The following is a 136,246-nucleotide window of genomic DNA, read 5'->3' as shown; positions in this document are numbered from 1 at the left end:
GCAGTAAGAGGCCAGAGAAGGACCAGGTGGTAAAGTGTGTGTGTAAGCCTGGAGGCAGAAAGGTAACAGGCTGGGGGAAAACCACTCCCCTTATCTTCTAGGCCACCTACGCCTGCAGCCAACCCTGTTAGGTAAGGTACTGAAAATATACTGGGCTTTTTATTATTTTTACCACCCTCAAGCAGAGAGGCTCAGGGGAGAGCAGACGAGCAGCACAGGGTCTGCTTTGAAGTTTTCTTTTTTCTTTTTTTTTTGATGGAGTTTCGCCCTGTAGCCCAGGCTGGAGTGCAGTGGTACAATCTCGGCTCACTGCAAGCTCTGCCTCCCAGGTTCATGACATTCTCCTGCCTCAGTCTCCCGAGTAGCTGGAACTACAGGCGCCCGCCCCAATGCCCGGCTAATTTTTTGTATTTTTAGTAGAGACGGGGTTTCACCATGTTAGCCAGGATTGTCTTGATCTCCTGACCTCGTGATCCGCCTGCCTCGGCTTCCCAAAGTGCTGGGATTACAGGTGTGAGCCACCGCGCCTGGCCTGAATTTTCTTAGCCACAGTGCTTTTAAACATTTTATAAAAAAGCGAAACAAGGCCGGGCGCGGTGGCTCAAGCCTGTAATCCCAGCACTTTGGGAGGCCGAGACGGGCAGATCACGAGGTCAGGAGATCGAGACCATCCTGGCTAACACGGTGAAACTCCGTCTCTACTAAAGATACAAAAACTAGCCGGGTGAGGTGGCGGGCACCTGTAGTCCCAGCTACTCGGGAGGCTGAGGCAGGAGAATGGTGTAAACCCAGGAGGCGGAGCTTGCAGTGAGCTGAGATCCGGCCACTGCACTCCAGTCCGGGCGACAGAGCGACACTCCGCCTCAAAAAAAAAAAAAAAAAAAAAGCGAAACAAACATTCCTTACTGCTGCATCTATCTTCTGAAGATGACAGCAGCTGGCAGAGCTCGTCCACCTCAGTCTAGGTAGCATTTAAATATGGCTATGGGAGAGCATCCCTTATTAGTGGGCTCCTTCCCAAGGGCTCTGTACTCTAGGCTGCTCCACACGCCTTCACCTACCTTAGGCTAGTAAGGTCGGGGTGTACATGGACTGTTTCTTAGCCCTTTCCCTAGGGGGCCAGGGAAGACAGGGAATTGCTTGTCAACTGAGACATGTGAGGGATGGCAGGGAAGGGCAGAAGTAGGAAAAGCAGCAGCACAGCAAGCAGCAGGCCACTTCCTGGGCAGAGTTAGTAAGGCAGGTGACCATGGTGAGAAGGATCCTCAGGACTGGGCTGGAACTGCCTGCAGCCACCCGGGGACTTGGTCTGTGCCTTTTGGCCTCCTCTCCGTCACCACAAACCCAGAAAGGGGCAACCTGCCCAGACTGCCAGTGACCAAATGGGCACTCCATGGCATCTTAGCAACTCCCCTGCTCCAGGCCTCTGTGGGCAGCAAGAAAGCTAGAGCTACCTGGGATAAACCCCAGGAGGCAGCATGCAACTTCCCCGTATATTCCAGGGTATTCGAATGTAATACCTGGTCCCAACACCGGGCCGTGGGGGCTACTTTCCTACTTTCAATCCAGCCATAGCCTGAGTTAAAAGAGTAGCCTTATGTAAGTTACCTCCAATGCCATTGCAAGCCTTAATATATTCAGCTAAATGAGCCTTCCCTCTCAGGGGTCTAATAGCAGTTTGACACTCTGCATTAGCATTATCATATGCAAGAAGGTGTATTACAACATCCTGAGCTGTTTTATCAGTTATGCCTTTATACACAGCCTCTTGGAGCTGAGCAATAAAATCAATATACGGTCTTTAGGTCCTTGTTGGACAGAACTGAAAGAAGGATATTTTTCCCCTGTAACATTTATCCTTTCCCATGCCTATAAGCACACAGGGCGCAGCTGAAAAATGGCAACATCCTCCGTTACTGCTTGATTCTCTAATCAACCCCAGTTAAGGCCAACTCCCATTCACTGTTCAAAGGAAACAGGCACAGGTGGCTGTGCTTGTGTTTTTTCCCTTGCCTGAGTTTGAGCTTCATCAGCCCACCAGGTTTTAAATTGTAAATACTGAGATGGAGTGAGAACAGATTTTGTCAAAGCATCCCAATCATATGGTATTAACCTATTATCAGAGCCACATTTTTCAACAAAGTTTGCACAAAAGGAGAGTTTGGTCCATATTGACTAATGGCTTGCTTAAAAGGAAAAGTGGCCCAATTAGCTATATTCTGTCCTCCTTGCTGGGTTATAGTAACTAGAAATTGCCATGCTTCAAGGTCTCCCTCAGCTCTAGCTTTTTGAATAGAATTTTGTATATTACCATCAATTGCTCCAGGTTTTAATGTTGCAACTACAGGAGCAGAAAGTTTTTCAGCTAATTCATTTTCTCACCCATTAAGGGGAGAGGAAGGAGGTGGTCATTCACTTAATTTAGCAGGTGGAGTCGACGGGCTAGTAAAACATACCTTTTTTATAGTTTTCCTTTCTTTAATCTCCTCCAGTAGCTGTTCCTCACACTCAGAATCTGTAGTTTTTTAACACTCATCCTCCTCTTCCTCATCTGAATCGGCCTCATCATCTGTTTGAAATGGCTCAAAAGCTGCTTTTATTAGCACTCACATTGACCAAATGGAAACCGGAATTTCTGTTCCGTCTTTATACGCCTTTTAAAAATCTCTTCCAATTCTCTCCCATTCATCCAATTCCATAGTCTCTTGTTCTGGAAACCATGGGCAAAACTGCTCTACTGTACCAAAGAGTGATAACAGATTCTGAGTACTCACTTTCATGCCCCCTTTTCATAATAAATGCCTTAAGAAATTCAAATAAGGAGAATGTTTGCTTTCACTTTGTCCCATTGTTACCCTGGTTTTCCGCCAAGCTTCTTTCAATCATCCTCGGGTGTCCTCTGAGGATGCATCCTCCACTTTCACGTGCTCTAGGTTTCCTTCACCAGGGTCTTCGTCACCCCACGTTGGGCACCAGGAATGTTGGGGTGATCAGACCCAACACCAGGCCGTGGGGGCTACGAAGTCCAGCAGAGTCAAAGGAATGAGAAAACACAAGTTAAGACTTGAGAAAGTGGGACCAGGGAGCCAACGCTAGTATGGAGGCTGCGAAGGTCCCGAGCTCTGGGAGCCCAGGCTATTGATTGGTGATCAAACAAAGAAACAGGTGGTGAGGATGTGGGGGTTGAAAGGAAGCAATGTAGCAAGTGAATGAACTACAGCTGTGACGGTTTAGCATTTTCTTTGAAACGTATGGCTACTTGAGATAATGGGAGAGCTAGAAGCAAGGAGCCAGCAAGTCTGGACACATTCCAAAGGCCCCCAGGGGTTTTACCGTGGACCCGGACATGTTCCAGGCCCTGCCTCAGCTTCTCTCCCAACACTCAGCTTTTCTCCCAACACAACCTAGCTTAAAGGATCCTCACATGCTGCGGCGATGACTCTGTGCATAGACCAAGGAAGCAGAAGCTGTGGTAGCCGGTAAAGTACTTCCTTGGTGGTCAAATTCTGGAGGGCTAAATGTGTGTGTGCATGAGTGACCAACAACCCTGCCTACGGTGTTGTTTGTGTGGATGGTGACGAGTCCTACTGCTGGATGGAGAGTGGGTCCTCTCCGCGGTTCCATAGCTACCTCGTATGGCTTAGGGCAACTCCTGCCGTGGTATTTATACCAGCATGCCAACACTAAGAGGGGCCTAATTCTCCTTTAGGGGAACAGCCAGAGAGGACAGCACGAGTGGGAATTGTGCAAAGGACCTTCCGAGGGGGAAAGCAGGGAAACAGGTCAACCTCCCAGGACAAGCAAGGCAAGACACCCCCTAGTTTGAGGGGTTGCGCCTTCCAGGACAGGCAAGACACACCTTGGTTTGAGGGGTGAGCCTTCCAGGACAGGCAAGGTGACACATCCATGGTTTGAGGGGTTGAACCTCACACAAACCCCCGCTTTCTTCTTAGGGGAAGAAAGAGTAGCTCCACTACCACCAGTCCCTCCCCTAGGGGAAGAGAAAAGAGACAGGAGAACAGCAGCATAAGCAGCCGGCAGAGGCAAGGAAAGACCAGCAGAGAGAGAGAGCGGAACAGAGAGGAGAGAAAAAAGAGAGAGGGAAAAGAGAGAGAGGGAGAGAGAAGGGAAAACAGGAAGGAACCATCTATACCAATTTTTTTTTTTTTTTTAAGACAGAGGCTCGCTCTGTCGCCCAGGCTGGAGTGCAGTGGCATGATCTTGGCTCACTGCAAGCTCTGCCTCCCGGGTTCACGCCATTCTCCTGCCTCAGCCTCCCAAGTAGCTGGCACTACAGGCACCCACCACCACGCCCAGCTACTTTCTTGTATTTTTAGTGGAGACAGGGTTTCACCGTGTTAGCCAGCATGGTCTTGATCTCCTGACCTTGTGATCTGCCTGCCTCGGCCTCCCAAAGTGCTGGGATTATAGGCGTGAGCCGCCATGCCCGGCCCCATCTATACCAATTCTAAGTTAATTTGGACTAAACAAGGTCTTATTAACAGCAAAAGACAATTGAAATCCCAAACTTACAAGGTTTTCAACAAAAGTAAAGTTTGCTAAAAGTTAACAGTGTAACATATATTATCCTAACTTCTAGTCTTAGGCAGTCTAGTCCACAAACATGAAGGAAGTTTGCTTTGGAAAAGAATAGCTGCCAGGCATGGTGGCTCACGCCTGTAATCCCAGCACTTTGGGAGGCCAAGCTGGGCAGATCACAAGGTCAGGAGATTGAGACCATCCTGGCTAACATGGTGAAACCCTGGCTCTACTAAAAATATAAAAACTTAGCCAGGCATGGTGGCAGGCAGCTGTAGTCCCAGCTACTCGGGAGGCTGAGGCAGGAGAATGGTGTGAACCTGGGAGGCGGAGCTTTTCGTAAGCCAAGATCACACCACTGCACTCCAGCCTGGGCAACAAAACAAGACTCTGTCTCAAAAAAAAAAAAAAAAAATGGCCGGAGTGGTGGCTCACACCTGTAATCCCGGTGTGTCTGGAATTTGTTCCTTCTGGTGGGTTCTTGGTCTCGCTGACTTCAAGAATGAAGCCACGGGCCCTCGTGGTGAGCATTACAGTTCTCAAAGATGGTGTGTCCAGAGTTTTTTCCTTCAGATGTTCAGATGTGTCCAGAGTTTATTCCTTCTGGTGGGTTCGTGGTCTTGCTGACTTCAGGAGTGAAGCCACAGACCTTTGCAGTGAGTGTTACAGCTCTTAAAAGGTGGCGCCTTCAGAGTTGTTTGTTCCTCCTGGTGGGTTCGTGGTCTTGCTGACTTCAGGAATGAAGCCACAGACCCTCACGATGAGTGTTATAGCTCATAAAGGTAGTGGTGACCCAAAGAGTGAAGAGCAGAAAGATTTATTGTGAAGAGCGAAAGAACAAAGCTGCCACAGCGTGGAAGGGGACCAAAGCGGGTTGCTACTGCTGGCTCGGGTGGCCTGCTTTTATTCCCTTATTTGGCCCCATCCACATCCTGCTTTTTAGTCCATTTTACAGAGAGCTGATTGGTCCATTTTACAGAGTGCTGATTGGTCCATTTTTACAGAGTGCTGATTGGTGGGTTTACAAACCTTTAGCTAGGTGGTCCATTTTACAGAGTGCTGATTGGTCCATTTTTACAGAGTGCTGATTGGTGGGTTTACAAACCTTTAGCTAGACACAGAGTGCTGATTAGTGCATTTACAATCCTTTAGCTAGACAGAATAGTTCTCCAAGTCCCCTTACCCAATTAGCTAGACACAGAGTGCTGACTGGTGCGTTTACAAACCTTTAGCCCCAATTAGGTAGACATAGAGCACTGATTGGTGTGTTTACAATCCTTTAGCTAGACACAGAGCATTGATTGGTGCATTTACAATCCTTTAGCTAGACAGAAAAGTTCTCCAAGTCCCCATCCAACCCAGAAGCCCAGTGGGCTTCACCTCTCACCAGCACTTTGGGCGGCCGAGGCAGGTGGATCACAAGCTTAGGAGATCAAGACCATCCTGACCAACATGGTGAAACTCTGTGTCTACTAAAAATGCAAAAAAATTAGCCAGGCGTGGTGGCGGGCACCTGTAGTCCCAGCTACTTGGAAGGCTGAGGCAGGAGAATAGCATGAATCTGGGAGGCAGAACTTGCAGTGAGCTGACATCGTGCCACTGCACTCTAGCCTGGGTGACAGAGCGAGACTCCATCCCCCCCCAAAAAAAGGTGGGGGAATAAATATGTCTACAAAGTGTTATTAAAACTAAGTTTAACATTAATAGGCTAGGCGCAGTGGCTCACGCCTGTAATCCCAGCACTTTGGGAAGCCAAGACAGGCGGATTGCCTGAGTTCAGGAGTTCGCGACCAGCCCGGGCAACAAGGTGAAACCCTGTCTCTACTAAAATACAAAAAAATGAGCTGGGCGTGGCACCGTGTTCCTGTAGTCCCAACTACTGGAGGCTGAGGCAGGAGAACTGCTTGAACCCGGGAGGCAGAGGTTGCAGTGAGCTGAGATCGCCCCACTGCACTCCAGCCTGGGTGACAGAGTAAGACTCCATCTCAAAATAATAATAATAACACAAATATAAAAGTGAAATTTCACGCCCGGGCGCGGTGGCTCAAGCCTGTAATCCCAGCACTTTGGGAGGCCGAGATGGGTGGATCACGAGGTCAGGAGATCGAGACCATCCTGGCGAACATGGTGAAACCCCCATCTCTACTAAAAAAATACAAAAAACTAGCCGGGCGAGGTGGCAGGCGCCTGTAATCCCAGCTACTCGGGAGGCTGAGGCAGGAGAATGGTGTAAACCCGGGAGGCGGAGCTTGCAGTGAGCTGAGATCCGGCCACTGCACTCCAGCCTGGGCGATAGAGCGAGACTCCATCTCAAAAAAAAAAAAAAGTGAAATTTCACTTATCTGGTCTAAAAATCATACAGGAAGTACTGTCAAATATAAAATGGTGTTTGGCATTCTTTGGTCTAAAAACTAATAAAAATAAGTGCTAAAGGAAATTTCTCAGTAAAAAGGCATCAATGACTATAAAGTCCACTGCTAATGTCCTCACATTTAAAACAAAAGGTCAATTTCTTAGAAATTATATGCTTGGGCCGGGCACGGTGGCTCAAACCTGTAATCCCAGCACTTTGGGAGGCCAAGACGGGTGGATCACAAGTTCAGGAGATCGAAACCATCCTGGCTAACACAGTGAAACCCCATCTCTACTAAAAAAATACAAAAAACTAGCTGGGCGAGGTGGCGGGCACCTGTAGTCCCAGCTACTCGGGAGGCTGAGGCAGGAGAATGGCGTAAAAACCCGGGAGGCGGAGCTTGCAGTGAGCCGAGATCTGGCCGCTGCACTCCAGCCTGGGCGACAGAGCGAGACTCCATCTCAAAAAAAAAAAAAAAAAAAAAAAAAAATTATATGCTTGGTTTATCTTCCACTTTCCTTTCCTTCAAAATTAAAAGTCTTTTAGCACATGTACCACCTCTAGAATTTCCGGTAAACCAGCACCCGCCTGAAGATCACGTTGTCATCAAAGGGTGGAAAGAAGGAAAACTCGAACCAGCCTGGAAAGGACCCTACCTTGTGCTGCTAACCACTGAGATTGCTGTTTGTACAGCGAAAAAGGGATGGATTCATCACACCCGAGTCAAGAAAGCACCATCCCCTCCAGAGCTGTGGGTTATAGTCCCAGGGGGAAATCCTACCAAACTAAAGTTAAGAAAAATTTAACTCTTTCATCTATTCTATTACTCTTCTTTCCTCGCTCTATTGCTGACCATCTAGTTATTATTATTTTTTTTTTTTTGAGGCAGAGTCTCGCTCTGTCACCCAGACTGGAGTGCAGTGGCGCAATCTTGGCTCACTGCAAGCTCCGCCTGCCGGGTTCACGCCATTCTCCTGCCTCAGCCTCCCAAGTAGCTGGGACTACAGGCGCCCGCCACCTCGCCCGGCTAGTTTTTTGTATTTTTAGTAGAGACGGGGTTTCACCATGTTAGCCAGGATGGTCTCTCGATCTCCTGACCTCGTGATCCGCCCGTCTCGGCCTCCCAAAGTGCTGGGATTACAGGCTTGAGCCACCGCGCCCGGCCCCATCTAGTTATTAACATAACCAAGTCAATTTCATCTCAAACTATTATTAACATAACCAAGTCAATTTCATCTCAAACTATTGCATTTAATGCTTGCTTTGTTTTACCCTGTGGGAACTTGCCAAGTCAAAGACAGCTCTCTACTTCAGAAAAGTACCTCTGTGCGTCCTGACTCTCCTCAGACTGGGCATTAGTAAATTAGGACCATTGAATCCAGGGGGATTTCAATAAAGTCCCCAGTGTCAACCAGGAGTCTTGACCCCTGATGTAGAGCTTTTATGCCGTAGTTGGTCCAACGTTCTGTGGATCACTAAAGAGCAAGTATGGATTGCCCCAACCAGTTTTTGTAATTTCGTAAAACCATATATTCATTTTACTAGAGGATTATAGAAATTAAAGACTTAAAAGATATTTTGGCAATTAAGACAGGATACCAAGATGCAAATGCCTGGTTGGAATGGATCAAATATTCTGTCCACGTTAAACAAAAGCAATTGTTATGCTTGTGCACTCGGCAGGCCAGAAGCCCAGACTGTCCACTTTCCACTAAGGTGGTCCTCCAGTCAATCAGGTGTGGGCTGCATGGTAGCTCTTTTCCAGGATTCTACCGCCTGGAGTAACAAGTCATGCCAAGCTCTCTCTCTGCTATATCCCAAAGTCTGGCACCCTGCGGGTCAGCCCCCGAGGGCCATCCAGCTTCTGTCTCCCAACACTAAGTTCACTTCGTGTCTCTCCCAACAGGGAGGAAACTTAGCGTTCCTTGGAGACCTGAAGGGATGCAGTGAGCTTAAGAATTTTCAAGAACTTATCAGTCAGTCAGCCCTTGTTCATCCCCAAGCGGATGTGTGGTGGTATTGTGGTGGACCTTTACTGGACACTCTGCCAAATAACTGGAATGGCACTTGTGCTTTATTCCAATTGGCTATCCCTTTCACCCTGGCATTTCATCAACCAGAGGAAGGAAAAATAAGATATCATAAAGCAAGAGAAGCCCCTTATGGGTCTTTCGACTCTTATGTCTATTTAGACACAATTAAGAGTCCCACAGGGAATGCTAGATCAATTTAAAGCCCGAAATCAAATTGCTGCAGGATTTAAGTCAATATTTTGGTGGGTGACAATTAATAAAAGTGTAGATTGGATAAACTACATCTATTACAACCAACAGCGATTTATTAACTACACTAGAGAAGCTGTTAAAGGAATAGCTGAACAATTAGGGGCTACTAGCCAGATGGCTTAGGAAAATAGCATCAAGGGTGTCCATGTGAAGAGACCAAACAGGCTTTGTGTGAGCAATAAAGCTTTTTATTTCACCTGGGTGCAGGCGGGCTGAGTCCGAAAAGAGTCAGCAAAGGGTGGTGGGATTATCATTTGTTCTTATAGGTTTGGGATAGGCATACAAAGTACATTCTTTTTTTTTTTTTTTTTTTGAGGCGGAGTCTTGCTCTGTCGCCCAGGCTGGAGTGCAGTGGCCGGAACTCAGCTCACTGCAAGCTCCGCCTTCCGGGTTCCCGCCATTCTCCTGCCTCAGCCTCCGGAGTAGCTGGGACTACAGGCGTCCGCCACCTCGCCCGGCTAGTTTTTTGCATTTTTTAGTAGTTTCACCGTGTTAGCCAGGATGGTCTCGATCTCCTGACCTCGTGATCCGCCTGTCTCAGCCTCCCAAAGTGCTGGGATTACAGGCTTGAGCCACCGCACCGCCTACAAAGTACATTCTTAAGGGCAGGGGAGAATATTACAAAGTACCTTCTTAAGGGTGGGGGTGGGTAGAATATTACAAAGTACCTTCCTAAGGGCAGGGGAGAATATATTTATCAATTAGGGTAGGGCAGGAACAAATCACAATGGTGGATTGTTATCAGTTAAGGCAGGAACTGGCTATTTTCACTTCCTTTGTGGATCTCCAATTGCTTCAGGCCATCTGGATGTAGGTGCAGTTCACAGGGGATATGATGGCTTAGCTTGGGCTCAGAGGTGAAAGGGTGGCCTACCCCTCCACACCTGTGGGCGTTTCTCGTTAGGTGGCACGAGAGACTTGAGAAAAGAAATGAGACACAGAGACAAAGTATAGAGAAAGAAAAAGTGGGCCCAGGGGACCCGAGGCGGCACCGGTCTCTGAGTTCCCTTAGTATTTATTGATAATTATCTTACCATCTTAAAGAAAAGGAAGTGGCAGGATAATAGGATCATTATAGGGAGAAAGTCAGCAATAAGACATATGAATAAAGTTCCCTGTGACATGAATAAGTTTAAGAATAAGTTTAAGGAAAAGTGCTGTGCCTTGATATGCATATGTAAACATCTCCATAAACCTTTTTAGTGCATAAAGAGCAGCATTTCTAGCAAGTCCGGCCTTTCGCCCTAAGGCGGTTTTCTCCTTTCTCAGTAAACAGAACATACAATCGGGTTTTACATCGAGATGTTCCATTGCCCAGGGAGGGGCAGGAGACAGATGCTTTTCTCTATCTCAACTGCCAAGAGGCTTCTTTCCTCTTATACTCTTCCTCCTCAGCACAGACCCTTCACGGGTGTCAGGCTAGGGGACGATCAGGTCATTCACTTCCCACGAGGCCATATTTCAGACTATCACATGGGGTGAAACCTTGGACAATACCTAGCTTTCCTAGGCAGAGGTCCCTGTGACCTTTGGCAGTGTACGACCTTTGGCAGTATATGTGTCCCTGAGTACTTGAGATTAAGAGAATGGTGATGACTTTTAACCAGCAAGCTGCCTTCAGGCACTTGTTTAACAAAGCACACCCTGCACAGCCCAAAATCCTTTAAACCTCGAGTCACCATAGCACATATCTCTTGCAAGGACAAGGTTGGGGGTAGGGTCACAGATTAACAGCATCTCAAATACAGAACAAAATGGAGTCTCTTATGTCTACTTCCTTCTATATAGACACAGTAACAATCTGATCTTTCTTTCTTTTCCCCACAAGAGGCCTGACAAATAGGACAGCCTCAGACATGATATTAGCAGAAAGAGGAGGAGTCTACGTCATGATTAAAACTTGATGTTGCACCTTCATCCCAAACAACACCACCCCTCATGGAAGTATAACAAAGGCATTGCACAATCTGACTGCTCTATCCAATGAGTTAGCCAGCAACTCAGTGGTAAATGACCCCTTTACAGGATGGCTAGAAAAGTAGTTTGGTATATGGAAAGGAATAATAGTCTCAATTCCTATTTCCCTCGCAGGTGTAATAGGTGTACTTATTCTTGTGGGGTCCTGTGTCATACCATGCATCCGTAAGTTGATGCAGAGGCTCATAAAAATGGCACCTACTAAAACCTCCCTTAACTATCCTCCACCTTATCCAGAGAAGCTGCTTCTTTTGGAAAATCAAGCAAAACAACTAAGCTAAGACATATTTTAAAAGTTTGAAAAGAAAGCTGTAAGGAAATACAAGGGGAGGGGTTGTTAGATGTGAGTTCTAAATTTCTTTTCAAAGAATTAATATATTAGTATGTTCAATTCTTTGCCTTCTACTTTTTTTTTTTTTTTTGAGACGGAGTCTGGCTCTGTCGCCCAGGCTGGAGTGCGGTGGCCGGATCTCGGCTCACTGCAAGCTCCGCCTCCCAGGTTTAGGCCATTCTCCTGCCTCCGCCTCCCAAGTAGCTGGGACTACAGGGGCCTGCCTCGTCGCCCGGCTAGTTTTTTGTATTCTTTAGTAGAGACGGGGGTTTCACCGTATTAGCCAGGGTGGCCTTCGATCTCCTGACCTTGTGATCCGCCCGTCTCGGCCTCCCAAAGTGCTAGGATTACAGGCTTGAGCCACCGCGCCCGGCCTGCCTTCTACTTTTAAACTTCCTGGTAAAGCAATCTTTTTTGATTACCTACCCCACCTTGACTCATTCGGATCACCTGTTCCACCCTAACTCATTCCGATCACCTGCTCCACCCTAACTCATTTCAATTACCTGCTACCTGCTCTGCCCTGACTCCCACCAAAGCACTCACCCCGTCATTCTCTTTAAATTAGCCAGTCGGAATTAGTTTAGCCTATGTGGTCTAACCCTAGCCAATAGGGGAAGGACATAGCAGCAGCGGCCACGTGCATCAGGGGTAAGAACCCCTTCCCCCACCTTGTCCAAGTGTGCGCTCACCATTGTTCCATCTGTAAGGGTGTACCCTTCTATATAGAAGTACCTTGCCTTGCTGAGAAAAAGAAAATTTTATATTTGAATGCTATTCCTTTTGTGGCACCGAAACTTTGTATATAACAAGGGAAACAAAACAGAGGAGGCCAGAATGCTGATGCTGGAAGTAGGAAATGAGAACTTGCATATGAGGGATACAATCATAATCAGCCACTTTCCTTCAGTCCTGGAGGCACCCCTCCAGCAGGGAAGTTTGTCCCGGAGACGTGGCCACCCCATCATACAGATGTTCGCTGACCGGGGGTCTTATCTAAGAACCGACCTTTGGGCAGATTACAATCTTTCTTTTTTTTTTTTTTTGAGACGGAGTCTCGCTCTGTCGCCCAGGCTGGAGTGCAGTGGCCGGATCTCAGCTCACTGCAAGCTCCGCCTCCCGGGTTCCCGCCATTCTCCTGCCTCAGCCTCCGGAGTAGCTGGGACTACAGGCGCCCGCCACCGCGCCCGGCTAGTTTTTTGTATTTTTTTAGTGGAGACGGGGTTTCACCGTATTAGCCAGGATGGTCTCGATCTCCTGACCTCGTGATCCGCCCGTCTCGGCCTCCCAAAGTGCTGGGATTACAGGCTTGAGCCACCGCGCCCGGCCTACAATCTTTCTTTTTTGAGAGGGAGTCTCGCTCTGTCCCCTAGGCTGGAGTGCAGTGGCCGGATCTCGGCTCACTGCAAGCTCCGCCTCCCGGGTTTACGCCATTCTCCTGCCTCAGCCTCCTGAGTAGCTGGGACTATAGGCGCCGGCCACCTCGCCCAACTAGTTTTTTTGTATTTTTTTTTAAGTAGAGACGGGGTTTCACCGTGTTCGCCAGAAAGGTCTCGATCTCCCGACCTCGTGATCCGCCCGTCTCGGCCTTCCAAAGTGCTGGGATTACAGGCTTGAGCCACCGCGCCCGGCCCAGATTGCAATCTTTAAGGCGGATGGGAGGCGCTGTTGGCTGAATGGAGCGAACAAATGCAGGTCCCTTTAAGGGTGGAGGAAAGGAGGCAATGGCTTTTCTATAGAGGGAGGAAAAGGCTCCAGTTCGTCCTTATCCTCACTAGAAAAAAAAAAAAAAATCCTCCTTATGCCCTGCAGAAGGGAATGAAGTAGAGAGAGGAGCACTCTCCTGCTGTTCAGGTTCCTGTTTTTCCTCACTAGAAAAAATCTCTTATTCCCCATAGAAGAGAATGAAGGGAGGAGAGGAATCTCTCCCTTTAAATCTTCTGAATTCTTTTCAGGTGGAGGTAATAGGCGTTCTAACTCCCCACGATCTGGCAGATAAAGAAAATACAACGCAGATGGTCAAAATAGTAACATTAGTAAAATGACCTTGCTCATATCCTCTTCCCAGGCAGCGACCTACCTGCTCCCATAACTTTAAATTTAAGGTTCCTTGATCAGGACACTAAGGACATTCCTGCCTAATTACAAGCATAAGATTGTGTAGCGCTTCAGGCTCTACAGTGCACTAGATAGCCTGAAGTAGCTGTTGCACTGTTTTAAAAAATACTTTCTGAGGCCGGGAGCGGTGGCTAACGCCTGAAATCCCAGCACTTTGGGAGGCTGAGACGGGCGGATCACGAGGTCAGGAGTTCAAGATCAGCCTGACCAACACGAAGAAACCCCGTCTCTACTAAAAATACAAAACTTAGCTGGGCGTGGTGATGCGCACCTGTAATCCCAGCACTTTGGGAGGCCGAGGTGGGCGGATCACGAGATCAGGAGTTCGAGATCAGCCTGACCAACATGATGAAACCCCCGCCTCTACTAAAAATACAAAACTTAACCGGGCGTTGTGACGCGCACCTGTAATCCCAGCGACTCAGGAGGCTGAGCCAGGAGAATCACTTGAACCAGGGAGGCGGAAGTTGCAGTGAGCCGAGATCGTGCCACTGCACTCCAGTCTGGATGACAGAGTGAGACTCCATCTCAAAAAAAACAAAACAAAACACACTTTTTGTTCTTTGTTCATTTCCTAACCCAGCATAACCGAACCCCTGGTATTTTTCGCGTGGGTCCTGTCCACCTGATGGCAGTCAGGAGTGTCTCTTACAGGGATTCTCCTAAAATTGATGTGCTCTCCTCCACGCATAACTTCAAGGCGATCATGTCGCCTTGCAGAGTTTATAGCTCACGGTGAACGCCAAGAATGAGTTCTTAGACAATTACAGCTGAGTGCGACCGGGCGAGGGGGGGGGGGGGGCAGTCCTTCTAAGAGAGCCCCCCTCAGCGTCAGTCTGCCAAATACTTGTTGAAAGGACTTGTTAAATCACAAACATCCACTAGATGGCTTTTTTGAGGTCAGGTTGTGAGACACCTGCGGCCTTGTAAAAGCACTCAAACCACATTCTCAGGAGGCTGTTTTCAGCGTTCCTTATCTCACCACACCCTCCACTCCCTGTCCTGTTTTCAGGGTCAAGGAGTTTCATTCTCACACACAATTAACATACACACAGTGCCTCAGTATTTTTCCATGTCCAGACCTCAATGTCATGTACATAAGCTTGAATATGTTGCCATGCACCCCCCCACACTCAAGTGTCCCCACCCCTTTAAACCTGTCCTGTGGGGTTAGTTCTCCCACTGCCCGTGAAAGATAACTCAGGCAGGCCACAGAGCATATCTGCTCAATCCCTGGAACCAAAAAAAAAAAATCTTCCAAGCATCATTTTGAATTACATTTTTCTCTCGGCCAGCTCCGACTGAGTGTCTTGACACGGGAAGCTGCCAGTGGGAAACTGGTGGAGTGGCTGGCTTCCTCAAGAATTTCTTTCTTGCCTTCCTGTGTCTGACTCTCCACCCTCCCCCTCACAGCCGGAAGCAGAGGAGGTGCGGGGGACAAAATGCTTTACCTGACGGCCACACACTACTAGTGATTTTGGTTTCCTCTGGCTGTGGCAGATGTTCAAATTGACTTTTGCTCTAGTATGATGTTTGTGGGTCTTTTATAAACTCCCAATAGCTGAATATCTCTCACTTATACTCTGTAGCCCAAACTTTGCATTATTTTATTTTTTAATTTTTATTTTAGGTTCAGGGGTACGTGTGTAGGTTTGTTATATAGGTAAATTGTGTGTCATGGGGCTTTGGTGTACAGGTAATTTAATCACCCAAGTAACAAGGATTGTACCTGATAGGTCCCACCTTGAATTTGTCTAGGTATTAGATTGGCTGCAGTTCTCTACCACTTCCTGTTATCTGAGGCCTTTACAGTGTGCCTTGGTGGCTAGTCACTGTCACCAAAAGTTAGAGTTTAGGAGGGCATGGTGGCGCCCACCTGGAGTCCCAGCTACTTGGGAGACTGAGAAAAGAGGATCACCTGAACCCAGGAGGTTGAGGCTGCAGTGAACCATCCATGTTCATGCCACTGCACGCTAACCTGGGCAACAGAGCAAGACCCTGTCTCAAAACAAGCAAAAAAACATGGCAAACACCTGTCTCTGTTAAAAATATAGAAATTAGCTGCTGGTGGCATACACCTGTAATCACAGCTACTGGCTGAGGCATAAGAATGGCTCGAACCTAGAAGATGGAAGTTGCAGTGAGCCGAGATCCATACCACTGCACTCCAGCCTGAGTGATGGAGTGAGACTCTGTCTCAAAAAAAAAACAAAAACAAAAAACAGTTTGATAACACTCTCAGCTGACAGGGGTGGGGAAAGGAAACTGGTACTGTCACACAATGCTGACAGAAAGAAAGGTACACTGGTGCGGCCTCTACAGAAAGCATTTTAAAAATATTTACCCAAATCAAGTATTTACATATTCTTTGACCTAGCAGTTCTACTTCAAAGAACATACATTTACACTAGACCTTTTTTTTTTTTTTTTTCTGAGATGGAGTCTTGCTCTGTCACCCAGGCTAGAGTGGTGGCACAATCTCAGCTCACTACAACCTCTGCCTCTGCCTCCCAGGTTCAAGCGGTCCTCCTGCCTCAGTCAGCCTCCTGAGTAGTTGGGATTACAGGTGTGCACCACCATGTGCAGCTAAGTTTTTTTTTTTCTTTGAGATGGAGTCTTGCTCTGTCGCCCAGGCTGGAGTGCAATGGCGACATCTTGGCTCAGTGCAACCTTTGCCTCCCAGGGTCGAGCAATTTTCCTGCCTCAGCCTCCCAACTGAGTAGCTGGGATTACAGGCGCCTACCACCACGCCCAGCTAACTTTATTTATTTATATATATATATATAATGTTATATATATCATATATAAACTTTATATACTTTGTATACTTTATATACATATAACTTTATATATATTATATATATAACGTTATATATTATATATATATATATATATTTTTTTTTTTTTTCCCGAGACAGCATCTCGCTCTGTCACCCAGGCTGGAGTGCAGTGGCACGATCTCGGCTCACTGCAACTACGCCTCACAGGTTCAAGCAATTCTCCTGCCTCAGCCTCCCGAATAGCTGGAATTACAGGCGCCCACCACCACGCCCTGCTTATTTTTGTATTTTTAGTAGAGACAGGGTTTTACCATGTTGGCCAGGCTAGTCTCGAACTCCTGACCTCGTGATCCGCCCACCTCAGCCTCCCAAAGTGCTGGGATTATAGGCGTGAGCCATTGTGCCAGGCCAGTTTTTTGTATTTTTAGTAGAGACAGGATTTCACTATGTTGGCCAGGCTGATCTCAAACTCCTGACCTCAGGTCCACCCGCCTTGGCCTCCCAAAGTGCTGGGATTACAGGCATGAACCACCGCGCCCGCCCTTGTGTGTGTGTGTTTTTGAGATGGAGTTTTGCTCTTTTACCCAGGCTGGAGTAAAGTGGTGTGATCTCGGCTCACTGCAACCTCGGCCGGGATTCAAGCGATTCTCCTACCTCAGGCTCCCGAGTAGCTAGCTGGGATTATAGGCACCCACCACCACGCCCAGCTAATTTTTGTATTTTTAGTAGAGATGGGGTTTTACCATGTTGACCAGGCTGGTCTCAAACTCCTGACCTCAGGTGATCCACCTGCCTCAGCCTCCCAAAGTGCTGGGATTACAGGCATAAGCCATGGTGCCTGGCCTGCTGGCAATCTTTGACATATCAACCTGATCTCTGCCTTCATGGTCACATGTCATTTTCTATCTGCAAGCCTATGTTCAAACTTCCCTTTTTTTTTTTTTTTTTTTTTTTTTTTTTTTTTTTTTTTTTTTTTTGAGACGGAGTCTCGCTCTGTCGCCCAGGCTGGAGTGCAGTGGCCGGATCTCAGCTCACTGCAAGCTCCGCCTCCCGGGTTCCCGCCATTCTCCTGCCTCAGCCTCCCGAGTAGCTGGGGCTACAGGCGCCCGCCACGTCGCCCGGCTAGTTTTTTTTTGTATTTTTTTTTAGTAGAGACGGGGTTTCACCGTGTTAGCCAGGATGGTCTCGATCTCCTGACCTCGTGATCCGCCAGTCTCGGCCTCCCAAAGTGCTGGGATTACAGGCTTGAGCCACCGTGCCCGGCCCAAACTTCCCTTTTTAATAAAGGTGGTGAGCGGCCCACTCAACTCCAGTATGACCTCATTTAACCAATTACATATGCAACAACCTTATTTCCAAATAAGGTTACATTTTAAGGAACTGGGAGTTAGGACGTCAACATATGAATTTTATTTTTTTCTTCGACTTTTATTTTATTTATTTATTTATTTATTTATTTATTGAGACGGAGTCTCGCTCTGTTGCCCGGGCTGGAGGGCAGTGGCCGGATCTCAGCTCACTGCAAGCTCCGCCTCCTGGGTTTAAGCCATTCTCCTGCCTCAGCCTCCCGAGTAACTGGGACTACAGGCGCCTGCCACATTGCCCGGCTAGTTTTTTTGTATTTTTTCAGTAGAGACGGGGTTTCACCGTGTTAGCCAGGATGGTCTCAATCTCCTGACCTCGTGATCCACCCATCTCAGCCTCCCAAAGTGCTGGGATTACAGGCTTGAGCCACCGCGCCCGGCCTCGACTTTTATTTTAAGTTCAGGGGTACATGTGTGGGACGTGTAGGTTTGTTACATAGGTAAACAGGTGCAATGGTGGTTTGCTGCACAGATCATCCCATCACCTAGGTATTAAGCCCAGCATCCATTAGCTATTCTTCCTGGTGCTCTTCCTTCCCCCGCTCCCCGAGACAGAACCCAGTTTTGTTGTTCCCTACCCTGTGTCCATGTGTTCTCATCATCACTTATAAGTGAGAACATGCGGACAAATGAATTCTTCACTTTTTTTTTTTTTTTTTTTTTTAGAGGAGTCTTGTGCTGTCACCGGGGCTGAAGTGCAATGGTGAGATCATAGCTCACTGCAACCTCGGCCCCCTGGGTTCAAGTGAGTCTCCTGCCTCAGCCTCCAATGTAGCTAGCTGGAATTATAGGTGCCTGCCACCATGCCCGGCTAATTTTTGTATTTTTAGTAGATATGGGGTTTTGCCATGTTGGCCAGGCTGGTCTCGAACTCCTGACCTTGTGATCTGCCCGCTTTGCCCTCTCAAAGTTCTGGGATTACAGGGGCATAAGCCACTGCGCCTGACTTGATCTTGTTCTTTTTTTTTTTTTTTTTTTTTTTTTGAGATGTAGTCTCGCTCTGTTGCCCAGGCTGGAGTGCAGTGATGCGACCTTGGCTCTCTGCAACCTCCACCTCCCGAGTTCAAGCCACTCTCCTGCCTCAGCCTCCCGAGTAGCTGGGACTACAGGCCCATGCCATCATGCCTGGCTAAATTTTTGTATATTTAGTAGAGACGGGCTTTCAGCATGTTAGCCAGGATGGTCTCGACCTCCTGCCTTGGCCTCCCAAAATGCTGAGATTACAGGCATGAGACACTGCGCCCAGCCCAGCTCTTGTTCATTTTTATGGCTGCACAACATATGAATTTTTAGGAGACACAATTCAACCTGTAACACATGGTTATACTGGGGTTGAGAGCGAGATGGAACAAATACAGCCAAGTGTTGACAAATGGAGAATCTGAGTGAAAGAGGTACATGCCGAAGTTCTTGGAACTGTTCTTAAATTTTTCTGTAAGCTGAAAATTATTTCAAAATTAAAATTCCAACAAGGTGCTAGGTTTATTTATTATACAAGATCTTGGTGCTGAACCTACCATGTGAAAGGAATGGTAAAGAGACAATAAAGGTGTTTGTGTGGCCTTATTGCACACTTGCCTGGGATGTAAGTGAAGGTATCAGAGATTAATATGTTACATTTACACAGGGGGGGCTTTATAATTTACAAAAGACCCACAACATCAAAAAACCTTTATTTCATTTATCTCTCAGAATAATTATGGGAGGCAAGAACTTTTTTTTTTTTTTGAGACGGAGTCTCGCTGTGTCGCCCAGGCTGGAGTGAGTGGCGCGATCTCGGCTCACTGCAAGCTCCGCCTCCCGGGTTCCCGCCATTCTCCCGCCTCAGCCTCCGAGTAGCTGGGACTACAGGCGCCCGCCACTGCGCCCGGCTAGTTTTTTGTATTTTTTAGTAGAGACGGGGTTTCACCGTGTTAGCCAGGAGGGTCTCCATCTCCTGACCTCGTGATCCGCCCGCCTTGGCCTCCCAAAGTGCTGGGATTACAGGCTTGAGCCACCGCGCCCGGCCTAACTTTTTCTGATTTTATTTAAAAAAAAAAAAAAAAAAAAAAAAAAAAAAAACTAAAGAAAGGTCATGTGACTTGTCCACAGCTTCACACAACTAAGAGATCAGTTTAAATTCTAGTCTAGGGTTTTTTTACTCTTTTGAGACTCCTTTGCAGCTGCCGTAAAAGACAATGCGGCACGACTTGAAACAACATTTTTTTTTTGAGACAGAGTCTTGCTCTGTCACCCAGGCTGGAGTGCGGTGGCGCAATCTCGGCTCACTGCAAGCTCCGCCTCTGGGGTTCAGGCCATTCTCCTGCCTCAGCCTTCCGAGTAGCTGGGACTACAGGCACCCGCCACCACGCCTGGTTAATTTTTTGTATTTTTAGTAGAGACGGGGTTTCACCGTGTTTGCCAGGATGGTCTCGAATTCCTGACGTTGTGATCCGCCTACCTTGGCCTCCCAAAGTGCTGGGATTACGGGTGTGAGCCACTGCACCCAGCCCTCGAAACATTATAACATCATTTCTGCTCTTTTGGGGGGTGACTTGACTTCCCAAGTAAGGAAGGTTTTCCTAGTCAGGCGTGGAGGCTTATGCCTGTAATTCCAGAATGATGGGAGGCTGAGGTGGAAGGACTGCTTAAGCTCAGGAGTTAGAAACCAGCCTGGGTGACATAGCGAGACCCTGTCTCTACAAAATTCAAAAATGAGCCAGGCGTGGTGACACACACCTGTGGTCCCAACTACTCAGGAGGCTAAGATGGGAGGATTGCTTGAGCCAGGGAGATCAAGGCTGCAGTGGGCCATGTTTGAGCCACTACACTCCAGCCTGGGTGACAGAGCAAGATCCTGTAGCCTGGGTGCGGTGGCTCACGCTTGTAATCCCAGCACTTTGGGAGGCCGAGGTGGGTGGATCACGAGGTCAGGAGTTTGAGACCAGCCTGGCCAACATGGTGAAACCCCGTCTCTACTAAAGATACAAAAAATTAGCCAGGCGTGGTGGCACGTGCCTGTAATTCCAACTATTTGGGAGGCTGAGGCAGGAGAATCGCTTGAACCTGGGAGGCAGAGGTTGCAGTGAGCTGAGATTGTGCCATTGCACCCCCTATCCTGGGCGACAGGGTAAGTAAGATCCCATCTCAAAAAAAAAAAGATCTGGTAAAAAAAGAAAAAAAAAAAAAAAAAAAAGGAACAAGGTCTTCCTATTGACGTAAAAATGAAAATGAAATATTTTAGGTAGGAGGCTCTAAAGGTTCCCAGTATAAGGTACACTGCTTCCTCCACCGTTCCCCCTCCCCTCCCTCACCCTCCCTTGAGGAAATCCCTTGTCTCTAGATGGGCTTCAATTTCCCTACCCAACCTTCAGGCCAATGCCTGGGGAACAGGATCAATAAAAGGTCTTCTTTTTTTATTTTTATTTTTATTTTTATTTTTATTTTTTGAGATGGAGTCTCGCTCTACCGCCCGGGCTGGAGTGCAGTGGCCGGATCTCAGCTCACTGCAAGCTCCGCCTCCCGGGTTTAGGCCATTCTCCTGCCTCAGCCTCCTGAGTAGCTGGGACTACAGGCGCCCGCCACCTCGCCCGGCTAGTTTTTTTTGTATTTTTTTTAGTAGAGACGGGGTTTCACGGTGTTAGCCAGGATGGTCTCGATCTCCTGACCTCGTGATCCACCCGTCTCAGCCTCCCAAAGTGCTGGGATTACAGGCTTGAGCCACCGCGCCCGGCCCTATTTTTATTTTTTTGAGACAGAATCTCACTATGTCACCCAGGCTGGAGTGCAGTTGCAGTGGCATGATCTTGGCTCACGGCAACCTCCGCCTCCCGGTTTCAAGAGATTCTCCTGCAGCAGCTTCCCAAGTAGCTGGGATTGCAGGCATGCGCCACCACTTCCAGATAATTTTTGTATTTTAAGTAGAGACAGGATTTCACCATGTTGACCAGGCGGATCTTGATCTCCTGCCTCAGGAGGAGATCAATTGATCCACCCGCCTCAGGCTCCCAAAGTGCTGGGATTACAGGCGTGAGCCACCACGCCCGGCCTAAGAAAAGGTCTTCAATCAATCAAAAAAGAAAGAAAAGAAAAGGTCTTCAATCCTTGCCCCAACAAGCTCCTCAACCACATCCTCCACCAGTAGCCTCTGAGACCTGGACCATCAATGGCAAAACTTCACTCTTCTTTAAAATTACCCTGGCTGGATGCAGTGGCTCACGCTTGTAATCTCAGCACTTTGGGAGGCTGAGGTGGGCAGATCATTTGAGGTCAGGAGTTCCAGACCAGCTTGACCAACATGGTGAAACCCTGTCTCTACTAAAAATACAAAAAAATTAGCCGGACGTGGTTGCACATGCCTGTAATCCCAGTGCTGAACCAGCTCAGTAGGGGAGACCCTGACCCAGTGACGCTAGAGGAATTAAAGTCACACACACATAAAAATAGAGGTATGAAGTGGGAAATCATGGGTCTCACAGCCTTCAGAGCTGAGAGCCCCAAACAGAGATTTACCCACGTATTTATTAACAGCAATCCAGTCGTTAGCATTGTTTCCATAGATATTAAGTTAACTAAAAGTATCCCTTATGGGAAATAAAGGGATGGGCCGAATTAAAGGAATAGATTGGGCTAGTTAACTGCAGCAGGAGCATGTCCTTAAGGCACAGATCACTCATGCTATTGTTTGTGACTTAAGAACGCCTTTAAGCGGTTTTCCACCCTGGGTGGGCCAGGTGTTCCTTGCCCTCATTCCCGTAAACCCACAACCTTCCAGCATGGGCGTTAGGGCCATTATGAACATGTCATAGTGCTGCAGAGATTCTGTTTGTGGCCAGTTTTGGGACCAGTTTATGGCCAGATTTTGGGGGACTGCTCCCAACATCCCAGTTACTTAGGAGGCTGAGGAAGGAGAATTGCTGGAACCCAGGAGACAGAGGTTGCAGTGAGCTGAAATCGTGCCACCGCGCTCCAGCCTGGGAGACACAGCGAGACTCCGTCTCTAAATAAATAAATAAGTAAGTAAAGTAAAATAACCCCAACCCAATAGCCAAGTCCCAATCACATACCCTTGCCCTGCTGCTCCATCATGGTCTTTGTCTTTTTATAAGCCTCCCCTTGGGCTCATGCAGTCAATGATAATCTTTGCATTATCATTAGGAAGAGAGTGCTCTGGGTTATAACATCTCGAACTTAGCTGCCTGCAGACCCCGTGGGGAGAGCTACTCCTGTGAGAACTCAAGTCCCCTCTGCTTATTCCCACCCACCTTGGTTAGGATAGACCAACTCACCCCCTACCATCCGGCCAGAAGGGGCTTTAGATCCTTGACTGACAATTGCCCACAGATGCATGGTAGTTCCATTTCCTCATTCTATCAGTTGGGGCCCAAGACTTTGAGCCTTGAGCCTTTGAGACTTGAGACCCAGAGCGACAGGCAATTCTAGCTTATGCCTCCATGTTGGGCCTTCAGTTTCCAAATCACAGAATTATACTATGAAAAAGCTGAAAAGAGTTCATGGATCATTTAGTCCAGACCTTTCACATCACGCTGGATGTTTACATAATTGATCCGAAGGCTCAGAGGGTCCTCTTTCTTTTCTCTTAAGTATGGGAATTAGGGTCAGGACTGGCAGGTGCAGGACTTGCCATGACCATGCCCCTTAATCCCAGCAGTGCTGAGCAAGGCCTTCCATCCCAGCCCCCTGATCCAGCCAGCTGTCTGACTGTGAGTCAGGATGGCAGAGGAAGGTGATGTGGACGAGGGGGATGTGTTCCTGGCATTTGCCCAGGGTCCCTCTCCTCCCAGGGGTCCCATGCGACGTGCCTTGGACAAGGCTTTCTTTATCTTCCTGGCCCTCTTCCTGACACTGCTGATGCTGGAGGTTGCTTATAAGCTGCTGTGGTCACTACCATGGGCAAAGTTAGGGGACTGGCTCCTGGGGACACCTCAGAAGGAGGAGGAGCTGGAATTGTGACCACCGTTCCTATAAACATCTTCTTTCCTCACCAAGGAGGTGAGAGGGGAGACAGGAGGGAAATGGGAGTGCTGGGGACTGTGGAGGAGATGCTTGGATAGCTTAGGGCAGCAGTCTTTTTTTTTTGGTGGGGTGGGGGATGGAGTTTTGCTCTTGTTGCCGGGGCTGGAGTGCAATGGCGCGATCTTGGCTCACTGCAACCTCTGCCTCCAGAGTTCAAGGGATTCTCCTGCCTCAGCCTCCTAAGTAGCTGGGATTACAGGCATGCGCCACCGCACCCGGCTAATTTTGTATTTTTAGTAGAGACGGGGTTTCTCCATGTTGGTCAGGCTGGTCTCGAACCCTGACCTCAGGTGATCTGCCCGCCTTGGCCTCCTAAAGTGCTAGGATTACAGGCACGAGCCACTGCGCCGGGCCAGGGCAGCAATCTTAAATTCTACACCTATACTCAGGGAAATAATTTTGAAAAAGTATATACTCTTTCACATATCTTTAAGTAGGTATCTAAAAAATTTTCATCATCAGTTAAAATTGTGGCCGGGCACAGTGGCTCACGCCTATAATCCCAGAACTTTGGGAGGCCGAGGCAGGGGGATCACCTGAGGTCAGGAGTTCAAGATCAGTCTGGCAAATATGGTGAAATCCTGTGTCTACTAAAAATACAAAAATTAGCTGGGCAAGTTGGTGGGCACCTGATTGTGTGCCTCAGCAACTCGAAGGCTGAGGAGGAGAATCGCTTGAACCCTGGAGGCAGTTGCAGTGAGCCGAGATCGCACCATTGCACTCTGGCCTGGGTGATAAGAGTGAGACTCCTTCCAAAAATAAGTAAATAAATAAAAATTGTTTCAAGGATGTAATTCTGGCATATTGAAAATATTCACATTTATTTATGTATTTATTTATGTATTTATTTATTTGAGGTGGAGTCTTGCTCTGTCTCCCAGGCTGCAGTGCAGTGGCACAATCTCGGCTCACTGCAACCTCTGCCTCTGGGGTTCAAGCGATTCTCCTGCTACAGCCTTCTGAGTAGCTGGGACCACAGGTGTGTACCAGCACGCCTGACTGATTTTTATATTTTTAGCAGAGACGGGGATTTCACCATGTTGGCCAGGCTGGTCTCGAACTCTTTTTTTTGTTTTTTGAGACAGAGTCCTTCTGTCGCCCAGGCTGGAGTGCAGTGGCAGTGATCTCGGCTCACTGCAGCCTCTGCCTCCCAGATTCAAGCGATTCTTCTGTTTCAGGCCCCCAAATAGCTGGGACTACAGGTGTGCGCCACCATGCCCAGCCATTTTGTATTTTTAGTAGAGATGGGGTTTCACTGTGTTGGCAAGGCTGGTCTGGAACTCCTGATGTCAAGTGATCCACCCACCTCAGCCTCCCAAAGTGCTGGGATTACAGGCGTGAGCCATTGCACCCAGCCTATTTATTTATTGAGATGAGGTCTCACTATGTTGCCTAGGCTGGTCTGTACTCCTGAGATCAAGCAATCCACCCACCTCAAATTCCCAAAGTGCTAGGATTATAGGTGGTGAGCCACAGCATCTGGCCACATTTTATTTTATTTAATTAATTAATTTATTTATTATTTTTAAAATTTTTTTAGTTTTTGAGAGAGTCTTGCTCTGTCACCCAGGCTGGAGTGCAGTGTCAAAATCTCGGCTCACTGCAACCTCCACCTCCTGGGTTCAAGCGATTCTTCTACCTCAGCCTCCCAAGTAGCTGGGACTACAGGTGCCAGCCACAACGCCCGGCTAATTTTTGTATTTTTAGTAGAGAAGGAGTGTCACCATATTGGCCAGTCTGGTCTTGAACTCCTAGACCTTGTGATCTGCCCGCCTCGGCCTCCCAAAGTGCTGGAATTACAGGCATGAGCCACCGCGCCTGACCTATTTATTTTTGTGAGACAGAGTCTCTCTATTTTGCCCAGGCTGGAGTGCAGCGGTGCAATGTTGGCTCACGACAACCTCTGCCTCCCAGGTTCAAGCAATTCTCCTGCTTCAGCCTCCCAAACAACTGGGACTACAGGTGTCCGCCACTGCACCCAGCTAATTTTTTTTGTAATTTTAGTAGAGACGGGGTTTCATCATGTTGGCCAGGCTGGTCTCGAACTCCTGTCTTCAGGTGATCCACCCACCTCAGCCTCCCAAGTGCTGGGATTTCAGGTGTGAGCCACCACGCCTGGCCTATTTTTTTATTTTTTGAGACAGAGTCTTGCTCTGTCACCCAGGCTGGAGTGCAGTGGCATGATCTTGGCTTAACTGCAACCTTCGCCTCCCAAATTCAAGGGATTCTCCTGCCTCAGCTCCCAAGTAGCTGGGATTACAGGCACCCCCAACCACACCTGGTTGATTTTTTGTATCTTTAGTAGAGACGAGGTTTCACCATGTTGGCCAGGATGGTCTCCATCTCTTGACCCCATGATACGCCTGCCTCGGTCCCCTAAAGTGCTGGGATTACAGGCGTGAGCCACCGCGCCCAGCCGACCTTGCCTTTAAAAAAACAAACAAAAAAAGAAAGGAAATAAAAGAAAAAAAAGAAAAGGTGTTCATGGTGCCTTAGTGAAAGAAACAGGGTACATTTCCCTTTATTTTAAACAGGTAAGAATGCCCCAGGAGATTTCATGGTTGAGAACTACACTTTTGAGGGGGGAGGGGAAAAATAACTATTCTTTCTTTTTTTTAAGAGGGTGTCTGTATTGTAAAAGGAGAAGTGAAGAATGAGAACCTGTACTGCAGGTGTTTCCTTAGGAAGACCAATTTTGGGAAAGTTGAGGTTCTGGAAATTAAATCCCTTACATCTCCCAAGTTCCAGTCCCCGCAGAGGTTTTTTATGTTCCCCATTTTGAAAGCTGTAGACTTTGACGACTGGAGAGAAGTGATGTGGGATTGTTCAATGGACGAGTGTTTGCGATTCTATGACTCAGCGTTAGGGATGTAGTAAATTCTGTGAACCTAGTTAAGCGGCAAGATGCCCACCACTTGTGGAAATGGGAGCCTTAGCGATTGGGACCTTGTTAATCTTTCTGGTTTCCTCATAAGCTCACCTCTGGACCCAGCCTTGCCTCCACGACTCCCTCCAACCTCCCTAAACTCAACGAGGTGGGTATCAAGTCTGTTTCTTCACCCTTCATTCTTTTTTCCCCCTCTCCCAGAAGAGGAGGAAACCCAAAGTATTTTATGAGCCTCATTTCGTTTCACAGCAGCCCTCGCAGAGGCTCAAACTCTCCTCCAAGCCCCACCCCATCATCGTCCATCCGCAGACCCTGGGCCTCCACGACAAAGCACGGCCTCACAGTCAGCACTGACAGCCCTTCGAGGACCCCCTCTGGAGAAGGAGAACCATTCAGGTCCCAATCGTCTGGTTGGTCATTAGTTCTGTGGTGAAGCTTGAAAAGCAAATCAGCAACAATAGTAATAATAATAACACTTTTGTATGGCGCGTTGTGCTCATTTGTACGCATGTGTTATAACGATCGCGGGACGCAGCACCTGGCAGTAGAAGCAGCTGCTGGACAGCGGCAAGGAGCGCGCCGCCCTTGCAGGGGAAGGGGCTGGGTCAGCCGAATAAGCCGCGGAAATGGGAACCTGGGGGACAGGAAAGCAGGGCCAGATAGCTTGCCAATAGTATAGTTGAAGAAAAAGGTTTTACTTCCCTTTTAAGAGACTTCTGCCATTCCCTGAGACCCTGCGCAGCTTTGGAAAGCCCAATTCCTAAACCACCCTGTTCAGTTCCCCTGCCCCTCCTTGGGAAGGAGGCTCCGTCCTCCCCACGCGCCACTCGCCGGCGGTTGGGCCCCAGGGAGGAAGTTTCTGATTGGAGGAGTCAGAGAAGCACCGGGCGAAAAGAGCTCCACTGGCTGCGCACCGAAGTTCTGGCGTAGCCAGCGCCGTACGGCAAAATGGCGGCCCCCAGCTGCTTTGGGACGCCTGGGTTCGGGGAGACAAACTCCGACCTGGACAACAGCGCTATGTGGGCGGCACTGGAGGTGTTCGCGGGGCGTGCCTACGGCCACTTCCGGCCACAGGAAGACTTGTTCCGTACGAAAATATGGCGGCGCTTAGTTGCATGCAGGCGGAAACTCTGTGGCTTCCGGTCCGTAGTGGGGCCTGCGGTGGGAGTGGGAAGGAAGGCGGAGGGAACCATGCGAGGTTCTGAGATCTGCGGCGAGGGTCGCCTCGAGAGACGGTTTCTGAGGTGGGGGCCGGACGGTGCGGGGATCAGAGGCGGGGGCGGGGATATCGAGGCAGAGGTATTGGGGAGAGCCGGGCTCTGAGTCTGAGGGGAAAACTGTGGTACCTTCCTATCCCTGAAAGGGAGTGGGGCGGCCGGGGGCTGAACTGGGGGAGGGGGATTTGGCGGGAAGCGCATCTACCGGACCTGCCGGACCCAGGGTTGGGATCTAAGAGGAATCGGGAGAGCGTAGCGCGGTGCGGGGGGACTTCTAATTAGTTACAGGTCACCGAGAGAATGGGGGAAATTAGGGTGGGGTGAAAGGGAGGGGACTTGGGTAAAATATCTTCAACCTAAAGACCCAGTTTGAGGAGACTTATCTGAGGGTGAAATATGGAGATAATTCAAGGAGGGGAAAAGAGAACGGACTGTTGGGAGGGAACCTCTTTCACCTCAGAGAGTCTAGGAGTTGGGGTGATCATTCAGGATGGGGCGGGTGTGGGGTTGACTTGCTTGAGGGCAGAGGGGGCAAACACATGAGGTGGCGCCCACAGGAGTGTGTTGTCTGTGCATGGGGGTGTCAGGACAATTTAGGGAGCAGTGTGGGAGAAAGAACCAACTTGCCAACTCTGGGAAATAGTGGGGAAATGAAACAGAAAGACCGGAAATCGACGTGAGGGGAAATGCAACAGAAAGACCGGAAATCGACGTGAGGGGTGGAGCAGAAGGTGGCAACTTAAGGTGTGGGGGGGTTGTCCCCCCACACCACTTGAAGGGCCCGAAAAGCATGTAGAACTAATGGTTATTGAAATCAGGTGGTGAAGACAGTGTTGGTCAGGGCTGGATGTTACTGAAACCCAAGGAGTTCAGAAAATGGGTGAGGTGAAGGGATGGGGCTATGCTGGAGGGGCTCATTCTGAGGCCCCATCCCCTTCCAGCAGGAATTCTGAAATCCCCACCACTTCCTCCCTCCGGGGGATTTGATTCCCCCATGGCCACCGCTAACAGCATCATCGTGCTGGATGATGATGACGAAGATGAAGCAGCTGCTCAGCCAGGGCCCTCCCACCCACTCCCCAATGTGGCCTCACCAGGGGCAGAAGCCCCTAGCTCTTCTGAGCCTCATGGGGCCAGAGGAAGCAGTAGTTCGGGCGGCAAGAAGTGCTACAAGCTGGAGAATGAGAAGCTGTTCGAAGAGGTGAGCTTTAGCGGGGAAGATTGTTGTACCCCAGGGAGGGGGATGGCTGACTGGCTCTCCTGTCCTTTCTTCCCCACTAACCCCGCTCCCCTTTCTCTCAACCCCCTCCCTTGTCTCTCTTCCCCTTCCTTCTTCCCCTGAACCTTCTAGTTCCTTGAACTTTGTAAGACGCAGACAGCGGACCACCCTGAGGTGGTCCCATTCCTCTGTAACCGGCAGCAACGTGCCCACTCTCTGTTTTTGGCCTCGGCGGAGTTCTGCAACATCCTCTCTCGGGTCCTATCTCGGGCCCGGTGCCGGCCATCTAAGCTCTATGTCTACATCAATGAGCTCTGCACTGTTCTCAAGGCCCACTCAGCCAAAAAGAAGCTGAACTTGGCCACTGCTGCCACCACCTCCAATGAGCCCTCTGGGAATAACCCTCCCACACACCTCTCCTTGGACCCCACAAATGCTGAAAACACTGCCTCTCAGGCCCCAAGGACCCGTGGTTCCCGGCGGCAGATCCAGCGCTTGGAGCAGCTGCTGGCGCTCTATGTGGCAGAGATCCGGCGGCTGCAGGAAAAGGAGTTGGATCTCTCAGAATTGGATGACCCAGACTCCACATACCTGCAGGAGGCACGGTTGAAGCGTAAGCTGATCCGCCTCTTTGGGCGACTATGTGAGCTGAAAGACTGCTCTTCACTGACCGGCCGTGTCATAGAGCAGCGCATCCCCTACCGTGGCACCCGCTACCCAGAGGTTAACAGGCGCATTGAGCGGCTCATCAACAAGCCAGGGCCTGATACCTTCCCTGACTATGGGGACGTGCTTCGGGCAGTAGAGAAGGCAGCTGCCCGACACAGCCTTGGCCTCCCTCGACAGCAGCTCCAGCTCATGGCTCAGGATGCCTTCCGAGATGTGGGCATCCGGTTACAGGAACGACGTCACCTCGATCTCATCTACAACTTTGGCTGCCACCTCACAGATGACTATAGGCCAGGTAGGGGGTTAGTGGGATGCCTCTCAGTGACCCTTATATGTCAGGTATGAGGCGGATGGGGCATCTCTCTAGTCCTTTCTAGGGTTTGTACTCTTCTAGTCCCTTCCACAGCTGAGTGCTCTGACTTTATGTCTTCCCACGTAGGCATTGACCCTGCACTATCAGATCCTGTGTTGGCCCGGCGCCTTCGGGAAAACCGGAGTTTGGCCATGAGTCGGCTGGATGAGGTCATCTCCAAATATGCAATGTTGCAAGACAAAAGTGAGGAGGGCGAGAGAAAAAAGAGAAGAGCTCGGCTCCAAGGCACCTCTTCTCACTCTGAAGACACCCCTGAAGCCTCCTTGGATTCTGGTGAGGTGTGGATGGGGTGAAGCCTTCAGAGAGACATTGTCCTTCCCCTGCACTGGCCACCAGGGAGTCCAGGTTGACTGATGGGGGAGCATGAGAAGGAATGCAAGAACCAAACCCTCTGGGGCAAGGGATTCCTTAGAGAAACTTTTTTGTCCCCCAGGGCCCTAGTGGAATGGCATCCCAGGGGTGCCCTTCTGCCTCCAAAGCTGAGACAGATGATGAAGAAGATGAGGAGAGTGATGAGGAAGAGGAGGAGGACGAGGAGGAGGAGGAGGAAGAAGAAGAGGAGGAGGCCACAGATTCTGAAGAGGAGGAGGATCTGGAACAGATGCAGGAGGGTCAGGAGGACGATGAAGAGGAGGAGGAAGAGGAAGAAGCAGCAGGTATGTCAAGGGAACATTCTCCTCACCTGTCATTTCTGTTTTTGTTAGGCATAAGCCACCTGTTTGAGACCTTTCCCTTCCTCCTCCTGGTGTCCTCTCAGCAGTATTTTTTCCCCTCATTCTCAGGCTACCCTCTCCCCTTTTCTTCTTTTCCAGGTAAAGATGGAGACGGGAGCCCCATGTCCTCACCACAGATCTCCACTGAAAAGAACCTGGAACCTGGCAAACAGATCAGCAGGTCTTCAGGGGAGCAGCAAAACAAAGTGTCACCATTGTTACTGTCAGAAGAACCCCTGGCCCCCTCCAGCATAGATGCTGAAAGCAATGGAGAACAGCCTGAGGAGCTGACCCTGGAGGAAGAAAGCCCTGTGTCTCAGCTCTTTGAGCTAGAGATTGAAGCTTTGCCCCTGGATACCCCTTCCTCTGTGGAGATGGACATTTCCTCTTCCAGGAAGCAATCAGAGGAGCCCTTCACCACTGTCTTAGAGAATGGGGCAGGCATGGTCTCTTCTACTTCCTTCAATGGAGGCGTCTCTCCTCACAACTGGGGAGATTCTGGTCCCCCCTGCAAAAAATCTCGGAAGGAGAAGAAGCAAACAGGATCAGGGCCATTAGGAAACAGGTAATAACAACAGGAGGAGGAAGAGGGAAGCCAAGGAGGGATTGCAGGGGACTTTCGGAGAGGAATATTGGGGAACTGAGTCTGCTGGGAGAGACTGGACTGCCCTCCTCCAGCCTCAGTCTTCCCTTACCCCTCCACATATTTATGTTTCGGTTTCTAGCTATGTGGAAAGGCAAAGGTCAGTGCATGAGAAGAATGGGAAAAAGATATGTACCCTGCCCAGCCCACCTTCCCCGTTGGCTTCCTTGGCCCCGGTTGCTGATTCCTCCACAAGGGTGGACTCTCCTAGCCATGGCCTGGTGACCAGCTCCCTCTGCATCCCTTCTCCAGCCCAGCTGTCCCAAACCCCCCAATCACAACCTCCTCGGCCTGGTACTTGCAAGGTAAGAAGGGGAGGCCGTGTTTCTTCTGATAATTTGTTCTCTTTCATTGTCTGTTTTAGCTGCTCTGTCTGAATATTGCACCTGCCACATCCTGTCTCTTCCTTTTTCCCACCCGTTTTATCCTGTAAATCCTCCTGTCTGTTTCTTTTCTCCTGTACTCCAGATCTCTCTGACTGTTTGTCTCTCACTTCCCTGCAGACAAGTGTGGCCACACAGTGCGATCCAGAAGAGATCATCGTGCTCTCAGACTCTGATTAGCTGCCTCCCCTTCTCCCTGCCTCCAGAATGTTTTGGGATAGCATTTGGAGGAATGTGGGAAGCAGATGACTGAGGAAGGGATGGACTAAGCTAATCCCCTTTTGGTGGTGTTTCTTTAAAAAAAAAAAAAAAAGCTTAAGTTTTACACAGAAACATTAATAAACAATAAAGTTCTTTTCTTACTGTATCACTGTCTTTTTCTTGTCCTTCTACTGTTACAGATTGGCATTAGCTGTCCCCTTGCTCAGGGTTAGCCCAATATCCCCGGGGTAGTCCCGATCTGCCCTTTCTAGCCTGGTCTTTTGTTGTTGTCTCGCTATGTCGCCCAGGCCAGAGTGCAGTGGTGCGATCACAGCTCACTGCAGCCTGGACCTCCCAGTCTCAAGTGGTAATGCCTCAGCCTCCCGAGTAGCCGGGACTACAGGCGCGTGCCACCATACCTGGCTAATTTTTTGTTTTTGTTGTTTGTATTTTTTGTAGAGACAGGGTTTCGCCATGTTGTTCAGGCTGTACTTTTTTTTTTTAAGTGCTTCAGCCGCCTTAACGCACTTTACTTTTTCACTTCGTGCAGTAGGAGTGAAAAAGCCAATGAGGGGCCGACTTCAAGGTTATTTGGCCAATCCAGGCCCAGAGAAAGGGGGCGGGGCTTCAGGGGGCTGCAAAGAGCTAGGAAGAGGGCGATTAGATCCCACCAACCAGCTAATGGTCACAGCTCAGAGGCGGAGCCTGGGGAACGATACCTGAACCCATCGCCAATGGGAAAAGACAGGCTTAGAGCTTTAAAGGGGAATAAATGCTTCGGCCGAACCAAGTCCTGAGTTCCCAGCGGAGGAGGGGACCTGATCTTTTAAGGTGGACTGAGGCGACGGTTCTTTAAAGGCAAAGTGGCCGAGTCGGCCGAGTATTGCCCAGCGGCACGGGCGGGGTGCCCGGCTGTGCCTTTAAAGGCAGAGGGGCGGGAGGCGGAGCGGAGGCGGAGGGCGGAGGGAGTCGGCGCAAGATGGCGGCGGGAGGGGCCAGGCTGCTGCTCTGGCCGCCGAGTGAGGGGCGGGGGGGCCCGGGGGCGCGCGGCCCGGTAAGCGGGGACGCGCGAGGTTGGGGGGCGCCTTCCGGGTGGGAGAAGAGGCCGAGGTAGCGCCTGGGGCGGAGCGGGGGGGGCGGGGTCCGTTGTGGGCGGAGGTAGACAAGGGGCGGGGTCGAAAGGCCCGATAGTGGGCGGGGCACGGAGGCGGGCCTGGAAAGGGGCGGGGCTAGAGAGAAGCTGGGGTAAAGGGGGCGTGGACGACGAGAGAGCTTGGGGGTCATAGCATGGAGGGGAGATGGAGCGAGGGTTGGTTTTCAGTAGCGGAGCTGCCCTGCCCCCTCCCAAAAAGTGGGTGCAAAACACCAAAAAGGTAGATTTTGGAATGTCAGGCTCCCAGGTAAATGGGAAATAGGGTATAATTCCCAAGGAAGCCACTCCACCCCCTAAGAGCACCTTATTTCTCTAACCTCCAAGGAAAGGGCACAGGATTTGTCAGATACCTGTGTTTGCTGGCGGTGCCACTTGCTGTGTGACCTTGGATAATCTTGTAATCTTTCTGAGCCTCAGTTTCCTCATCTGTCAAATGGGGTTGAGAGGAATACCTACCTCCCTGTTGTGGGGAGTTACACAGATAATGAGTGTGAACATATTTTTGAGTTGTAATGGGCTGTGTCGTTATGAGATGTTATCGTTATTCTTTTCTCTTTTTCTTCCCAGAGACCCCCCCGGCCGCCCTCTTCCTTTCTTTGTTCCTGTGGCTGGGGGGGTATCCCCTCCCTCCACAACATGGAGCCATCTCCTCTGTCTCCCAGTGGGGCAGCACTTCCCCTACCACTGTCGCTGGCGCCACCCCCACTACCCCTGCCAGCAGCTGCGGTGGTACATGTGTCCTTCCCTGAGGTGACCAGTGCCCTCCTGGAGTCCCTCAATCAGCAGCGTCTGCAGGGCCAGCTCTGCGATGTGTCTATCCGAGTGCAGGGCCGTGAGTTCCGGGCTCATCGGGCTGTCCTGGCTGCCTCCTCCCCTTACTTCCATGATCAGGTCCTACTCAAGGGCATGACCTCCATCTCACTGCCCAGTGTCATGGACCCAGGCGCCTTTGAGACTGTTCTAGCCTCCGCTTACACTGGCCGCCTCAGCATGGCTGCTGCTGATATTGTCAACTTCCTCACAGTGGGGTCTGTGCTCCAAATGTGGCACATTGTGGACAAGTGCACTGAACTACTCCGAGAAGGCCGGGCCTCAGCTACCACCACCATCACTACTGCTGCAGCCACCTCTGTCACTGTCCCTGGTGCTGGGGTCCCATCCGGGAGTGGGGGCACTGTGGCCCCTGCTACCGTGGGCTCTGCACGCTCCCATGCCTCCAGCCGGGCCAGTGAGAATCAATCTCCTAGCAGCAGCAATTACTTCAGCCCCAGGGAGTCCACTGATTTCTCATCTTCCTCCCAAGAGGCATTTGCAGCTTCTGCAGTGGGCAGTGGGGAGCGTCGAGGAGGTGGCCCTGTGTTCCCAGCCCCTGTCGTTGGCAGTGGGGGGGCCACATCTGGAAAGCTGCTGCTGGAGGCAGATGAGCTGTGCGATGATGGTGGGGATGGGAGGGGGGCAGTGGTTCCTGGGGCTGGGCTCCGGAGACCCACCTACACACCCCCTAGCATCATGCCACAGAAACACTGGGTATACGTGAAGCGAGGTGGTAATTGCCCAGCACCAGCACCACTGGTTCCCCAAGACCCAGATCTGGAGGAGGAAGAGGAGGAGGAAGACCTGGTGTTGACCTGTGAGGATGATGAAGATGAAGAACTAGGGGGTAGCTCCAGGGTTCCAGTGGGGGGAGGGCCTGAGGCTACCCTCAGCATAAGTGATGTCCGTACCCTGAGTGAGCCCCCAGACAAGGGAGAGGAGCAGGTTAACTTCTGTGAGTCCTCCAATGACTTTGGCCCATATGAGGGTGGGGGTCCTGGGGCAGGTCTTGATGACTCAGGGGGGCCAACTCCCTCTTCCTATGCACCCTCCCACCCTCCTCGACCACTTCTTCCCTTGGACATGCAGGGCAACCAGATCTTGGTCTTCCCGTCGTCTTCATCCTCCTCCTCACAGGCGCCTGGCCAACCACCAGGGAACCAAGCAGAACACGGGGCAGTGACTGTGGGGGGCACGTCGGTGGGGAGCCTGGGTGTGCCGGGTAGCGTTGGTGGGGTCCCTGGAGGGACTGGCAGCGGGGACGGGAATAAGATCTTTTTGTGCCATTGTGGGAAGGCCTTCTCCCACAAGAGCATGCGGGACCGGCACGTGAACATGCACCTCAATCTGCGGCCGTTTGACTGTCCCGTGTGCAACAAAAAGTTCAAGATGAAGCACCATCTGACTGAGCACATGAAGACGCACACAGGTCTCAAGCCCTACGAGTGCGGAGTCTGCGCCAAGAAGTTCATGTGGCGAGACAGCTTCATGCGCCACCGAGGACACTGTGAGCGACGGCACCGCCTGGGTGGGGGCGGAGCTGGACCTGGGCCTGGGACGCCCACGGGGCCATCCTTACCTTCCAAGAGAGAGTCTCCCGGAACGGGCGGGGGCAGCGGCGACGAAGCGAGTGCGGCCACGCCCCCGTCCAGTAGACGTGTCTGGTCCCCACCCAGCGTCCACAAGGTGGAGATGGGCTTCAGTGGAGGTGGAGGAGCAAACTGAAGGGGCAGGCTACTGGGGTGGGGTAGCTTTCGGGAAAGGGAATAAGCACGATACAAGGGCGCTGTGACCCCCGGGTGATCTCCCACCACACTTACTGTCTTCCTTTATCTCTGTGGACTTGTATATATTCTGGAAGGGGAACCACAGTTCCACCATCGCCCGCCCATTCTACTACTCATCCCCTCCCTCCCAAGGTATTTCCGGAACTAAGCCCTTCCTTTCCCTCTGATGGGTACACTGAAGCCCCTGCTCCACAGAGTAGGGTGCACATGGAGGGTAGGAGAGGGGGCGTGTTGAGCATCTTGCAGTCACAGGGTCAGGGGTCAGGTGGTTGTAGTCTGTGCCTGAAGTCTGTGTTTGTGTTGTCGTGGAGACCAGGCCTTTGAGCCCCACCCTTGTCCTAGAACCTACCCCCTCTCAAGGATGCGCTCTTTATTTCTACTCTCTGTCCTCGCCACCCCCCCACTTCCCGTGGAAATTCCCAACTCGGTTCTCATGGAGGAGTGGGTGGAGACAAGGAGGGAGTAAGTCTTAGGAGTACAAGGTTTTTATTTTTTTTAACAGTGATTAAAATATTTATTGGTCATTTACTTGGCTTCCCGACACCCGTGTGTTTGGTGGGGACGCCGCACAGATGGGGGAAAGCAGGAGTAATGGTTTTCGGGCAAGTGGATGCTGGAGAGCACACACAGGAGTTGGGGAGCGGGGGGTGGGTGCCTGGGCTCAGGGAGGGCTCGAACTCGGGGCTGCTGTGTAGTCCAAGAGGGCGCGGTAAGACTGGGGTGTCCTGGTGAGACCTGGAGAGGATTTTCCCGGGTCTCTGCCTGGCCTGTGAGGAAACACCGGTCTCCCAGGCACCCTCACCTAACCAGAGCGGGGATTTCCACCGCCCCTCCCGTCGCCCTTTGGAAGAAAGTGAAAGTGAAAGGAGGAAGAGGAGGGTTGCTGGCTGAGGAGGTCGCAGAGCCATGAAGTCGCTGTCTCTGCTCCTCGCTGTGGCTTTGGGTGAGCGAACCCCGCGACTCATCGCCCAGGAACTAGAGGGAAGCGGGGGGAGGTGGCCCCACTGGAGCCGACGCCAGGGTGGGAGTGGGCAGGTCACCAGATATCCAAGCCGCCCCTCACTCGCGCCCCTATACGCCAGGCCTGGCGACCGCCGTCTCGGCAGGACCCGCGGTGATCGAGTGTTGGTTCGTGGAGGATACGAGCGGAAAGGGCCTGGCCAAGAGACCCGGTGCACTGTTGTTGCGCCAGGGACAGGGGGAACCGCCGCCCCGGCCGGACCTCGACCCTGAGCTCTACCTCAATGTGCACGGTGAGTCTTTAGGGACTCCCCGCCCCCCTACCTCTGTCGCCTCCACCGAAACCCCCTCCTCTTTAGATCCGGCAGTGACCTCGGGCCTCAGCTTCCCCCTATATAAAGTGAGTCTCACTATAGGGTAGTCTGTGCATTTGAAGTTCCCCGAACGCTGCCCTTCCAGCCCCTTTCCCGGCGGTGACTCTACATCTGCAACTTCCTTCTCTACACTCAGACCCCACGGGCTCCCTCCAGGCTGCCTTCAGGCGGTACCCCCGGGACGCCCCCGCACCACACTGTGAGATGAGCCGCTTCGTCCCTCTCCCCGCCTCTGCGAACTGGGCCAGCGGCCTGACCCCGGCGCGGAACTGCCCGCGGGCCCTGGATGGGGCTTGGCTGATGGTCAGCATGTCCAGCCCAGTCCTCAGCCTCTCCAGCCTCTTGCGACGACAGCCAGAGCCTCAGCAGGAGCCTGTTCTCATCACCATGGCAACAGGTAGCTGGGGAGGGGAGGTGGAGAAGGGTGGGTAGATTCTAAGGGTCCAGATCAGCCGGGGGTCTCGCTTTATGGACTTGAGCAAGACATTTCGCTAATCGGGGTTCAGTTTCCTTTTTTTGTTAAGAGAGGTGTTTGGCTAGAATGAATCAATCTCTACCGCTCCTTCTAGCCCTCACCCAGTTAAAAAAAAAAAATACTGCGGCTTCCGGGGGGTGGGGGGAGAGCCGGGGCGGTCAAGGGGGTTACTTTCTGATGTGTCGAAGGGCGGGGCTTTGAAGAGGTGGAGTTTCCGGACACCAGACCTGGAGAGACTTGTCAGGTGATGCGAGGTGGGAGGGGTTCAGAGGCAGGAGTGTGTTTTCTCTGCTCCTGCCATATCTGTATCTTGCTCGGCACCCTCAGCTTTGCGGTTCACTCTTTCAAAACCCAGCTCTCTAGCCCCACCTGCGCCCACACCCGGCGCTGCGGCAATCCGCAAAGCAAAGGCTTTTAGACTCTGGCGCGTTGACCTTCCCTGACAGCCGCGTGTGGGGATGTGCTGCCGCTCTGTGGCCCGCAAACAAGTGGGCTCGAGTGGGCGGATGGACGCTGCTGGAGATTGGGTGGTTCCTATTGCATTGCAGGGTGCGTTGCAGTTTGAGGCCCAGGGGTCGGAAGCTTTGCTGGGCTGGGACGTGGGAGGGACTGTGCAGATAATTCAAGAATGAGGAGAATCTGACCTGGATATCTGGGAGCTCTCCGTCCTGGCAGTGGAGGCGGGGTATTCCGGGGTAGAATACCTGTAGAGTTCTTAGCTTTTCTATCTGGATTTTATGTAAGCGACAAAGCCTGATGGACAGGCCAACCCTGCACCCTCCCTTCCCTCCACCCTCCTGAGAATTACCCACAGAACCAGGGAGACAGACTTGAAACCCACGCTGAAACCCTCACCTCTGCCTATACCTCCATTCTTAGTCTCAAGCCCCCACCCTGGCAGAAGCTGAGGAACACTGCTCTTGTGTAGACAGTAGCTCTCTCTGGTGGGGAGGAATATTTCCTAGGGCTACTGGCTCCACCGAGGTGATGATGAAAGTGGTCTTTGCTTTCTGAGTTTGTTTTTCCAACTGTAAAATGTGCATACTATTTCCCAGCTGCCTTTCCTGTTGTGACTATCAAGAGATGGCACTGTGTTAATTTATTCATTGACTTAATACTTATTAGCACCAAGAATGAGTTAGGACTCAGCAGTTCTCAGTCCACGCTGGAAATAAGAATCCTGTTGGAGGTTTCTAAAATATACTGAAACCTCATTCAATCCCATGCTTGGCTTGGTCAATTAAATCAGAATCTCTGGGGTGGCCCTGGGTACCCTTAAGGGTCACAAAGATGATCCGATGTAGATTCTGCTCTCCAGGAGGTTCTGGGCGGATTTGCCATGGATAATCCTAATGTGAAGTAGAAAGTGAAGGACGTGCAGATGGAGTCTTGGAAGTGCCCGAGTGGTAAGATTGTCTGAATCTCACAGACAACGGGGGTCAAAGCAAGGTGCTGTGCTATTTTTTATTTTTATTTTATTTATTTATTTATTTTTGAGATGGAGTTTTGCTCTTGTTGCCCAGGCTGGAGTGCAATGGCATGACCTCATGCTCACCGGAACCTCCGCCTCACTGGTTCAAGCGATTCTCCTGCCTCAGCCTCCTGAGTAGCTGGGATTACGGGTGCACACCACCACACCCAGCTAATTTTGTATTTTTAGTAGAGATGGGGTTTCTCCATGTTGGTAAGGCTGGTCTTGAACTCCCAACTTCAGGTGATCCTCCCGCTTTGCCTCCCAAAGTGCTGGGATTACAAGCGTGAGCCACTGTGCCCGGCCTGCTATCTATCTATCTATCTATCTATCTATCTATCTATCTATCTATCTGTGTTTGAGACAGAGTCTCCCTCTTATTGCCCAGGCTGGAGTGCAGTTGCAGTGGCATGATCTTGGCTCACTGCAACCTCCGTCTCCCAGGTTCAAGCAATTCTCGTGCCTTAGCCTCCCCAGTAGCTAGGATTACAGGTGCGTGCCACCACGCCCACCTAATTTTTGTATCTTTAGTAGAGACAGGGTTTCACCATGTTGGCCAGGCTGGTCTTGAACTCCTGACCTAAGGTGGTCTGCCTGCCTTGGCCTTCCAAAGTGCTGGGATTACAGGCGTGAGCCACCACGCCCAGTCTGCTGTGCTGTTTCTTTTCAAGCATTTTTGCTTGATTTGGGATTTAAGGAAATGAAAGCTGTTGTGCTGATGTATAATTAGAAATGAAATCTCTCCAGGGTCAAAGATCATTGATAATTTTGCTAATATACATTTATACTTGTCTTATCAAATATTTTAAAATGTTTGTTGACAAATATACTTATTTATTTATTTGAGACAGGGTCTCCCTCTGTTGCCCAGGCTGGGGTGCAGTGCAGGCTGGAGAGCAGTGGCATGACCTCAGCTTACTGCAACCTCCACTTCCATGGCTCAAGTGATCCTTGTGCCTCAGTTTCCTGAGTAGCTGGGACCACAGGCATGTACCACCATGCCCAGCTAATTTTTGTATTTTTATTTGTAGAGATGGGGTTTCATCAGGCTGCCCAGGCTGGTCTTGAACTCCTGGGCTCAATTGGTCTGCCTACCTTGGCCTCCCAAACTGCTGGGATTACAGGTGTGAGCTGCCTGGCCCCAAATATACTTTTTTTTTTTTTTTTGAGACAGAGTCTTGCTCTGTCTCCCAGGCTGGAGTGCGGTGGCCGGATCTCAGCTCACTGCAAGCTCCGCCTCCCGGGTTCACGCCATTCTCCTGCCTCAGCCTCCCGAGTAGCTGGGACTACAGGCGCTGCCACCTCGCCCGGCTCATTGTTTGTATTTTTAGTAGAGACGGGGTTTCACCGTGTTAGCCAGGATGGTCTTGATCTCCTGACCTCGTGATCCACCCATCTCAGCCTCCCAAAGTGCTGGGATTACAGGCTTGAGCCACCGCGCCCGGCCTTTTTTTTTTTTTTTTTTTTTTGAGACAGAGTCTCACCCTGTTGCCCAGGCTGAAGTGCAATGGCGTGATCTCTACTCATTGCAACCTCTGTCTCCTGAGTTCAAGTAATTCTTCTGTCTCGGCCTCCCGAGTAGCTGAGACTACAGGTGCCCACCAGCACGCCCAGCTAATTTTTGTATTTTTAGTGGAGACGGGGTTTTGTCACCATGCTGGTGACAGGCTGGTGTTAGCCAGGCTGGTCTCGAACTCCTGACCTCAGGTGATCCACCCACCTCAGCGTCCCAAACTGCTGGGATTACAGGCGTGAGCCACCATGCCAGGCCTATACTTTCTTAATATACTTTGTGTATATTAAGAAAGATACATTCTCACCATTCTTTTAAAATATTACTGAGCCAGGTGAGGTGACTCATGCCTGTACTTCCAGCACTTTGGGAGGTCTAGGTGGGAGGATCATTTGAACTCAGGGGTTTGAGACCAGCCTGGGCAACATAACCAGACCTTGTCTCTACTAAATATTAAAAAAATGCTGGGTTCAGTGGCTTACATCTGTAATCCCAGCACTTTGGGAGGCTGAGGTGGGCAGATCACCTGAGGTCGAAAGTTCAAGACCAGCCTGACCAACATGGAGAAACCCCGTCTCTACTAAAAATACAAAATTAGCTGGGCATGGTGGTGCATGCCTGTAATCCCAGCTACTCGGGAGGCTGAGGCAGGAGAATTGCTTGAACCCGGGAGGCGGAGGTTGCCGTGAGCCAAGATCATGCCACTGCACTCCAGCCTGGGCAACAAGAGTGAAACTCCGTCTCAAGAAAAAAAAAGGTTGGGTGTTGTCCCAGCTACTCTGGAGGCTGTGGTGGGAGGATTGCACCTTCGATGGGTGACAGAGTGAGACCCTGTCTCAAAAAAAAAAAAAAAAGTTAAACTGTAAAATCTTTAGGCTTTGTTTATTTTAATTTTTTTTCTTTTAAATAGAGATGGGGTCTTGCTATGTTGCCCAGGCTGGTCTCAAACTGCTGGGTTCAAGTGATCCTCCCACCTCAGCCTCCCAAGGTACTGGGATTACAGGTCTGAGCCACCCTGCCCAGCCAGGTTTTGTTTATTAATCCTGTGGATTTTTTTTTTTTTTTTTGCGATTGAGTTTTGCTCTTGTTGCCCAGGCTGGAGTGCAATGGCATGATGTCAGCTCACCACAATCTCCACCTCTCAGGTTCAAGTGATTCTCCTGCCTCAGCTTCCCAAGTAGCTGGGACTACAGGCATGCACCACCACGCCCGGCTAATTTTGTATTTTTAGTAGAGACGGGGTTTCTCCAGTCTGGTCTCAAACTCCCAACCTCAGGTGATCTGCCCGCCTCGGCCTCCCAAAGTGCTGGGATTATAGGCATAAGCCACTGCACCCAGCCTGTGGATCTTTTTTTTTTAGCAATTCAAAAGTATGTTTCTGGATTTTGACAAACTAAGTGAAACTGCATACTGTTTTTACTCTACTGAACAATTCCATGAAGCTGAGAACAGTTTAACTTTATAGGCCTCAGAAGCTAGGACTAAAAATAACATACAGATAATAACAAGAAGAAAAAGATTACTTCTACCCGAAGGACCTAGACATTTCTGGGAAGAAACAGCAGTGAAAGTGACCTTAAAGTACATGGAGTATTTAGATCACGGGTCTCCAATCTTTTGGCTTCCCTGAGCCACACTGGGAGAATAATTGTCTTGGACCACACATAAAATACATGAACACTAATGATTGCTGATAAGCTAAAAAATATTGTGAAAAAATCTCATAATGTTTTAAGAAAGTTTATGAATTTGTGTTGGGCTGCATTTCAAGCCATCCTTGGCCTCATGTGGCCCGTGGGCTAGAGGTTAGACAAGCTTGATAGATGTTTGGGAGAAAATGGGAAAGACATTGTAAACTGAAGGGACCTCATGACCAAAGCAAAGAGATGCCCAATGATGACCACTTCTACTAGGCACAAGGAAGGGGTTCTATGTGGCTGGTTTGTAGGGTGCAGGAGAAGTCTGGAAGGGTGGGTTAGGGGCTGAATGTTCAAATACCTTGAAAGCTGGCCTTTGTTCTGTAGGTGAGAGTGAACCATCAGAAGTTCTTTTGGAGGGCTGGTTGTTCTAAAAAGCCTGTTTTTTTGTTTTTTGTTTTTGTTTTTGTTTTTTTTTTTGAGACGGAGTCACGCTCTGTCACCCAGGATGGAGTGCAATGGCGCGATCTCAGTTCTCTGCAAGCTCCGCCTCCCGGGTTCACGCCATTCTCCTGCCTCAGCCTCCCGAGTAGCTGGGACTACAGGCGCCCGCCACCACGCCCGGCTAATTTTTTGTATTTTTTTTTTTTTTTTTTTTGAGACGGAGTCTTGCTCTGCCGCCCAGGCTGGAGTGCAGTGGCCGGCTCTCAGCTCACTGCAAGCTCCGCCTCCCGGGTTCACGCCATTCTCCTGTCTCAGCCTCCCGAGTAGCTGGGACTACAGGCGCCCGCCTCGTCGCCCGGCTAGTTTTTTGTATTTTTTAGTAGAAACGGGGTTTCACCATATTAGCCAGGATGGTCTCGATCTCCTGACCTCGTGATCCACCCGTCTCGGCCTCCCAAAGTGCTGGGATTACAGGCTTGAGCCACCGCGCCCGGCCAATTTTTTGTATTTTTTAGTAGAGATGGGGTTTCACCATGTTAGCCAGAATGGTCTCGATCTCCTAACTTCATGATCCGCCCACCTCGGCCTCCCAAAGTGCTAGGATTACAGGTGTAAGCCACCGTGCCCAGCCTAAAAAGCCTATTTTTATTATGTACATATTTATTTTTTGAGACAGAGTTTCACTCTTGTCGCCCACACTGAAGTGCAATGAGACAATCTTGGCTCACTGCAACCTCTGCCTCCTCGGTTCAAGCAATTCTCCTGCCTCAGCCCCCCAAGTAGTTGGGATTACAGACACCTGCAAGCACACCCAGCTAACTTGTTTTTTGTATTTTTAGTAGAGATGGGGTTTCACCATGTTGGTCAGGCTGCTCTCGAACTCCTAACCTCAGGTAATCCACCCGCCTCAGGCTCCCAAAATGCTGGGATTACAGGTGTGAGCCACCATGCCCAGAAAAAACTTGTTATTTTACTTGATTCTTTTAAAAGACAGACAAAGGTCAGATCTTGGACTAGTGGGGAAAATACCAGTTAAATGATTTTCCCAAGTTAACCAGCAAGTCCATGACAATGATGAAGGTAATGAAAACAGTAACAGCTAACATTTATCAAGTATTTTCTATATGCCAGGCCCTATTCTAAGCACTTTATATGCATAATCTCACTTATTCCTCTCAACAACCATAGGCGTAGGTTTTTTTTTTTTTTTTTTTTTTTTTTTTTTTTTGTTGAGACGGAGTCTCGCTCTGTCGCCCAGGCTGGAGTGCAGTGGCCGGATCTCAGCTCACTGCAAGCTCCGCCTCCCGGTTGACGCCATTCTCTCGCCTCAGCCTCCCGAGTAGCTGGGACTACAGGCGCCCGCCATCTCGCCCGGCTAATTTTTTGTATTTTTTTTTTAGTAGAGACGGGGTTTCACCGTGTTAGCCAGGATGGTCTCGATCTCCTGACCTCGTGATTCGCCCGTCTCGGCCTCCCAAAGTGCTGGGATTACAGGCTTGAGCCACCGCGCCCAGCCTTGCCGTAGGTTTTAATATTATCCCTATATTGCAGATGGAGAAATATGGGACACAAACCAGTTAAATAATTTGCCCAAGGACACACAGTGTGTAAGAAGCAGAGCTAGAGGCCAGGCGCGGTGGCTCACACCTGTAATCCCAGCACTTTGGGAAACTGAGGCAGGCTTATCACCTGAGGTCGGGAGTTTGAGACCAGCCTGGCCAACATGGTGAAACCCTGTCTCTACCAAAAACACAAAAATTAGCTGGGCATGGTGGCAGGTGCCTGTAATCCCAGCTACTCAGGAGGCTGAGGCAGGAGAATCACTTGAACCCGGGAGGCAGAGGTTGCAGTGAGCCAAGATCGCACCATTGCACTCCAGCCTGGGTGACAAGACCAAAACCCCATCTCAAAAAAAAAAAAGCAGGGCTAGAAATTGAACCCAGGCCATGTGGCTTCAGTCTGTGCCTTTATCGACTGACTTCCTAGGTATTTGGGATTTTTATTTTATTTATTTATTTATTTATTTATTTATTTATTTATTTATTGAGACAGAGTCTCATTCTGTTGCCCAGGCTGGAGTGTAGTGGCATGATTTTTCGCTTACTGCAACCTCTACCTACCAGGTTCAAGTGATTCTTCCATCTCAGCCTCCTGAGTAGCTGGGACTACAGGTTCCTGCCACCACACCTGGCTAATTTTTGTATTTTTAGTAGAGATGGGGTTTCGCCATGTTGGCCAGGCTGTTCTTGAACTCCTGACCTCAGGTAATCCACCCACCTCAGCCTCCCAACGTGTTGGGATGAGCCACTGCGCCCGGCCGTATTTGGGATTTTTTATTTTGAAATGGGGTTTCCCTCTTGTTGCCCAGGCTGGAGTGCAATGGCACAACCTCGGCTCACCGCAACCTCTACCTCCTGGGTTCAAGCAATTCTACAGCCTCAGCCTCCCAAGTAGCTGGGATTACAGGCATGTGCCACCACACCCGGCTAATTTTGTATTTTTAGTAGAGACGGGGTTTCACCATGTTGGTCAGGCTGGTCTCAAACTCCCAACCTCAGGTGATCCACCCGCCTCAGCTTCCCATCTGGTGTAACCAGCCACTTCGTCTGGCCCATATTTGGGATTTTTAAACAGGTAAATGATGGGATCAGACTTGTAGTCACCTTGTTTGGCTACAGTGTGAAGGAGAAGTTGAAGGAATAGGGAGATCAGATAGGAGGGCTGTTGTAATTGTCTAAATGTACATTGATGAGAACCTGAGTTGGAAACAGATATGAGATCTGTTAGGTCCTGGTGGGGAAAGCACATAGCACATAATTTTTGACAATTTGATTGTCTATCATTGGACTATAGGCAATTTGAGGGCAGGGACTGCCTGTCTTGTTCACCATTCTGTCTTCTACCAGGATACTTTGAACATCTTCAGTGCTCAATAGTTGCTGAATGAATAAGTGAATCTGAGTAACTCCAAGGGTTTGCTGTTAGTGTCTGGTGGGCTTGGTGATCATTCATCAAAGACAGGGAAGATGGGCATTGGAGCAGGGTGGGGAATGTTGCAGAGATGCTATTGACTTGGGGTATGCTAAGTTAGGTGTAACTATAGCAAACGTGTGTAGACTGTGTTCCAGACAGTGTTCTAAGCACCCTTGATATTTAGGTGTCTCTGTTATCTAAAATTGGGAACTGAATAGACTTGAGTAGCAAGAGGAATTAATGATTTAACCCTCACAACAACCTCATGAAGTAGGTACTATTATTATTATCAACTTTTAATTTTAGAGATTAGGAAGCTGAGCCATGGAGAAATGAAGTGGCCCAAGGCCATATAAATAAGCTGCAGAGGGGATTTGAACCAGGTCAGCCAGGCTCCAGGCACTTAGCCACTGCACTGTACTGCTTCAGTAGAGCATAGAGGTCTGTGCTCAGGTCTAGGCTATAGCTGGAACCTTCTAGAGTCAGTAAATATTCTGTACAGCACCACAGGACTGACAGTCATGGCTCAATCATTGTCTTCACCCATAATCAAGAAAGGCCTGGTTCCTCAAGGGTGGTGCTTGGAGATAGAGTGGTTCAGGTTGTGTCAGAAGTGACCTCGGATTCTGCAGTCCCGAGCTTGAGTGTGCTATGTGTTCAGAGTAGGCTTCAAAGGCCATATACCCTTATTGCCCTTACTCACCACCCCTAGACCTCTCTGCTCACCCTCAGCCACACTAGGTGCCACTCAGTCGCAGAGCAAAAGGAGTTTGCAGGGAGGACTAGGAAATGGTGAGTATCAGAAAACTGAGGGGTGGGTAAACTGCAGTTTAGTCCTCCCCAATAACTGCATTTCTCTATTTTTTTCTCCTTCTTTTTCTCCCTCATGCCCCTCCCAACCCCTCATCCCCCTGTCTTCCTTAGTGGTACTGACTGTCCTCACCGGTACCCCTTCCCCTCGAGTGAGACTGGGACAAGATGCTCTGCTGGACTTGAGCTTTGCCTACATGCCCCCTACCTCTGAGGCCGCCTCATCTCTGGCTCCGGGTCCCCCTCCCTTTGGGCTAGAGTGGCGACGCCAGCACCTGGGTAAGGGACATCTGCTCCTGGCTGCAACTCCTGGGCTGAATGGCCAGATGCCAGCAGCCCAAGAAGGGGCCGTGGCATTTGCTGCTTGGGATGATGATGAGCCATGGGGCCCATGGACCGGAAATGGGACCTTCTGGCTGCCTAGAGTTCAACCCTTTCAGGAGGGCACCTATTTGGCCACCATACACCTGCCATACCTGCAAGGACAGGTCACCCTGGAGCTTGCTGTATACAGTGAGTTGGGGGACAGAGGTCTCCAGGGGTAGAGGGTGGGCACTGGATTGTGGGGACTGTGATAGGGGGAGGGATGATGGAGAAGAGGGTGCCTGGGTAAGTACGTAGAGATAGAAACGGATTCCTGGGAGTCAGAGTGGTAATGGGAGGCTAGAAGGTTCCTGGGAATTTGAGGGGCTTTGGCATGGGTATTTCTGTGATGCACCAATGGAGAGACAGTGGGTTCCCCATTTCAGGAGAAGAAACCCGACCTTCTTTAGTTCTAAGGAAGCCAGAAGGCAAACTGAGGGTCTCTTAGGGAGGACAGTATGGACTGATTTCCCTATGCTCATTTCGTCCTCTTTCCCCAGAACCCCCCAAAGTGTCCCTGATGCCAGCAACCCTTGCATGGGCCGCCCCAGGGGAGGCACCCCCGGAGTTGCTCTGCCTTGTGTCCCACTTCTACCCTCCTGGGGGCCTGGAGGTGGAGTGGGAACTCCGGGGTGGCCCAGGGGGCCGCTCTCAGAAGGCCGAGGGGCAGAGGTGGCTCTCGGCCCTACGCCACCATTCCGATGGCTCTGTCAGCCTCTCTGGGCACTTGCAGCCGCCTCCAGTCACCACTGAACAGCATGGGGCACGCTATGCCTGTCGAATTCACCATCCCAGCCTGCCTGCCTCGGGGCGCAGCGCTGAGGTCACCCTGGAGGTAGCAGGTAAGAGCTGGGAGCTCCGCGGAGCCTGAGCTAGCACCCGGAAAGACAGGAGCTCACTCTCATCCCTTCTGCCTGCCAGGTCTCTCAGGACCCTCCCTCGAGGACAGCATAGGCCTTTTCCTGTCTGCCTTTCTTCTGCTCGGGCTCTTCAAGGCGCTGGGCTGGGCTGGTGAGTGTGAGCCCCACCCTGACCATGACCTGAGGCTGGTGGACTTTTTCCCCCTCTACTCCCAGAAGCCTGATACCCATCCCTCTGCCCTCCACCTCTACCACTCCGGCATCCCATCCCTTCTCAATCTTTTTCCGCAGCTGTCTACCTGTCCACCTGCAAGGATTCAAAGAAGGTACATTGCTCCACCACTTTATCTTTCCCTTGTCACTTTATATCCTCATCCTACCTCAAAACCCATGGAGGGAGGCTGCTGGTGTGGTAGGCAGAACCTAGGCTTGGAATTCACACTGATCTGGGTTAAAACCTGGCACTATATCCTAACTGTAGAATTCTTTGTGCATGCTACTTAATCTATATCTGTTTCCTTGATTGTAGGGATTTTAAAAAGTTACTTAGGCAGTGCTGTCCAGTAGAAAGATAATGCAAGCCACATATGTAAATTTAAATAATCTAGTAGTCACATTAAAAAAATAAGCAGAAACAGATAAAATTAACTTAATAATATACCTTATTTAATCTAATAATTCTGGTCCCTTATCTGAAATGCTTGGGACTAGAAGTGTTTTTGGATGTTGGATTTTTTTCAGGCTTTGGAATATTTGCATATATAATATCTTTGGAATCACACCCAAACCTAAACACAGAAATCATTTATGTTTCCAATACACATTATACACATGGCCTGAAGACTTTGTTTTCTTTTCTTTTCTTTTTTTTTTTTTTTTTGAGACAGAGTCTCTATCGCCCAGGCTGGGGTGCAGTGGTGTGATCTCGGTTCATTGCAACCTCCACCTCCCGGGTTCAAGCAATTATCCTGCCTCACCCTCCCGAGTAGTTGAGATTACAGGCACCCACCATCATGCCTGGCTAGTTTTTGTATTTTTAGTAGAGACCAGGTTTCGCCATGTTGGTCAGGCTGGTCTCGAACTCCTGACTCAGGTGATCTGCCCACGGCCTTGGCCTCCCAAAGCGTTGGGATTACAGGTGTGAACCACTGCACCCAGCCACAATATTTTAAATAATATATGTGATCCATCACATGAAGGCAGCTGTGGGATTTTCCACTTGTGGCATCATGTTGGCACTAAAAAAATTTCAGGTTTTAGAACATTTCAGATTTTAGATTTTTGGACCGGCGATACTCAACCTGTACATCCAAAATATTATTGCAACATGTAAACAATATAAGAAATTACAGGCTGTGCATGGTGGCTCACGCCCGTAATCCCTGCACTTTCAGAGGTCGAGGTGGGAAGATCACCTGAGGTCAGGAGTTCGAGACCAGCCTGGCCAACATGATGAAACCCCGTCTCTACTAAAAATACAAAAAATTAGCCAGACGTGGTGACGGGCCCCTGTAATCCCAGCTACTCGGGAGACTGGGGCAGGAGAATCGCTTGAACCTGGGAGGTGGAGGTTGCAGTGAGCCGAGATCACACCATTGCACTCCAGCCTGGGAGACAAAAGCAAAACTTTGTCTCAAAAAAAGAAAAGAAAAAGAAATTACAATCTCGGCCAGGAGAGTTGGCTTACGCCTGTAATCCCAGCACTTCGGAAGGCTGAGGTGGGCGGATCACCTGAGGTCAGGAGTTCAACACCAGCCTGGCCAACATGGTGACACCCCGTCTCTACTAAAAATACAGAAAAATTAGCCGGGCATGGTGGTGTGCACCTGTAATCTCAGCTACTCAGGAGGCTGAGGCAGGAGAATTGCTTGAACCCGGGAGGTGGAGGTTGCAGTAAGCCGAGATCACACCACTGCACTCCAGCCTGGGCAACAGAGGTAGGCTCTGTCTCAAAAAACAAAACAAAACAAAACAAAACAAAAATTAGCTGGGCACGGTGGCACACACCTATAGTCCCAGCTACTTGCAGAGCTGTGGCAGAAGGATCGCTTGAATCTGGGAGGTCGAGGCTGCAATGAGCCAAGGTTGTGCCACTGTACTCCAGCTGGGTGACAAAGTGAGACCCTGTCTCAAAAAAAAAAAAAAGAAAAAGAAATTACAATCTCGGCCAGGAGAGTTGGCTTACGCCTGTAATCCCAGCACTTCGGAAGGCTGAGGTGGGCGGATCACCTGAGGTCAGGAGTTCAACACCAGCCTGGCCAACATGGTGACACCCCGTCTCTACTAAAAATACAGAAAAATTAGCCGGGCATGGTGGTGTGCACCTGTAATCTCAGCTACTCAGGAGGCTGAGGCAGGAGAATTGCTTGAACCGGGAGGTGGAGGTTGCAGTAAGCCGAGATCACACCACTGCACTCCAGCCTGGGCAACAGAGGTAGGCTCTGTCTCAAAAAACAAAACAAAACAAAACAAAAATTAGCTGGGCACGGTGGCACACACCTATAGTCCCAGCTACTTGCAGAGCTGTGGCAGAAGGATCGCTTGAATCTGGGAGGTCGAGGCTGCAATGAGCCAAGGTTGTGCCACTGTACTCCAGCCTGGGTGACAAAGTGAGACCCTGTCTCAAAAAAAAAAAAAAGAAAAGAAAAGAAATTGCAGCCCTTTTTCCACCCTAAGTATTCGAAAGCAGGTGTTTATTTTAAACAGCACATCTCAGTTTGGACTAGCCACATGGTCAAATGCTCAATAGCCAAATGTGGGTGGTGGCTGCCATATTGGACAGCAGAGCCTGAGAGGACTGTTAGGAGGATTAAGGAAGACAGTGTATCTCCTTTAGAAGATGCAGGAGATAGAGCACTCAGCAGTGTCTGGAGGGCAGAAAATGTTAGCCTCATCCTTCTCCCATCATCTGTGCCCATGATAGTTTATATGTCTCTGGACTGACCATGTACACCTCAACTGCCTTCTAATATTCTGAATTCCTCACCACCTTCCTCTCTTCCAGAAAGCAGAGTGAGGGCACTCACCTCCATCCTGTGGAAGCCACCATCATCTCTGGCCCAAGCGTCTGTAGTAGCTCCCCAAAATAATACCCCATCATCTGTTCCTACTCCCTCCAATCTCTCTCCACTGAGTGGCTGGAATGCTTTTTTTTTTTCACTTATACAGGGAGAATTTTTTTTTTTTTTTTAAGACAGTCTTACTCTCTTGCCCAGGCTGCAGTGCAGTGGCGTGATCTTGGCTCACTGCAACCTCCGCCTCCTGGGTTCAAGCAATTCTCTGGTTTCAGCCTCTGGAGTAGCTGGGATTATAGGCACATGCCACCACACCAGCAAATTTGTGTATTTTTAGTAGAGACAGGGTTTCACCATTGGCCAGGCTGGTCTTGAATTCCTGACCTCAGGTGATCCGCCCTCCTCGGCCTCCCAAAGTGCTGGGATTACAGGCGTGAGCCACCACACCAGGCCCAAGAAATGTTTTTTTAAAAAACACACAGCTTATGGCATTCACCTTCTTGGAGCTCTAGGACAGTGGTTCTCAAAATTTTTTCTCTCAAGGCCTCTTAAAAATCATCAAGGACCCCAAAAAGCTTTTGGGTATGTGGGTTATAGCTATCAATATTTATGGTACTAGAACTTAAAACAGAAAAACTTAAAACACGCGAATACATAGGCACACATTCCATTCACTGTGGGAACCATGGTGTCAATACATATCATGTAGCTTCTGAAAAACTCCACTGTACACTCTTATAGAATGAAGACGGCAAAAAACTTTTTTTGTTTCGTTTTTTGAGACAAGAGTCTCGCTCTGTCGCCCAGGCTGAAGTGCAGTGGCGAGATCTCGGCTCACTGCAAGCTCCGCCTCCTGGGTTCATGCCATTCTGGTGCCGCAGCCTCCCGAGTAGCTGGGACTACAGGCGCCCTCCACCATGCCTGGCTAAAATTTTGTATTTTTTAGTAGAGACAGGGTTTCACCGTGTTAGCCAGGATGGTCTCGATTTCCTGACCTCGTGATCCACCCGCCTTGGCCTCCCTGTGTTGGGATTAGTGGCGTTAGCCACCGCGCCTGGTCGCAAATAACATCTTAATTTTGTTATAAAAAATAGTCTTAATCTCACATACCTCCTGACATAGTCTCAGCGACCTGTAGGGCCGAGGTTACACTTGGAGAACCCGTGCTCTAGGGCCAAACCCATTCTTCTTGCCCTGGCCCATGTGTGCCCCCTACCGCCCCCGCTGCAGCCACTGCCTAATTCTCCAGCCCTAGATGGTGCTCGCCAGCCCTCCTCTCAATGCTCATCACACACAGAGCTATTCCTTTCCTCCAATGAACCAACCGCCTCCCGCCCACCTCCAGTTCCCAGCCCTCTCCTGGTCCACCCTCGGCCTCCCTGGGTCGCAGACGAGGTCGGCCTCGTCATTCCCCGCAGACTGCCGCGCGTCCCTCTTGTGCGGTTCACCACAGTTGTATTTTAAGTGATCATGTGAGTCGTCGTTAAATGCCTGTCTCCCCGCGGATCATGGACTCCTCGAGGACAAGGACCGGCCTGTCTGTCCACTGCTGTAACCCCGCGCCGGCATAGGGACGTAAGCCCCATTGGAGGGCGCTCTTCAAATAGCTGCTGGATATTGACGAAGGAAGCGGCGGCGCAGCTCAGGGATCTCCTAGTCAGGACTGTTGGCCAGACCGACTGGGTAACGGGTCTGATGGCGTGGGAATAAAGTTGTATTCCCGTGCTTCCAAACGGGCCTCTCATTCCAACCCCTTTCCAAGCACAGTGAATATTCCAATCACCTCTGGTCCCTTCCAGTGACCCTGAACCCCTCAGAGAACGCCCCGTCGACACCGTTCGGGGTCGGGCGCCACTACTGGCGCATAAGATGCGCTCAAGCGGAGGGCACTCCAACCGCGAGGCGACGCCGAGCCGACAGGGATCCAGGCCTCGGCGCCGGAAGCCCCAGAGAGCCGAATCTGGAACCGGATGTGGCTGCTTCCTGCCCCGCCCCCTGCCGAGGGGGCGGGAACCGAGGGCTCTTCGGAAAACCCGGCTGGGATTTCGGTCAGCTGGGTTCGTGGGTTGTGGTGGGGAGCGCAATCCCGTGGGGATGGAGTGACCCGCTCTCTCTCCTCCTGAAATGGTTCCCGCGGGAGTTTTAGCCGTGTTATTGTTGGGGAAGGGAATGTCAAATTCTGCTCCTGCCTTCCCCCAGGGGCTGGAGACTGGAATCTAGACTGGAATCTTTATTCCAGTTCAGTGCGGAGCGACGTGGTCTCCAGAATCCCCGAGTGTAGAGGCGGAGGACAGTGGAGCTGGGGACTCGGGCGCCTGGGTCCTGGTCCCTGAGCGTCCGGCGCTCCCCTAGTCCGCGGCCCTGGCTCCTGTCCTCATTTCCTTCCCCTTTTGGCTCCTGCTCTCGGAGCGGGCGGACGCGGGGGGGAGCGGAAAGGGCGGAAGGGCCCGGGAGCCTAGCGGGGGGGGTTCAAGGGGGTACGGAAAAGCCGGGGAGGGGACTTGGTTCGGGGCCGGAGACCGACGGCAACAGCGGTCCAGGACCCACGCTGCCCCCACCCCTCCCGAGCAGGTCAGAGCCTGAGCACCCTGCGCGTCCCCGTACTCGTGACCCCCTCCTCCCCCAACTGCACCAAGGGCCACCGTATTTCACCCTTCTGTTGCCCCCCTCCCCCAGCCTTCCTGCAGAATTCCCTTCCGGTCTTCTTGACACCCACCCACGTCCCTTCCCTGCCCGGCTCCCCCGCGCCCGCCTGACTCTCCACCCCCACCCCACCCCGTCTCTCCCCAGGCGCCCCCATGGCCCGACCCCGCTGATTCCTTCACTCGGCCATGCTCCCGCGGCCCCTGCGGCTGCTTTTGGACACGAGCCCCCCAGGGGGAGTCGTACTGAGCAGCTTCCGAAGCCGGGACCCCGATGAGGGTGGGGGCCCAGGTGGCCTGGTCATGGGCGGGGGGCAGGAGGAAGAGGAGGAGGAAGAAGAAGAGGTGAGACGCGGGTGGTGGGAGGTAGGGGGCGGATGTATTTCTGAAGTCTCCACTTTTCTCTTGTCTCTGGGGTCCCTACATCTCCTCCTCCTTGCCTCAGTTATTCTCGCACCTCCCTGGGTGTCGGCCCGTTTCTCTGCTGCGGGGAGTCCGGGCGTCTGTGTGGTTCTCTGTCAGTGTGACTCAGGACCTGCCCGCAAGAACCTGCCTGGAACTTCTGGCTGGCTGTCCCTGCGGGTCTCTGGCCCTCTGCCTCTGCCTGCCTGAGTGTGCCTACTTCTCTGAGCAGTCGTGTCTTGTCCCCTGTCTCCCTCGTTGTTTTTGTTTGGCGGGGAGGGGTTTGTTTCCACAGTAACCAGCTCCTCTGACTCTGGGATTGGGGAGGGAGCCCTCAGATTTCGTGACCCCTCCTTCCCTCCCTCCCCTTTACGCCCCCCCCCCCCCATCCTGGGACCTGGGAAGCCACGGTTCTGGGACCTGGAGGAATGATCCTAGGGTGGGTAGAGAGTGGTTACCTGTTTTCATTAGGGATTAATGGTGGTGGCCAGGAGCAGGATTTCAGGCCCCAGGAGGGGCCAGATTTTGGATTTGGGGCCCCGAGGCCCTGAACTCCTAGGTCCATATCCTAAGTGAGGGCAGGTTGACTGGCAGGGCTGGTTTTTCGGGATCGGTCGGGGGAGGGACTGGGGCCACGTGACTCTCTGAGTCTACCGCCCCCCAGCCCCCATCATGCCACTTCCCCTTTTCCTTCCTGGACTGGGATTGGAGCTGCTACCTTCAGGGATCCCTTAGGGCTGAGATAGTGGAGGCACTACCCGGGGGACCAGGGTGAAAGGGGGCCTGAGAAGGACTAAAGCTCTGGGCTGGTCTAGTCCTTGACCAGGAGGGGTGGGGCATGCGGCAGTGCCTGAACCGAGGTTTCAGCTACTTCTAGTCTCTGCCTCTGGCTTGCTGTCTCTCGCTTCCCTCTCCTGCTCTTTGTACCCTGCTTCTCTGTTGTGTGTGGGTTCAGCTCTGGGAGGAAAGGGCTTTGGGGGTCTCCAGGATCAGGATTCCTGTACTCCATCCACACCTCCACTGCAGCCCCTTCGACTCCAGCGGGGCCCTGAGGCGACTGGGGTGGGGCTGTCTGGGCCCCAGTGGGGGAGACCTGGGGTCACCAGCTCCCCCCATCCTTCCTCGCACTCGCTGGTACTATGCCCTGCCACCACAGGTGAGGGGTATAGAGGGAGAAGCAGGGCCTGGGGTGAAGGCTGAGGGCAGTGGGGGGTGGTGTGGAACTGTCTGACTTCCCCTTCCTTGCTCCTGCAGGCTCCTGTGTCCGTCTGGGATGAGGAGGAGGATGGTGCCGTGTTTACTGTCACAAGCCGCCAATATCGACCTCTTGATCCCTTGGTGAGATCATGACTTTAGCTTCTCACCTCTGACTCTTCATTTCCCTCCCTCTGGCTGACTTTCTGGCCAGAGTGCTAGGTTAGAGTTCTGGAGTCCTGGACTCCGCTGTATGACATAGGCCAAGACTTTTGCCCTCTCTGAATATCAGAAAAATGAGGCTGGAACATCTCCTGGGTCTGGGATTGTCCTCAGAAATCTAGGGGCAGAGTGGGAGAAAGGGTTGGTGATCATCTCTTTGTGTCCTCCAGGTCCCTATGCCTCCCCCGCGTTCCTCCCGACGGCTCCGAGCTGGCACTCTGGAGGCCCTGGTCAGACACCTACTGGATACCCGGACATCAGGGACTGATGGAACTTTCATGTCAGCCTTCCTGGCCACCCACCGGGCCTTCACCTCGACGCCTGCCTTGCTAGGGCTTATGGCTGACAGGTCAGAGTCATAAGGGACCCAGGGTCGTGGAGTGTCTGTCCAGATTTCCTAAAGTTCCAACATCCCACCAAAATAGGTAAGATCACTGGGGGTTTGGGAAAAATGGACAGATAGATCCTCTTTTTCCCCTCAGGCTGGAAGCCCTTGAATCTTATCCTACCGGTGAACTAGAGAGGACAACAGAGTGAGTGACCCCTGGTTCTTAATCTCACAGTCTACTCTGCCCAGGCTGCAGCTTTACCTCTCACTCTTGGCTGATTCCCTTCTCCCAGGGTAGCCATCTCTGTGCTGTCAACCTGGCTGGCCTCTCACCCTGAGGATTTTGGCTCTGAGGCCAAGGGTCAGCTTGACCGGCTTGAGAGCTTCTTACTTCAGACAGGGTATGCAGCAGGGAAGGGTGTTGGGGGGGGCAGCGCTGACCTCATCCGCAACCTCCGGTCCCGGGTGGACCCTCAGGCCCCCGACCTTCCTAAGCCCCTGGCCCTCCCCGGCGATCCCCCTGCTGACCCCACGGATGTCCTGGTGTTCCTCGCTGACCACTTGGCCGAACAGCTGACCCTGCTAGATGCGGTGAGACCCTGACCTCTGGCCCGTATGCCCCCTGACCCCTTACTAACTTCTCCTTGACTCCAGATCCTTTCCTTGCTTCCACCCTTTCCTGATCCAGCTCCTAGCCTCCTTCACCTACCATTTTGACTTTCCCTTTTTCCCTTTGGTTGTTACCCTTCAAACCCCGTGCCCCTCTGGTTCCTTGGCCACCTAAGATCCTCAGATCCCTAATATTGGAAGGCTGACCTCACTTGACTATGAACTTTAACCTCTTACCTCTACCCTGCAGGAGCTATTTCTCAATTTGATCCCCTCTCAGTGCCTGGGAGGCCTGTGGGGTCACAGAGACCGGCCAGGACATTCTCACCTCTGCCCATCTGTCCGAGCTACTGTCACACAGTTCAACAAGGTGGCAGGGGCAGTGGTTAGTTCTGTCCTGGGGGCTACCTCCACCGGAGAGGGACCTGGGGAGGTGACCATACGGCCACTCCGTCCCCCGCAGAGGGCCCGCCTCCTGGAGAAGTGGATCCGCGTGGCGGAGGTGAGAGAGAAGAGTGCCCCACGGTGGGTGGCTATGGCACGGAGAGGGCTCCCATAGCCTTAGCTCTCTTTGACCCCCACAGGAGTGCCGGCTGCTCCGAAACTTCTCTTCAGTTTATGCTGTGGTGTCAGCCCTGCAGTCCAGCCCCATCCACAGGCTTCGGGCAGCCTGGGGGGAAGCAACCAGGTGGGGAGGCTGAGGCATTGGACTGGGGTGGGGGTTCCTCAGAAGGCAGGGAAGAGGGGGTGACAGAGCCAGGCCTGTCCTCAGGGCCACTTTTCTCCCTCCCCCAGGGACAGCCTCAGAGTCTTTTCTAGCCTCTGCCAGATTTTCTCCGAGGAGGATAATTATTCCCAGAGTCGGGAGCTGCTCGTGCAGGTGAGAGCCTGGTTTGCGGCATTCCCCCCTCTCCCTGCTCCCTACTGCTCCACCATGTCTCTTTATTTTGTCACCACCAGGAGGTAAAGTTGCAGTCTCCTCTGGAGCCACACTCCAAGAAGGCCCCGAGGTCTGGCTCCCGGGGTGGGGTGAGTGACTAGCTGGGTGGTGGGCTTGGGGGTTGTGATTATGAAGGGGTGAGGAGTATGTTTTGGGGGAGCAGCCTGAAGGATGGGTAAGGGAGGCACAGAGGGGTGAGGGGTAAGGAGAATGAAATCTGTTCTCTGAGGCAATGGGGAGGGCAAGTGCAGAGGGACGGAGGGCCCTCACATCAATGGCAGGCACATCTGACCCTGACCCCTGACCTCAGGGTATAGTCCCATACCTTGGCACCTTCCTGAAGGACCTTGTGATGCTGGATGCAGCCTCCAAGGATGAGTTGGAGGTCAGTGGTGTGTGTGTGTGTGTCATGATGATGATGTAACAAGTGGGCTGCAGGGTCCAACAGATCCCCCCCTTGCAAGGGGCTATAAGGCACAAATAGCTGAGTGTGGGATAAAGCCAGATCTGTTTCTGTGTCAGGTTGCCTCAGTGGTCTGTAAATGAGAAACTAGAAATAGCATCTACATAGATCTGTTATTGTAAGGGTTAAATGAATTCGTATTTGTCAAGTGCTTAGAACGTGCCCGAAACATAAGCACATCTAGGTTTTGTGATGGGCTCCTGCTCTATTGCTAGAGTTTGTTAAATAAACAAATACTGAGACCTTGGGCAAGTTCCTTATCCTCTCTGGATGAGGAATCCTATCCAATTGGATACTATCCAGTCTTCTCATTTGCAAAGCAGACTCATTATCTACCTGAGGTATTAAATTTAAAGGGTCAAGTGCGGTGCTTAGGCCATGATAGATTGAGGGGGAAGGCAGGGAGGGATAGAAGAGTCAGAGAGGCTAGAGGGAAGTGATTGTGAGTTGGATGTGGCTGTGTGTGTTTAAGAGAGGGGATATTCTCTCTCTGTGGCCTGGAAAGTAGTGTTAGAACTTTCACCCCATCCCCATTTTCCTCGCAGAATGGATACATCAATTTTGACAAGCGGAGGAAGGTGAGTGGAGTGCCTGGGCTGGATGCTGGACTTCCCAATCCATGTTCCCGGAAGGGGAGGGGGGAAAGTCAGGTGTCCCTGAGTTTTGGCTCCTGCAGTTTGAGGGCTTCTTCCCAGGAGTTTGCAGTCCTTTCTGAGTTGCGACGGCTCCAGAATGAATGTCGTGGCTATAACCTCCAACCTGACCATGATATCCAGAGGTGGCTACAGGGGCTCCGGCCACTGACAGAGGCTCAGAGGTGACTGGCGGGTGAGGTTGGGACTCTAGGGCTCTGGCCAGGTGTAGGGGATTGGTGTCATGTCCTGAGCTCTGTCTTTTGCCCCCTAACCCAGCCATCGTGTATCCTGTGAGGTGGAGCCACCTGGTTCCAGTGACCCTCCTGCCCCACGGGTGCTTCGGCCAACATTGGTCATCTCGCAGTGGACAGAGTGAGAGATTCACTGGCTGGGGGGGTGGTTACTTGGAACTTCCACTTTTCTTCTGATCCTCCCAATCTCCTGCCACTGTAGGGTTCTGGGCTCTGTTGGGGTCCCTACCCCACTTGTGTCCTGCGACCGGCCCAGTATGGCGGGAGATGAGGTGCCTACAACTCCTGCTCCTCTGCTGACTCGGCTGGCCCAGGTGAGCTCTGCTCCTGACTCTGACCTTGACACTGACCCTCACTCTGTAAATATTTCTTCCTTAACCTCCCTGCCTTCATGCCAGTCCCATGTTGTTTATTCCTAGCACATGAAGTGGCCATCTGTCTCATCACTAGACTCTGCCCTGGAAAGCAGTCCATCCCTGCACAGTCCAGCTGACCCCAGCCATCTCTCCCCACCAGCCTCCTCCCCTAGGCCTTCTCGAGGTCACCGCCGCTCAGCCTCCTGTGGCTCCCCGCTGAGTGGGGGTGCAGAAGGGGCCTCCGGGGGGACTGGATATGGGGAAGGGGGATCTGGGCCAGGGGCCTCTGATTGCCGAATCATCCGAGTCCAGATGGAGCTGGGGGAAGATGGCAGCGTCTATAAGAGCATTTTGGTGAGGGAGCCTTGGGATGGAGTTGGGGTGAAGGATGGTATCTTGTTGGGACTATAAATGTCTGAGGTTTGGGCAACCAAATGGAATTGAATGTAGTTTTAATTTTGACTTTTGGTTTTGGCAGTTGTTTTATTTATTTTTAATTTTATCTTGTAAACTCTGGTCTTCAATACAAGCTGAAATTTGTTTTATTTTGATGGCTATTTTGCATTAGTTGCTACACCTTAAACTTTTGGTGGCCATATTAAAATTTCAGAATCAACAGCAGTTTCCCCAAAGGCAAGCAGCTCTGTTTCACTGGGCACCATGTGGGCTGGCTTATGGGGTATAGGAAGCCACCGTATTGGGTTTCCCTGTTCCTTTTAAAGCCTTGGACACAAGTAACCTTTTGTGGTTGGGTTCAGTGGCTAAGGGTAGAAAGATGGGAATTCATGGCTGATTGATTGCTCTTTTGGTCTCCTGTCCTGCCAGGTGACAAGCCAGGACAAGGCTCCAAGTGTCATCAGTCGTGTCCTTAAGAAAAACAATCGTGACTCTGCAGTGGTTTCAGAGTATGAGCTGGTACAGCTGCTGCCAGGGGAGCGAGGTCAGAGGCCACGAGGGAAAGGCAGACTCGGGAGGAGAGTGGAGTGCTTCCACATCTGGGCGGCTGTGGGGGGAATGACTGTGTTTGTGCTTGACATCCACCCCCTGAACCTTCAGAGCTGACTATCCCAGCCTCGGCTAACGTATTCTACGCCATGGATGGAGCTTCACACGATTTCCTCCTGCGGCAGCGGCGAAGGTCCTCTGCTGCTACACCTGGCGTCACCAGTGGCCCGTCTGCCTCAGGAACTCCTCCGAGTGAGGGAGGAGGGGGCTCCTTTCCCAGGATCAAGGCCACAGGGAGGAAGATTGCACGGGCACTGTTCTGAGGAGGAAGCCGCGTTGGCTTACAGAAGTCATGGTGTGCATACCAGATGTGGGTGGCCATCCTGAATGGTGGCAGTTGTATCACATTGAGACAGAAATTCAGAAAGGTAGCCAGCCATCCTGGGGCAGTGAAGTACCACTGGTTTACCAGACAGCTGAGAAATCCAGCCCTGTAGGAACTGGTGTCTTGTAACCAAGTTGGATACCTGTGTGTAGCTTCCTACCTGTGCAGCACACAGGTAGTGCTGGAAAAAACGCATCAGTTTCTGATTCTTGGCCATATCCTAATATGCAAAGGGCTAGGCAAAGGCCTCAAGGCTCTGAGCCCCAGGGCAGAGGGAAATGGCAAAAAGTAGGTCCTCGCAGGAGTTCTTCTTCCCACTCTGGGGGGTTTCTATCACTGTGACAACACTAAGATAATAAACCAAAACACTACCTGAATTCTACTCCCCTGTTCTTGTAGTGCGTATGAACTGGCTGCTATGAGTGGGGGTGGGGAATTGGCTGAAGGTAGATGCCATGGAACAGGAAGGGGCACAATGTTTTCTATCCCCATGAACAGAGCAAAAAGTAAGTGAGGTATTGGTGAAAAAAGTTTCCTCAGAACAATTTTTCTTCAGTAACCTCTCTACCACTGGTCCCTTGCTGCAAATGTGTATAAAACCATTTTAGGACAAGGAAATGGCAGAACAACTTTATGGACAACATAGAAACTTGGGAGGACTTATATACCATAAAGCATTACATGCTGGGATTTTAAGTCAGTTTAAGCTACATTCAAGCAAATTCTAGGAAGACACAGACTGAAAAGTACTAATAGAGCTGCCAGGGCTGCTGGCAAGGAGGGGAACCACATTTCATCCTGGGGCCTCAGGTTAGAGAACTGTGAATTCTTTTTCAATTGAACTGACATTCCTAGCAATATGCTATGTTGTAAATGCCCTTCCAAAATAATCATGCCAACCAAGACGAGGGAAAGTTAAGGGTTGTATATACAGGCAAGAAGTAGGTTTGAGGACATTTAGGATTTCACTTTCAAGAAAGAAAACATCGTGCCACAAAGAAATTCCAGGTGCAAGAGTTTGAACCTGAGGGGGTAATACAGGTGGTGTGTGTGAAGGTGGAAGGGACTGTGGGGATATGACAGAAGTGCCTGGTCAGGAAACAGCCAGGTGTTTTTACGTTTTATTAGCTACAGTATAGATCCTAGAGCTGCCTCATTCCCTCCCCTCCCCTCCCCCCACCATGGGGTCAGGCCTTGCCAGGAGCCCCTGCCTTTGCCGCCTGGGCCCGCTGGAACTCCTGCTGCAGCTGAGCAAGGGTCTCCCTCTGTTGCTCTGACTGCCGCTCAAGATCCCGGAGCTGGGATTCGTATCGCTTACTAAAGAGAGACAAGGGAGACAAGTAGAAAGGGAGAAATTAGTAGGACTTACTATGGAGGATGCTAAACGCAAGAAAGAGATAGGTGGAAAACTTGAGATTAGGGAAGGGAGAAGGGGGTTAAAAGGGAAGGAAGGGGTTGGAGGAACTGGAGGACTAGGGGCCACTATGGAAGAGCTATTCTGCAATGATTCAACACCTCTATTCCAATGGTTCACTTGCATCACAGGGTGCAGCACACAGTGGTGGAATAAAGACTCACATTTCAGCTGTGATATAGTCCAGCCTCTTCCCTACTGTGGCCCGAGCCTCCCCCAGCTCCTGTTTGACTAGCACTGGACCCAGAAGTTTAAAGACCACGTTGGACCCATCCAGCAGGGCCAGTTCCTGATGGAGGGATGGGACATACGTGATCAGAACCATGGCTAGTACAGGTCCCTCCTCGCCCCACAAATCCCAGTCCCTCACCTCTTTCACGATATTATTTTCTGTTAGTTGTGCTTCAAGTTTCTGCCTCCCCGACATGGATTTACTCAAGTCTGGGGATAAGAGGAAAGGCAAGATTAGAAACATCAATCTTCGTCAGGTGGATATGGATCTGAGGAAGCAGAAAAGTATGGGGGCAGCGGGTCAGTGAATAGGGAAGAGTACTGAAGCGGGAAAGTCTCTGCACGCGAGGGCCCAGATGGGGGCAACAAACCTTATCTCGGTAATGGCTTTGGGTTGTGAGTGCATTGGGCGAGGCCATACCGACCCTGTTCCCTTACCCTTCTGTAGCTGTTGATATTTCTCCACTTCTCCCTGCAGCTTCTTCTGGATCAGCTCCGCCATGGCGGGGATGAAAGCCTACGGGGAGCGAGACACGGGCGCTGCGTCTCACTCTCTGGAAGGTACCTGAGCTCCCTTTTCTGATCTCGCCTGCGGAAATGATAGCACTCTTGAGAGGCAGTCCTGAGGGGCACCGCCACCTCCCCCCCGTCCCGGGTATCGACTTCAACCCGTTCCCAGGATATAGTGGGCGAAACGCAAGACCATAAGCCTCTCAACCGAAATCCTAACCTATTCACGTTCTTCCTTCAGTAGTAATAAACCCGGAAGTAAACGAGGAATGCTGGGAAAAGACTGCGTCGGAAGTGTCTTTCTGACCCTTGATGGGAAGTGTAGTTCTGACATGTTTAGCGAGTGGAGTTCTGCTAAAAAGACTAGACTAGGATATTTTTAGGCAAGATGGGGAAACTAACCCGGAAAAAGAAACTGCAACGCTACTTAGCCCCTGGTCCCGGGCCTGCCTTTCTTTTGTAAGTTACTCTTGCATAAGCTGCCGCTCGTGATAAGGTGCCAAGAGCTCTTCCGCCCCTCTAAGGAGAGCGTGCCCTCACTCAAGATGGCGCCTAGAGAGCTTCAGACCTGGTACGCTGCTGATTGGATGAAAGATAGAGGGCTTCCGGGAGTTTTCAAGCCGACTGTGGGGCCGCTGAGAGGAGTTTTGCACGTGGATCGCCGTTCGGGTGGGCGAGATGGAGACAGCCCCCAAGCCAGGCAGGGATGTCCCGCCCAAGAAAGACAAACTTCAGACCAAGAGAAAGGTATCAGCCTCCCTGGGTGGGAAAGGAAGTTTTTTGCTGCGGGGTCGGGGGGGCGGGGCGTGGGTGCGGAGTATCCGAGTTCCTGATCTGCTTGTAGAAACCGCGGCGATACTGGGAGGAAGAGACCGTTCCGACCAGAGACGGAGCCTCTCCAGGGCCTTCTTGTAACAAGAAGAATCGGGAGCTCCGTCCTCAGAGACGAAAAAATGCTCACATATTAAAGAAGTCTCGGATTTCTAAGAAGCCTCAAGTCCCGAAGAAACCCCGAGAATGGAAGAACCCGGAGTCCCAGCGGAGCTTGTCCGGGGTGAACGTGGAACCTGATGGGTGGCGAGGCGGGCCGCCTTGTGCTTTGAAAGGGTTGGGGTCAATCCAAGGCTGTCTACTAACTGCGTTCTCCTTTCTCCTAGGCCCAAGATCCATTCCCAGGCCCCGCCCCCGTCCCTGTGGAGGTGGTCCAGAAGTTCTGTCGCATTGACAAATCCCGAAAGGTGAGGTCCAGCCGGAGAGTTGGGAAGTGTTGGAGGCACGGAGTGTCTGGGTGAGTTGAATGGAGCCTGGGCCAGGTAGCTCTCCTGTGACCCCACTAATCCTGTGGTTCTTCTGCCACTCCTCCCCACCAACAATGTTATAGCTACCACGTTCTAAAGCCAAAACTCGAAGCCGACTTGAGGTGGCTGAAGCTGAGGAAGAGGAAACAAGTATCAAAGCTGCTCGTTCTGAGCTGCTGCTTGCGGAGGAACCTGGGTGAGTGGGCCCTAATCTGGACCCGCAATCCCTGCCTTATAGGACTGTCTTTTCTCGTTTTTATGTTGGTACACTTGCTTCATATTGGGAAATTTGACTGCTATCCTAACCCTTGCTTTCAGGTTTCTGGAAGGGGAAGATGGGGAAGACACAGCAAAGATATGCCAGGCTGACATTGTGGAGGCTGTGGACATTGCAAGTGCAGCCAAGGTGAGCCTGAGGAGGTAAAAGAGCCAAGGGATTGATTGGTGGTGCAGGACAAGAGAGGAATGGGGGCTAGAAGAAGGCGTTACTGCAGGGGACTCATTTTTCTTTTTTTTTTCTCTCTTCTCTTTTCCAGCACTTTGACTTGAATCTGAGGCAGTTTGGGCCCTACAGACTAAACTACTCTCGAACTGGAAGGTAAGGTTGAATTCTAGTGACTCTTGAACTAAGATGTGTTTCCTTAACCACTTTAGCCATGCCCACTTCAGCCATTCACAGTGTATGTTTGGGTTGTTGATGAGGGGAGGGTCCTTTGATTTGCTTGGGTGTGAGGGTGAGCACCTGCAGCAACATGTGTCTGCCCACCTGGAGAGATGGGGCTGGCATGGGGCAGACCTCAAGTCGTCTGAGTCGCTGGTCCCCTGCGTTAACACCCTGCCTGCCCCTCACCTCCAACAGACACCTGGCTTTTGGAGGGCGCCGAGGTCATGTGGCTGCCCTTGACTGGGTAACAAAGAAGCTTATGTGCGAGATCAACGTCATGGAGGCAGTGCGGGACATCCGGTCAGTGGCCTCACTGTCAGCGGTCAGTAGGGGTGAGATAGTCCATCCTTGATTGAATGATAGCCTGTGACCTCATTTCCCAATTGAACCACTCTTCCTCTCCCCCAGGTTTCTCCATTCTGAGGCACTGCTTGCTGTTGCCCAGAACCGCTGGCTCCACATCTATGACAATCAGGGCATTGAGCTCCACTGTATCCGCCGGTGTGACCGAGTGACACGGCTTGAGTTCCTGCCCTTCCACTTCCTCCTGGCTACAGCTGTGAGTGGCCGTGGAGCTCAGGAACTGGTTGGCAGCCCTTGGGATGACCACTTCTCCTTTAGGACCCCAGGAGAGGGAATACAGAGGGCAATCAGGACTGGGTCATTCTCTCTGTCTCTCTCTTTCTCAGTCAGAAACAGGGTTTCTGACCTACCTGGATGTATCAGTGGGGAAGATCGTGGCAGCTCTGAATGCTCGAGCTGGGCGGCTCGATGTCATGAGTCAGAACCCTTACAATGCCGTCATCCATCTTGGACACAGCAATGGTCAGTACCTGGCTTAGTTTTGACTCTCTGACCATCCTGACTTGCGTCTCTTCTATATTTATACTTCATGAGTCCCTTAAAATTACCCTTTTATTTCCCTTTTTTGTTATCTGTTGGTCTTGAGTTCCCATCTTTCCCAGGTTTAATAACCTCAGGGTTAGGTTTGTATTAGCAACTTTGGTTCTTCTTCTCTTCCAGGTACTGTGTCTTTATGGAGTCCAGCTATGAAGGAGCCACTGGCAAAGATTCTCTGTCATCGTGGTGGGGTCCGGGCTGTGGCAGTAGATTCTACAGGCACGTAAGTCACTGGTAGGATGAGGTGTTAGGTGGGCAGAAAGTTGTGGAAGGTAGTGTGCTTTAGGAGCACAGACTTTATCTAAAGCCAGGATGCCCAGGTTTAAATCACAATGTTACCACTGATGGGCCTTGTAAGTATGGGCATATTGCATAACCTTTGTGTGCCAGTTTCCTCACCCCCAAAATGGAAATATGAGTGTCTAGTTCAAGGGTCCACAAACTTTTTCTGTAAAGAGTCAGATAGTAAATATTTTATGATTTGCTGATAAGAGGTAAAATCAAAGGGTACTGTGTAGGTATTTAAATACCAAGAGAAAACAAATTATCACAATTTTTTTTTTTTTTTTTTTTTTTTTTGAGGCGGAGTCTCGCTCTGTCGCCCAGGCTGGAGTGCAGTGGCCGGATCTCAGCTCACTGCAAGCTCCGCCTCCCGGGTTTACGCCATTCTCCTGCCTCAGCCTCCCGAGTAGCTGGGACTACAGGCGCCCGCCACCTCACCCGGCTAGTTTTTGTATTTTTAGTAGAGACGGGGTTTCACTGTATTAGCCAGGAGGGTCTCGATCTCCTGACCTCATGATCCGCCCGTCTCGGCCTCCCAAAGTGCTGGGATTACAGGCCACAATTTTTTTTTTTGAGATGGAGTCTCACTCTGACGCCCAGGCTGGAGTGCAATGGCGCAATGTCAGCTCACTGCAACCTCCGCCTCTTAGGTTCAAGTGATTCTCCTGCCTTGGCCTCCCGAAGAGCTGGGACTATAGGCACCCAGCACAACACCTGGCTAAGTTTTGTATTTTTAATAGAGACAGGGTTTCACCATGTTGGTCAGGCTGGTCTTGAATTCCTGACCTCAAGTGATCTGCCCGCCTCAGCCTCCCAAAGTGCTGGGATTACAGGCGTGAGCCACTGCGCCTGACCTTTTTTTTTTTTTTTTTAAATCTTTTGAGGGAGATGTAGTCTTGCTCTATCTCCCAGGCTGGAGTGCAGTGGCATGATCTCGGCTCACTGCAACCTCTGCCTCCCGGGTTCAAGCGACTCTTCTGCCTCAGTCTCCCAAGTAGTTGGGATTACAGGCACCTGCCATCATGACCAGCTAATTTTTGCATTTTTTTGTAGAGATGGGGTTTTACCATGTTGGCCAGGCTGGTCTTGAACTCCTGACTTCAGGTGATCTGCCCGCCTCGGCTTCCCAAAGTGCTGGGATTACAGTTGTGAGCCACTGCGCCTGGCCCACACATTTTTAAGTTATAAAATTAAACATAATATGGCCAGGTGCAATGGCTCACGCCTGTAATCCCAGCACTTTGGAGGCTGAGGCGGGTGGCTCACCTGAGGTCAGGAGTTCGAGACCAGCCTGGCCAACATGGCAAAACCCTGTCTCTACTAAAAATCCACAAAATTAGCCGAGTGTTGTGGCAGGGGCCTGTAATCCCAGCAACTTGGGAGGCTGAGGCAGAAGAATCGCTTGAACTTGGGAGGCAGAGGTTGCAGTGAGCCGAGATTATGCCATTGCTCTCCAACCTGGGCAACAAGAGCAAACTCCGTCTCAGAAAAAAAAAAAGTTAAACATAATATGAGGCTGGACACAGTAGCTGAAGCCTGTAATCTTAACACTTTGGTAGGCTGAGTTGGGCAGATCGCTTGAGCCCAGAAGTTCAAAACCAGCCTGGGTGACATGGTAAAACTCTGTCTCTACAAAGATAGAAAACTTAGCCGGGTGTGGTGGTGCATGCCTGTAGTCCCAGCTACTCAGGAGGCTCAGGTGGGAGGATCACCTCAGCACAGGAGGTTAAGGCTGCAGTGAGCTGTGATCATCCCACTGTACTCTCGCATGGGCAGCAGAGCGAGACTCTGCCTCAAAAAAAAAAAAAAAAAAAAAAATAATAATAATAATAATAAATATGATATTTGTGTAATACAGATCTACTAATGGGAAGCACTGAATTTCTCTTTTTGAGGATAACATTTTGCCTAGTTCATGTACCAAGTTAGTGTTCCAAATGATCAGATTTGACTGTAGATACTAATGTTCATGCTGATCTGTAGAGAGTTCATGTATTTCATCTTTGAAAACCTCTTTTCACACAGTTAGGTAATGACAGGTGATATGTGAGGTGCTCAGAATGCTGTGAAGCACTTAGGACTGTGTCACTGGGACTTGTAGTGTACAAAGCAGGAGTGCAAATCAGGATGCCGTAGTCCCTGTCATGACCACTCGGCTATGTGTTGTAGAGCAAAAGCAGCCACGGTGTAAGTAAATAGTGAGTGGCCAGGTTCCAATAAAGCTTTATTTGTGGATATTGGAATTTGAATTTCATACAGTTTTCACAGTCTCAAAATATTCTTTTGATTTTTTTTCAACCACTTAAAAATGTAAAAACCATTCTTGGCTTGTGGGCTGTACAGAACTAGATGATGGGCCAGGTTTGGCCCGTGGGCAGTAGTTTACCAAGCCCTAGTTTAAAGCCCTTATAAAAGCTGTTGTAGACATTAAGATGAGTTAAGGCATATAGTTTAGCACAGTGCTTAGCAAATAGGGAGCGCGGTATTCATCATTGTCATTCAAGATGATTGTTCTCTCCAGGTCTGGCTGATGTGAGGGGTAGAGGTGGTGTCTGCTTTGGATTTCTGCTGTTCCTGAGAGAGTATGTGCATTTTCCACAGCTGTTCTCTCTGATTTGTATTTTCCTCTGATTCCTTTCGTCAGGTATTCACTGGGCATCTGCTGTGGGCGGGGCTCTGTGCTGAAGTTCTGGAGATAAAAGGATGAATCATTGAGCCTGCCTTGGTGTGGTGCTCCAGTTACCCTTTAGGTATAAAAACTTGTGGCTATGGTTTTTTTTTTTTTTTGAGACAGAGCCTCACTCTGTCACCCAGGCTGGAGTGCAGTGGCGCAATCTCACTGCAACCTCTGTCCCCAGGGGTTCAAGCGATTGTCCTGCCTCAGCCTCCTGAGTAGCTGGGATTACATGCACCCGCCACCATGCCCGGTTAATTTTTAAATTTTTTTTTTTTTTTTTTTTTTTTTTTTTTTTTTTTTGTTGAGACGGAGTCTTGCTCTGTCGCCCAGGCTGGAGTGCAGTGGCCGGATCTCAGCTCACTGCAAGCTCCGCCTCCCGGTTTACGCCATTCTCCTGCCTCAGCCTCCCGAGTAGCTGGGACTACAGGCGCCCGCCACCTCGCCCGGCTAGTTTTTTGTATTTTTAGTAGAGACGGGGTTTCACTGTGTTCGCCAGGATGGTCTCGATCTCCTGACCTCGTGATCCGCCCGTCTCGGCCTCCCAAAGTGCTGGGATTACAGGCTTGAGCCACCGCGCCCGGCCAAATTTTTAAATTTTTAGTAGAGATGGGGTTTCACCGTCTTGGCCAGGCTGGTCTTGAACTACTGACATTGTGATTCACCTGCTTCACCCTCCCAAAGTGCTGGGATTACAGGCATGAGCCACTGTACCCGGCCATGGCTATGGTTTTTGAGAATGACTGGCCAGGTGATGCATTTATTTATTTATTATTATTTTTCAAGATGGAGTCTTGATCTGTCACCCAGGCTGGAGTGCAGTGGCACGATCTCGGTTCACTGCAACCTTCGCCTCCTAGGCTCAAGTGATTCTTATGCCTCAGCCTCTGAGTAGCCGGGACTACAGGTGTGTGCCACTGCGTGCAGCTAATTTTTGTATTTTTAATAGAGATGGAATTTCACTATGTTGGCCAGGCTGGTCTCGAACTCCTGACCTTGTGATCCGCCCGTCTGGTCTACCAAAGTGCTGGGATTATAGACCTGAGCCACTGCTCCTAGCCTCTGTAATTGTATCTTTGGCCTCTGTAATTGTTTTTTTTTTTTTTTTTTTGAGACGGAGTCTCGCTCTTGTCGCCCAGGCTGGAGTGCAGTGGCCGAATCTCAGCTCACTGCAAGCTCCGCCTCCCGGGTTTACGCCATTCTCCTGCCTCAACCTCCCGAGTAGCTGGGACTACAGGCGCCTGCCACCTCGCCCGGCTACTTTTTTTTTTTTTTTTGAGGCAGTGTCTCGCTCTGTGGCCCGGACTGGAGTGCAGTGGCCAGATCTCAGCTCACTGCAAGCTCTGCCTCCCGGGTTTACGCCATTCTCCTGCCTCAGCCTCCCGAGTAGCTGGGACTACAGGCGCCCGCCACCTCGCCCGGCTACTTTTTGTATTTTTAGTAGAGACGGGGTTTCACCGTGTTAGCCAGGATGATCTCGATCTCCTGACCTCGTGATCCGCCCGTCTCGGCCTCCCAAAGTGCTGGGATTACAGGCTTGAGCCACCGCGCCCGGCCAATAATATATCACCCCCCACCACCTCAGGCACCGCTGGGATTCGAACCCAGGATCTCCTGTTTACTAGACAGGCGCTTTAACCAGCTAAGCCACAGCGCCGGGCCGGCTAGTTTTTTGTATCTTTTAGTAGAGATGGGGTTTCACCATGTTAGCCAGGATGGTCTCGATCTCCTGACCTCGTGATCCGCCCGTCTCGGCCTCCCAAAGTGCTGGGATTACAGGCTTGAGCCACCGCGCCCGGCCTGGCCTCTGTAATTGTATCTTTGTGAACAAGTGATTTGGTTCTGCCCTTTTTACTCCATATCTATACCAGCCTGGCTCTAGGAGAGTCGGAAGCCCTGCCCAAGGGTTTCTGCCATCTCTGGGCCACTGGGCCAAAGCTGTAGCTTGCCCTCCATGGGCTACCTGGGTCAGCCACTCCTCTGCTTAGCGCTTAATCACTAGTTAGCTGAGGCCTGAAGTTTAATCAACACCTTGATGCTGAACAGCTCTGGTCCTTGTGATCTTCAGCCCATCCCTGCTTTTCTCTGGTCCTTCTCAGGAGCTTGTCACATAGGCAACGGGGACTCCAGCAATGAAGCCGACCATCTTTCATAAGAGGTGTTCTGGTAGCCTGCATTAGGATTGGATTGGGTTGACTTCTCAGAGCCGAACTGCTGCTTGCAGGTTTAGTAGTACAGTAGTATGGCCCAGACTCCCATCTGGCACTGGGCTGGTCTTTAGCCAGGGGATCCTATAGATGGGTGTGTGGAGGGGAGAAGAGCCAGCATGCATCCTTGAGTTGTTAGTTCACCAAAGGATGTGACCCTGTGTTCCAGGAGCGCTCGGTAATTCCTGGTTTGCACTGATGGCCTTTCTCTGTGGTAAAGTCAGGGCCCTGATTATCTTGCCGGAAGTATCCAGTTGGGCCTCCCTTGGGCTCCATCACTGTGCAAGTCTCTGCTCATAAAAACTCTTTAGTTCCCTTCTTCTGGGTTCACAGCCAAGGCAAAAGAGAGTCCTTGGCCTCTTGGCAAACATACATCCCCTACCTGGCTGGTTCCCCTTCAGCTTCCCTCTTTAAGGAATAACTTGAACATAGAAACTCCAACCCCACCTGTAATCCCAGCACTTTGGGAGGCAGAGGAGGTCATTTGAGGCCAGGAGTTCAAGACCAGCATGGCCAACATGGCGAAACCCTGACTCTACTAAAAACACAAAAATTAGCCGTGGTGGCACATGCCTGTAATCCCAGCTACTTGGGAGGCTGAGGCACGAGAATCACTTGAACCAGGGAGGCAGAGGCTGCAGTGAGCCAAGGTCACACCACTGCACTCCAGCTTGGGCAACAGAGTGAGACCCTGTCTCAAAAAAAAAAGAAAAGAAACTCCAACTTCTGAAAGTAAACAACTTATGCAGTACATGATTCCTGGAGAGGATTTGGTCCCAACCTTCCCTCCCTCCTTCCAGGGAAAGCACACAGAGGGGCAGGCCAAGGGTTACTTCACCACTTTCTGAGTAGGTCTTCTCAAGTCCTTGGAGCCTTCAGTTTGTGATTTGTCATTGCCAGAGAGCAACGTTGGGATTGTGAGCTGTGGGTCCTCGGTCTGACAGAAACCCCACAAGTTTTCCGCTCCTGATTTTCCTGACCATGTTTCCCAGCAATCCTGCTAACATAACCTCTGCTTCCCTCTCAGTCTCCACACTCTGGTGTCAATGCGTTTGAACCTGCTGTGTATCTCTTTCCTGTACTTTTTTGAGAATTACCTAGAATGGGTCAAATCCTACCTTTCCTATGAAGCCTTTCTGACCACTGCAGATGTTCTTTCCCCTTGCTGGGCTGTGTGCTGCATGTGTGTACAGGGGGACATCACATTTAGGTGCAGCCTGTCGTGTGGGTGCTCCTTTTGACTCCCGTGTCTTGAGAGGGCTGTGTGGTGTTAGCAGATGAGAGGCAGATGCTAGAGATAGGCCTGACCATCCACTGACCTAGCTTTCCTTTCCCGGAGCTTCAGTTTCCTCACCTCTTAAAGGGAAATAAAAATAGTAAGAGTTGTGTGCAGCTTAACCAAGAGGATGCCTGTGGAGTGTTCAGGGTGATGGTAGTGGTTATTACTATTAATCTTTTTCTCCCCAGCCAGACTTGATGCCTGGACTTGGCCACAGCTTGCTTGGTAAACCCATTTATTGACAGGTTAATTGATCCCTCTTCTCTCACCAGGTACATGGCCACCTCTGGCCTAGACCACCAACTGAAGATCTTTGACTTGAGAGGGACCTACCAGCCTCTGAGCACTCGGACCCTGCCCCATGGAGCAGGGCACCTGGCCTTCTCCCAGAGGGGACTGCTGGTGGCGGGAATGGGTGACGTTGTCAACATCTGGGCAGGGCAGGGCAAGGCCAGCCCACCCTCCCTTGAACAGCCCTACCTCACCCATCGGCTCTCAGGCCCTGTGCATGGCCTTCAGTTCTGCCCCTTTGAAGATGTGCTAGGGGTGGGGCACAGTGGGGGCATCACCAGCATGCTGGTCCCTGGTGAGTGGGCCAGGGATGGGGCTTGAAATGAATGAACTCTGGGTGGAAGTTTGGGCCTGAGACATCCAGGAGCTGGGGGATTGGTTGGGCTGGAGCTGTTGGACTTAAGGTTTTTCCTTACAGCTCCATGCTCCTCCCTCCCTCCCTTCAGGGGCCGGTGAGCCCAACTTTGATGGCCTGGAGAGTAATCCTTACAGAAGCCGGAAGCAACGCCAGGAGTGGGAGGTGAAGGCCCTGCTAGAGAAGGTGAGGCTCCCCTTCTGGAGAGGGTGAGGTTCCCCCTTCCTGGAGAAGGTGAGGTTCCCCCTGGCGGAGAGGGTCAGGGTTCCCCCTGGCGGAGAGGGTGAGATTGCCCCTGTTGGAGAAGGTGAGGTTCCCCTGCTGGTTGGTGTGCAGCATGGTTGTGAGGCCCCTGCTGCTGGGGAAGGTATGCATGTGGTTTTGGGTTGGAGGTAGAGAAAGCTATCCTGAGGTCTCATGCTGGGGGTTCTGGATAGAGGGGTTCAGCAGCCTTCCTGGCTTCCCTTTTTGGTGCTACCCTCCTGTGGCTCCTTGCTGAGTCCTATCCCTCTGTGAAACCCCCAGGTACCTGCAGAGCTTATTTGTCTTGACCCACGAGCCCTGGCCAAGGTGGATGTCATCTCTCTGGAGCAGGGAAAGAAGGAGCGGATAGAGAGGCTGGTATGGAGCAGGCCCCTGAATGCCCAGGCCTGTCTTCTCCCCCACTGGCCAGAAGTGTGGCCAGCAGGTGGGTGCTGCCAGTTCCTTGACTCCGACCGAGGCTGTAACAGATTTCACTCCTGTCCCCTCCCTCAGGGCTATGACCCGGAGGCTAAGGCTCCCTTCCAGCCAAAGCCAAAGCAGAAGGGCCGCAGCTCCACAGCAAGCCTGGTGAAGAGGAAGAGGAAGGTCATGGATGAGGAACACAGGGTAGATGAGTATTGGGATGGGCCGGGCCTTCCACAGGCTGCACCCTCCTGCTTGTGCATCTGCCCTTGTCAGCCTGCCACTTCTCACTGTCCCTGTGTCCTCCCCCTCTCCGGTCCCCAGGACAAGGTCCGGCAGAGCCTTCAGCAGCAGCAGCAGCAGCAGCAGCAGCAGCATAAGGAAGTGAAGGCCAAGCCCACAGGGGCCCGGCCATCTGCCCTGGACAGATTTGTGCGCTGAGCCAGACTCCTGGGTTGCCTGGGAACCGTCTCTCCCCAAGATCACCTGTAGGGAAAAGAGTGTTCCCTGGAACAAGGAGGTGGGGCACTGTGGTCCTTTCCCCAACTGGGGGTGGACAGCTGGCTCCTGGGGTGGGTTGGTATTAAAGAGGAAAGCGATTTTTTGGATAATGTGTCTGGATCATCTTGTGGACCCCTCCCCCTTGCCCAGCATGAGGCCATTCTAGGATCAGAGGAGTGTGTCCTGCCTCTACCCCCATACCTTGTGGCTGCTGTGGCCTTAGCTTTGCCTTTTAGGGGCCTTCCTCCTCAGAGAGGCTGTCCTCTCTCCCATGTCCCTGGAGATGTCCTTCCCATGAAGCAAGGTCTGGCAGCCTCTGGGGTCTCCAGGTTTGTGTTGTTCTGGGGGTCCTGGTGAAGACCACACTGTACTCGAAGAAGAAGTGGAGACAAGTTTATTGAGGAGCTTGACAGCCCTCTTCTGCCCTACTTTGAGAGAACAGCTGCAGCATTTTTTTCTTCTCTTCCTGATGACCATCTTTCAGGCTGGCGGGCCAGGCCCCTGGGTGTCTCCCATATCCCTGTCTTTAGTGAGACTGAGGATCTGGTATGAGGAAACAGATCAGCTGCAGCCAGTGAGGGCCCCTGCGTTGGGCCTGGGAGAGAGAAGGTCCTGTTCCTGCCTTTCCTGCGGCCCCAGGCACTCTCAGCTGTGAAGCCAGGCTATTGCTCGACACCGCAGGATGCCCAGGACTCCCTGGAACCAGGAGCAAAAGGGTGCAGTCCTTTCCCCGTCAGAGCCACCCACCAGCTTCCAGGCTTCCTGCATCTTCCAGGGGTCCAGCCTGTGGGACGTCAGCAGGAATTTCCCATAGCAGCACCGGTCTAGCGGGTAGTGGGTGGCACCAGCCAGCTTGACACACTGTGTTGGGGCGAGGCCTCCTCGTCGGGCACTTACCCCCACAAAGACATCCTCTAATGGGAGAGGGGGTGCCCGGCTGGCCACCTTGAGAATGAGCTGCACAGCAGACGCTGATAGCACATACCCCGTGCCTGAGGCATAGGGTGGGAAGGGGCCCCAGGTGTGAGGCCACTGCTCCTCTGATACACGGTGCCTGCCCCCTGGTGTCCGAGAGGGGTTCACTCGCCAGTGCACCCGGCCCAGGTACAGAAGAGGCACTTCCTCGCTGTGCAAGGCCTGGCCTCCTTCCTGCTGTTCATTTCCAACCTCAGCCTCTCTCTGGGGTTCCGTGCTTCTCTCCCATTGCTCCCAACGGCCCCCTCGCAAGACCAGCTCTGATACCAGTTCGGGGACGTTGACATACACATCATCGTCCGTCTTGAGGACGTATCGGGCCATGGGGCAGTGTTTCTCAGCCCAGTTGAGCCCGCTGAGGGTCTTGAGGGTGAGGTTGCGGTAGGAGTCCTGGAAGGCGGCCTGCAAGATATCCCCCTGGGCTGCTGACTCCGAGGCCAAGTCGTTCCCCTGGGAGCCCCACACGGGGTGCTGTGCGTTCGGCTCTCCCAGCAGGAATAGCGTCTGTACCCTGAGTCCCCGGGCCTCGCGCAGCCCGCCCCACGAGGCCCGAATGGCGTTTCTCTGGTTCAGGTTTTCCGGAGCCGTGCACACCAGGATGAGCAGGAAGGGAGGAGCCCCGGGACCACCGCAAGCTTCCTGGTTGGGGATCAAGAGGCGGGGCAGGGCCAGGGGCGGCCCCGGTGAGGCGGGGGCTGGGAGCAGGGAGGCTAGTGAGAGGCTCAGCAGCTCCTCCCCCAACCCCGAAGGCCCGAAGAGGGTCCAGACGATCACCAGCAGCAGAGCGGTGAGGAGCAGGCGCCGGAAGAGCCTGAGCGGCATGGTGCGCCGCACTCCAAGGGGAATCCGGAGAGAAGGGCGGAGACTAGCTCCCCGGGCCTGGGTCACGGCCGGGATTTAACCGACCACGCCTGGGATGCGGAGGGCTGAGCGCGCGACCGGGACCAGCGCACCCTGGGGGTCGGGGGAAGGCGGTGCGGACCGCGGTCGAGGCATGCTGCGGGGGTGGCTACCTTGTCGTCTCGGCCTCGCCGCCAGCAAGCTCCGCTCCATGGCTGGCCGACTGCGGCACTCACGGCCCCTCCCCCGCCTCGCCCTGGCGGCCGGCCTGCCACCCGCTTCCGCGCTGCGCGCTCCCATCCCCGCCGGAAGCGGCGTCGGAGCAGCGCGGCAGGGCGCGGAAACCCGGGCGGGTGGCGTGGCACCAAATGGAGCGAGACCGGTCTGTCCAGCCACTCCCCATCCCAACCCACCCACGTATTCCACCAGGGGGACCACACCCTTTATAACCAACATCTGTGTTTTTGCCTTTGTTGCTTTGGTCACAGCCCCAAAGATTTTCTCTTATAACTAGATGACCCCTTTTTTAAAAACAAAAACCCAGAGTGACCAGGACCTGCAAACTCACCTGAACTGCAACTGTCTAGGCTCAGCTACCCACTCCACAACCATGCTGCACACCAACCGCAGGGGATTGGTCTCTAAAGTGGCCTGGGCCACCCCCTTGAGGCTGGGAATTGTTTTCCCCTCACATTTCTCTTTACAGAGAGGGACATCACTAGCTACACATAGGGAGACAGAAGGGTCTGCAGCTAAAGCCAATAGCACTGTGTGGGCAACTGAGTAGGGCAGCTCTAAATGGAAAAGGGACCCAGCACTTTAACATTCCCTATTAGAATGGACAGAAAGGACAGGAAGCCATGGGTATATAAACTATTTATTAACAGACAAGGCCTACAGACTTATTTCTTCTTGGACACACCCACGGTGCGGCCACGGCGGCCAGTGGTCTTGGTGTGCTGGCCTCGGACACGAAGGCTGCAGGTAAAAAGAGAAGGGTCATAGGTCATACACAGCACAAAGAAAAGGTTGGGGAAAAGGAAGAGCGAGTAGGAGGAATCCTGTGAGTCGAGGTAGGCAGGGAGATGAGACCCCTCACTCACCCCCAGAAGTGGCGCAGCCCTCTATGGGCCCGAATCTTCTTCAGCCGCTCCAGGTCTTCACGGAGCTTGTTGTCCAGACCATTGGCTAGGACCTGGATTCAGAGGAGGCGGCAAGGGATGTTTCATCCCGATCACCTATGCCCAATTCTATCAGGACCCTCCACCCTTCCTCTCATCCCGCCCTCATTTCAGTACACACCTGGCTATATTTTCCATCCTTTACATCCTTCTGTCTGTTCAAGAACCAGTCTGGGATCTTGTACTGGCGTGGATTCTGCATAATGGTGATCACACGTTCCACCTGGCAGGCAGGACAAGGTCAGATCTACATGGCCCCCTTACCGAGGCTGACCCCACCCCCAGCCCCCTTCCTTGTCCTCACCTCATCCTCAGTGAGTTCTCCCGCCCTCTTGGTGAGGTCAATGTCTGCTTTCCTCAACACCACATGAGCATATCTTCGGCCCACACCCTGAATGAAGTGAGGGTTTTCGGAATTACGGTTCAATCCGATTTTTAAATTCCTTTATAGCCTCATTATTCAAAAAGCGCACAAAGGTAGGATCTGCAATAATCTATTTTGCAATCCCCTAGGTCACCCTTTCCTCACCCACCTTTCCAGATATAAACCATTCGATAGAAGGTTAACTTTGGGCCGCACGCAGTGGCTCACGCCTGTAATCCTAGCACTTTGGGAGGCCCAGGTGGGCGGATGACTTTGAGGGCAGGAGTTCGAAACCAGCCTGGCCAAAATGGTGAAACCCTACTAAAAATACAAAAAAATCAGCCGAGCATGGTGGCGGGCGCCTGTAATCCCAGCTACTTGGGAGGCTGTGGCAGAATTGCTTGAACCTGGGAGGCGGAGGTCACAGCAAGCCGAGATCACACCACCACACTCAAACCTGGGTGAGAGAGAGAGACCCCGTCTCAAAAAAAAAAAAAAAAAAAAAAAAAAAAAAAAAGTTTACTTTGTTCAGGGGCACGACTGAATCATGAACACAGAATTTAGTATTATAGACAACCCTTTGAAAGCAGGGTTTTCTCCTCATTGCTCAGCATATGTATTTGTCACTAAGTGCCTTCTGATTCTTGCATTTAGGAGAACAAGGGGCCTGCCTCTCCAAGTTGATGCAGTAAACCAGAGTCTTACGAGTTACAGGCTTTGATTAAGGTACTTGGGCTGTCAGTTCCTCGGAATCTCTAAGGCAAATCCCTGTATCCCTATAATCAAAGTATTCCAAGATCACAAACTGAATTTTGTCAGTGCCCAGAACTGACCGCCCAAGTGATTATAAAGAAAACCCAATGCTTACATTGGTAGCATGATATCAACACCAGCACTAGCACCCATGCCATCTAAACTCATGAACCAAAGTGATTTGGAGAGTGAAGGATGAACTGAATAGTAAGCCCTGCCCCTCATTTTGTCCAACTAGAACCTCAGAATGTGGCCCTATTTGGAAATAAGGTCTTCACAGAAATAATTAGGTAAAATGAAGTTATCTTTGATTAGGGTGGGCTCTAGATCCAAGGACAAATCATGAGAGAGACATGAAGAGGACCATGAGATGACAGTAACAGATTGAAGTAATGCAGTTACAAGCCAAGGAACACTAAGGATTACTGATAACCACCAGAAGATAGGAAGATGCAAGGTTCTTAAGTGCCTTCAGTGCTGTAATTTTCTTAGTTTATATGAACTTGTTATAGTAGGCCCCAGGAAACTAAAACAAATGGCAGTTCCTCTCTGCAAGACAGAGAGATCAAGGGTTGGCTTCACGGTGGCTCATGCCTGTAATGAGCATGAGCTGGGAGGCTGAGGCTGGAGGATCACTGAGCCCAGGAGTTCCAGACCAGCTTGGACAATACAGCAAGATCCAGATTAGCACACTTATAGCCCCAACTACTTGGGAAGTTGAGGCAGGAGGATTTACTTGAGCCCTGCAGGTCAAGGCTGCAGTGAACGGTGATTCCGCCACTCCAGCCTGGGCGACAGCGTCTCAAAAAATAAATGTGGCTGGGTGCAGTGGCTCAAGCCTGTAATCCCAGCACTTTGGGAGGCTAAGGTGGGTGGATCACCTGAGGTCAGAAATTGTAGACCAGCCTGACCAACATGGTGAAATCCCATCTCTTCTAAAAATACAAAAATTAGCTGGGCGTGTGCCTGTAATCTCAGCTACTTGGGAGGCTAAAGTTGCAGTGAGATGAGATCGCGCCACTGCACTCCAGCCTGGGTCTCAGAATAAATAAACGTGACCAAGAGTCAAATTACTAGGTTTATTCAGAAGAGAGCAGGGTCTTTCAAATTTATTAATTAAATGACGAGGTTTCACCATGTTGGCCAGGCTGGTCTTGAATTCCTGACCTCAGGGGATTCACCCACTTCAGCCTCCAAAGTGAGCCACTGCACTCAGCCTCAAATTTAATTATATGTTTACAAATGAAGATTTACTTCAAAATGAGAGTGGGAAGAGAGATAGATAAAATGAGATTTCTAATTTTAGTTAGATTTCTAATTTTAGTTAGAATAACCTTCATCCAAGAAGGTTATTCTTCTCTATTACACTTCTGAATGGTGCACCTCTACTTAAGCCTCACAGCAAGTATCTAAGTACAGTATTTCACACTGCCTGCCTGATTAGTTTCACAGAGCACCCAACAGAAGTAATTTTCCTCTACACATTCCTTAAACCAGCCAACAGTATCCCTACTACTATCCATTCGCTAACGTCGCCTAAGTATCTGCCATGCAACAGAAGCCAAGAACTGTAAGACAGGACTAGCCCTGCACCCATGAAGTGGACACATACTGGTAGGCTATTTCCACAACTAACTACAAATTCTGACTTTAAAAAAAAAAAAAAAAAGTGTGTATCTAGAAAGGCAGGAGTTTATTAGGTTTGTGGAAATACCCAAGTGAAAAAATTATTCTTGCATTCACTGATTCGATTCTTAAAAGCCAAAGAGAGAGCTGTACTCCTTCACACTTCGACAGGAGTGACATATGAGTAAATGTCCTGCTCATACTTCTTCCACCCTCCATCTACAAGTTTCTTCACACTTTTTATCTGTTGGCATTTCTACTCATCCCTCAAGATGCCCAGTAATCCTCCAATTCTCAGGGAATATAAATTTCACAGGAAGGGTTGCTGTTATGATGGCGGGGTGGGTAAAGAAACCGAATCTAGAAGGATCTCACGGTTCAGGAAAACCTTAGCGAATTCGGGTGAGCAACCATACCTCCTCCTCACTTCCCCGGGTGGAAATGTTTTGGCTCGACCTTAGACCACTCTCTCGGCTTTAATCACTTATTTTCTGTGGTAAATGTGGTAAGTGCTAAAGGGGTTAGTCTCTTCCTAAACCACTTTCTTTTCTTAATCCAGCAGTCAAGGTGATCTGGATGAGACTCAAGTCTCCCCAACCTTGCTTCATTTTTGCTTATGTCTTCACAACCCAATTCTCATTTACATTCCCTATTCCTTATCCTACTTTACTTACCTTAATGGCAGTGATGGCAAAGGCTATTTTCCGCCGCCCATCGATGTTGGTGTTGAGTACTCGCAAAATATGCTGGAACTTTTCAGGGATCACTAGAGACTGGTTTAAAAAGTACGGGGTAGAAATTAGACACAGTAAACTATCAAACAGTAAGGTTGTAAGGCAAACGAACTTCATACAAAACGGTTAAGCCTGTCACACAAGTGGCAAAGACACCCGATTCCCACCCCTAAGGTTTTCACACCACACAGCAAACTCCTCAGTCCTGCAGAGTAGGCACATGATGCAACCTTTGGAGAGAGGAGGCAGGTCTCCTGCCCATTCCCAAAAGTGCGTGGCGGAAGCCAGAGTTCCCCATACACGCCCAAGCCTTAGGCAGCTTCCGTGAGCCAGGGCAGTGACCCTTCCTCGGGCCCGCTCTCCGAAACTGGAAATCTTTGGTGTCCCTTTCCAGGGGTGCGATCCAAGGCTTCATACGGAAAGTCTCGGGCCCTCAGGACAGGGCGTTTCCAGAACCCCAACAGCCGGCTTTCCTTGCCCGAGTTGCGATGTCGCTGGATCACGGCACGGATTCCAGGCTTACCATGGCGGCAGCACAAGCGGCGGCGTGTAAGCCTCCTGTGGAAGAGAGAGCGGAAGTGACGCGGTATCATTATATAGCTTTCAGGAGGAAGAGGCGGAGCGATCTAGGCGAAGTGCTTCCGGAAACTGTTTCAGCCTGACCTGGCTGGACTTAGGAGAGTATGGCTTGGGTACCACAACTTCCGGTGCGCCTTTCTTTACAGTTCGTAAACTTCATAGGTATGAGAACAGCGAAGGTTCCGGGCTAGTTTGTGCTTCAGACTTCCACATTTCCGTTTAGAGTTGGGTGAAGTGATTAGAACTGAAAGGGAACACCTGGAGTCAAACAATTTAACTCAAATATCTGGGAACGATTTCGCGCTGAGGAAGACCCTTTGGGACTTGTAGCTCCACTCCGGGAACGGACTCGCCGGCCTGACAGTTGCCGGAAGTGAGGCTGCGGGGAATGGCCGCCGCTGCGACTATGGCGGCTGCCGCCCGGGAACTGGTGTTGCGGGCTGGGACGTCAGACATGGAAGAGGAAGAGGGCCCGCTGGTGAGAGCGCGGAACTGTTTCTCCTCCGTAGTCCCGGTGCTCTTAGCTTCAGAAAGACCTGAGCTGGGTTTAGGCACAAGCGTGGGAACTTGGGTGCTACCCGTGATATTACCTGTTTGACTCCCCGTACCCTTCCCTGTGATCAGACCCGACCCTGAGCGGGACCCTGGTGGCTGAAACTCATATTCTGGGGCACAATTTCAACTTTGCTTCACATTTTGGGGTAGAGTCAAGAAGTAATATAGTGTAAAGGTTAAGAACATGGACTCTGGAGCCAGACTGCCTGGGTTCTAATTCCATCTCTGCCAGTTACACGCTGTGTTCCCTTGGGCAAGTTAACAAGCTTTTCTGTGCCATCATTTCTCACACCTATAAAGTGAGGAAGATAGAACCTACTGTATACATCGTCATTAGAATCAGATGAATGAGTATGTTTAAGATTGCACCTCGCATGCAGGTAAACACTATGTATTTTGACATTTCTAGAAAGCCTGGGGTTCCCCAGAGGTGTGATAGAACATCCAAGATGGCAGGAGCCTGAGGGTCCTAAATTTAACTGCAAGTTCAGCTCTATCCTCTGCAATTCCTAGGTTTCCTCATTAGGTCATCTCCACTGTCTTTTTACTTTTTTTTTTTTTTTCTTGAGACGGGTCTCCCTGTGTTACCCAGGTTGACCTTGAACTCCTGATCTCCTCAGACAGTCTTCCCGTCTCAGCTTCTAAGTAGTTGGGACTACAAGGAGCCTGCCACCATGCTGGGCTACCTCCACTGTCTCATTGGATCGTCTCACTCCTTGTCTTATTCCTTACCCATCACCACAAAATAGGAGAGTGGGTACAATGTGAGACTCTTAGACTTTTTCAAAGCAGTACCTGTGGCTCCCAGTAAAAGCACCTCCTTCTCACTTGAAGGACTGGGGATATCCAATTATATTTTTTCTTTCTGTCTTTCACCGTATCTTACTCCCATTAATTGATTCCTTTTCAGGCGGGTGGTGCTGGGCTCCAGGAATCACTGCAACTTGGGGAGTTGGATATCACTTCTGATGAGTTCATCCTGGATGAAGTGGATGGTAAGTGATGGCATGGAGTGGGTGCAGTATCTGTAATCTGAGAGGCATGGGAGCTGGAAGGAATAAGGTAGGGATTGGTGTGCAGATACTCAATGTGGGGAGAGGGAGCTGTGGAGCTGAACCCTTATGATAAACTTCTATTTCCAGTTCACATTCAGGCAAATCTGGAGGATGAGTTAGTAAAGGAAGCTCTTAAAACGGTGAGGATTTCCCCTATACTAATCTGCCCTTCTATCTACTCTCCCCCAAAAGGAAAAGCAACAGTCTCTTGCTTTTGTTGTATCAGCCTGGTATCTGACCCTTTGGTCCTTCACTGATTCTGTTAGTGTCTCTTTACTGAGACTTTTTTCTGACCTGTCATCTTTATGTCCTCCCAGGGTGTAGATCTCCGTCACTATTCAAAACAAGTTGAACTGGAGCTACAGCAGATTGAACAGAAATCCATTCGGGATTGTATCCTCCAGCAGAGGGATGGGGCGGTGCTATTGATGTGGGGATTTTGTGGTGTGTAGTACAGATGTCCCAGCTGGGGTCAAATCTCTAAGGTTTCTGTCACTTCAGAGAGCAATTGGAGAGGTACTACAAATCTGAGGATCTCCTATTTTCACCATGAGGCCCCTTGACTTTTTGTGGGTCAGATATTCAAGAGAGTGAAAATATAGCATCTCTGCACAACCAGATCACAGCCTGTGATGCTGTCCTGGAGGTTAGTAATCCTGAACTGTGACCCCTAATAGCTGCTCTGAACCAGATCATGGACTCTGGTGCCATTTTTAGGTCATCAGCCTTAAGATGGGGACAAGTTAGGGTCATTTTCAAGACGACTTCAGGAGCCTTTTTTATTATTGCTGCCATATTTAATGTTATTTCCTGGTAATCTGGGGTATCTCATCCTCTGCCACCCTCATGGACTGATGAATACTGAGGACTTCACAGAGAGGCTTTGGTGGCCCACTTATCCCCTACAAACCCTATAGCACTCCAGCAACATCTTCTACCTTCCCTACAGCGAATGGAGCAGATGTTGGGAGCTTTTCAGAGTGACCTCAGCTCCATCAGCTCTGAGATCCGGACACTGCAGGAACAGTCAGGAGCCATGAACATTCGACTTCGAAATCGCCAGGCCGTTCGGGGAAAACTTGGGGAGCTTGTTGATGGTCTGGTCGTGCCTTCTGCTCTGGTCACGTGAGTTACCGGTTTGAAGGGTCATAATGTCCATAGCAGGTGAATGGGCTGGGGTGACCTACCCTATTTACCATATGGGTCTACTGGCTCCAGATTAAGTGCTTTTTAGAAATTAGTAGCCAGGTTAACCACCATTTCTTTAGGCATGCATTAGGCATCAAAGATTAAGAATGATGTAAGATCAGGTATATAGTGGGAAGGTCCAGGAATAGAAAACTTTGTACATGTGTCCTGACTATATGGTACAATGCAAGGTGGTACAGATGATGGGGCTGGAGGTAAGGAGTGTGGTCTGGGTCTGGTTTAGGGATGTCTGGGTTTCCCTTGTAACTTATCCCACCCCTCCCTGCTACCCAGGGCAATTCTGGAGGCTCCAGTGACAGAGCCCAGGTTCTTGGAGCAGCTACAGGAGCTGGATGCCAAAGCAGCTGCAGTCAGAGAGCAGGAAGCTAGAGGCACAGCAGCCTGCGCGGATGTCAGAGGCGTGCTTGATCGGCTCCGGGTCAAGGTGGGAAGTAGGGATGGATACCCTGAAGGCTACTAGAAGCAGCCCTCCCAAGATCTTCACTATGGATTTCCTTGGCAGAGCTCACTGTAGCCTGTCTCCAAGAACTTCACCCTGCCTTTTCTGGGCAGCCCAATTCTTGCCTCTCTGGGTTTCCCTGAAAATCTTGAGAAATACCAAAGAGATATTCACCACTTTTCTTTTCTTTTTTTTTTTTTTTTTGAGGCGGAGTCTCGCTCTGTCGCCCGGGCTGGAGTGCAATGGCCGGATCTCAGCTCACTGCAAGCTCCGCCTCCCGGGTTTACGCCATTCTCCTGCCTCAGCCTCCCGAGTAGCTGGGACTACAGGCGCCCGCCACCTCGCCCGGCTAGTTTTTGTATTTTTAGTAGAGACGGGGTTTCACTGTGTTAGCCAGGATGGTCTCGATCTCCTGACCTCGTGATCCGCCCGTCTCGGCCTCCCGAAGTGCTGGGATTACAGGCTTGAGCCACCGCGCCCGGCCTGTTCACCACTTTTCAACCTATGTTTACCATTTGTTGCTTCCCCCAGTTCCTCTCATACAGCAAAAAGGTTGCAGCTTCATGCCCTGTGCTTGGTTCCCCACATCTAGGCAGTGATGAAGATCCGTGAGTTTATCCTCCAGAAGATTTATTCCTTCAGGAAACCAATGACCAACTATCAGATCCCCCAGACGGCCCTGCTGAAGTACAGGTCACAACCCCAGGGAAGTGCACGGGATGGCCTTTGAGCTTTTGAGCAGCCTAGTGTGGGCATCTGGTGTCCTGGGAGACAGGTAGACTGACATGTTCCTGACCTCCTAGGTTCTTCTATCAGTTTCTGCTGGGCAATGAACGAGCAACAGCAAAGGAAATCAGGGATGAATACGTGGAGACGCTGAGCAAGATCTACCTGTCTTACTACCGCTCTTACCTGGGGCGGCTCATGAAGGTGCAGGTAAGGTCAGGAGGGAGAGGCATTCCTGGGCACGTGGACTGGGACGAGGGGACATCCCTGGGCAAGGAATATTTTATTGTGTTGTTGGAAGAGACGGTTATCAGTTCTCTTTTCCGTTTTCTTAGTATGAGGAAGTTGCTGAGAAAGATGATCTAATGGGCGTGGAAGATACAGCGAAGAAAGATATCCTAGTCCTGGGGAACCCTCATGCCAGGTCTTGAGAGTGGGAGGACTCTCGGCTGCAGCCACCAAGGCACTGCTCCTTACCTTTTCCTATGGGACTGAAACCTTTTAGAATGTGATGAAAGCTATAGCCTCCCCCCCAAGAAAGATGCACACATCATTTTGACACATAGTTTTGCATATGATTGCAGGAGGTGGGGAGACACCCTGAAGTCCATTCACAGATGTCATCACGTGGGGCCCTAGTACTGGGAAAGAGGGCTGACTAGGCCATGTCTCGCTGTCTGGCGTCCCCGCAGATAGTGAGTCTTTGGGCCCAGTTATGGTCTCATTGTTTTCCCTGACTTTGACCCATCTTACGATTCTTCTCAAAGCCATCACTCCGCAGCAGGAACACCATTTTCACGCTAGGAACCCGCGGCTCTGTCATCTCCCCCACTGAACTTGAGGCCCCCATCCTGGTGCCTCACACAGCCCAGCGCGGAGAGCAGAGGGTATGAGGAGGAACAAGCTTCAGTTATGAAAGAGACTCTGAGCATGGGGGGAGGAAAGGCCAGACCTCAGGGCAGAGCTTCCCAACCTGCAGGCCCTGTCTCAATCCCCTTAGACTTGGGAGTGGCCTTCTCCAATCACTCCGGCCTGCTCTGGTGTGAAAAGAGCTGGGAACCATTGACTTAAGGGCATGCAGAGGGGAGAGACTGGATGAGGGGAATGGCGGTCAGAGGCAGATGTTGAGGTGGATGCAGGAGTAGCAACAGCAGGTGGGTGTAGGCCCTTTTTGTACCCCTATATTCCCCCACCTTTTCAGTGCCCATTCAGCTTGCTCTTTGACAGCCTGGACCTAGATGGATGCCAAGGGTCTGCCCAGCTCTTATTACCCAGGTTTACTGATTTTGCAGCCATATCCATGGGAAGTCAGTGTTGGGGTCCATCCCTTCTGTGTTTCTTCTTTACTTCTCCTCTCCCAGTATCCATTTGAGGCCCTCTTCCGCAGCCAGCACTACGCCCTCCTAGACAATTCCTGCCGCGAATACCTTTTCATCTGTGAATTTTTTGTTGTGTCTGGCCCGGCTGCACACGACCTGTTCCATGCTGTCATGGGCCGTACACTCAGCATGACCCTGGTAAGATTCCTATTTCCTGTACTATTCAACACCTTTGTCCCTAGTCTTCATCAGCAGCATAGTGGGGTCATGACTCTGGTAGAACTGAAATCAGGATCACCTCATTCTAAAATGTCTCAGCCTTGGCTGGGCACGGTAGCGCACACCCATAATCCCAGCATTTTGGGAGTCCGAGGCAGTAGGATTGCCTGAGCTCAGGAGTTTGAGACCAGCCTGGCCTGTCTATAAAAAATAAAAAATTAGCTGGCTGTGTGTTGATGTATGCCTGTGCTCCTAGCTACTTGAGATGCTGAGGTGGAAAGATTGCTTGAGCCCAGGAGGTCAAGGCTGCAGTGAGCCATGCACTCCAGAGTGAGACCTGTCTCTAAAGAAAAAAAAAAAAAAGAAAAGCTGGGCGCAGTGGCTCATGCCTGTAATCCCAGCACTTTGGGAGGCTGAGGCGGGAGGATCTGTGAGTTCGAGACCAGCCTGACTGACATGGTGAAACCCCATCTCCACTAAAAATACAAAAATTAGTCAGGCCTGCGCAGCCTGTAATCCTAGCTACTCAGGAGGCCGAGGCAGGAGAATTGCTTGAACCTAGGAGGAGGAGGTTGCAGTGAGCCAAGACTGCGCCACTGCACTCCAGCCTGGGTGACAGAGCGAGACTCCGTCTCAAAAAAAAAAAGTCTAAGCCTTGTTACTTAGACTTGTCACAGTGTTACTTCCCATGAAATCCTCAGAGTGTAGGGTCCCTGAGACTCCCCCTACTGCTGCCCCACAATCAGGCAGTAGCACATGAAAACTGAGGGTCCTCCAAACCCCTGACCCAAGCTCAGCCTGGAACTCTGCTGTGATAGGCTTGTGATCATAGATCCTGCTGCGACCAGGTGCAGTGGTTTACACCTGTAATCCCAGGACTTTGGGAGACCAAGGCAGGAAGATTGCTTGAGGCCAGGAGTTCAAGACCACCTGGGCAACATGGCAAGACCTTGTCTTGACAAAAAATTTAAAAATAAGCCAGGCATGGTGGTACACACCCATGGTCCCAGCTACTTGGCAGGCTGAGGTGGGAACATCACTTGAGCCCAGATGTTTGAGGCTGCAGTGAACTGTGATTGTACCATTGCAATCTAGCCTAGGTGACAAAGCAAGAACCTGTCTCTAAAGTCAAAAGCGCTGGGTGCAGTGGCTTACACCTGTAATCCCAGCACTTTAGGAGGCTGAGGTGGGCGGATCACCTGAGGTCAGGAGTTCGAGACCAGCTTGGCCAACATGGTGAAACCCCATCTTTACTAAAAATACAAAAATTAGTCGGGCGTGGTGGCAGGCGCCTGTAATTCCAGCTACTCAGGAGGCTAAGGCAGGAGAATCGCTTGAACCTGGGAGGCAGGCGGAGGTTGCAGTGAGCCGCGATTGCGCCACTGCATTCCAGCTTGGGTGATGAGGGCGACAAGAGCGAAACTCCATCTCAAAAAAAGAACAACAAAAAAAGCCCAAAACATAGATCCTGGTGGGCAAGGCAGTAGAACCACCTGTGTGGCAGTGGACAGGAAAGCAGGGAGCAGTTGCATTTTACATCTCTCCCTTCTGTCCTATCCAGTGCATCATCCCCAAAGAAACACATGCGTTTGTTCATAGTCATTGAGGAAAACAAACTGACATTCTCTTTTAATCCTCTGCTTGTTCCCAAATCACACAGAAACACCTGGAGTCCTATCTAGCTGACTGCTACGATGCCATTGCTGTTTTTCTTTGTATCCACATTGTTCTCCGGTTCCGTAACATTGCAGCAAAGAGGGATGTTCCTGCTCTGGACAGGTCACTGAATTCTGGTCCTTGATGCCCATCAGGCCACGAACTCTCTTGGTCTTGCATGACTCTGCCCTAACCTTAGACTTCTACTGACCTGGTATCATCAACCTTTATTCCCATTGATTTGCTTCAGAGGCAGTACTGCTGCTTTTTGACTCACCTTTCTCCAACCACTGCCCCCCCCATCCCCACAACTAACTGTTGACCATTAAACTGAATGGTGCCCCACTCCCTCCCATCCCTCTCCAACATTCCTTGCCAGCTGACCTCAGATTCTGATTAAGCCCACAGGTACTGGGAACAGGTGCTTGCCTTGCTATGGCCACGGTTTGAGCTGATCCTGGAGATGAATGTCCAGAGCGTCCGAAGCACTGACCCTCAGCGCCTAGGGGGCTTGGATACTCGGCCCCACTATGTGAGGGAGGGCAAGGGTAACAAAGGGTTCTTGAAAGGCAGGGCTCTAAGCATCATTGTGGGGGTTGGCCAAGGTCACAGTTGTGTCATGGGCCACGCTATGAGCAGGCATTCTGGGAGGGTGGTAAAACTCATGGTGAGTGGTGCACTGTGGGTAGGAGGGACTGGAGGTAGAGTCACATCATATGGCGGCGGGTTGACCAAGGGAGTTGGGAGGTGGTGTTGGTTGGGCCAGGAGGTGGGTGTGATTTTCCTTCCCACTCTGTCCTAGATCACGCGCCGCTATGCAGAGTTCTCCTCCGCTCTTGTCAGCATCAACCAGACAATTCCCAATGAACGGACCATGCAATTGCTGGGACAGCTGCAGGTAAGGGTCAGACAGGAGAGACTTACCAGCAGCAGGGCTGCTGCCAGTGGGTAGAGGCTGAGGAGGAGCCAGAGGGGGTCCTGATGGCCTTGCTTTCTGGTGTCACCTCTTCCTCTCTGCCTTTTCAGGTGGAGGTGGAGAATTTTGTCCTTCGAGTGGCAGCCGAGTTCTCCTCAAGGAAGGAGCAGCTTGTGTTTCTGATCAACAACTATGACATGATGCTGGGTGTGCTGATGGTAATAGGTGCTCCTTCTCCTTGTCTTCCTACCCAGAAAATTTGGTTTCCCGCACTGCTCTGTTAGGTCTGTGAGGGCAAAGATGATGCCTGTCTTGTTCAGCGTTTTACTCTTGGAGTCTCGCACAGTGTCCAGCTTAGTACAATAAGTGTGGAATGAAGGGGACATCCTGAAGTGAAGGACTGCTTTCCCCAAACTTGACATTTCCCTTTGTCTTCCCTTAGGAGCGGGCTGCAGATGACAGCAAAGAGGTTGAGAGCTTCCAGCAGCTGCTCAATGCTCGGACACAGGTAGGGGTGTGGGGAAAAGGGAAGGGACAGCTTTGTGTGCTGTTTTCAGCTCCTGTGTGTTTTGTGTGTATGTGTGTGTGTGTGTAGGGAGTGGCATAATGGACCTCAGGTACATGGAATTACTGTAACTCTTGATCCATAACATACTGTCATTATTGGTCTACTTTATTTTATTTTGTCTTTGGTTTTGCTTTTTTTTTTTTTTTTTCTTTTTTGAGGCAGTGTCTCACTCTGTCACCCAGGCTGGAGTGCAGTGGCATGAACATGGCTCACTGCAGCCTCGACAGCCTGGGCTTAAGCGATCCTCCCACTTTAGCCCCTGGGTAGCTGGGACCACAGGCATGAGCCACCATGCCTAGCTAATTTTCTATTTTTAGAATGAATTTTATTTTTTTCCTTATCCATCCCCTCAAGCACTTATCCTTTGTGTTATAAACAATCCAGTTACACTCTAAGTTATTTTAAAATGTACAATTAAGTTATAATTGACTATAGTCACCCTGTTGTGCTGTCAAATAGTAGGTCTTACTCATTCTTCCTATTTTTGTTTGTACCCATTAGTCATCCCCACCTCCTCCCCAGCCTTCCACTAGCCTTCCCAGCCTCTGGTAGCCATCCTTCTACTCTCTTCGTACATGAGTACATGAGTTCAATTGTTTTGATTTTTAGATCCCACAAATAAGTGAGAACACATGACATTTGTCTTTCTGTGCCTGGCTTACTTCACTTAATATAATGATCTCCAATTCTATGCGTGTTGTTGCAAATAACTGAGTCTCATTCTTTTTTATGGCTGAATAGTGCTCCATTGTGTACATGTCCCACATTGTCTTTACCCATTTATCTGCTGATGGACCCTTAGGTTGCTTTCAAATCTTAGCTATTGTGAACAATACTGCAACAAACATGGGGTGTAGATACCTCTTCAATGTATTGATTTCCTTTCTTTTGGGTATATACCCAGCAGTGGGATTGCTGGATCATATGGTAGGTCTACTTTTAGTTTTCTGAGCAACCTTCAAACTGTTCTCCAAAGTGTTTGTACTAATTTACATTCCCACCAACAGTGTATAAGGGTTCCCTTTTCTCCACATCCTTGCCAGCATTGTTATTGCTTGTCTTTCGGATAAAAGCCATTCTGACTAGAGTGAGATGAGATCTCACTGTAATTTTTAATTTGCATTTCTCTGATGATAGTGATGGTGAGCCCCTTTTCATATATGCCTGTTTGCCATTTGTTTTCTTTTGAAAAATGTCTATTCAAATCTTTTGCCCATTTTTTAATAGGATTATTAGACTTTGTGATGTGGTGTTGTTTGAGCCCCTTATATATGCTGGTTATGAATCCCTTGGCCGATGGGTAGTTTGCAAATATTCGTTGTCTCTTCACTTTGTTGTTTCTTTTGCTGTGTGTGCAGAAGCTTTTTTTTTTTTTTTTTTTTGGAGATGGAGTTTAGTTCTTGTTGCCCAGGCTGGAGTGCGATGGTGCGATCTTGGCTCACCGCAACCTCCGCCTCCTAGGTTCAAGCAATTTTCCTGCTTCAGCGTCCCGAGTAGCTGGGATTACAGGCATGTGCCACCATGCCTGGCTAATTTTGTATTTTTAGTAGGGATGGGGTTTCACCATCTTGGTCAGGCTGGTCTCAAACTCCTGACCTCAGGTGATCCGCCCACCTCCATCTCCCGAAGTGCTGGGATTACAGGTGTGAGCCACTGTGCCCAGCTGTGCAGAAGCTTTTTAATTTGATGTGATCCCATTTGGCCATTTTTGCTTTGGTTGCCTGTGCTTGTGGGGTATGGCTCAAGAAATTTTTGCCCAGACCAATGTCTTGGAGATTTTCCCCAGTGTTTTCTTGTAGTAGTTTCATAGTTTGGTCTTAGATTTAAGTTTTTAATCCATTTGAATTGGTTTTCATATGTGGCGAGAGATAGGGGTATAGTTTTATTCTTCTGTGTAATGGATAGTCAGTTTTCCCAGCACCATTTATTGAAGAGACTATCTCTTTTCTTTTCTTTTTTCCTCAGACAGAGTCTTGCTCTGTCACCTAGGCTGGAGTGCAGTGGCGCAGTATTGGCTTACTGCAACCTCCGCCTCCTTGGTTCAAGTGGTTCTCTTGCCTTGGCCTCCTGAATAGTTGGGATTACAGATGCCTGCCACCACGCCGGGCTAGTTTTTGTATTTTTAGTAGAGGTGGGGTTTCACCATGTTGGCCAGGCTTGTCTTGAACTCCTGACTTCAAGTGATCCTCCCGCCTCGGCCTTCCAAGTGCTGGGATTACAGGCATGAGCCACTGTGCCTGACCAAGAGACTATCTTTTCCCCAGTGTATGTTCTTGGCACTTTTATCAAAAATGAATTTACTGTAGGTGTATGTGGGCTAATTTTTTAATTTTGTAAAGACAGTGTCATGCCATGTTGCCTGGACTGTTCTTGAATTACTGCCCTCAAGTGAAAAATCTAATGATTCTTTTGGTTTTTTTGTTTGTGTGTTTGTTTTTTTAAAGATGGAGTCTCTCTCTGTCTCCCACACTGGAGTGCAGCGATACGATCTCGGCTCACTGCAACCTCTGCCTCCCAGGTTAAGTGATTCTCCTGCCTCAGCCTCTGAGTAGCTGGGACTACAGGTGCGTGCCACCATGCCCAGCTAATTTTTGTATTTTTAGTAGAGATGGGGTTTCACCATGTTGGCCAGGCTGGTCGTGAACTCCTCACCTCAGGTGATTCACCCACCTTAGCCTCCCAAAGTGCTGGGATTACAGGCATGAGCCCCTGCACCCGGCCCAGATTCTGTTTTTAATGACACTGAAAAACGGAATGAATTTTTGTTGTGGCATATATATGGCTCTACTTTTAAAAGCAAGAACACACACACAAAAGGGGGAAAAAAGCAGGAGTACAATAAATGCAACGTTTAGATCAACGAGTACCTGTGCATGAGAGGCACAGGGATGGTTTCAGGAGGATTTCATAGTTTGATGGTGGCTTTTGCCAAGCTGCTACTTCTTGGATTGTGTGGTGTGTTCATGGGTGTTTATATCATTAAAAAACAAAACAGCCACTGCACTGGGTTGTTTTATTTTTTAGTGATATAAACACTGATGAGACAAGAAAAGAAAACAGCAAGGCAAAAAAAAAAAAAAAAAAAGCCAGGCATGGTGGTGCGCACCTGTAATTCTAGCTATATGGGAGACAAAGGCGAGAGGACCACTTGAAATCCAGGAGTTTGAGGTTACAGCAAGCTATGATCATGCCATTGTAGTCTATCCTTGGCAACAGAGCAAGACCCTGTCTCAAATAGCAAAACAAAAATCCCCAGAATCACAGGATTTTTTTCATGCATAATTTTTCTAATATTGTCATGTTACTGCATATGGCTATAGCTCATTCTTTTTCACTGCCTATATAACTTGTGTGATTAAACATATTCTATAAATGGATTGTTTCCAGTTTCTTGCTTCTGTGAGCATTGTTTTATGAATAATCATGTCTTTTAGCACACATAGATACTGATTATCTTCATCAGAAGTTTCTCTTGGGTATAAACCTAGGACAGTAGTCTTGCTGTTTATAAGGTATGCAGTATTAGTCTTTATAAGACAATGATAAATTGTTTTCCTAAGTAGTTCCTTCTCACCAGCAATATGTAAGAATTCCCTCTGAGCCACATTTTCTCCAACATGTGGTATTATCAGATTTTGCCATTTTTTTCTTTTTTTTTTTTTTAGAGACCAGAGATGCTGCTAAAGATGCTTGGGATCAGAAATGTTTCAGATTTTGAGTTTTTTTGGATTTTGGATGACTTTCATTATTTTTACTGGTTAGCATCTGTAGTCTGAAAATCTGAAATCTGAGATGCTCCAAAGAGCATTATCTTTGAGCATCATGTTGATACTCAAAAACTTCTGAATTTTAGAGCATTTTGGATTTTAGATTATTGGATTAGGGATACTCAACCTGCGTTTCAGTGGGTCTTTATTTGTAATTTCCTGATTACTAATAACATTGAGTATCATTTCAAATGTTTAGTAATTATATGTAGGGGTTCAGTCAGGCTGGTGGGAAAAATGTTAGTTATGATAGCCACAAACCCTCTTCAAAGGCCTGAGAGTTTGCATAACTTCGGTAATAGATATGGTTGAAGGCAACCTGATCTTTACCTTTAGTTAAATAAATTAGAGTAATAACAAAGGAACGTGGGGAAGTTATCTAGATAGCTTGTTTACTCATGTGGTCTTAAGACTAACCTTTCATGTACCGCCGGTGCTTAACTGCTTTCTACTCAGGAAGTCCACAGTGTCAGTTACCTTGTAGTGGTGTTGACTTAAGTCTTTGTCAATTAATCTTTACTGAATAAATGCCAGTCTCACTAGCTGGTCAGGGCTGCCATCGCAGCTGTTTACAGTACTCTACAGGGAGTCTGTAAGCAGCCTGGACACACTCAGCTGGACTGGCAAAGCAGAATATCTGTGTCAGTGTTCTTCATTCATCTGTTGCCGGGTCAGGAGTCTGCAAGGGACAGACTCCTCGCAGCTGGTGCCCTATGTGAGGAGCATCACCACAACTATACCATTTTTTTTTTTTTTTCCTGTAGAATGGCTGTCATAGCATTTGACCTTTTAAAAATCGGGTTGTGGCTGGGCATGGTGGCTCACACCTGTAATCCCAGCACTTTGGGAGGCTGAGGCGGATGGATCAGTTGAGGCCAGTAATTCAAGACCAGCCTGGCCAACATGGCAGAACCCTGTCTCTAGATGTACAAAAATTAACCAGGCATGGTGGCACATGCCTGTAGTCCCAGCTCCTCAAGGGCGGTGAACCTGGGAGGTGAAGGTTGCAGTGAGTCAAGATTATATGCCACTGTACTCCAGCCTCAGTTACAGAGCATGACTCTCTCAAAAAATAAAGAAAAAAATAAGTCTGCTGGTATTTTTTGATTTATAAGAGTTCTTTGTGTCATGTGCATACTAATCTTGTTGATTATATATAGGTTATAGATTATCTTTTAGTATGTATCTTTTTACCTTTTTTTTTTTTTTTGGTGAGATGAGGGTCTTTCTGTGTTGCCCAGTCACCTGGGCTCAAGAGATCCTTGCACCTCTTTTTTTTTTAGACAGAGTTTCACTCTTGTTGCCCAGGCTGGAGTGCAATGGCATGATCTCGGCTCACTGCAACCTCCGCCTCCCAGCTTCAAGCAGTTATCCTGTCTCAGCCTCCTGAGTAGCTGGGATTACAGGTGCGTGCTACCATGCCTGGCTAATTTTTGTATATTTAGTAGAGATGGGGTTTTACCATGTTGGCCAGGCCGGTCTTGAATTCCTGACCTCAGGTGATCCATCCACTTCAGCCTCCCAAAGTGCTGGGATTACAGGCATGAGCCACCGCATCCAACCTTTGTTTTTTTTAATGTTGCTTTTTGATGAAAGAAATTTAAAATTTTAATGTGATTGAATTTATCTGTCCTTCATTTTTATGTCTTTGTTTTTAGTAACAGTCTCGCTCTGTCACCCAAGCTGGAATGCAGTAGTGTGATCATGTCTCACTGTAGCCTCAACCTGCTGGGCTCAGGCAACCCTCCTGCCTCAGCCTCCCAAATAACTGGGTCTACAGGTATGTGCCACATGCCCAGCTAATTTTTGTTGTTGTTGTTGTTTTGTAGAGACAGAGTCTCACTATGTTGCCCAGACTGGTCTCAAACTCCTGGCCTCAAGTGATCTTCCCACATCAGCCTCCCAAAGTGCTGGGCTTACAGCCACTATCCACGTCACCTGTGGCTCATGCCTGTAATCTCAGCACTTTGGGAGGCCGAGTGGGGGTGGATTACAAGGTCAAGGGATCGAGACCGTCCTGGCCAACATGGTGAAACCCTGTCTCAAGTAAAAACACAAAAAAATTAGTTGGGCGTGGTGGCGCGCACCTGTAGTCCCAGCTACTCATGAGGCTGAGGCAGGAGAATCACTTGAACCAGGGAGGTGGAGGTTGCAGTGAGCCAAGATTGTGCTACTGCACTCCAGACTGGTGACAGAGTGAGACTCCGTCTCAAAAAAAAAAAAAGAAAAAGAAATTCCTTATTACTCCAAGGCCAGAAAAATATTATACTATATTTTCTCCTTAATATTGTAGAATTTTGACTGGGTGCAGTGGCTGAAGACTGTAATCCCAGCACTTTGGGAGGCCAAGGCAGGAAGATTGCTTGAAGCCAGGAGCTTGAGACCAGCCTAGACAGTATAGTGAGACCTCATCTCTACAAAAAAATTAAAAAAAAAAAAAAATAGCCAAGCATAGTGGCACACACCTGTAGTCTGTGCTACTTGAGCCTGGGAGGTCGAGGCTGCAGTGAGCCCTGTTTGCACTGCTGCACTCCAGCCTGGGCAACAGAGCAAGACCTTGTCTCAAAAATAATAATAATAAAGTTAGAGAATAAGCAAATACATATATAGAATTTTTGTTGTTACCTTTAAGTCTGAAATTTACTTGGAATTAATTTTTGTGTATGATGTGAGGTAGGGATCTATTTCATTTTTTATGTGGATAGTTGGCCCAGAACCATTTATAGAAAATCTTTTCTTTTTCTTTCTTTTCTTTTTTTTTTTTGAGACAGAGTCTCACTCTGTCACCCAGGCTGGAGTGCAGGGCCACAATCTCAGCTCACTGAAACCTCTGTCTCCTGGGTTCAAGTGATTCTCCTGCCTCAGCCTCCTGAGTAGCTAGGATTACAGGCATGTGCCACCAAGCCCAGCTAATTTTTATATTTTTAGTAGAAATGGGATTTCACCATGTTGGCCAGGCTGGTCTCGAAAAGTTTTCACATTTTAAAAAGTCTTTAATGATTTTGATTAGAATTACATTGTTTATAGATTAATTTGGAAGAATTGATACTTTATGATATTGAAACCTATCCATGATCATGGGCTCCCTATCTTTTTTTTTTTTTTTGAGACAGGTTGTAGTGCAGTGGCACAATCATAGCTCACTGCAGCCTTGAACTCCTGGGCTCAAGCGCTCCTCCTGTCTCAGCCTACTGAGTAGTTAGGACTAGAGGCACACAGCACCACACTTGCCTTTTTTAAAAAAATTTTTTTTTTTTTTTTTTTTTTTTTTTTTGAAGCGGAGTCTCGCTCTGTCGCCCGGACTGGAGTGCAGTGGCCGCATCTCAGCTCACTGCAAGCTCCGCCTCCCGGGTTTACGCCATTCTCCTGCCTCAGCCTCCCGAGTAGCTGGGACTACAGGCGCCCGCCACCTCGCCCGGCTAGTTTTTTTTTTTTTTGTATTTTTAGTAGAGACGGGGTTTCACTGTGTTAGCCAGGATGGTCTCGATCTCCTGACCTCGTGATCACCCGTCTCGGCCTCCCAAAGTGCTGGATTACAGGCTTGAGCCACCGCGCCCGGCCTAAAAAAATTTTTAAATTTTTAAATTTTTTAAAAATTTTCTGTGAGAATGCAAACTTTAAAAATTTAATTTTTTATAGTGTCTCACTATGCTGGGATTACAGACGTGAGCCACACCACCTGGCCTCCTTCTCCAATTTTTAAGATAGTCTTTTAATGTCTTTTGATAACCTTTTAAAATTTTCAGCACAAAGACACTGTAAGTCGTTTGCCATATTTTTAGTTGGGCATAATATGTATGTTTAGTCCTACTAGGAATAAATATTTTCTAATCCTTTGTCTTTTATGTCTTATGTTTTTGATTTCTTATTCTACTGGCTAACACTCCCAGGATGATGTTTAGACGCTGAATAGAAAGGCGATAGTGAGAACCCTTTTCCTATTCTTGATTTTGAAAGAATTGTTGCCAGCGCTGTGGCTCATGCCTGTAATCCCAGCACTTTGGGAGGCTGAGATGGGAGAATCTCTTGAGCCCAGGAGTTTGAGGGGATCAGCCTGGGCCACATAGTGAGACCCCATTTCTTTTTTTTTTTTTTTTTTTTGAGACAGAGTCTCGCTCTGTTGCCCAGGCTGGAGTGGTACAGTGGCACGATCTCGGCTCACTGCAAGCTCCGCCTCCCAGGTTCACGCCATTTTCCTGCCTCAGCCTCCTGAGTAGCTGGGACTACAGGTGCCCACCACCATGCCTTGCTAATTTTTTGTATTTTTAGTAGAGACAGGGTTTCACCATGTTAGCCAGTATGGTCTCAATCTCCTGACCACGTGATCCACCTGCCTCTGCCTCCCAAAGTGCTGGGATTACAGGTGTGAGCCACCATGCCTGGCCGAGATCCCATTTCTTAAAAAAAAAAAAAGAAAAATAGCCAGGCGTAGTGGCATGCACCTGTAGTTCTAGCTGCTTGGGAGGCTGAGGCGGGATAATTGCAGATTAAGGCACCCACAAAGATGCACTTAAACCAGTTGTTTCTGCTGAGAGCAGCTGGGATTTGTCATTAGATTTGCCAGGTATAGAGAGAGACTGGCCAGCTGCCATCAATGCTTTTAGTCCTTTTTTGTTCAGCTGCTGCTTGATACTATGTAGGAAAGATTGTTAAAGCCCAGTGCACTGTTTCCCTCTGGTCACTCCTCTGCTATCAATGTGTTGTCTTTTGTGTAATAGAAAGCTTAAAGTTCATCTAAGTCGAGACCAGTACTCCTGTAGGAATATAATGCATGCCACAAATGTGAGCCACTTAAATAATTTTAAATTTTCTAGAAGCTACATTAAAAAGTAAGGAGAAACAAATGTGAGCCACTTAAATAATTTAACTTTTCTAGAAGCTACATTAGAAAGGAGAAACAGATGAAATAATTTTTTAAAACACTACATCCAAAATATTATTATTCCAACATATAATCAATAAAAAATAGTACTGAGGCCAGCACAGGCCAAGGCAGGGAGGATCGCTTGAACCCAGGAGTTTGAGACCAACCTGGACAACATGGTGAAACCCCATCTCTACAAAAAATACAAAAAAAATTAGTGGGGCGTGTTAGCACATGCCTGTTAGTCCCAGCTACTCAGTAGGCTGAGGTGGGATAATCACTGAACCAGGAAAGTCGAGGTTGTAGTGAGCTGTGATTGTGCCACTGCACTCCAGCCTGGGTGACAGAGCAAGACCCTGTTTCAAAAAAAAAAAAAAAAGATATACTTAAAATTTATTCCCATATGAAGTCTTCAAAATCAGGTGTATATATCATGCTTACAACACATAATTTATGGCTACTGCATAGCAGGGGTCATCACTGTTAGTTCAACTTTTCTTTGGCAGTCCACTCCCTGTGCCCCACACTACACTGCTGCACTGTTGTTGTATATGTGTGTGTGAGATTGCATTTAGACAACTGTAATAGGTTGAATTTGGTTATTTAATCTCTGTCCAAAATCACATCACAATGATGCCTTGATTATAGAAAGATCCTTCCTTGCAGCATATCTCCCTAGTCTCATAATAGTTATCTGACACCCTCAGTGTATATAAGTGAATATTTTGAGGGAAGAATAGAAAAGATACAATTATATCTATATATATGTGTGTGTGTATGTCTATATATATATATATATATATATTTTTTGAAACAAGTCGCTGCTCTGTGGCCCAGGCTGGAGCGCAGTGACATGATCTCGGCTCACTGCAACCTCCGCCTCCTGGTTCAAGTGATTCTTCTGCCTCAGCACCCTAAGTAGCTGGGATTACAGTCATGCACCACCACACCTGGCTCATTTTTGTATTAATAATTTTTAAATGGAATAATAATTTCACTTTCTTCTTACCAGATCTTATTGTCTGGGTTGTTTGTTTTTATGGGTTTTTTTTGTTTGAATCTCCCTTTTACATGAAACAAAAATTAACGTTTTATTATGGGAAATTTCTTTTTTTTTTTTTTTTTTGAGACGGAGTCTCGCTCTGTCGCCCAGGCTGTCTCAGCTCACTGCAAGCTCCGCCTCCCGGGTTTACGCCATTCTCCTGCCTCAGCCTCCCGAGTAGCTGGGACTACAGGTGCCCGCCACCTCGCCTGGCTAGTTTTTTGTATTTTTTTTAGTAGAAACAGGGTTTCACTGTGTTAGCCAGGATGGTCTCGATCTCCTGACCTTGTGATCCACCCGTCTCGGCCTCCCAAAGTGCTGGGATTACAGGCTTGAGCCACCACGCCCGGCTGTGGGAAATTTCAGTATGCTATTAGAAAAGCATAGTGAACCCCCCGGCACCCTCAGTGATATTCTGTGTATAACAATTCATGGACAGTTTTGTTTCATCTATACCAACACCTATTGATTATCCTCCTCCTGTGTCCCCCAGTTACTTTGGATTAAATCTTATACATTATTATCACTTCATCTGTATCAGAATGTTTTTCTTTTTTATTAAGAAAATTATTTTTGAGATAGGGCCTTGCTGTAGTGCCCAGGCTGGAGTGCAGTGGCATGATATAGCTCCCTGTAGCCTCGAACTCCTGGGCTCAAGTGATCCTCCCACCTCAGCCTCGTAAGTAACTGGGACTACAGGTGTGTGCCACCACACCTGGTTACAGAATGGTTTTAAAAACTACATTATCACACTTAAAAAAATTATCTTATTTAAAATAACTACCATTCAGATTTCCCCAGTTATTTCATAAATGATTTTTTTTTTGAGACAGAGTTGCACTCTTGTTGCCCCCAGGTTGGAGTGCAATGGCCCGATCTCAGCACACTGCAACATCTGCCTCCCGGGTTCAAGCAAGTCTTCTGCCTCAGTCTCCCAAGTAGCTGGGATTATAGGCACCCATCACCACGCCCTTTTTTGTATTTTTAGTAGAGACAGGATTTCACCAAGTTGGCCAGGCTGGTCTCAAACTCCTAACCTCAGGTGATCTGCTCGCCTCGGCCTCCCAAAATGCTGGGATTACAGGCATGAACCACTGTGCCCAGCCTTCATAAATGATTTTTATGGTTCAAATCAGGATCCATATAAAGTCCATATATGTGTCTTTTTTTTAATCTATAGATTTCCCTTCCATCTTAACCCCCTCTCCTCTGCAATTTATTTGTGGAAGAAACTGAGTTATTGAGTCATTTGTCATCTAGAATGATGTATAGTTTAGATTTTGCTGACTGCATTGCATGGTGTGGCCAAACTGTTCCTCTGTCTGGTGTATTTCTCATAAATGTGTAATTAGATGGAAAGGTTTGATCAGATTTAAATTAGTTTTTTTTTTTTCTACAGGGATATTTGAGAGGTAGTGGTATACATTTCCATCAGGAAGCACATAATGTCTTCTTGGCTCTCTTTGTGATGTTAGTAGCCATCAATTTCAGTGCCTAGATATATTAATTAGATTTCTGTATCTCCTACTATCTCAAAATTTTCCATCTTCTGTCTGTGCTACATTCTGAGTCCTTTCTTCAGTTATAAATTCTAGTTCATTGTATAATTCTTGTTAATCTGTTGACTTTCTAAAATTGGCTTTTCATATCTAAAAAATTTCCTTTTTTCAAGTCTGTTCATTCCTAATAGTTCTTACTAATTGGTCATTTTTACATCCTTAACTTTTTCTTTTCTTTTTTTTTTTTTTTTTTGAGACGGAGTCTCGCTCTGTCACCCAGGCTGGAGTGCAGTGGCCAGATCTCAGCTCACTGCAAGCTCCACCTCCCGGGTTCACGCCATTCTCCTGCCTCAGCCTCCCGAGTAGCTGGGACTACAGGCGCTGCCACCTCGCCCGGCTAGTTTTTTTTTTTTTTTTTTTTTTTTTGAGGCGGAGTCTCGCTTTGTCGCCCGGACTGGAGTGCAGTGGCCGGATCTCAGCTCACTGCAAGCTCCGCCTCCCGGGTTTACGCCATTCTCCTGCCTCAGCCTCCCGAGTAGCTGGGACTACAGGCGCCCGCCACCTCGCCCGGCTAGTTTTTGTATTTTTAGTAGAGACGGGGTTTCACCATGCTAGCCAGGATGGTCTCGATCTCCTGACCTCGTGATCCGCCCGTCTCGGCCTCCCAAAGTGCTGGGATTACAGGCTTGAGCCACCGCGCCCGGCCGCTAGTTTTTTTTTGTATTTTTAGTAGAGACGGGGTTTCACCGTGTTAGCCAGGATGGTCTCGATCTCCTTGACCTCGTGATCCGCCCGTCTCGGCCTCCCAAAGTGCTGGGATTACAGGCTTGAGCCACCGCGCCCGGCCTCATTGTTTGATCTTAACCAGGGGAATTGTATGGGCCAAAATTAGGATTGAGGATATTTTTCTCCATGGAGAATTTTCCTTAACTTTTGCAGCAGCTGAAAGATGCCATTCACACGGATCTACATTAGTCATGATGCCAGAATTGGGTAAATCTGCTGACACCAGGACACCTGTGTATATGTGTTTGTCTTTCCAGGAATTCATTGAAGAGTTGCTGTCTCCCCCTTTTGGGGGTTTAGTGGCATTTGTGAAGGAGGCTGAGGCTTTGATTGAGCGTGGACAGGCTGAGCGACTTCGAGGGGAAGAAGGTATGAGGAAAATGTGGTAATGATGGGATCAGTGGTAAGGGAAGTGGAAAAGAAAAATGAAAGGATGCAGATTACATGGTGGGGGAATAGAGTATGAAAGACTGGATTGAGAGAATACCAGAAAAGAGGGTTTGATGGTAAGGATGGCTATACCTTGGAGAGAACTTAGTGGAGTTGAAGATCAGCCAGATCCGTCTCTGACACTCTTTTTCCTCCTGCTGTTAGCCCGGGTAACTCAGCTGATCCGTGGCTTTGGTAGTTCCTGGAAATCCTCAGTGGAATCTCTGAGTCAGGATGTAATGCGGAGTTTCACCAACTTCAGAAATGGCACCAGTATCATTCAGGTGACCTGCAAGTCCCAGCCCCCACTCAGATACCCCATCATTTATTATTTTCCCCCATTTTGCTGGGCTCAGCATCATCTAAGTGACCCTTGGTTTTCAGTTACTAGCTGTGCCCAAAGTTCTGGATGAGCCCTAACCTGATTCTTCTTTTTTTTTTTTTTTTTGAGAGAGAGTCTAGCTATGTTGTCCAGGCTGAAGTGCAGTGGCACGATCTGGGCTCACCTCCACCTCACGGGTTCAAGTGATTTTTCTGCCTCAGCCTCCCAATTAGCTGGGATCACAGGCACCTGCCACCACACCCAGCTAATTTTTGTATTTTTTAGTAGAGATGGGGGTTTCACTGTGTTGGCCAGGCTGGTCTCGAATTCCTGACCTCGTGATCTGCCTGCCATGGCCTCCCACAGTGCTGGGATTACAAGTGTGAGCCACTGTGCCTGGCTGCCTAACCTGATTCTTAATCATCACTATTAGCACCACTTTACAGTTTGATCCCTCAATGACTTTCTTTGACCAGGGAGCGCTGACCCAGCTGATCCAGGTCTATCATCGCTTCCACCGGGTGCTGTCCCAGCCGCAGCTCCGAGCCCTGCCTGCCCGGGCTGAGCTCATCAACATTCACCACCTTATGGTGGAGCTCAAGAAGCATAAGCCCAACTTCTGATGTGCCGGAAACCACCCTGAGATCTGCCAGTCATCTCCATGGACTTCTGCACCCCATTCCATACCCTTCTTCACCTGGGGTCCCCCTTGCAGTTTTCCCCTTGCCTCCCAGGCCCTTGACATGGCTTACCTGCCTTCCCTCCCAGCACCTTGCCCAACAGGATAAGCTGGATCTCCTTGGCCTTCTGAATTTCCCAGTGTCTTCAGGTTTCCCAAGACCACTTCCCTGTGGGCTTCCAAAATGGCCTTTATCATTTCTCCAGTCTGTCACCCTCCTTTCCTGCTCCCATATACCCAAGGCTTGTTTCTTTCCCTGTAAAAACCTTCACTGCGTCAGTCTCTGGTTCACTCAACTAGTCACCATGTCCTGAGGCATGAAGCCTGAGCTCTTGGAATCGCTGGCAAGGGGTGACTGCCTCTGTCACTGTGTTTTTCAAAGTCATTTCTTTTCTCTAGTTTTTTGACCTAAGATCTCAGCAATTTGAACACTAACCCCTCCCCTCCTGGCTCAAGAATTACTCCCAAGTCAGTCTGCAGAAAATAAATACTTAATATGACATGACACTTCTCCCATTTCCTTTCTCCTTCCTGCTGAAGGCCTTAAGGTGGCCCCATCTCTAGAGTGACCTTTCCTTTCTGACTGCTTCCTGGGCTTATATCCCTTATGGCGGGTGTAACCTCTAACCTCTAGCTACTTCCAGGCCAGAGGAGGAAGGTGGCCTCTGGCTAAAGCAGATGCTGCAAGGGCTGAGAACCAGGCCGCGCATCCCCAGACACTAGCTCGAGGGCTCCCTTGGGACAATTCCAAGCTGACTCTGGAATCCCTCCTCTGTAGCAGCTCCGTAGCTCCTCTGGTTGTGGCTGTCACAGTCCCTTGCTCGTGGGCTGCAGCAGTCAACCCACACCCACACCGTTGGGGCAGGGGTAGACCAGGCAAAATTCATCCATGTCATCTATTTGTTTAACTTGGAGCCTTCCTGCTGCCCATGCTTATACGCTTCGTTTGACCTTAGGCTCTAGACTGGAGAGACACAGGGACCCCTTTAAGGCCTAAGAGGAGAGGTGCAGTTAAGGAAAAATGGTAATTTGGGGATGTTTCCTGTTTCCTCCACCCCCACGGCCTAAACATTCCCTTCCCAGGTCCCTGGAGAGTGGTGGAAAGAAGGCGGATTCTACTCCCCGCTTAGGCCCTCCGGATGCGGGTCTAGACCGCCGGCGACGGGAGGTATCTTGAGTGAGTCTGTGACTGCAAAGCACACCCGCCGCGGAGCGGAGGCTGCTGCGTCCTGAGGCTGAGAGCGGGTCCGGCTCGGGCTCTCCTAATTGGCGGACGCGGGAGGTGGCGTGGTAAGGCAGAAAGGAGCGGGATTTCAGCTCTCGCCTTTTCAGGGTTCCGCCCCATATCTGAGAGCCGCTCTCTGATTGGCTTGGGAAACCGTGTCTCAGCGCTTTGGCCTAGCGACTTTGATGAAAGTGTTTGCGCCTGAGACCGAAGTGCAGAGGAGGGCGAGCACAGGCGGAGAGGATTGGAGAATCAGCGATTCCTGATTGGCCAGGCGTGTCTTGAGGGCGGGGCCAGAACTGCGTCCTTAAGTGACCTCGCACTTGCCCCGCTCACCCGCTCCGCGTTATTCAGGGTTTACACCGCCTGACTCACTGCGCTATGCGTTCCCTCACACCTGCCGGATGCCAGGCGGCGGTGTGCCAGGCTCTGAGGAGCCGCGAGCTCACCCCAGACGCCAGCCCCGGGAATCCTCTGCTCCTCCACTTTCCCTTCCCGCTGCTGCTTTCTTGCCCACCCACTCCCAGGTGTCACTCTTGGGGCATCCAGATGTTCTGGCATTTGACCTGACTCCAGCCTAAGCGCGAGGACGGGAGAAAGGCCAAGGGTATGAGATTTGGGACAGGAGAGGCATTTAGCTACTCTGACAAAGAGCGTGGGTTCCCAAAGAAAGGGTCCCCAGATACCCCGCAGGGGAGACAGACGACTTCAGTTAACTAATGCTTGCATGCGGGGAGGCTGTGCAGGCAGCCACCACGGTTCTTCACAGCCTTCATTCTTTCCTTTCCCTGTCCGTCGCAGAACCCAAATCCTCAGAGCTGACCGAAAAGCCCGTGTTGTTGAAGTCGCTGAGGGGCAGACGCAGAATGTGAGCCGTGGGGCGAAGGGACAGTTCCGGAGGCTCGAGATTCCGGAACCCGGTGGGCATTCAAGTGATACTGGAGCACGCAGTTTTCAGGGACATTAAGCTCGCCCCGGGGGTCCACTGGAACCTTCTGACCCAACGATCTCTCTGGACAGGGTGATCCAGAACAGACGATGAAGAGACAGCGTGAAAGGGAGCAGCGATCCCTACACTGACCTCCGGAGGGCAGCATGATCAAGGGAAGGAGCTGTTCACCCTCCGCTCAAACCCCCGCGCAGCCTCTGCGGCTTACTCCTGCTTCCCAAGGCGGCGAGGTTCCACCCCCACCACCGCCGGCCCCCGCCGCCCTCTTCGCGCTGAAGCTGCTGAGGGTCTTTTTCTTCAGCCCCAAATCCTCTGCTCTGTGGTTTACGATTCCTAGGCTTAAACTCGTAACTGCTAGGGTCATCACTCCTCAAACTTCTCCCACACTTGTTTTGTTGATGACGAACACAGGGGCCTCACAGACTCAGAAGCATCTGGAATCATTCCGACGGACAGAACTGTGTCATTATCCTCTTTCCCCCTGCTAATCTCTGAGAACAGTGTCTGTATATGGCACAGGGGTCCCTAGTGTCATATAGAAGGACTTGGAGATGTCCTCATGGGCTGTAACGGCCCCCAGTGCTCTTCAGGGATCTCTGTCCTTTAAAGAAATATCATTTCCCTTTATTTCTCTACCTTTGTGCCCTCACTTCGCCCTGAATTGTTTCCTTAAACTGGGCTTTCTAGGAAACGTTTACTTCGTGTTCAACAGCAAAGTCTCGGCATAAGGCGAGGGCGGCAGGGGACAGTGGGGCGGGAGATTGTTCGCTTTGGCATTAATTTCAGAGCTGCTGAACGTGGACAAAAGAGAGACAGAACATTTTCCTTTCTTCCATTCCTGTAAATACGGACCTACCTACCCTCCACTTAAGAAGGGTGGCTTTTCTGATTTTAAGATATCAGGCAGCCGGGCGAGGTGGCTGACACCTGGGATCCCAGAACTTTGGGAGGCCGAGGCAGGAAGATCCCTTGAGGCCAGGAGTTCGAGACCAGCCTGGCCAACATTGCAAAAACCCATCTCTACTAAAAATACAAAAATTAGTCGGGCGTGGTGGTGCCTGCCTATAATCCCAGCTACTAGGGTGGCTGAGTCAGGAGAATCCCTTGAACCCGGGAGGTGGAGGTTGTAATGAGCCGAGATGGCCACTGCACTCCAGCCTGGGTGACAGTGAGACTCTGTCTCAAAAAAATAAATAAAAATAAAAATAAAATAAATAAATAATAATAAAAAGATATAAATTGACTGAGCTTTAAAATAGTCAGAGGCCCAGGGTGGTAGCTCATGCCTGTAATCCCTTTGGAAGGCAGAGGCCAGAGGATCTTGAGTGCAGGAGTTTGAGACTAGTCTGGGTAACATAGGGAGACCCCATCTCTTAAAAAAAAAAAAAAAAAAGCTAAGCATGGTGGCCCATGCCTCTGGTCCCAACTACTTGTGAGGCTGAGGCAGGAGGATTACTTGAGAACAGGAGTTAGAGATTGCAGTGAGCTATGACTGAACTACTGCACTCCATCCTGGGTGACAGAGTGAGACCCTATCTCTTTAAAAAAAAAAAATTTAAAAAGTAGACTTAGTGTGAAGATTCAAGAAAAGAAAGAGAAAGCAAGCAAAACTTTAAGGAGAGGAGAATCGAAATTGGCTGTCTTCATCCTGGACATAATGGACACACCAATTCGTGTTACATACTAGAGTTAACTAAGTGTTTTCAGAAGCAGTTGTCATTAAACCAACATAGTTATTGAAGCTCTGCTCTGTGTTCTGTGATAGGCACTGTGGATTCAGCAGAGACTAAATCAAAGTCCTTGATCTCAGAGGACATATTTCATCTAATTGAATTCACGTATCAGCCTTATGAGGAGGTGTTCTTCCTGTTTCAGGTAATGAGCTTGAATTTCAAATAATGAGCTCAAAACCATATAGGCACTCAGTGGCTGAAACTTCTGTGCCCACATTCAGCTTTTGTTCTATGACTCCAGGCTGGGAGTCATGGAGCTGAGGAGGCAGCCAGTTGTAGAGAAGCAACAGATTAATAAGTAATAGTAAATTATTGAAAGGATATTTACAGAACTGAAGGAAAAGCTGAACAGGTGGTCTTTGGAAAGGACAGAAGCCAGGATAGTTCCAGCGTGCAGGCAGCAGACACCAATAGTCAATGCTTCTACTTTGGGTCAAGAGAGAGAACTCCAATAGGCTTAGGGTGGGTCAGGTGCTCACACTCCTCTGAGGAAGGGGAGGGTCCCTTGAAGAATAGTACCATAGACTACCCAATGTTGGAGGATAATGGCCCCAACGCAAAAATGGGATCCTGCTACCAGACGAATGGGATACAGATGCCAGGTAGCAAAATCCAACAAATGTACACATGCCAAAATCCCAACTCCATCACTAAGAGCCACGCAATCCTCTGAATATCAATTAGATTAATTGACACTCTTTTTCCTCTTGCTACTGTGGTACATGCAGTAGTTACCTTTATTCTTCACTTTGTTTTCTCATAAGACTAACCAAGCAGTTTTTTAAAATAAAGAAATAAAAGCAAAATTGCTTATTGTCGTATTCAATTCATTGGCAAACTAGTAACATTAAATAAACTCCAGACAGAGCCGCTGGAGAAGAATCAAGTACAATTTAGTAGAAATAACACTGTATGTGTGAGGGTGAGTGTATATGTGTGTCATGGAAAAAACTTTGTCCTGCCCAAACTGTAAGTCATGACCATGCCCCTCTCAGCAGAAGTTTATCTTTTTGGAAGAAGTTTGGAAGAAGTTTATCTCATTTGGAAGAAGTTTATAAGAATGCAGCTTAAAAAAAATCGTGTGATTTTGGAGCAAGGTCAAGCCTTTGCTATTGCTTCCACATTTTGTTTTATTTATTTGTTTACTTTTTAGTTTTTTGGGGGGTTTTGTTTGTGTTTTTGAGACAAGGTCTCGCTCTGTTGCCCAGGCTGGAGTGCAGAGGCACCATCTCGGCTTACTGAAACCTCCGCCTCCCGGGTTCAAGCGATTCCCCTGGCTTAGCCTCCTGCGTAGCTGGGATTACTGGCACGCACCACCACATCCAGCTATTTTGTGTATTTTTAGTAGACACAGGGTTTTGCCATGTTGGCCGGGCTGGTCTCGAACTCCTGGTCTCATGTGATTCACCTGCCTCGGCCTCCCAAAGTGCTAGGATTATAGGCATGAGCCATTACGTCCGGCTAGTTTTCAGTTTTTTGAGACAGAGTCTTGCTTAGCCCCCCAGGCTGGAATGCAGTGGCATGATCACCGTTTACTGCAGCCTTGACCTCATGGACTTAAGCAATCCTCCCACCTCAGCCTCTGGGATAGCTGGGACTACAATCACGTGCCACCACGCCTGGCTAATTTTTGTAGTTTTTGGTAAATGAGGTTTCACCATGTTGCCCAGGCTGGTCTTGAACTCCTGACCTCAAGTGATCTCCTACCTTGGCCTCCCAAAGTGTTGGAATTACAGGCATGAGCCACTGCCCCAGCCTGTTTTATTAATTTAGTTAAAAATATATGAAAAGAGGCCCTGTGCGGTGGCTCACGCCTATAATCCCAGCACTTTGGGAGGCTGAGGTGGGTGGATCACCTGAGGTTTTGGAGTTCAAGACCAGCCTGTCCAACATGGAGAAACCCCATCTCTACTAAAAATATAAAAAATCAGTCAGGCATGGTGGTGCATGCCTGTAATCCCAGTTACTTGAGAGGCTGAGGCAGGAGAATCACCCTAACCCAGGGGAGGTTGTGGTGAGCTGAGATTGCACCATTGCCCTCCAGCTTGGGCAACAAGAGTGAAACTCCATCTCAAAAAGAAAAGGGAAAAAAAAAAAAAAATATATATATATATATATATATACACACACACACATATGAAAAGGCCAGGTATGGTGGCTCATGCCTGTAATCCTAGCACTTTGGGAGGCTGAGGCGGGTGGATCATCTGAGGTCAGGAGTTCGAGACCAGCCTGGCCAACATGGCAAAACCCTGTCTCTACTCAAAATACAAAAATTAGCCAGGCATGGTGGTGCGTGCCTGATATCCCAACTACTTGGGAAGCTGAGGCAGAAGAATCACTTGAACTCGGGGGCAGAAGTTGGCAGTGAGCCAAGATCACACCATTTCATTCCAGTCTGGGCACAAGAGCAAGACTCTCTCTCTCTCTCCATATATATATATATATATATATATATATATATATATAAAGCAGGCAGGGCATGGTGATCCATGCCTATAATCCTAGCACTTTGGGAGGCTTAGGTGGGCAGATCAGTTGAGCACAGGAGTTCGAGACCAGCCTGAGCAACATGGCGAAAGTCTATCTCTACCGAAAATACAAAAATTAGCTGGGCGTGGTGGTGCATGCCAGTAATCCCAGCTACTCCGGAGGCTGAGGCAGGAGGATCGCTTGGGAAGGCAGAGGTTGCAGTGAGCCGAGATGACACCACTAGACTCCAGTCCGGGTGACAGAGCAAGACACTGTCTCAAAAAAATAAAAAGAAAAAAGAAAAGAAATCACCTGCCTTATGAAGAAACAGTTGGTAACAGATATAAGATACAGAATGTACAGCCCCTGGTATGGAATAAGTCCTTAGAAATGTTAGCTCCTCTCTGTTCCTGTGTGACATGAAGGGAATTCCAAGGCCAGTACCACTTCCTGGTGGCTTTCCTCACTTAAGTGCTGTGTACCCCATTGCAAAAGCATGTCTCCCAGGTTCCTGATACCACATCCCATGTCCTCTGCCTCTGGGGCTCTCATAGGATAAAGTGTCATTTTCCGTATAAGCTAGAAAAGAATCTTCCGAACAAACGTTTGCCTTGGGAATGAAGATATAGCTGAACTGAAAGGACAATTAATTTTTGTCCCCAGACCAACCCAACCTTCAGGGCTGGGGACTCATTTGATGCTCCCATTCAAACAATTGGAGAACATTGTCTCTGAGTACTGGGGCTTTTTAGCATCTTTTCTCCAAATGTTACATCCTTAGGGGCTGTGAATAGTAGAAAAGCCTTCAATAGTGGTTCAGATGGAAGCATGCAGGCATGTGGAGAGTTTCCACTCCCTGATCCCTGAGACAAACCTTAGGGTGGAAAAGAGGCTGCTGGGGAGGTTGGCTCTGAATGTAAAGCTGGGAGAAGCACCTCCTGTCAACCTAAGGGCTTGTGGGCAGGGGCAACATGTTGACCTGGCTTCCTTTCCACTCTGAGACATCACTGGCTCTCACGTAGAGCTTTTCTTTTCTTTTCTTTCTTTTTCTTTTTTTTTTTTCTTTTTTTTTTAGACAGAGTTTCACTCCTGTTGCCCAGGCTAGAGTGCAATGGCACAATCTCAGCCCACCACAACTGCCACCTCTCCAGTCCAGATTCTCCTGCCTCAGCCTCCGGAGTAGCTGGGATTACAGGCATACACCACCATGCCCAGATAATTTTGTATTTTTAGTAGAGACAGGGTTTCTCCTTGTTGGTCAGGCTTGTCTTGAACTCCTGACCTCAGGTGATCCACCTGCCTTGGCCTCCCAAAGTGCTGGGATTACGAGCGTGAGCTATTGCGCCTGGCCTTTCAGTTTTTTCTTTCTTTCTTTCCCTCCCTTCCTTCCTTCTTTCCTTCCTTCCTTCCTTCCTTCCTTCCTTCCTTCCTTCCTTTCTTCCTTTCTTCTTTCCTTCTTCCTTCCTTCCCTCCCTCCCTCCTTTTCTTTCTTTCTCTCTCTCTCTTTCTTCTTCTTCTTCTTTTTTTTTTTTCAGGGTTTCGCTTTGTTACCCAGGCTGGAGTGCAGTGAGTGGCACGATCATGGCTCACTGTAGCCTCAACTTCCTAGGCTCAAGCAATCCTCCTACCTCAGCCTCCTTAGTAGCTGGGATTGCAGGCATGAGCCACTGTGCCCAGCGTAATGCAGGGCTCTTCATCCAGGATCCCAAGGGGAAACAAAGATAGGATGAAATTACATTACATTTTCACTAATCTCTAACTGATATTTAGCATCTTCTCCAATGATAAATGTAGGCAATAAACCTACACAGGTATTTGTAGTACATGTGACTGTTGTTAATAGAATTTACAGGTTTATGTCATCTTCCGGTAGTTGCAGAAATTTCAAAATGTCACGTATGCTCATGGTTACTTTGTAGTTAGTGGTAGTGGTTAGACTCACCACTAGATCTTCTTACACATTTTGCTTCATTTTGATAACTGTACTTCAATATGATTGTTTTCCTTTGTAATCCCATTTATTTTACTTTATGCAGTTGAAGGTTATTCTGAGACTCGACAGACTTCTCCAGACTTCCAACGCCTGTCTTAGACATAAAAAGTTAAGAAACCTTAAATCTCTAATGATGCTGTCATTTCCTGTTTTGTATTATTTTACAACCAGGGTAATTAGGAATGCTTTCTTCTTCTTTCTTCTTCTTCTTCTTTTTTGAGACGGAGTCCTGCTGTTTCACCCAGGCTGGAGTGCAGTGGCACGATCTTGGCTCACTGCAACCTCTGCCTCCCAGGTTCGAGCTATTCTCCTGCCTCAGCCTCCCAAGTAGCAGGCACCCACCACCGTGCTCAGCTTTTTTTTGTGTATTTAGTGGAGATGGGGTTTCACCATGTTGGCCAGGCTGGTCTTGAACTCCTGATGTCAGGTGATCTACCCACCCCAGCCTCCCAAAGTGCTGGGATTACAGGCATGAGCCACCTCGCCTGGCTTGCTTTTTTGTTTAAACTAAATGTCTGCTTGTAAAATTTCTGCCCATATTTTCTTCATTATTACTCAAATTCAATTATTCATTTATTTGCCAAATATTTAGAAAACACTTCTCTTTTACAAAACCATGCTGCATAAAACTGTTATTATGCAAAAAATAATCCTTACTCACCATGCCCTCCACCCCGACCCCCCAACCCCATTTACAATCTGGTAGAGGAGCTGGACTGTTTACTTACACAGGACACACAGGCTGCAGCTTACCATGGACAGGGAGGGAGAGGATTGTTCCGGGTGCAGGCAATAAGAAGGTGTATTGTCTGTGGAGAATTTAAAAATAATTCTAAAACCAGCTTTTTTTTGAGATGGAGTCTGACTCTGTTGCCCAGGCTGGAGTACAGTGGCACCATCTCACCATCTCAGCTCACTGCAGCCTCTGCCTCCCGGATTCCAGTGATTCTCCTGCCTCAGCCTCCCAGGTAGCTGGGATTACAGGCACACACCACCATGCCAGGCTAATTTTTGTATTTTTAGTAGAGACGGGGTTTCACCATGTTGGCCAGGCTGGTCTTGAACTCCTGACCTCAGGTGATCCTCCCGCCTCGGCCTCCCAAAATACTAGGATTACAGGTGTGAGCCACCTCGCCCAGCCTAAAGCCAACTTTTTATTGTTGCTGCGCACCAACAATTATAAAACAATGTTAGTGACAAAATACCCCTTGCAGTGTAGCCTCCTCCCACCACTCCACCCTGCTTGATATACCACTGCACACAGGGGAGTTTAACCATTTCCAGTTTACACACACACACACACACACACACACACACACCCTTTGAGACTTCCTTTTCTCCCCCTCAACTCCCCAGCCCAGTTCTCATGTCACTCTACTCAGGGTGGGATCTGCAGCGCTGCTGGGCCAGTATCCCCGAAGGTGAGTCCAGCCCTCTCCCTGTAAGTTCCTTGGCCTCTGGATGGTCTCATTAATAGTCCAGGATGAGCCCTGCAAACTTGGCGTCTGTAGGCAGGTCTCAGCTCTTCTTAACGCCCCTGGGCTTGAACCCCTTGGCAACTGCATTTGACAGTACATGATTCCCATCCCTCATCTCCAGATTTTCCATCCTTCAAGAAAACTCTGGATTTCCTGGTCACGCCAAGGCTTAATGAACTGGCCTGGCAGCTTCTCTGGTCCTCAAGATTCCTTTTCTTGCCTTACTTTCTGAAGTCTTCTAGTAGTTTTACTTGGAAGTGTCACTGTCTCCATTTTTCTGCAGTTCTTTTTTCTGTAGTCCCAGGGACTGCAGGGAGCTGACACCTCATCTGAGCTGCTAGAATTGAGGTGAGAAAGGAGGTTCCTAAGTGCAGAAATGTGTTTTCTCCTCTCAGCTACCACTGAAGGCCTTGGATGTGATTGAGTCAGACCTCCCCTGCACAGTCTCCCTTTGGATTACCTCAAGATAAACCAATTTGTGACTTTAATTACATGTGCAAAGTCCCTTCCCAGCAGCACCTAATCTAAAGTGTGATTCAGTGAGTGAAAGAGGGTGTGCTAGCGATCAGGTAGGGAAGTGATTCCAAGGGTCCCTAGACTCCACATTCCCAACGGCAAAATGTGACGTTGTTACGTTCTGACAAGTGAACTCTCCTCCCAAATTCATTGCCTGAGTTGATGCAAATGAATTCAGCCATGCCTTTTGGGTTTGGCATCTGAGAAGTGTCTGTGACTTGGGAAGAGTGGTCAGAATGGCAGGTAATGGGAAGAGACCACATTTCAGCTGGTGGAGAGTGAAAGGACAGCCAACATCTGGCTCTTTCTGAAGCATAGACATATTGGAGATTGAAAGTGTCTGTTGGCCTCACAGGCACTGAAGAAAGCCTCCCATCCTCTCAGATTTTCCTCCTTTTTCCTGAGGTCCCCTGACCCTGATAGTCTGTAATCTTATTCCATGTCTGGGCCAACAAACTACCTTCCATGGAGGATTTGAATATAATAATCAGTTTCCTCTGCATTCCTCCAGAACACAGAGTCCACACCATCCACGAGTCTACCAAACAAAAGCTTCCTCATTGGTCTCAATGTTGAGCACTCAAAGTTCTCTGAGCTCATTTAGCACCAACCCATCATCCTTTAAATCCACAGGATGGGATGGGCAGGGTGCAGTGACCCATGCCTTTGATTACAACACCTTGGGAGGCCAATGGGCAGATCTCTTGAGCCCAGGAGTTCAAGACCGGCCTGGGCAACATGGTGAGACACCATCTCTACAAAAAAAAAATATTTTTTTTTTGGAACAGAGTCTCACTCTGTTGCCCAGGCTGGAGTGCAGTGGTGCGATCCCAGCTCACTGCAACTTCTGCTTCCAGGGTTCAAGCGATTCTCTGCCTCAGCCTCCCCAGTAGCTGGGATTGCAGGCATCCTCCACCATGCCCAGTTAATTTTTGTATTTTTAGTAGAGACAGGGATTCACCATGTTGACTAGGCTGGTCTCGAACTCCTGACCTCATGATCCCCCCACCTCAGCCTCCCAAAGTACTGGGATTACAGGCGTGAGTCACCACACCCGGCCTACATAAATTTTTTAAAAAAATTAGCCAGGAATGGTGGTGCACACCTGTGGTCCCAGCTACTTGGAAAATTGAGGTAGGAGGATTCCTTGAGCCCAGGAAGTTGAGGCTGCACAGTGAGCTGTGATCACGCCATTGCACTCCAGCCTGAGCAATAATGAGACCTTATCTCAGAAAACAAAAAACAACCAAAAATATCCATAGGATGAAACATATGTTTGATTATGACAGCTTGCTCATGGCACCTTCTGAATGGCCCAACTCCCTCGCAGATCCCCAGACCAACTGCTTTTGTTGCAGAGACCGCTTCTTGTAACCTCTTTTTTTTTTTTTTTTTTCTTGGAGATGGAATTTCACTCTTGTTGCCCAGGCTGGAGTGCAATGACATGATCTTGGCTCACTGCAATCTCTGCCTCCAGGGTTCAAATGATTCTCCTGCCTCAGCCTCCTGAGTAGCTGGAATTACAGGTGTGCACAACCACACCCAGCTAATTTTTGTGTTTTTAGTAGGGACAGTGTTTTGCCATGTTGGCCAGGCTGGTCTCGAACTCCTGGCCTCAGGTGATCCACCCGCCTCAGCTTCCCAAAGTGCTGGGATTACAGGCGTGAGCTACTGCAGCTGGCCTACAGCCTCTAATTTCATTTTCATCCAAAAACTTTAATGGAAGACCCATGGATTCCCTCTTCAAGTAACAGCAAAGCCCATCTCCTTTAAGATTTCTTTGATCATCTTTGTAAAGCTTGACCTTAAAGTCTTCTGAGGATTTCTCCTGGAGGCAAACCAGATATATATACATTTGTATTTCTGTCTTCTTCAATATGAAATTATCCTTATTCCATTTTTCTTTTATCTCCCCTTTTTTTAGGATCAGTGGGTTTGGGGGGTTTTCTTTGCAGAAGTTCTGCATTCTTAGCATTGACATCTTGTACATTTGCAGGAGAGCTAGATGCCCACCATTAGAAAAGCCACACTTGGCTGGGTATGTAGCAATGAAACCTTTAGTGGCCTTGGGAAACCACCCCTTCTTGTCCAGACCCCACTCATTGTGGGAGTCAGTTGGCTGCAGCCCTAAATAACCCATTTGCCACTGAGATCTTGTCTGTTGCAGTCCTTGGTGTCTCCATATAATTTTTGCATTCACAACTGCTCATCAAGTCATCATTGTCATCCACTTCATGTTTGCTACCTAGCCAGGGGCAGGGTTCAGGTAATCAAAGAGGCTGCTCTGCTGGGCCTGCAAGGCTCCACCAAGTATGTCTGAGGCGACAGCCCAAGCATTGTTGTAAACATTTGCGTTAGTCCGTTCTCACACTGCTATAAAGACATACCTGAGACTGGGTAATTTATAAAGAAAAGAGGTTGCCGGGCACGGTGGCTCACGCCTGTAATCCCAGCACTTTGGGAGGCTGAGGTGAGTGGATCACTTGAGGTCAGGAGTTTGAGACCAGCCTGGCCAAATATGGCGAAACCCTGTCTCTACTAAGAATACAAAAATTAGCCAGGCATGGTGGCACAGGCCTGTAATCCCAGTTACTTGGGAGGCTGAAGCAGGAGAATCACTTGAACCAGGGAGGCAGAGGTTGCAGTGAACCAAGATCATACCATTGCACTCCAGCCTGGGTGACAGAGCAAGACTCCGTCTCAGAGAAAAAAAAAAAAAAAGAAGATGTTTGTTGGGCACAGTGGCTCATGCTTGTCATCCTATCAGCACTTTGGGAGGCCGAGGCAGGAGGATCAATCACTTGAGCTCAAGAGTTTGAGACCAGCCTGGGCAACATGGCAAAAACCCCTCTCTATAAAAAATACAAAACTTAGCTGGGTGTGGTGGCATGTGCTTGTGGTTCTAGCTACTTGGGGAGCTGAGGTGGGAGAATTGCTTCAGACCAGAAGGTTGAGGCTGCAGTGAGCTGTGACTGCACCACTGCCTGGGCGACAGAGCAAGACCCTATCTCAAAAAAAAAAAGAGGTTTAATTGGCTCATGGTTCTGCGGGCTATACAGGAAGCATGATGCTGGCATCTGCTCGGCTTCTGGGGAGGTCTCCAGAAACTTACAATTATAGCAGAAGGCAAAGGGGGAGCGAAGCTTCTCACATGGCAGGAGCAAGAGAGAGAGGGAGGAGGTGCGGCACACTTTTAAACAACCAGAGCTCACCAGAACTCACTATCATGGGAACAGCACCAGGGGGATGGTGCTAAACCATTCGTGAGAATCCACTCCCATAATCCAACCACCTCTCACCAGGCCCCACCTCCAACACTGCGACTACAATTCAACATGAGACTTGGTGGGGACACAGATCCAAACCGTATCAACATTTAACACATTGCATCTTTGAATTGTCACAGCAACCCTGTGAGGTGGGTACTAGTTGTTATCCGTATTTTACAGAAGAGGAAACTGATGCCCACAGACCTTGCCAAAGTTATAGACAGGACAGCTAGTGCATGACAAAGCTGGAGTTGGAATGCAGCCAGTTCTGCTTTAGTAGCCACTTTCTGGCCTGCCTTTCTATTGTTCTTTATTTCTTTATCTTTTCTTTCTTTCTCTCTCTTTCTCTCCCTCCTTCCTTCCTTCTCTTTCTTTTTTTCTTTTCTTTCCTTTTTTTTTTTTGAGACAGGGTCTGGCTCTGTTGCTCAGGCTGGAGTGTGGTGGCACCATCTTGGCTCACTGCAACCTCCACCTTCTGGGCTCAAGCCATCCTCCCACCTAAGCTTCCCAAGTAGCTGGGATTACAGGTGCGCACCACCACACCTGGCTAATATTTGTATTTTTTTAGTAGAGATGGGGTTTCGCCATGTTGGCCAGGCTGGTCTTGTACTCCTGGCCTCCCAAAGTGCTGGGATCAGGCATGAGCTATTGCACCCCACCTGAAGCTACATTCTTTTTTTTTTTTTTTTTTTTTTTAATGAGACGAGTCTTGCTCCGTCCCCTAGGCTGGAGTGGTACCAGTGGAGTGATCTCGGCTCACTGCAACGTCCGCCTCCTGGGTTCAAGCAATTCTTCTGCCTCAGCCTCTTGGGTAGCTGGGATCACAGGCACCTGCCACCACTCCTGGCTGTTTTTTCTATTTTTAGTAGAGCTGGGGCTTCACCCTATGGGCCAGGCTGGTCACAAGCAATCCGCCTGCCTCGGCCTTCCAAAGTGCTGGGATACAGGCACGAGCCACCACACCCGGCCAGGCTACATTCTTTTTTTTTTTTTTTTTTTTGAGGCAGAGTCTCGCTCTGTCATCCAGACTGGAGTGCAGTGGCGCAATCTCTGCTCACTGCAAGCTCCGCCTCCCGGGTTCACGCCATTCTCCTGCCTCAGCTTCCCGAGTAGCTGGGACTACAGGCGCCCGCCACCTCGCCCGGCTAGTTTTTTGTGTTTTTAGTAGAGATGGGGTTTCACCATGTTAGCCAGGATGGTCTCGATCTCCTGACCTCGTGATCCGCCCGTCTCGGCCTCCCAAAGTGCTGGGATTACAGGCTTGAGCCACCGCGCCCGGCCCAGGCTACATTCTTAAACACCACTTTTTACAGCTTCCAAGAAACTAAATGGGTGAAATCCAGCCTGCCGCCTGTCCTTGTTTTTATCATTTCATAGTGAAAACATAAACTCCCAAGTCCACCTACTCTATTGCACTGTGTCTCCATGACACTCTGTACTTTCTGGATCTGATTCAGCCCTCCACTTGCCCCCTCTCTAACCTGCCTGTGCCCTCTAATAAACTGCAGCCCCCCTCTTACCCTTAGCTTCTCCTTGGAGCATTCCCTCCACTTCCTGGCATTAAGTGAAATTTAACTCTCCCTTGAGGGCACTACCTCCTCTGCAGGCTTCTGAAATGAGAGTTGTTGATTTTCTTACAGCTGAGGGTGCTCTCCTGGCTTCAGATTGCTGCCTTCAGACTACTCCACCCCAGCCTCCAACTCTAGCTTAAAATAACCCTCTGCCTTCCAGGCTCAGCAATTAGGCTAAACTTTCCTCTTCCTTTCTCACTGCTACTGTCTGCCAGACCCCTCCACCTCACTCAGGGGAACGCTGGCCTAGCTGACGTCTAAGTCTTTGCATTGAGTCCTTCCTTAGGGTGACTTCGTTGTCCACCTGGAGGATCCATTCCCTACCTGACCTCTCAATAACCTGGGCACTTGATCCCAAGAACCTTCTCCTCTCCAACTCGGCCACACATTCTCATTGTCACACCCTGTATCTTATCACCTGAAGGAGCCCCTCCTTGAGAATCAGTCAAGCAGCCTGCTCTTAACCCCCACCTCCTAACCTTCTGTCCATCAGTCTGTCTGCCCTCCTTGCAACCAATTTTCAGTCTCCTAGGACCTTCGGATCAATGATGCCTTCCTTCTTCCAGCTTATGAGCCCCTCCCTATTCAGTTCAACTCCAGGACCCTTCAACACCTCTCTGGATAATATCGCCAACTCCCCTTCCCCTCTGTATTTTCATCCTTTGTACCCAAGTGGCAAAACCCCAACCCTGGATGAGCCCAGTGATCTCTTTTCTTCAGGATTTTACTCTGATAGCCAAGAACTGTTGTTGTTGGTGGTGGAAATCACACAACCAGGAAATGGTTCCCACTCCTCACTCATGATCATGAACTCTAAGGAGGCTCCCAGAATTGTTTAGTGGCCCAACCACATCACCCTGGTCAATGGCTACGTTAAACCTCCCTGGTCCTTGAAACTCTGAGGCTCTTCTGTATCTCACCTCACGCTCACTTGATGACCTCCCTCTTATGTCACAGAGAAAACCAAAGTCATCAGAGGTGAGCTCCCTCAACCATCTGTCACCAGATCCACACCCCTCCAAGAGGAACATAATGCATGCAGTGTGTGTACCTTGATTTGATCCTGATTTGAAATATATGTATAGGCTGGATGCAGTGGCTCACGCCTGTAATTCCAGCACTTTGCTTGAGCTCAGGAGTTCAAGGAGGGTGGATTACTTAAGCTCAGGATTTCAAGACCCACCTGGGCAACAGAGAAAAACCCTGTCTCTACAAAATAAAAATACAAAAATTAGTCAGGTGTGGTGGGTCACATCTAAATAGAAGTTCCAGCTACTTAGGAGGCTGAGGTGGGAGGATCACTTGAGCCTGGGAGGTGGAGGTTGTAGTGAGCTGTGATTGCACTGCTGCCCTCTGGCCTGGGTGACAGTGAGACCCAGTCAAAAAAGAAAGAAGGAAAGAAAGGAAGGAAAGAAAGAAAGAAAGATTGAGAGAGGGAGAAAGGAAGGAAGGAAAGAAGGAAGGAAGGAAGGAAGGAAAAAGAGAAGAAAGGAAGGAAAGAAATACATTAAAAAGAAAGACATATATAGAAGACATTTTGAGGCTAACGGGAATATTTGAGCATATTCTGTTATCAGATGAAGTGAAGGGGTGATCGTTATTTTCTAATTTTTTTTTTTTTTTTTTTGAGACTGAGTCTTGCTCTGTCACCAGGCTGGAGTGCAGTGGTGTGATCTCAGCTCACTGCAACCTCTGCCTCCTGGGTTCAAGCAATTCTCCTGCCTCAGCCTCCCAAGTAGCTGGGATTATAGGTATGCACCACCACGCCCGGCTAATTTTTGTATTTTTATTAGAGATGGGGTTTCACCATGTTGGCCAGGATGGTCTCTATCTCTTGACCTTGTGATCCTCCTGCCTCGGCCTCCCAAAGTGCTGGGATTACAGGTGTGAGCCACCATGTTTGGCTATGATCATTATTTTCTTAGCTGTGATTACGTATTGTGGTTATGGAATCTCCTTATTTTTGAGAGATGCATGCTGAGGTACTTGGGTGTGAAGCACATGCTTTCCTATATTTTCACATGGTCTGAGAATGTTTTAGTAGTCACTTAACAATTTCTATGTTAAAAAAAATGGCGTGGGGGGGTGGGCACAGCGGGTCATGCCTGTAATCAATCAAGAAAGGAAGGCACTGAGGCAGGCGGATCACCTGAGGTTGGGTGTTCAAGACCAGCCTGACCAACACCGGGAAACCCCATCTAAACTAAAAATACAAAATTAGCTGGGCATGGTGGCACATGCCTGTAATCATAGCTACTCCGGAAGCTGAGGCAGGAGAATCGCTTGAACCCAGGAGGCGGAGGTTGCGGTGAGCCGAGATCACGCCATTGCACTCCAGCCTGGGCAACAAGAGTGAAACTCCGTCTCAAAACAAAAAACAAACCCACAGAAACGTATATAGGCCTGGCATTGTGGCTCATGTCTGTAATCCCAGAACTCTGGGAGGCCAAAGCAAGAGGACCCCCTGAGTCCAGTTTGAGACCAGCTGGGCAACAAGGCGAGACCCTGTCTCTACAAAAAATTTAAAAATTAGCCTGGCATGGTGCGATGCACCTGTGGCCCCAGCTACCTGAGAGGCTGAGGTGGGAGGATGGCTTGAGCCCAGGATTTTGAAGCTCACTTCATCACACCCTGTGTGATGAAGTGAGACCCTCTCTTGGAAGAAAAAAAAAAAAAAGAACCATATATATATATGTTTGTATATATATAATATATAAATATTTGTATATATCTATAAATAACAATTGTTAAATCTAAGTAAAACGATGGACATACAAACAATATTGTATTATATTTTCAAGTTTTCTGTACGTTTGAAATTTTTCATAATAAAAAACTGGGCAAAATTCTGTCACTTTCACTTACTGCTCAACCCTTTCAGGCTGGTGTTTATCTCTACCTTGCTGCTACTCAAATGTTTTTTTGCAATGAACTTTATGTCATTAAGTCCATTGTTTCGTTTTCTTCTTACTTGAACTGCCACTAGTAGCTGACGTTGCTGGCCCGTTCTTTCTTGAAACACTGTCGTTTTTTGGTCTCCAGTACTTGGCATCTTCTAGCCTCCTCCTATGCCTCCCCTGGCTGCTCTTCCACCCCTCAGCTGGCCCACTCTGCCTTTGACTGAAATCACCTGGTCACATTGGAGGTCATCAAGAGAGGTTGGTCCTGGACCCTCCTCTTCTCATGCTACCCTTTCCTTCCAGGGGATCACACCTGTCCTATGGCTTCAGTTCCTATTAGCTGGTTACTCTCACATTTATCTCTTGCCTCAAATCTCCAGATTTGACCACCTTCCTGCCTGGCATCCCTACTTGGATGTCCCAAAGGTATTACTAGCTTTTTTTTTTTTTTTTTGAGACAGAGTTTGGCTCTTGTTGGCCAGGCTGGAGTGCAGTGGCAAGACCTTGGCTCACTACAACCTCCGCCTCCTGGGTTCAAGTGATTCTCCTGCCTCAGCCTCCGGAGTAGCTGGGATTAGAGATGCGTGCCACCACACCTGGCTAATTTTTTGTACTTTTAGTAGAGACAGGATTTCACCATGTTGGCCAGGTTGGTCTCAAACTCCTGACCTCAGGTGATCCACCCGCTTCAGCTTCCCGAAGTCCTGGGATTACAGGCGTGAGCCATGATGCCCAGCTTAATTTAGCATATTTGAAACAGAAGTCATGATCTTCCCCCAGAAGCAGTATCATCCTCAGATCTGAACCACAGGGGCCCTGCCCTGGCCCACATACTTTAGGGGGATTCACCGATCACAAACAACCTATCACACACATTTATTACACATGACACCTGGGCACCTCTGTCACTGATCTGCTGTCAGTGCTGGCACGGCACAACCTGAAATCTTACACATCTCCTCTTGTAATTAACGCCGTTCAAGCCCTGGGGAACGGTGACTTCTGCAATCTCTTGCCCTGTATCCTGGAAACAAAAGATGACTATAGCCCAATTCTGCGAAAGTCTGAGGTTGTGCCTCTGCCTGGATTCTGAAGCACGTACTGCTTTGGAGTAGGGCACTGTGGCTCAAGCCTGTAATCCCAGCACTTTGGGAGGCTGAGGCAGGCGGATCACGAGGTCAGGAGATCGAGACCAACCTAGCTAACACGGCGAAACCCCGTCTCTACTAAAAAATACAAAAAACTAGCCGGGCGAGGTGGCGGGCGCCTGTAGTCCCAGCTACTCGGGAGGCTGAGGCAGGAGAATGGCGTAAACCCGGGAGGCGGAGCTTGCGGTGAGCTGAGATCCGGCCACTGCACTCCAGCCTGGGCGACAGAGCGAGACTCCGTCTCAAAAAAACAAAAACAAAAACAAAAAAACAATAAAAACTGCTTACAGTTCTGGAGGCTGGAAGGTCCAAGATCAAGGTGCCAGCAGATTTGGTAACCAGTGAGGGCACACTTTGCTTCATAGATGGCACCGTCTTGCTGCATGTTCATGGGTGGAAGCTCCAAACAAGCTCCTTTGGGCCTCTTTTTTCTAAGACAGGGTCTGGCTGTGTCACCTAGGGTAGAGTACAGTGGCTCGATCTTGGCTTACTGCAAGCTCCACCTCCGGGGTTCAAGTGATTCTCCTCCCTCAGCCTCCTGAATAGCTGGGATTACAGATGCCTGCCACCATGCTCGGCTAATTTTTGTGTTTTTAGTAGAGAGAGGGTTTCTCCATGTTGCCCAGGCTGGTCTTGAACTCCTGACCTCAAATGATTAGCCTGCCTGAGCCTCTCAAAGTGCTAGGATTACAGGCATGAGCCACCACGCCCAGCCTGGGCTTCTTTTATAACGGCATTAATCCCATTCATGAGGATAGGCCCCTCATAACCTAATCACCTTCTAAAGGCCCCATCTCTTAATATCACCACAATGGGGATTAGGTTTCAATTTATGGATTTTAGAGGGGCACAAACATTTATGCCATAGCAATACATAATAAAAATTAATATATATATTTTTTGAGACAAGGTCTCACTCTGTCACCAGGCTCGAGTGTGGTGGCTCCATCATGGCTCACTACAGCCTCGACCTCCCAGGCTCAGGCAATCCTATCTCAGCCTCCAGAGTAGCTGAGGCCACAGGTGTGTGTCACCTCGCCTGGCTAAGTTTTCCATTTTTTGTAGAGATGGCATTTCACCATGTTGCCCAGGGGGGTCTCAAAACAATGGGCTCAAGTGATCTGCCCACCTTGACCTCCCATAACACTGGGATTTCAGGTGTGAGCCACTGTACCCAGCCCAAAATTTCAAAAAAAAAAAAAAAAAAAAAAAAAGGCAAGCAAAAAGTCAGCTTTATCTAAATGTGTTTGATTTAAAATATTGATGTGTGTTAATTATCATTTATATTTTGTCCAGATACTGTGTCTCATGGCTGAGATCCCAGCACTTTGGGGGGCCGAGGTGGGAGGATCGTTCGAGCTCAGAAATTTGAGACCAGCCTGGACAACATAGTGAGATCATCTCTCTACAAAAAGTAAAAAAAAAAAAAAAAAAAAATAGCTGGGTGCGATGGCTCATGCCTGTAATCCCAGCACTTCGGGAGGCCAAGGCAGGTGGATCACTTGAGGTTAGGAGTTTGAGACCAGCCTGGCCAACATGGTGAAACTCCCATCTCTACTAAAAATACAAAAAATTGGCCGGGCGCGGTGGCTCAAGCCTGTAATCCCAGCACTTTGGGAGGCCGAGACGGGCGGATCGCGAGGTCAGGAGATCGAGACCATCCTGGCTAACACGGTGAAACCCCGTCTCTACTAAAAATACAAAAACTAGCCGGGCGAGATGGCGGGCGCCTATAGTCCCAGCTACTCGGGAAGCTGAGGCAGGAGAATGGCGTGAACCCGGGAGGCGGAGCTTGCAGTGAGCTGAGATCCGGCCACTGCACTCCAGTCCGGGCAACAGAGCGAGACTCCGCCTCAAAAAAAAAACAAAAAATTAGCAGGAGAATGCTTGAACCCCTATGTATATATGTATACATACGTGTGTGTGTATGTTTATATATATATGTATATGATACAAAATTAGCCAGGTGTGGCAGCACACACCTATAGTCTCAGTTGTTTGGGAGGCTCAGATGGGAGGATCGCTTGGACCTGGGAGGTCAAAGCTGCAGTGAGTCGGGATCATGGCACTATGGCACTGTACTCCAGCCGGGATGACAACGTGAGATCCTGCCAAACAAAACAAAACAAAAAAAGGAAAAATAAAGAGTGATTTCACAGAAAATTTGAGATTTCCAATTTCTCACGGCAGTGCCAGCTCTGAATTCCTATGTGGCAACACTGGACCAGGAGGTTCTGACCCTCCAGGAGGAGAGGGTGCCCCCTCCAGCCTGTTATATCCTTCCCATGGCACTTGGCACATTACCTGTCTGGCCCTTACAGGAATTTGAGTTGCAAATTGATCTAGATCGTTGAAGGAAAAGGCTGGGTCTTCTCAGTTTTGGGGCACTTTCATTGCCAAGTAAGGTTCTTATGAGATTTTTAGAAGTTGAGTTTAAAGAAGAGTTTATATGCAGCTGGAGGTGATACCTAACAACAACTGTAATAACAGCATCAGCAACAACAAAAACAATAGCCTAGAGCAGTTACTCTAAGCCAGGTAGTGTTCTAAAGCACTTTACACAACTTATTTACTCTGACGACAATGCTATTAGGTAGCACTTTGAATATACACATTTTGTAGACGAGGAAATTGAGGCATGTAGCTGTTAAGATTTATACCAGCCAGGCATGGTTGCCCAGGCCTGTTCCCAGCACCTTGGGAGGCCGAAGCGGGCAGATCACAAGGTCAGCAGTTTGAGACCAGCCTGACCAACATGGTGAAACCCTGTCTCTACTAAAAATACAAAAATTAGCCTGGCATGGTGGCGGCTGCCTGTGATTCTAGCTATTCGGGCGGCTGAGGCAGGAGAATCGCTTTAATCTGGGAGGCAGAGATTGCAGTGAGCTGAGATCACACCACTGCCCTCCAGCCTGGGTGACAGAGTGAGACTCTGTCTCAAAAAAAAAAAAAAAAGATTTATACTGTCCAATAGGAGGAGTGAGACTCAACACGGGGCAGAGGAGAGAATAGGTCAGGAATAATCACATCTCTCCACCTACACAGCCACCATCATGGTACCCTTCTAAAAAGACTGACAATAAGCTTTCATTTAGCACTGTCCCATTTATTAGCTCATTTCATGATCACAGCAACCCAGTTAAGCAAATCCTCACCTTTGCATCGCCTGCTTTGTATCATTTTTTCTTTAAAATTAAAAATAAAAAAAATGGGTTACAAATTCGGCGAACGCTCATCCCATTTCTCTCTTTCCTTGTAGTAATTATCATTCTAAAGTTGTTGGGAATTATTCCCATGCGTACTTTGTACTTTTAAAAGATATGTTTGCTTTCCTAAACATATACCACTGTTTTGTGGATTTTAAAACTCACAAATAATATCATACAACATCCATTTTTGCAAGTTTCTTACTCATTACATTGCTAAATATGTCTATAATTCATTTAACTGCCATATAGTATCCCATTATAAGAACAAACCATACTTTATCCATTTTACTTAACAACAGTTAGCTTATTTCCACTTTTTCTTGACAATTAGCTGATACTACAATGACTATTTTTATCCTTGCCTTTTTGTGCATGTGTAGAAATGTTTTTCTAAGGAATAGATCTAGAAGCAAGGTTACTGGGTCATAGGGAATATTCATTTTCAGCCTTAACTGGTGCCAAAATTTTCTTTAAATTTGTTGTATCTGTTTATACTTCAACACAAAATATATGCATTCCTATTGTCCCACATTTTTGTCAACAGTGTTAGAGTAATTTTAATTTTGGTAGTTTTGTGTGTGTAAAATGGTATCTCATGCTGTGATCTGCATTTCTACATTACTGGTTAAATTGAGCATCTTTTCTTACGCTTATTGACCATTTAGGTTTCTTTTTTGTGTCTTGCCTATTCACAGCTTTACTCATATTCTCTTGCATTGTCCTTTTCATATGGATCTGCAATTTCTTTATAAATCGTGGATCTAATCCTTTGTTGTTTATGTAGGTTGTGAATACTCTCCAAGTCTGTGGCTTGTCTTTTACTTTACTTTATTTCTTATAAAAGCTTAAAAATGTTTTAATGTGCTCATATGTGTCAATATTTTCCTTTATTGCTTGTGCGTTTATTCATAGTTGACAAATAAAAATTGTATCTATGGTGTAACAACATGATGTGTGTATGTATGTGTGTGTGTGTGTATATATGTGTGTGTGTGTGTATAATGGCTAGAGTAATTACCATACCTGTTATCTCACAGGTATAAGAGAGTGATATTTGAAATGCACTCTCAGTGATTATTTTTATTTTTTATTTTTTGAGACAGGATCTTGCTCTGCCGCCCAGGCTAGAGTGCAGTGGCAAGATTACAGCTCACTGCAGCCTGGACCTCCCAAGCTCAAGTGATTCTCTCTTCTCAGCCTTCCAAGTAGCTGGGACTACTGGCACGTGCCACTACATCCCGCTAATTTTTTCTAATTTTTGTAGAGACGGGGTCTCACTATGTTGCCTAGGTTAGTCTCGAATTCTTGGGGTCAAACAATCAAGCAATCGGTGTCCCGAAATGCTAGTGGCATGAACCACTGCGCCCAGCTAATTTTTGTATATATTTTTTAAAGATAGGGTTTCACCATGTTGCCCATGCTGGTCTCGAACTGGTCTCAAGCGATCCACCAGCCTCAGCCTCCCAAAGTGCTGGGATTACAGACATGAACCACTGCAGTGGCCAGCAACTTTCATGTATACAATACATTGTTATTAACTGTAGTCATCATGTTATACAACAGATCTCCTGAATTTATTCTACCTAACTGAAATTTTGTATCCTTTAACTAAAGTCCTCCAATCCCTGCCCACCCACCCCTCGCCCTCCAGCCCATATGCAACCACCATTCTATTCTCTACTTCTGCAATACATTTTATTTTATTTATTATTATTTTTTATTTATTTTGAGACAAGGTCTCACTCTGTTGTCTGGGTTGGAGTGCAGTGGTGTGATCACAGCTCACTGCAGCCTCAAACTCCTGGATTCAGGAGATCCTACTGCCTCAGCCTCCTGAGTAGCTGGGACTACAGGTGCATGCCACCATGCCTGGCTGAGTTTGACTTTTTAGGTTCCACATATAAATGAAATCAAGGTATTTGTCTTTCTGTGCCTGGTTTATTTCATTTAGCATAATGTCCTCCAGGTTTATCCATGTTGTCACAGATGACAGAATTTCCTTCTTTTTAATGACTGAATAGTATTCCATTGTGTATATGTACCATAATCTCTTTATTTATTCATTGATGGACACTTAGGTTGATCCCATGTCTTGGCTATTGTGAATAATGCTGCAGTGAACATGGGAATACAGATATCGCTTCAACATACTGAGTTCATTTCTTTCTATATATACCTGATAATGGAACTACTGGATCACATGGTGGTTTTATTTTTAATTTTCTGAGGAAGCTCCATTCTGTTTTCCAAAATAGGTGTACAAATTTACATTCCTACCAACAGTGTGTGAGGGTTCCTTTTTCTCCACATCCTCGCCACCACTTGTAATCTTTTGGTTTATTTTTATTTTTATTTTTTATCAGAGCCATCTTAGCAGGTACGAGGTGATATCGCACTGTGGTTTAAATTAGCATTTCCTTGATAATTAGTGATACTGAGCATTTGTTTTTCATATACCTGTTGGCCATTTGTGTGTCTTCTTTTGAGGAATGTTTTTTCAGACCCTTTGCCCATTTTAAAATCAGATTTTTGTCTGGATGCAGTGGCTCATGTCTGTAATCCCTGCACTTTGGGAGGCCAAGGCAGGAGGATCACTTGAGCCTAGGAGTTCAAGATAAATCTGGGCAACATAGGGAGACCTTGTCTCTACAAAAAAATTTTTTAAATTAGCAGGGCATGGTGGAGTGTGCCTGTGGTCCCAGCTACTTGGGAGGCTGAGGTGGGAGGATTGCTTGAGCCTGAGGGTTGAAGACTGCAGTGAGTTTTTATTGTGGCACTGTATTCCAACCTGGGCAACAGGGTGAGACCTCATCTTAAAGAAAAAAAATCAGATTTTTGGTTTTCAACAACTCTTGCTATTAAGTTTCTTATATATTTAAAATATTCACCCCTTATCAGATGTATGGTTTGCAAATATTTTGTCCCTTTCCGTAGGTTGTCTGTTGATTGTTTCCTTTGCTGTTTAGAAGCTTTCATTTGATGCAATCTCATTTGTCCAAAAAAAATCATTGCCCAGACCAAGATCAGAGGCCGAGATCACACCACTGCACTCCATCCTGGCGGCAGAGCGAGACTCCATCTCAAAAACAACAACATAAAGGATCTGAAATTGTAAAAATACTAGAAGAAAATATTGGAGAAAAGCAATTTTCCTTCCTCAGCCTCCCGAGTGGCTGGGACTACAGGTGTGCACCACCACATCCAGCTAATTTTTGTATTTTTAGTAGATATGGGGTTTCACCATGTTGGCCAGGATGGTCTCCATCTCTTGACCTCATGATCCACCCGCCTTGGCCTCCCAAAGTGCTAGGATTAGAGGTGTGAGCCACCGTGCCCAGCTATTTCAGATCTTATGTTTAAGTCTTTAACTCATTTTGAGTTGAATTTTTTTTTTTTTTTTGAGACAGTCTCTCTCTGTCCTTCAGGCTGGAGTGCAGTGGCGTGGTCTTGGCTCACTTCAACCTCTGCCTCCCAGGTTCAAGTAATTCTCATGCCTTAGCCTCCCGAGTAGCTGGGACTATAGGTGTGCACCACTACCCCCAGCTAATTTTTGTGTTTTTGGTGGGTTTCACCATGTTGGCCAGGCTGGTCTCGAACTCCTGGCCTCAAGTAACCCACTGGCCTTAGCTTCCCAAAGTGCTGGGATTAAAGATGTGAGCTACTGTGCCTGGCCTGAGTTGATTTTTGTATATGAGATGAGATATGGTCCAATTTTATTCTTCTACATGTGGATATCCAGTTTTCCCAGGACTGTTTATTGAGGAGACTGTCCTTCCCCCATTGTGTGTTCTTGGCATATTTGTAAAGGATCAGTTGGCCATAAAATGTGTGGATTTATTTCTGGTCTCTTGGTTTTTGTTCCAGAACCATGCTGTTTTGATTAGTATAGCTTTGTGGCAGCTTCTGAAATCAGGTAGTGTGATGCCTCTAGCTTTGTTCATTTTGCTCAAGATTACTTTGGCCATTTGGTCCTTGTCTTTTGTGGTTCCATATGAATCTTAGGATTTTTTTTCTATTTCTGTGAAAATGTCATTGGAATTTTGATAGGGCTTGGGGTAGTGTGGCCATTTTAACAATATTCATCTTTCCAATCCATTAACATGGAATATCTTTCCATTTATTTGTGTCTTTCTTTCTTCAATGCTTTATGGTTTTCAGTGTACAGATTTCTCACCTCTTTAATTAAATCTATTCCTAAGTATATTTTTTGATGCTATTATAAATGAGATTGTTTTCTTGATTTCTCTTTTGGTTGCTGCATTATTAGTGTACAGTAATGCTACTGACTTTTGAATATTGATTTTGTATGCTGCAACTTTACTGAATTTATTTTATTTATTTTTTTATTTTATTTTATTTTTTTGTTGAAACGGAGTCTCGCTCTGTCGCCCAGGCTGGAGTGCAGTGGCCGGATCTCAGCTCACTGCAAGCTCCGCCTCCCGGGTTTACGCCATTCTCTCGCCTCAGCCTCCCGAGTAGCTGGGACTACAGGCGCCCGCCATCTCGCCCGGCTAATTTTTTGTATTTTTTTAGTAGAGACGGGGTTTCACTGTGTTAGCCAGGATGGTCTCGATCTCCTGACCTCGTGATCCGCCCGTCTCGGCCTCCCAAAGTGCTGGGATTACAGGCTTGAGCCACCGCGCCCGGCCACTTTACTGAATTTATTAGTTCTAATAGTTTTTTTGGTGGTATCTTTAGGGATTTCTCTACATAAGATCATGTCATCTACAAAGTGACAATTTAACTTCTTTCTTTCCAATTTGGATGCCTAGGGAGCCGCAGTGGCTCAGGCTGGCTGTCCTGAGATCGTGCCACTGCACTCCAGCCAGGTGAGGCTATGTGTTCGAGGCCAACCTGGTCAACAGTGAAAAATTTGGATGCCTTGTATTTCTTTATCTTGCCTATCTGTTCTGGCTAGAACTTCTAGTACTATTATAAATAGAAATGGTGAGAATGATCATCCTTGTCTTGTTCCTGATCTTAGAGGAAAAGCTTTTAACTTTTCATGATTATGTATGATATTAGCTGTGGGTTTGTCATAGATGGGCTTTACTGTGTTGAGATACATTTTTTCTATACCTAATTTGCTAAGAATTTGTATCATGAAAGGATGTTAAATTTTGTCAAATGCCTTTCCTCCATCTATTGATATAATCAAATAGTGTTCTTCATTTTGTTAACTGCTTGTACTTTTACAATTTTGTATAAGAAATCCTTCTTTATTCTGATATCACCAATATATGATCTTATATTTTCTTTGAACAGTTTTCAGTTTTGCTTTTCACTCTATCTATCTGAAATTTACTTCTGGGTAGGATGTAATGTAGAATTTATTTTTTTGTGTGTGTTTGGATAGCCAGTTAACTCAAAACCATTGAACTTTCCCACTGATTTATGTCACTTTCACTATACACCAAGTCTCATATCTTTGAGGGTCTGTATTAGTCCATTCTTGCACTGTTATAGAGAAATACCTGAGATTAGGTAATGTATAAAGTTTAATTGGCTCATATTTCTACAGGCTGTATAGGAATCATGGCTGGGGAGGCCTCAGGAAACTTACAATCATGGTGGAAGGTGAAAGGGAAGCAGGCATGTCTTACATGGCTGGAGCAGGAGGAAGAGAGGAAAGAGGTGCCACACACTTATTTATTTATTTATTTTTTAAGACAGAGTCTTGCTCCATTACCCAGGCTGGTGTGCAGTGGCACAGTCTCAGTTCACTGTAACCTCCACCTGCTAGGCTCAAGCGATCCTCCCACCTCAGCCTCCTGAGTAGCTGGGACTACAGGAATACATCACCATGTCCAGCTTTTTAAAAAAATTTTATTTATTTATTTTTAATTTTTAATTTTTTTGTATTTTTGTAGAGATGGTGTCTCATCATGTTGTCCAGGCTGCTCTTGACCTCCTGAGCTCAAGTGATCCTCCTGCCTCAGCCCCCAAAAGTGCTGGGATTATAGGCATGAGCCACTGCACTTGGCCTCCACACACTTTTAAACAACCAGGTCTCATGATAACTTACTATCATGAGAACAGCACCCAGTGGGAAATCTGTCTCCATGATCCAGTCACCTCCCACCATACCCTACCTCCAACAAAGGGGATTACAATTCGACATCAGATTTTTGTTTGTGTGCGGGGGGACACAGATTCAAACCCTATTAGGGTCTGATTCAAAAAAGTTTTATTCTGTACTGTGGGCTATTTATGTGTGCATATACCAGGACTAGACTCTTTTAATCACTGTAGGTTTCAACAAGTAAACTTGTGACGTATGGTTAGGCAAGGGATCTCATATTCTTCTGCTTCAAGTTTTGTTTTTTCTTGGCCATTTACCCTTCCATAAGAATTTTAAGGCTGGGTGCGGTGGCTCATGCCTGTAATCCCAGCACTTTAGGAGGCTGAGGCAGGTGGATCACAAGGTCAGGAGTTCGAGACCAGCCTGACCAACATGGTGAAACCCTGTCTCTACTAAAAATACAAAAAAATTAGCCTGGCGTGGTGGTGCACGCCTGTAATCCCAGCTACTCAGGAGGCTGAGCCAGGAGAATCACTTGAACCCAGGAGGCAGAGGTTGCAGTGAGCCGAGATCGTGCCATTGCACTCTAGCCTGGGTGACAGAGCGAGACTCTCTCAAAAAAAAAAAAAAAAAAAAAATTTTAAGAACAGTCTGTCAAGTTCCATAAAACATCTGGTTGGGGTTTTGCTTAGAATTGTACTGAGTTTTTAGATTTGAGAAAAATTATTAGTTTTATATCAAACTTCCATCTGGGTAGGGGATCTCTTCCTATTCTTTTATATCTTCCTTATGTTCTCTAATAAAACTTTATAATTTTCTCCGTAAATATCATATACAGACTTTGTTATTTATTCCTAAGTATCTTATGATTTTTGTTATTACAAATGGTATTTTCTTTTTTCTTTTTTCTTTTTTTTTTTTTGAGACGGAATCTCACTCTGTCACCCAGGCTGGAGTGCAGTAGCATGATCTCGGCTCACTGCAAGCTCCACTTCCAGAGTCCATGCCGTTTTCCTGCCTCAGCCTCCCGAGTAGCTGGGACTACAGGCACCTGCTACCTCACTCGGCTAATTTTTTGATTTTTAGTAGAAACGAGGTTTCACGTATTAGTCAGGATGATCTGGATCTCCTGACCTCGTGATCCGCCTGCCTTGGCCTCCCAAAGAGCTGGGATTACAGGCGTGAGCCACTGTACCCGGCCTAAAATGAAATCTTTTTTCTGTTTATTGCTGTGGTATAGGGATATTGATGTTTGTGTATTCTCCTTGACCCCAGCAAGGAAATTGTTATTTCTCATAGTTTGTAGGTTCTTGTGAATCTTCTTTGTCTAGTAAGCAATCTATGTATAGTAGTTGTCTATGTATAGTGATGGCTTTCTTTCTTCTTTTTCTTTTTGTGTCAGTTCAGACTTCTCGGCAGAAAGGTAAATAGAAAGAGTAAAAGCTGGTATCCTTGTCTTTACTTTGGAAGTTACTTCCTATTCCTAGTTAGCTAGATTAAAAAGATTAAAAAAGAAATAGATTCTCACTATGCAGTGGTTATTCACAGCCTGTCATAGAGCACTACAGCCTCAAACTCCCAGGCTCAATGGACCCTACCACCTTAGCCTCCCAAGTAGCTGGGACTACAGGCACAAGCCACCACACCTGGCTAATTTTTAAATATTTGATAGTTCACTGCAGCATTGTTCACAATAGCAAAGACATGGAGTCAACCCAAATACCCATCAGTCAAAGACTGGATAAAGAAAATGTAGTATGCAGCCAGGCGTGGTGGCTCACACTTGTAATCCCAGCACTTTGGGAAGCTGAAGCGAGTGGATCAGGAGTTCGAGACCAGCCTGACAGACATAGTGAAACCCTGTCTCTACTAAAAATACAAAAAAATTAGCCAGGCGTGTTGGCAAATGCCTGTAATCCTAGCTACTCAGGAGGCTGAGGCAGGAGAATCTCTTGAACCCAGGAGGCAGAGGTTGCAGTAAGCTGAGATTGTGCCAGTGCACTCCAGCCTGGGTGACAGAGTGAGACTGTATCATAATAATAATAATAATAATAATAGTAAAATAAAATAAAATAAAAAAGGCCAGGTGCAGTGGCTCACACCTGTAATCCCAGAACTTTGGGAGGCCAAGGTGGGCAGATCACGAGGTCAGGAGTACACGACCAGCCCGGCCAACATGGTGAAACCCTGTCTCTACTAAAAATACAAAAATTAACAGGGCATGGTGGCACTCGCCCATAGTCCCAGCTACTTGGGAGGCTGAGGCAGAAGACTCGCTTGAACCCAGGAGGCAGAGGTTGCAGTGAGCCGAGATTGTGCCATTGCACTCCAGCCTGGGTGACACAGCAAGGCACCATCTTTTAAAAAAAAGGAAAAAAATGTAGTATGCGTACACCATGGAATACTACGCAGCTGTAAAAGGGAAAGAGATCACATCCTCTACAGGGATGTGAATGGAACTGGAAGCCATTATCTTCAGCAAACTAACACAGGAACAGAAAACCAAACACCATATGTTCTCACTTATAAGTGGGAACTGAATGATGAAAACACCTGCACACATGTGAGGGGGAACAATAACCCACTGAAATCTGTCAGAAGGGGGAGTGGCAGGAGGGAGAGCATCAGGAAGAATAGCTAATGGACACTGGGCTTAATACCTAGGTGATGGGTTGACAGGTACAGCAAACCATCATAGCACATGTTCACCTATGTAACAAACCTGCACATCCTGCACTTGTACTCTGGAACTTAAAAGTTGAAAAAATATTTTGTAGAGACGAGGTCTCACTATGTTGCCCACTCTGCTCTTGAACTTCTGAGCTTAAACAATCCTCTTGCCTTGGCCTCCCAAAGTTCTGGGATTTTAGCAGTGAGCCACTGCACCTGGCCTCCAGTTTTGGATCCTGCGTCTTGCCACATTATTCCATGCTGGCTTCTGAAGCCAATGAGGCAAAACCAGAAAGGGAAACTAAAAAGTTAAAGGGGGAGAGGGTCTCACAGGCAAGATGGAGGGAGCCTGGGATGAAGGCAGGGCTGTGGAGGTGAATGATGCCAGGAATTAAGGAGGAAGTAACAGTGTGAGGTAATAGCACATGGGACTCTTGGGCTGTAGCTACACGAGGGAGGATCATGGCCTTAATTCATCACCTCTGAAACCCTGAAATATCTAGCCTCCTGCCCAGATCCTGGCAAGAATGCATGTATCCAACCACTATTTATAAAGTATCCAGTGCTAGGTCCAGGGAATGGCAAGAGTGAGCATCTGCAGTCATAGTCCCTGCCCTCACGGAGCTTACATTCAATGGGGCAGACAGACATCAATCTGTACATAATCATCAACAAATGTAGAACTCCAATAGGGCCAAGTGCCTCTGTGGAAAGGTACACCTTAGTGTGAGTGCTCATAATAGGGGAATTTGACCCTGAAAAGAAGGTCAGGAAGCCTTCCCTGAGGCTGTTAAGAAGCTGAGGCCTGAAGAATGAAGAGGAGCTAAGAGGAACAGAGGAAGGAGACTTTCCAGCAGAGGGTCCAGCCTCCCTGGAGGCTCTGTGCAGGAGGAAGCACAAGGTGGACAGGAACTGGAGTACACGAGTAAGGGGGAGTGGTGGGAGTGGCTGGAGAGGAGGGGCCACCCCTTGCAGGGCTTAGAGGTCAGGTTAAGGACTTGGGTCTTTAACCTAAGATCAATGGAAAACCACTGAATAGGTAGGTTTAAGGAGGCTGACTGAAACAATCAGATTTGCATTTTTAAAGGATCCCTTTTTGGTGTGCATCATATTGTAGAGAAGGCCATTCCCAGCCTCTTCAGCCACTGCAATGATTCAGAGAAGGCCACATGGTCCACATGGTGGCTGGCTTAGGGATATGGAGGGCTGAAAACGAGTGGACAGACTTGAGATATATTAGAGCAGATAAAATGGATAGGACTAGGTGCTGGATTAAATATTCAGATGCTCATTCTAAACCGCCCCTACATCAAATCCTTCGAAGGCAGGGGCCTTGTCACATGACTATGATACCCAGGTCCCAGAACAACTCCTGACACATGGTAGACTCAAAACACATTTCCTGAAAGGGTGGAAATGATTAGCAGTCTCTCAGGTAATCCTTTGACCTCTAACGGTATTTAATTTCTTCCAGCATGTGTCAATAATCAACCTCCTTGGTACATCATAGGGAGAAATACTGCCGAGTTCCAAAGAGTATACTCTGGGAAAGTTAATACAAGAATAAAGTCTCACTTATCCTGTAATATGAAGAGTAACAGTAAACTTGTAAGAACAAGGCCTGGTGAAGCAAGGAGTAGGCACAGGAAGATGGCTCATTAAATAGGGGTGCTGGGTGTAGTGTGAGCACCTGAGGCACGAAGAACCCAGCAGCCCTCTGGGAGAACCCAGCAGCCTCTGGGGGTAGGGTGGGAAGAGTTGGGGGACTAGGATTTGATGGTAGGGGGTTATCATGGAGATCTCTGGAGATTAAGTTATCTATTTTTTTCCATTTTTATTTTTATAAAAGAATCCTTAAGGGCATTTTTTTTCTTTGTTTGTTTTGTTTGGAGATAGAGGTTCACTCTGTCTCCCAGGCTGGAGTGCAGTGGCATGATCTTGGCCACTGCAAACTCCGCCTTCCAGGTTCAAATGATTCTCATGCCTTAACCTCCTGAGTATCTGGGATTACAGGCATGGGCCACCATGCCTTGCTAATTTTTGTGTTTTTTGTACAGCTAGCATTTTGCTATGTTGGTCAGGCCTGTCTTGAACTCCTGGCCTCAAGTAATCCACCTACCTTGGCCTCCCAAAGTGTTGGAATTACAACCATGAGCCATCATGTCCAACCTAAGCTATCTCTTTAAAATGATCCTTCAAGAAAGTCCCAAGGAGTCTAATCCATCCACGACAACAGCAGGTCTGAGACAGGCTGGTGAAATTTCTCCAATGAAGGACAGAAGATGGAAAAGTGCCCCAGGACCTCTTATTTATATAAAAAAACAAAATTTTTTAAGACACTTAAAAGTATGGATTCTTTTCTAAGAAACAGAGGAAACTTTTCCTGGCCTGGGAGTTCCCTCAGGTAGTGGCACTTTGGTCTAGAGTGAAGTGGACCTGGGCATTCCAGCTTTGAGTGGGTTCAGGGGAGACACTCAAGCTACCCCTTATGGTTACTCTGAAGGTCACTGTGCTCTGTTATGCTTCCCATAGGTGGAGGAAGTCTGTCTCTGAGGCTGCCCTGCCACGCTCATAGAGCGCTGCAGGCTGGGGGCAGTGATGCAGCCACAGGGGCTCTGATTCCCTGCCTCC

The 136,246-nt window shown here is 48.9% G+C and overlaps 11 protein-coding genes and 1 non-coding gene across 26 annotated transcripts; 7 read left to right on the top strand and 5 right to left on the bottom strand.

Annotated features, from left to right (window-relative positions):
* Positions 1–23,459: 23,459 nt before the first annotated feature.
* Positions 23,460–23,699, top strand: SMIM40 (small integral membrane protein 40). Its single transcript, XM_033216790.1, has one exon. It carries the CDS (start codon positions 23,460–23,462, stop codon positions 23,697–23,699), a length of 240 nt encoding a protein of 79 aa, XP_033072681.1.
* A 4,036-nt stretch (positions 23,700–27,735) lies between these two features.
* Positions 27,736–32,233, top strand: DAXX (death domain associated protein). 4 transcript variants are annotated; one of them, XM_033216789.1, is made up of 8 exons: positions 27,736–27,893; positions 28,878–29,067; positions 29,218–30,049; positions 30,194–30,405; positions 30,561–30,783; positions 30,940–31,405; positions 31,566–31,788; positions 31,987–32,233. In XM_033216789.1, the coding sequence occupies exons 1-8, from the start codon at positions 27,841–27,843 to the stop codon at positions 32,044–32,046; spliced, it is 2,259 nt and encodes a 752-aa protein (XP_033072680.1). In that variant the 5' UTR covers positions 27,736–27,840; the 3' UTR covers positions 32,047–32,233. The 4 variants fall into 4 exon arrangements, with proteins under 4 accessions (XP_033072680.1, XP_033072679.1, XP_033072676.1 ...); XM_033216788.1 differs by having other exon boundaries at positions 28,808–29,067; positions 29,542–30,049; XM_033216785.1 differs by having other exon boundaries at positions 28,808–29,067.
* A 761-nt stretch (positions 32,234–32,994) lies between these two features.
* Positions 32,995–36,726, top strand: ZBTB22 (zinc finger and BTB domain containing 22). 2 transcript variants are annotated; one of them, XR_004438650.1, is made up of 3 exons: positions 32,995–33,121; positions 33,788–36,282; positions 36,613–36,726. XR_004438650.1 is itself a non-coding variant. In XM_033216773.1 (2 exons), exons 1-2 carry the CDS (start codon positions 33,047–33,049, stop codon positions 35,756–35,758), a joined length of 2,046 nt encoding a protein of 681 aa, XP_033072664.1. In that variant the 5' UTR covers positions 32,995–33,046; the 3' UTR covers positions 35,759–36,348. The 2 variants fall into 2 exon arrangements, 1 of the variants encoding a protein (XP_033072664.1); XM_033216773.1 differs by lacking the exon at positions 36,613–36,726 and having other exon boundaries at positions 33,788–36,348.
* TAPBP (TAP binding protein) lies at positions 36,613–52,447 on the top strand. Of its 3 annotated transcripts, XM_033216780.1 has the most exons (8): positions 36,613–36,763; positions 36,903–37,073; positions 37,291–37,551; positions 46,592–46,990; positions 47,341–47,682; positions 47,762–47,851; positions 47,992–48,026; positions 50,705–52,447. In XM_033216780.1, the coding sequence occupies exons 1-8, from the start codon at positions 36,727–36,729 to the stop codon at positions 50,714–50,716; spliced, it is 1,347 nt and encodes a 448-aa protein (XP_033072671.1). In that variant the 5' UTR covers positions 36,613–36,726; the 3' UTR covers positions 50,717–52,447. The 3 variants fall into 3 exon arrangements, with proteins under 3 accessions (XP_033072671.1, XP_033072668.1, XP_033072670.1); XM_033216777.1 differs by lacking the exon at positions 47,992–48,026; XM_033216779.1 differs by lacking the exon at positions 50,705–52,447 and having other exon boundaries at positions 47,992–48,338.
* Positions 51,890–53,547, bottom strand: LOC117088523. The gene is made up of 3 exons (XM_033219814.1): positions 53,540–53,547; positions 53,022–53,169; positions 51,890–52,930 (listed from the first exon to the last, which is right to left on the bottom strand). The coding sequence occupies exons 1-3, from the start codon at positions 53,545–53,547 to the stop codon at positions 52,175–52,177; spliced, it is 912 nt and encodes a 303-aa protein (XP_033075705.1). The 3' UTR covers positions 51,890–52,174.
* On the top strand, positions 52,754–60,468 carry RGL2 (ral guanine nucleotide dissociation stimulator like 2). Of its 2 annotated transcripts, XM_033216766.1 has the most exons (18): positions 52,929–53,285; positions 53,505–53,701; positions 55,013–55,096; positions 55,345–55,523; positions 55,657–55,707; positions 55,796–56,093; positions 56,362–56,613; positions 56,696–56,799; positions 56,907–56,991; positions 57,072–57,140; positions 57,362–57,436; positions 58,060–58,092; positions 58,210–58,331; positions 58,426–58,521; positions 58,603–58,714; positions 58,820–59,110; positions 59,582–59,696; positions 59,813–60,468. In XM_033216766.1, the coding sequence occupies exons 2-18, from the start codon at positions 53,546–53,548 to the stop codon at positions 60,022–60,024; spliced, it is 2,334 nt and encodes a 777-aa protein (XP_033072657.1). In that variant the 5' UTR covers positions 52,929–53,285; positions 53,505–53,545; the 3' UTR covers positions 60,025–60,468. The 2 variants fall into 2 exon arrangements, with proteins under 2 accessions (XP_033072658.1, XP_033072657.1); XM_033216767.1 differs by lacking the exon at positions 53,505–53,701 and having other exon boundaries at positions 52,754–53,285.
* A 719-nt stretch (positions 60,469–61,187) lies between these two features.
* Positions 61,188–62,575, bottom strand: PFDN6 (prefoldin subunit 6). 2 transcript variants are annotated; one of them, XM_033216784.1, is made up of 5 exons: positions 62,462–62,538; positions 62,170–62,248; positions 61,871–61,941; positions 61,665–61,789; positions 61,188–61,403 (listed from the first exon to the last, which is right to left on the bottom strand). In XM_033216784.1, the coding sequence occupies exons 2-5, from the start codon at positions 62,231–62,233 to the stop codon at positions 61,274–61,276; spliced, it is 390 nt and encodes a 129-aa protein (XP_033072675.1). In that variant the 5' UTR covers positions 62,234–62,248; positions 62,462–62,538; the 3' UTR covers positions 61,188–61,273. The 2 variants fall into 2 exon arrangements, with proteins under 2 accessions (XP_033072675.1, XP_033072674.1); XM_033216783.1 differs by having other exon boundaries at positions 61,192–61,403; positions 62,170–62,320; positions 62,462–62,575.
* A 4-nt stretch (positions 62,576–62,579) lies between these two features.
* WDR46 (WD repeat domain 46) lies at positions 62,580–73,465 on the top strand. 3 transcript variants are annotated; one of them, XM_033216775.1, is made up of 15 exons: positions 62,580–62,988; positions 63,086–63,295; positions 63,399–63,479; positions 63,623–63,735; positions 63,858–63,945; positions 64,076–64,137; positions 64,399–64,503; positions 64,612–64,762; positions 64,893–65,028; positions 65,227–65,326; positions 71,818–72,131; positions 72,283–72,377; positions 72,717–72,812; positions 72,948–73,061; positions 73,182–73,465. In XM_033216775.1, exons 1-15 carry the CDS (start codon positions 62,920–62,922, stop codon positions 73,296–73,298), a joined length of 1,851 nt encoding a protein of 616 aa, XP_033072666.1. In that variant the 5' UTR covers positions 62,580–62,919; the 3' UTR covers positions 73,299–73,465. The 3 variants fall into 3 exon arrangements, with proteins under 3 accessions (XP_033072666.1, XP_033072665.1, XP_033072667.1); XM_033216774.1 differs by having other exon boundaries at positions 62,689–62,988; positions 72,948–73,465; XM_033216776.1 differs by lacking the exon at positions 62,580–62,988 and having other exon boundaries at positions 63,219–63,323; positions 72,948–73,465.
* On the bottom strand, positions 67,596–75,494 carry B3GALT4 (beta-1,3-galactosyltransferase 4). The gene is made up of 2 exons (XM_033216781.1): positions 73,560–75,494; positions 67,596–68,074 (listed from the first exon to the last, which is right to left on the bottom strand). Exon 1 carries the CDS (start codon positions 75,153–75,155, stop codon positions 74,004–74,006), a length of 1,152 nt encoding a protein of 383 aa, XP_033072672.1. The 5' UTR covers positions 75,156–75,494; the 3' UTR covers positions 67,596–68,074; positions 73,560–74,003.
* On the bottom strand, positions 69,643–69,716 carry TRNAT-AGU. Its single transcript has one exon. It is a non-coding gene; the product is annotated as a tRNA-Thr (tRNA).
* A 540-nt stretch (positions 75,495–76,034) lies between the features above and the next one.
* RPS18 (ribosomal protein S18) lies at positions 76,035–80,454 on the bottom strand. Its single transcript, XM_033216782.1, has 6 exons — positions 80,355–80,454; positions 79,772–79,870; positions 76,659–76,745; positions 76,476–76,577; positions 76,277–76,368; positions 76,035–76,151 (listed from the first exon to the last, which is right to left on the bottom strand). The coding sequence occupies exons 1-6, from the start codon at positions 80,355–80,357 to the stop codon at positions 76,076–76,078; spliced, it is 459 nt and encodes a 152-aa protein (XP_033072673.1). The 5' UTR covers positions 80,358–80,454; the 3' UTR covers positions 76,035–76,075.
* A 103-nt stretch (positions 80,455–80,557) lies between these two features.
* On the top strand, positions 80,558–103,111 carry VPS52 (VPS52 subunit of GARP complex). Of its 5 annotated transcripts, XM_033216768.1 has the most exons (20): positions 80,558–80,888; positions 81,876–81,960; positions 82,108–82,160; positions 82,338–82,413; positions 82,599–82,666; positions 82,970–83,145; positions 83,503–83,653; positions 84,261–84,361; positions 84,472–84,604; positions 84,730–84,787; positions 85,148–85,281; positions 85,756–85,911; positions 87,593–87,711; positions 87,997–88,120; positions 88,391–88,486; positions 88,615–88,722; positions 88,947–89,012; positions 101,288–101,399; positions 101,625–101,743; positions 102,258–102,970. In XM_033216768.1, exons 1-20 carry the CDS (start codon positions 80,799–80,801, stop codon positions 102,402–102,404), a joined length of 2,172 nt encoding a protein of 723 aa, XP_033072659.1. In that variant the 5' UTR covers positions 80,558–80,798; the 3' UTR covers positions 102,405–102,970. The 5 variants fall into 5 exon arrangements, with proteins under 5 accessions (XP_033072659.1, XP_033072660.1, XP_033072663.1 ...); XM_033216769.1 differs by lacking the exon at positions 101,625–101,743 and having other exon boundaries at positions 102,258–103,111; XM_033216770.1 differs by lacking the exon at positions 82,108–82,160 and having other exon boundaries at positions 80,570–80,888; positions 102,258–103,111.
* Positions 103,112–136,246: the final 33,135 nt, after the last annotated feature.

This window comes from Trachypithecus francoisi, unplaced genomic scaffold (genome assembly GCF_009764315.1).
Source record: "Trachypithecus francoisi isolate TF-2019V2 unplaced genomic scaffold, Tfra_2.0 Lachesis_group10, whole genome shotgun sequence".
In the NCBI taxonomy this organism is placed as follows: domain Eukaryota; kingdom Metazoa; phylum Chordata; class Mammalia; order Primates; family Cercopithecidae; genus Trachypithecus; species Trachypithecus francoisi.
The sequence above is the reverse complement of the archived record's forward strand: the minus strand, read 5'-3'. Positions and strand labels throughout refer to the sequence as shown.

Coding starts and splice junctions, on each gene's coding strand:
- SMIM40 (XM_033216790.1), top strand. CDS start 23,460: ATGGCAGAGGAAGGTGATGTGGACGAGGGGGATGTGTTCCTGGCATTT.
- DAXX (XM_033216789.1), top strand. CDS start 27,841: ATGCGAGGTTCTGAGATCTGCGGCGAGGGTCGCCTCGAGAGACGGTTT. Junction 29,068..29,217: donor ATGAGAAGCTGTTCGAAGAG/GTGAGCTTTAGC, acceptor TGAACCTTCTAG/TTCCTTGAACTTTGTAAGAC. Junction 30,406..30,560: donor CCTCCTTGGATTCTGGTGAG/GTGTGGATGGGG, acceptor TTTGTCCCCCAG/GGCCCTAGTGGAATGGCATC.
- ZBTB22 (XM_033216773.1), top strand. CDS start 33,047: ATGGCGGCGGGAGGGGCCAGGCTGCTGCTCTGGCCGCCGAGTGAGGGG. Junction 33,122..33,787: donor GCCCGGGGGCGCGCGGCCCG/GTAAGCGGGGAC, acceptor TTTTCTTCCCAG/AGACCCCCCCGGCCGCCCTC.
- TAPBP (XM_033216777.1), top strand. CDS start 36,727: ATGAAGTCGCTGTCTCTGCTCCTCGCTGTGGCTTTGG. Junction 37,074..37,290: donor GCTCTACCTCAATGTGCACG/GTGAGTCTTTAG, acceptor CTCTACACTCAG/ACCCCACGGGCTCCCTCCAG. Junction 47,852..50,704: donor CAAGGCGCTGGGCTGGGCTG/GTGAGTGTGAGC, acceptor CCTCTCTTCCAG/AAAGCAGAGTGAGGGCACTC.
- RGL2 (XM_033216766.1), top strand. CDS start 53,546: ATGCTCCCGCGGCCCCTGCGGCTGCTTTTGGACACGAGCCCCCCAGGG. Junction 57,141..57,361: donor GGTCTGGCTCCCGGGGTGGG/GTGAGTGACTAG, acceptor CCCTGACCTCAG/GGTATAGTCCCATACCTTGG. Junction 59,697..59,812: donor GCTGCTGCCAGGGGAGCGAG/GTCAGAGGCCAC, acceptor CTGAACCTTCAG/AGCTGACTATCCCAGCCTCG.
- LOC117088523 (XM_033219814.1), bottom strand. Junction 52,931..53,021: donor ACCAGGACCCAGGCGCCCGA/GTCCCCAGCTCC, acceptor ATTCCAGTCTAG/ATTCCAGTCTCCAGCCCCTG.
- PFDN6 (XM_033216783.1), bottom strand. CDS start 62,233: ATGGCGGAGCTGATCCAGAAGAAGCTGCAGGGAGAAGTGGAGAAATAT. Junction 61,790..61,870: donor AAAATAATATCGTGAAAGAG/GTGAGGGACTGG, acceptor TCCCTCCATCAG/GAACTGGCCCTGCTGGATGG. Junction 61,404..61,664: donor GACTATATCACAGCTGAAAT/GTGAGTCTTTAT, acceptor GTCTCTCTTTAG/TAAGCGATACGAATCCCAGC.
- WDR46 (XM_033216774.1), top strand. CDS start 62,920: ATGGAGACAGCCCCCAAGCCAGGCAGGGATGTCCCGCCCAAGAAAGAC. Junction 63,296..63,398: donor CCCAGCGGAGCTTGTCCGGG/GTGAACGTGGAA, acceptor CCTTTCTCCTAG/GCCCAAGATCCATTCCCAGG. Junction 63,480..63,622: donor GCATTGACAAATCCCGAAAG/GTGAGGTCCAGC, acceptor ACAATGTTATAG/CTACCACGTTCTAAAGCCAA.
- B3GALT4 (XM_033216781.1), bottom strand. CDS start 75,155: ATGCCGCTCAGGCTCTTCCGGCGCCTGCTCCTCACCGCTCTGCTGCTG.
- RPS18 (XM_033216782.1), bottom strand. Junction 76,746..79,771: donor TTGCCATCACTGCCATTAAG/GTAAGTAAAGTA, acceptor CACTTCATTCAG/GGTGTGGGCCGAAGATATGC. Junction 76,578..76,658: donor GAGAACTCACTGAGGATGAG/GTGAGGACAAGG, acceptor CCTGCCTGCCAG/GTGGAACGTGTGATCACCAT.
- VPS52 (XM_033216768.1), top strand. CDS start 80,799: ATGGCCGCCGCTGCGACTATGGCGGCTGCCGCCCGGGAACTGGTGTTG. Junction 82,414..82,598: donor ACAGAAATCCATTCGGGATT/GTATCCTCCAGC, acceptor TTTGTGGGTCAG/ATATTCAAGAGAGTGAAAAT. Junction 85,912..87,592: donor GTACACTCAGCATGACCCTG/GTAAGATTCCTA, acceptor CAAATCACACAG/AAACACCTGGAGTCCTATCT.